Source organism: Malurus melanocephalus, unplaced genomic scaffold, assembly GCF_030028575.1.
Source record: "Malurus melanocephalus ecotype Western Australia unplaced genomic scaffold, MMel_1.1 scaffold_10, whole genome shotgun sequence".
NCBI classification, from domain to species: domain Eukaryota; kingdom Metazoa; phylum Chordata; class Aves; order Passeriformes; family Maluridae; genus Malurus; species Malurus melanocephalus.
Window position 1 is genome coordinate 3,060,481 of NW_026623242.1, and position 127,995 is coordinate 3,188,475.

General features: G+C 38.8%; 3 protein-coding genes across 5 annotated transcripts in view; 2 read left to right on the forward strand and 1 right to left on the reverse strand.

Annotated features, from left to right (window-relative positions):
- Nucleotides 1-3,815, reverse strand: part of BEST3 (bestrophin 3) — a 17,417-nt gene extending 13,602 nt beyond the window's left edge. The window contains exons 1-3 of the mRNA XM_057377642.1: nt 3,664-3,815; nt 1,925-2,019; nt 1,148-1,381 (exon numbers count right to left, since the gene is read on the reverse strand). Coding sequence (XP_057233625.1) covers nt 1,148-1,381; nt 1,925-2,019; nt 3,664-3,815 — 481 coding nt within the window. The remainder of the gene's footprint in view (nt 1-1,147; nt 1,382-1,924; nt 2,020-3,663) is intronic.
- Nucleotides 3,816-18,986: 15,171 nt separating this feature from the next.
- On the forward strand, nt 18,987-51,698 carry RAB3IP (RAB3A interacting protein). 3 transcript variants are annotated; one of them, XM_057377670.1, is made up of 11 exons: nt 18,987-19,058; nt 27,140-27,415; nt 27,619-27,880; nt 34,304-34,399; nt 36,846-36,923; nt 37,292-37,495; nt 42,273-42,401; nt 44,610-44,722; nt 48,018-48,117; nt 48,225-48,294; nt 50,988-51,680. In XM_057377670.1, the coding sequence occupies exons 2-11, from the start codon at nt 27,165-27,167 to the stop codon at nt 51,068-51,070; spliced, it is 1,386 nt and encodes a 461-aa protein (XP_057233653.1). In that variant the 5' UTR covers nt 18,987-19,058; nt 27,140-27,164; the 3' UTR covers nt 51,071-51,680. The 3 variants fall into 3 exon arrangements, with proteins under 3 accessions (XP_057233653.1, XP_057233664.1, XP_057233672.1); XM_057377681.1 differs by lacking the exon at nt 34,304-34,399 and having other exon boundaries at nt 50,988-51,698; XM_057377689.1 differs by lacking the exon at nt 18,987-19,058 and having other exon boundaries at nt 27,144-27,415; nt 50,988-51,681.
- A 2,117-nt stretch (nt 51,699-53,815) lies between these two features.
- On the forward strand, nt 53,816-86,932 carry MYRFL (myelin regulatory factor like). The gene is given in 27 exon segments (XM_057378174.1): nt 53,816-53,967; nt 58,367-58,457; nt 61,372-61,442; nt 61,539-61,770; nt 62,773-62,888; nt 64,728-64,875; nt 65,885-66,057; nt 66,543-66,636; nt 67,915-68,025; nt 68,590-68,683; nt 71,393-71,592; nt 71,738-71,798; nt 71,976-72,084; nt 72,554-72,649; nt 73,326-73,463; nt 73,466-73,580; nt 74,155-74,216; nt 74,931-75,018; nt 75,779-75,843; nt 75,973-76,026; nt 76,152-76,223; nt 76,226-76,315; nt 83,238-83,326; nt 83,544-83,617; nt 84,569-84,670; nt 86,686-86,745; nt 86,821-86,932. Coding segments are annotated over 27 exon segments (2,763 nt in total). The 5' UTR covers nt 53,816-53,921.
- Nucleotides 86,933-127,995: the final 41,063 nt, after the last annotated feature.

Here is a 127,995-nt window from a genome sequence, read left to right on the forward strand (position 1 = left end):
GATTGCTGGGGAGAGTGACAGAAGCTTCCTTGACCTCTGACAGGCTCAGGTAAACAGTTTTATTGAACAGCACAAGGAAGAGAGCTTTAAAATTCAGTGAATCCAACATAAATGATTTGGGTTTTTTTTTTTTGTTTTTGTTTTTGGTTTTTTTCCCAGTAAGATTGGTGCATTCTGCTTGGATTTTTTTTTTAACTATCCAAAGCTTCTCACACATATTTGAAATGTGTACATGTATACACACAGCGCATATTTTAACTTGCTACAACTTTGCTTACTAATCTCTGCCAAAGGAATCATTTAAAGAAATTCAAGACATTCAGTAGAAAACATGGCTTCTATTTGGAACAGATCCCCATATCTTTGCAATGGTGTTCTACTCTGACACTGACCATACTAGTCAGAAGGCAGAGTGTCACACCTTGCCTTTAAAGACCGAGTGGTCAGTCTTTGATAGACAGTCAAAGTGTCACATGATTGAACTCTCTTCACCARCATCACATTCATGGTGTTATTGAAAGAAACAGAAAACAAAGACATGCCTAATACTAACATTTTCCCCTGAAAAAACAAGTTTAAGATAAGATTTTCAATTTAAAGAAAAACCCTTAGGGCTGAGGGTTTTTTTTAGTAAATCGCAACATGTGCAATCTACTTAAAATGCAGTCTACTAAAAAAAAWATTGAGATAAAATTGTGAAGTGCCTGCAGAGATCAATCTCTGATACACCGTACCAAGTTATATTCCAGATGCYGAGGCAATGTCATATAAAGAAATACCATTCCTACTGCAACATATGATATTGCAACTTTGTTATTTGTCATACTTTGGATAATGTACCTGCTCCACGCTGCCTGAGTGTTTGGGGCAGGCCTATTGCCTCCATGGTGCCTGAAAGCAGATTCACATAAGTGTCAAACTCATTTGACTTCTGTACTGTTGCTAGATGAACATTTTAAGAGCATTAAAGATGAACCCTTAAGGTTATGTCATTTAAGTAACTAACATAAAGGTGATCACTTTGATGTGGGTTAGTATGGGGCCCCCATGGGGCTACAGGAAAGAAAAGATAAGGCTGGCTCCTTTCCTCCCTGAGCCCTGCCTCTGAGGGAAAGGAAAGCAATTTTGGGGAGGCAAACTCTGGTACCTGCTCCTACAACATGGTCCATGGTGGGGAACCGTTTGTACACAGCTGTGCTCACAGAGCGAAAGATCAGCAGAGATGTTAAATTCACATAACGCATGAGAGTCCTCCTCARCAAGCGCCCATACTCATCTCTGCCCTGGACACAGCTGGAGATCAGGAACATCAGACGATCTGGCCATGGCAAGTTCACAAACTGGTTCCACCAGCGATTCACCACCAAAGTAACATAGAAACCTGAGAGTTAGAAAGGGAAATAAAGGTCAGTACCTATCAGGATTTCAGATACTTTGATTTTAGTTTGCAAAGTATTTTTCTTACCACTAAGCTGCTACATTTCTCAGAATAAATGTAATAAGCCATGTCAAAACCCAGGGTGCAAAAAATGCTAATTATTTAATAGCCATTGCAATGTAACAATGTGTTCCATCTGAGTATCTCATAACCGTGAACTTCCAAATTTCCTCTTCTGTAGCAAAACTGAGGGTAGATTTAGTTCATAGAAAGATCAGGCACAAGGTACCAGTGTTAGTGGGCATGATCTGAATCTAGATAAATGTATCTAGATATAGATATATGTAAACCATTTTTGTTAGTATCTTAAGAACATTAGCATAAATATTGATGTGACAAAAGCGACTTGTTGGAAGTGGATCATTTATTGTGCACCYCTAACCTCCCACTAACCTCAGCTCTGAAATGCTTCAGTGCACCAACATCCACAAAATGCCTGAACAGAGACAGAACTGAGGACTAATTTCACGTTCAACCAATACTTACCAAGCACAAAAGTTACTGGGATTTGTTCAGCATATCTGTCACAGTAAATTGATAATTTTTCAAAGAACCGTTTTTGGCTACCTGTAAGAAAAAATCTGCAGCAAAAATAAAATGTATCTGTCCTTTCATAATATTCTGGCACTAGCTACAAAGTGCAAACGTATGAATAATCAGATATGTGACTGGGGAACAACCTTAGCTAATGCATTAAAGCRAATTCTGGAAGGACTACACCCTTTTGGCATGTATTAAAGAAGCTGGTGGAGATGACATTATTCGCTGTTCTTTGTAGTTTTCTCAGGACAAATTTGGCTGGAGCTATTTGGATCAATATGCCTGGAGAATCAGTTTGCTGTCCCATACACACCAAAGATGATAGCAACTCTAAGTCTGCAAACAGAGCTTACTCTCCCTTTTCAATGGTACTTAAGGGAAATGCTCAGGTCTGCTTGAATTGCAAAATGTTACAAATCTAATACCTCTGATTTGAAAATGTTATATTGTTGCAACAGGTTTTTTTACTCCTATGAAGTTTTTCCTTCCCACCAGTTWAAAATACAACTGTATTTATTTTGCAATGAGGAAAATATTCACCAAATGATAGCAAATGAATGGACTGTAGCAGCTTCTGTCCATGAGAAAAAATATTTAATGAAATAAAACAAGCTTCATTTTTTTTATTTGTATAGCTGAGTATTAGTTATTCTTTGGTTTCATATAAAAGGAACAAGTAACAACTGTTTGGTGAGTTTTGCTTACAATTGTGCAATAAAAACTGGAGCACATATACAAAGATTTTCATGATGTATTTACCATGGTCTTCAATTGCCTGACATTTCAGTAAAATTAGATTAATTTAAATAACTGCAAGACTCTGGTGTTTATTTACATATTAATGCTATAATTTTCTTTCKGAGTTTACAAATATAGATTACTGAATAAAAATGAGTGATTACTCAGAGATGAACTGAAGTTCATTTACTCTTTGGTTCCAATAAAAAGCATAGATCTAATTACAGATCACTGAAAGAACTGAACCTTGATACTTCTATGTAATGTACCTCATCAATTAAAAGTTTCACTGTACTAATTGATGCATTGCATCATACAGATGTTTAATTGACACCTTGGTGGAAAAGCAATTCTKCTTCTAATGTGTTCCTCCCAGTTGCTGGGTGACCCACGGTTAAATAAACATGCCTGGCTTTGGTGCAGTTTTCCTCTGTCCTCTGCAAGCTTAAAAATCAAGTTTGCATGCCTTCCTAGCTGTAAGCAAAACTTTGCTTTTCCTGGCTGTGTAACCTCACTCTAAAATTATTAACTCTCAAGGCTGTTAAATTTCCTCCAAGTAACCAAAGAGAGTTCGGCAGGAACAATGAAAGGTCTACACCCATCATCTAAGGCTGGGAGGCACACTCAAAACTGACAACCTAATGTCAGAATGACAAAAGCTGCGCAACCTAGGCATGCTCTGAGTTTTTATTCAGTCTGACTTCAGTAGGATGGTTGATCAAYGCTGGACTAAAAGTACAATCAGCTGGATATGATAAACAGTATTGACACCCTTCATAGGTCTGGAACCTTAAAGTAAACAGGGAAAGGAAAGTACATTAGAAGAGGTCCAAGGATAAGACAATAAGTATATAGTATAACCTCCCCCCATCATTCATCAGCCTAACACTAGGAATTCTGAAACTTCAGTATAACATTTAATGAGATGCGAATTGGAAAGAGTGTACCTGTATAATACACTTATCGCTGTGTAAAGAGTAGCAAAAACAATAAATTCTCTGTACAGCAATTTGTAGATGCTGCCTTTCCACTTTAGGAGTAATCTGTGAAATCCAAAGAAAGTGGCATTTGCTACTTTGCTGGAATAAGTGACTGTCATCGTCTTGGTAGGCTGTGCCTAGAAACAGTAGAAGAGAAGCAGGACACCAACAACATTTTAGACAGTGCATCCTAAGCTGAATGTACCCTTGTACAGATAGATACACAGATACACATGTACATTTAAATATATTATAGTATGTGCACATAAATATATGGTGTTTGTATTCATATATATATAGAAAGAGAGGGAAAAATAAAAATCTCACAGTTGCAAGCACTGCTGAGATCTGCAGATTGACTGATGCAAGGCTGTATTTGGGCTTTACCTCAGTGKCCACCCAAACCCAGTACTTAGCACTGAATGTGGCCACCTTTCTGGGTGGCAGTGGCAGGGACATGTTACACCTTTGAAGTCACTGCTTACTCTTAGTTTGCTCCACTCTGATGTGAGCAAAGAATAGGAAGTAAATTTCCTTGAATTTTTTTTTCCAACTTTCAATTTCTTGGTAAGAGAAGTACAGCTCAATTCTGCAAATGCATGTACGTCCACAGCCAGTATTTTTAGCTGGCTCTGGTAATTATAGTTATTTAAAAACAAAATGAGATTTAGAGACTGCCTCTTTCATTAACAGTCATGACAGCAGCTGAAATCAGCTGGGGAATGGTGTTACTTCTCTCCTTGACAGCTAGACTTACACATCAATACTGCAGCATTGCATGGCCATGCAAAACAAGCCATGGAGTTGCTCAGGTAGGTAGTGTGCAACACAGTGTAATTAAAGTACAACTGAAAATACAGATCTAAATACTTTGTGCTKGGTTTGGTGCTTGCTCACCCAGCATAGGGAGATGCTACAGGAACTTGTATGTGGATGTGAATGAAAGCAGTGTTACACAGCATGCAAGAAAGAGAGCAACTAAGACAAGCACAAAAAATATCAAGAAAGTTGCTATGTATCACAAATATGATTCTTGTCTGTATTTTCTTTATGCCACTGTAGTAACATTACTGGGGGGGGCGTGGAGGGGAAGGAATCAGAACTCTTAGTTAATACTTGGTAGTATTTTGTGCACTTTGGCTGTGTCTCTGATGCAGACCATAAAGAAAGCCATTAAAATTCAGCTGTAAAAGTGCCACTTTTTATTTTAGTCACCAAGGGAATCAGCAGGGAAAAGACACCATAAGCCTTGCATTGCTGACAGGCTGTCTCTTTTCCTCTGCAGAATGACTGTTCCATATTTGCCACCATGGKCTTGGAGATTATTTTTGTGGGTTTTTTTTAAAGAAGCAAGGGTTTTGCTCTTTGGAATCCAAATGAAAATTTTCCTTTTCCTAAGCTTTGGAACAGACCTTTTTTTTTTTTTTTGTTGTTGTTGTTGTCCTCCAAGAAGTTCAATGCAAGAACCTACCTGTCTGACTGGTGTGTATGGAAATGAAGTCGTGTCTGCTAAAAATCTTGTGGTCAGGATGCAATGCTTGAGAAAATGGAGGCAAAAATGTCCATTTTCCAGCAAAAGTGYGGCTTTATAAACTATGAAAGAAATCTGTGGCTGAGCTACAGGTGAGGAATGAGGTAAAAAAATACACTTAAAAAGACACTGTTTCCTGGAATTGCTGTAGGTGCCTTTGGACTTTGCCCATTGATGCTGTGGAGTTTAAGCCATAACATCAACAAGTGTGTCTCTCTCTCCCCTTTAATATCCACTTTGTAATGGGAATGGCTGAATGAAGGGACTTAGATCTAGAAAAATGCCTGATAATGGGAGTGCTTATAGCCTGGCAAGAACCCAGACCCAGCAAAACACAGGGCCACAATGAAAGGATTAAGTGAGACAAATGCAGGATGACACAAAACATAAATTTCTAACTTGGGGGCAGCCAATTAGCAGAATAGGGGAGTGGATAGTCACCCTCTTGTTAGGATCTTTAGGCTGAGAAAAAATCATACGGCAGAAGATGACCTTCAGAAAGAATTCACGTGACTGAATTCTTTCACGTGACACATAGAGGCCAAGTGGCTCTGCTGGTCTCCCCATGTGTTAAACCTTCTATGAGACCTCCTCTGTTATGGGCCATAAAGATAAAAAGGTTGCTTGTAGCACGTTCACAGTGTCTGCAGCTTCACAGGAAGGCAGTGATTAGTGTCAAAAATATGACCCTTTGTTTCTTCATTGGAGGTTCAGGAAGGATTTTTTTCTCCCAGTTATCAGAAACTGGAAAGTGCCAGAAGCCTGTCAGTAGCTCAGCTGTACAAAATGGGTCTATCCTCTTTACAGATCTGAAGCAAATCTGGTCTTGCAAGGCCTAGGGGATGTACTTTGGCCACAATGCAGAGCTGAAGTGATAGATATCAGGATTTAGACTATTTCCCCACGCATTAGACTGGGAAAAAAAGAGTTTTATCTATGAAATGAAATTTGTCTGCTTGATTCTAGCAACTTATATTTTCCTTAATCACASTCCAACCATCTCTTAGCACTTTATGCAATGTCCTTTACTTGGAATAGAAACACTTAGGGGACACTGAATGCCCCTGATTTTTCTTTCTGTCTCTGAATGAGGCAAAGAAAAGTGGGACTGTTACAGCAATTTTAGGCTTTGGTGCTTTGGTTGCCTGGSGTTGACTTGCCTGTGGTACACTGTTTTATCTTCCTGCTAAGCAAATGCTTAATGTTTATYATTGGGTTCATATGGGGACTTCAGGATAATATAATTCAATGTCTTAAAATATACCTTAGGTCAGATTAGGTGATTATAGAACAGTTCAGACTATGCAAAGCTATGAACGACAGCTATGTGTTTGTCTGGTTAGATTTCTCAACAGAGCGATCACAAATTTAAATCCACATTTGTGGGGTTTTTTTTCCCCTGAGACCAACTACAAACATTTAGATACAACCTCTCCTTACAATAGGAAGTTTTGGCATAAAGCCTTGTGCTGTGTCTGGCTSTTGCATGGTGGTCCCAAACCCTTGGTTCATGGGCAGCATGTTGGTGGAGAATCCTTCCAACATTTCTTATGGCCACAGGAAATTAAAAAGCTAAAACTGAGATGGACAGGAAGAGCAAAGCATAACGATGCCCCCCAGCACATTCCTCCCTGAGCGCTCTTTTGGCCAGGGCTGAGGAAGGACAGAGTGCATTAGATCAGATACCACRGGCACCGGTGTAATGAAAAACGTTCCTATTAATCATGTTGCCCTTAAATTCATCAACAGACATAGGGCTAGGCTTTCTACTGGTATGGATTTGTGAGTTTTGAGGATGTAGCACAAGTTATGCCCMTTTGATGCCTGTAGAGACCTTGACTCATATTTATGATGCTGCTTTTTCTTTTGCTCAGTGTTTATTTCCTTTCAGAAATGCTTTCTCAAGCATGGGCTGAAATGTGAGATATGTATTACTCCACTTCTGTTAAGATCATCAAAAGATTTTTGGCACAAACATGTAAAAATATGAGTGCGTCCTCTCCATTAATATTGAACCCAACTATAAATGGGATTTTTGCTTGGCTGAAAATTTCAGGATGCATTAGGATTCAGAGAGAAACCACAGCAAAAAATAACAGCTGTCAGTGCTTCCTAAGTGACCATGAAAGGCATGTTACAGAATGTATAAATAAATAGCACCTCTTTGCAGATCTACCCCTTGTCATTGTATCACCTTATTTTTTAGTTTATGGCATAGAAGAGAAAGTGCGTGAGAGAGAGTTGAGTTAAGCCAACTACAAAACCATATTAAGCTTATGCTGTATCCACTGACCTGCTATTTTGATTCAGCAATCCAAGCCTGAAGGCAAATCCTGGACCCTTCCTCTTTCTCAGACGTCCTAAACCAAGTCCCCTTCAGATCCGCAATAATCACCTTGCTCTTCCCTTAACCTGAAGCAAGGGGTTGCTGCTGCTGAGCCCTAAGAGAAGTGGACTGACAAGAACAGGGGTTAAAATGTCTTTCCACTTCTGGAAGTCTGTTTTTGCCAAGTACTCTGTCCTGTCAGTTACACAGGGAACAAACGCAAGCAGCAGCAGCAGCAGCAGCTGCTGATCTTGCTCTTTTCTAGTCTATAATTATAACGCCGCTTGCCATCGGAAGGACCTCTTTCATTTGAATGAAGAATCTTGCAATGGTTTTGGCTGGCACATAGAGTTTTTTGCATTTTATTTCCTCCAAATGGGATGGGCAAGAAAGGAGCATTTTGTTCCTAGATTTCTCTTGAAAAGTGTGGTCTCTAACACAATTCTGTAAAGACACATCAGTGAATAGCACTGATTAACTACATGTAAATAGGAAAACCAGAGACAACCCCACCAAACCTGAAAATGTGCTTTAGCTGCACCTTGATCCCACTCTGAACCACAACTTTTRCTGCATTTCTGATTTGCTAATTTGATTTGGGAAATCACGTCTCTGAGGTATGCCATAGAAATCACTCATCCCTCAAAACAGGCAGAGTTGCTGCTCTCAGAAGTCTCAGTGGACGTATTCACAGTGGTATATTTCAGCATGTGAAAACCCTTCTGCAGCTAGAGGATTTATATAGGACTTCTTTCTCTCTTCCTGTTTGTAAAATGAGATGAACTCTGTCTTTTATGACCCATGGCATTAAGAGCAAGCTGTAAAAGGTGATAGACTGTGAAAGCCCAGGAGATACCATATAATGTCATAAATTTCAACCGAGAATAAAATTATGTGGCTGTGAAGTAAATAAGAAAAACTGCAGGGGGAGCGAATAAACAAGATTCACAGATTTAATTCATTTTATGAAGAAAGGTTTTGCCCCCTGCTTTAGTCCCATTAAGCGATTTGAGGCCATTTATTTAATTAAAACTCTCTCAGAGAGAATGGAAGTTTCTGCCATTGTTTGCCTTTGTTCTTGTTGTTAATGGCTGAAGGAAGACACTTTGATGTCAAAGCAGGCGAGATATTAGACTGTGGCATGTGTGTGTCAGGCAGTGGCCTGTGGCGAAAGATGACAAATCATTTTAGCATTCAGTGACTTGGCATGAAGAAACATACTGTCTGATCCTATTACAGAGACTGCCYTCTGCAAGGAAAACTCTCCACAACAGGGATATTTTAAGGTCACTGGTAAAATAATTACTTAGACCTAAAACATTTTTCTCTGCTGAACACTTTTCTTTGTAGAGCATAATCATTTGCTGGTCTCACTGCGCAGTAAATAATAGCACCTCTGTGTGWCAGTGGGTATCAGGTGGTTTTCCTGGCGGCTCTTCAGTTTTCCTGCAGATTGGAGTGGCTGAGATTGCTCTACTAGCTCTGAGCTGTTTTGCAGAAGACATGAGATTTAGAGCTCYTGTGTTTTCAGAGGCAGAAATAAATACAGGTTTCCAGCTTTGTAGCTCCAAATCCTACTGATTCGGTAGGAAGTACTATTTTTTTTTATCACCAAGGGGTCCCTAAATCCTTGTTGGATATTTCTGAAGATAGACAATGTTTTTATATCTCTTCCTCTGTTTCCCTCTAGGGAAATGTGATTTAATCTACAAAAATAGTTYTCAGAAGCTCCTTTCTACTTGCAGTTCTGATAAAGATTACTGATAATGATGAATTTTGCATTCATTTTTTCTTGATGTACTTTGAGCACATATCAAAAATATTTTAGCACTGTGTAACTAGRCAGGTCTCTGCTAGCATCATCGATGAGTATTTAACAAGACAGCTCAGTGCMACAGATAGTAGAAATCCATCAAATAAAAGTTATTTAATATATTCATGCTTCCTACTTCTCTTTCCTCTTGATTTTTGAGCCCATTTATACTGGACGATTTCTGGAAGAGACATTAATTCATATTGTATGCTAGTGAAGCTTCAAGCAAGCACTTCAGTATCTGCAACAACAATACATAATGACAATATCCAAAGAATATCATAAAAATAGGCTAAAATGTGGTCTGAACAACATGAAAGAATTTTCTTATTGAAAGGAAGTGAGTAATTAAAGTGTCRGGAAGAAAGCTGTATTAAAGAACCTGCTCTCAGATTTTCTCAGATGAGAATATATTGAGTTTTGCTATATTCTTCTACTTACTGTCACTTACTGCTGGAAATCCCATCTTAAATATATCAGTAAATTAGCATAAAATATCCTCTGCCTGTAGAATGAATGTGTAGAGACTTGCTGTGCTATCTTACAGTCTCTTTCATGAGAGAAATTGCAATAATTAAAAGTTAATCTAGTGGGAGAGATACCACTGTACTTAGCATCACTCAATGTGGGTTATGGAAATATACTATAAAGGAGGCTCTTTTATCTCCTGAAGTCACATGGTAGAATACTTGAGAGGATTACAAATGAATTTGTCTGCAGGATAAAGCCTGCTGTCCTGACAGATTAATTCTGAGTACTGTAAAACTGCAATCAGAAACACTATGCTTTGCAACTTCTTTGTAATGAAATAAACATCATTTGTTATGCAGTAGCGCTGAGTTTTCTATTAGAAATATTATTACTGCGACTCTTATCAGCCTCAACAATCCTTTTATTGGCAAAAGGCACAGACACACAATGTCACCATGGGACATATCAGAAAGAAGATGAGATCAACAATGCATCCAGGAATAAGGTGTACAGGAACTGGATTTAAAAGCCAGTGCCTTCACTGACTAGGAGAGCTTTCTCATGACTTATGTCTCCAAAGCACTGCTTGTCACGTTCATCTGAAACAGTCTAGGTAGGTTATTTAATATATGCTAGCATAGTTTAAGTGAAAGCTAAATGGTTAAAAGGCAATCACCATTTTCCTCTATGGACTGGCTTTTCTGGAGTCAGTGTTATTCTGATTTGTAATATGACTAGGGTTTCAAAACTTGCACATTATCAAAGGTTAGATCATTTCTTTACTTACCTAAAAATGCAGCTGACTGCTATTTGCATAATCATTCTTTTATTTTACATGCTGCAAAAACTGTAATTTCTTTCCTCTTTAATGAAGAAGTTATGTTAAACCGATTTTCTATTATTCTGGACATTGAAGAATATTGACGGTTGATAGTCTGTACTTCATAATATTTACTAATGCCTCCTGCACTTCTTAGGGATTTAAATTAAAGATGAATATTTTCTCCCATTTAAATGTTTGATTTATACCAAAAATACTCACCTGTATTAGACTTAATAATGCATATTTGTTTGCACAACAGGCATGTTTGTGCTCTCAGTCAACGTTTTTGAGGTAACACTGGAAGCCTCATAAATTCATGTTCTTTATGGCTGAATGGCCCAGGTTTTCAGAGAGGGATGCTACATCTTGGAATAGCAAATGATGACCCATGTGCCCTGCATGGAAATAGAAAAATAATAGCAACAATAACAACAACAATAAWAAAAATAATATCTAAAAATGGACAATACATGTAACAGTACAACAGAGCCATTCTGTTTCTCATTTGACAATTTAGAAGGACAGCTCTGCTCATTTGGAGGAATTCTTCATATGAATATATTTTGATTTGTGTATATGAAAATCCACCTACAAGAATTATGGTTCGGATTAGTGCACTGCTTAAGAAAAGAACACCATGCACTGATGAGTGATGCAAAACTGTAGAGCAATTCACCATATATAACATTGCTAGAGGTGTGATTAAACCATGCTGCAGCTGGTGGGGTAAGTACAGCCTTCATTATGTCTATTCAAATTAAGGGGACCCCAACCCAAATTTGGAGTCATGGTACCAGTAAATGCAACTGGGACTGTAAGGATGGAGGATTTTCATGAATTGTCTTTTAGGCAGAGATATTTGCTGGAGTATCTGCYTGTATGAGAGACAAAGGGAAAGATAAGACAGAAGGGATTCCAAGAATAAGATAGCAACTAAGAACCGAAGAGCATTTCCAGGGAAAGGTGTCTAGAAAAAATAAGTTCTTTTGAGTTAGTTATTGACTGGRAAGAATTTGGAGTAGTTGTTGTTGCTATATTTGTGTGAATAGGTTTATTGATACTTGTGCTRAAAAAGGATTACATCAAGATGGCTAACTGTAATGGGAACAACTCACATGAGTTTTTTTCTTATTTAACAGTTTTAGTTCAAAGAATGCTAATAATACATTCTGGCATTCAAAGTMACAATAAATACACAAGTGAAAAGGATAAAACTCAGAACTTTACTCAATGAGCCAGGTGATCCTGCCAGTCTTGTATTAAAGCTAACGCTGGCTTTCCTTTTTTGCATACTTCATTGCTATGCATTTCCTTCAGAATTTAATTTGTTCACTTTTCAGATATTGCTTAAGAAGGGGAAAAACAAAGAGTGTAAAAAGAGCAAGTAACATGCAGAGAAAAAATAGTGAGTTTAGTGAACCAACCGAAATAAATAACTAACTGTTTTCTATGGACAACAAGCCCGATAATTTCCACCTGAATTTCAACAAACCCTCTCATTCTCTGCTCTCTGCAACTTTCCACTTCGAAAAAATGCCTGAATAGCATCTAAAGTCTCACTGTTCCCCCAGACATGAGGTTCAATCTGTGAGCCAAGAGCAGATGAAACAAACCCTCTGCTTGCTTTGCTGCTGCTGAGCCAGTGCGCAGCCCAGAACATACAYGGGCATTGAATGGTGCTAGCTGGGGAATTTATCCTTCACTCTCCTCTGGGTAAATCCATGCTTTGACTATTTTAATGAGGTAACAGAAAATGTTTCCTACCACAATGAGTGTGAGAGGGAACATTTCCACTCAAGGTAACAGAGATGTCTATGATACTGGAGACTAGACTYCTGGGAAGCCTAGCACTTTTAAGGTCACTTTGGGAAGCGTAACAGTAATCCCTCCCTTTTGTGAAACTGAACCTGCTCTGGTTTCAATACTACTTAAGCATTTTTTGCCACCTACACAACTGAGTAAAGAATTCAGATTACTTTTCAGAAATGCCTCTCTGCTGTGCTGAACTTGCAGAGCCATGGCATCACAAGTGTGCTGAGCTGGAGAAGACAGAAGAAGACAAGGAGAAGAAAAGGCCAGTCTAAACTGGGAGGCATTCCCATGCCCAGTAAAGTGATGCATGTACCAATTGTTAATGCTAAACAGAAGGTGAATGTAACAGTATTTCTATCAGACAGGGAAATGGTTGGTACCTGTAAAAACTTCTCCATAAGATCAGCTTCACCTCATAGAACAGAATTCACCAATAACTGGCAGGCTTGACTGAAGTCTGATTTTGAATCTCTGTGTCATTGAGCAACAAGAAAGGAAAATCAGCCCATTAAGGCCACATATTCCATTTTCACAGCAACTTCAGCATGCAACTTTGAAAAATTAATTATTTAAACTTCATCATGTGTTACGGGGATGGAGGAAGAAGTTTCATGAATTTCATATAGAGATTAAAAAATTAAGGCACAGGGAGTCTACCCAGGTCCAAAGCAGACTTGTGAATATAACAAAGGATTCCTGAATTCTCACCTGATGCCATTCACTGCTTTTGCTTTCAGTATTTGGTGGAACTGTTTTTGGAGTCTCATCAAGTAAAAGAATTCTTGAGTCTTAACAACAGGTTTGTCAGGACTACAAAGTTCCTTTGGATGTTTTAAAACTTAACTTTTTTAGTGAAAATGTATTTTGTATTTTTATTTTCTTATYCCTGAGTTCAGGTTTGGTATCTCTGCTGTCTTCCAACTAGGGATGAACGTGTTGTACTATTTTTAATCGCACTCTGGATCTGTCCCTGGCTTGCTTCTAAAGATAAACGAAGCCACATGTCAGTCCTTACATAAGTTGGTAAAACCATTTCAGTTTTTATGTTTCTTCTACTTAGTATGTTACATTTATAAACACCTTCAAAAAAATCTCGAGGCATTATTTATTTCAYATTCAACAGCAGAATCTGTCTAGTTGGGCAGCTTGTTTGCAGAATCAGTCTTATGGTCAAAGTGGACAATTGTAATCTGACATACTTGAATGGGAAATTTCTTTTTAATCCTTGTCATTTTAATAGTTAATGAAAAATTTATATTCTTTTTTAATTTGTATCTTCCCTGGTTAGGCTGTGTTCTGTGCATTCATGTAACAGTGTTGGTTTGTTTTGKTTTTTTTTTAATCGGTAAAGAATGTGCCAMTTTTTTTAAYACTGTGTCATTGAGTTCTGCGGGTTGTGTAGAGATATACGCTGTGTATAAAAGGGACTTTTTTGCTAAGTTCATATTTTTTAGTATTCAAGCCTTGACTTTCAATTACTGAATACAGGGCTTTAATGAGCATTCCCTTTTAGATATAATATTGAACTCTTTTTTCTGACATTGACTTTGTGCATGGACAACAGAGGTGACAAAATTGTTAACAGAGGTGAAGACTATGAAGCAGTTTGAGATGCTAAYGTTGCAACAAATTTGTTGCACAATTTGAGCACCTCATTTGAAGACAAATAGGAAAGAATCAATATATACGATACAGACAGAGTTTGGTAAGGCTTTTGAAATTCCTTCCTGTGACATCTCTTAAGAAAGGGAGTGGCACACTGYCCAGCAAAAGCTACTGCAAAACCAATACAAGCTGGTTATGAAAACCCTGATCAGACCTTGGTTTTAGATGGTCAATTTTCCAAGAAAAGCATCTCAGCTCAGGAGATTATTCTGGATCTGATAACATGCAGTATTTTAATTCATGACTCGGCTGATRGAATAGAGAGTGCACTTATCAAATTGGCAAGATATGAAGGGCTTTAAACTTTTTTTGTCCAGAACAAAATTAGAAATCAGTAAGAATCAATGGACATAGAAGAAAATTCTCAAGTGAGGTCATACACAAGCTGGAGAAGGACAGGTTAAGTAGCATTCTGCTGCCATAAGAGAAAAAGCAAAGGATTTTTGGTGGACTGTATAAGCAGATGTATAATGTATTAAAGCCAGTACTGGTCCGACTACAGCAGGACTACTGTCCCCAGAAMTGAGCACTGTTCTGATAAAGACCGACAGGAAGAAATCCAGGCAGAATAATAAAAACAAATGGAGGTCTAAAAAACATCACCTATGAGGAAAAATTAAAATAATTTTTTATTCTTTGAGAAAATGGAGGTTATAGATGATGCTATCAAATGTCCTGAAGGTTGTTGTTTTCTGTACCCACTGAGATAAACTCATTACCTCTTCTACACTGCAGCAAAGGAGATGAAGTTAGACTTTGGAAGATATTTGTAACTATATTCCAGTTCAGCACTGGAATGTACTGCTTTGTGGGACTGTTCTGTCTTTCACTATTGGAAATTAGGAAAAAGAGCTCAGGAGCAGTTAATATCAATCCTACCTGTTTTCTGTTATTCTGGGCCTTTTGTTAGTGGGTAGATTTGAAGAAAAACCTCACAGGTTTTAGCATTCTGCCAGTTGAACAGGGAGGGCAGCACAAAAATAAATTTCAGGACTCCAATAAACTGCAGGCTTGTTTATGCCAATGTACTGATTGGATTTGCTTTCAAAATGCTTAGACAAACATTGAAGAAATATGCTTGGGTGGGAAACTGTAGTTCCCAATACTGCTAGCACTGGCTCAACTGAGCTAGTAGAAGGCGGGAAAATTTCTAAAATAGATATGACTTACAGTCTCTGTACTTTTTTTTATGTAGTGKATAATTCTTTGGGGTTTTTTTTCACTGTACCATGGGGTTTCAATGCATGTGTGACTACTAATAATTGATTCATCCTGTAAGTTTATTGTTTTACAACATCTTCACAAAAAGGAGGTAATAATTACAGTTTGTTCAATATTTAAAAAATAATAAAATATGCAAATAAGAAATACTATAAGCAAGCAGAAAATTAGATTTGAATGTTTATTTTGTTTGTTTTTCCATGAAAGTGTTCAAAACACTTGAAATCCTCCAAAACAGTTGAACATCTTCTACAAAGAGAACAACCTTCTATTTCTCTCAGCCTGTAGGGGGAAAAATTACACTAACAGGYGTTTGTGCTTCTGGGTAGAGAAGAGAAACTAATTAAATTCAGATCAAAGAAAAATTATGCACTTGGTTTTTCTAAAGTCCTGCATCCCTCCTTGCCTTCAAGAGAAAGACCTGCCATGGTCTGGGACAACCTTCTGTGAAACAGCTTTGTCTCCTCTGTTTTCTCCTCCCTGAATCAGGTTTCTTAGGTTGAGTGGCCTGTAACTACTGGGAAAGGAAACAACAATATTTGAAGATACAGTCTCTCAGACAGATGATTYTTCTGTCCAGAAGACCTGGACAGACAGAGCTGAAGTTCAGAGGGGCCCTGTGCATTGCAGGAACTGTTTGCAATGATTTTTATATGCCTTGCATCAGTATGGCTGAAGAGAAGCTATGCAAGTGAGACTCCGTTTTTAGTATATAGATTGTTCCAGCCAAGTCTGTGCCAAAATACCTATTCAGTGTTCTATCTAGCTGGAGAATGGGAATTTCTGATCTGGGGCATCTGGCCACACTATGGAGCAAAAAATGAACAGATAAACTGATTTAACAAGCTGAGTGAATGTGTTTGACAGGACCAGGAAATATTAGTGTTCATTTGAAACAACACAGTTTCACCAATGTCTGTCCTCCAGATTTTACACATTGTGCAGTTTTGTTGAATAGTAGTGTTGCATTACATGTATTCAATCAGAGTTGGCATCCGTGGCAACCACCAAAGCTGCAAACTGTATATCACTTTCCACTGACACCAGTGATGGCTCATTTAGAAAAATAGCAATGCATGACTTTGTCTCTGTGAAGAACTTCCAGTTTTCYTGGTTGCCAGGAATCTAAAGGCACTAAAAGCCCTAAACTGCCTGGATCAGCCTCATTTGGAGCCCCTACTCAGCCACCTTCCTTCCACAGTGGGCAGGGACTCCAGGGTTCCATTTAACCTCAGACCAAGGCCACCACGGTTTGCCTGCACTTTGYCTTGTGAGTTTGTCTTGGATGATCCTGCCTTGGATGAGTCTCAGACCTACATTACAGGTGTAGGTCTGCACACAGGTCATATCCATCTCTAGTACTGCCTCTTGCTCTTCCTGACAAGACTTCCAGAATGAATCCTGGACTTGGCATCTCACCTTGGGCGATGGTCACTGTATATGACAAAGCTTGTTGCTATTGCCACCTGGTCCTGCTCTTGCCTGTGCCCTCGTGGGTGACCTTGGCTCTCAGTTCAAGATGCCTGGAGGAGTAGCTCTGCCCTGACACTGATGTGCAGCTCAGGAAGGAGCACAGGACTGAATAAAAACACTCTTTTAAAAAATACTTTTCTTCCCCCCTTCAAATTGCTCCCTCTGTTTTTTATGACTCTGAATTTAATTAAATTTATTTACTCAATTTATTTTAGTTTTTAATTTCAATCATGTAAATTATGCTTTCTGTGGTTTGCTGCTGCCCGACTCTTTAAAGTGTTACACACAGCAACATACAGGAGCACTTTGACAAAATAAATCTGTTGATGATTAATTTTAGCACAGTCAAATGTCTTTGGAACTGCATTGCTTTTATTTCTTGAAATGCAAGATATCTAACATGGTTAAGACAGCAGATTGTCATGCCAAGCATAGTGATTGTACAGGATTAAGAACTATAGGATTACAGGTCCTAATTATAGACTCTTGTTGCTTTACTATGTCTTAATAGGTTGTTTTCAACTTCTGATTCCACTTGTCATGTCTCTTTTGCAATCATGTATTTCTGATGCATCTGCTAATTTGTCAAACCTGTATTCTGATAGCATTGCCTGTGTTCTATTTCATGTCAATATTAGACAATTAAATAATTAAAAGTTTGAGCTCCTTAAACTGAACATCTGTTGCTTTTTTTTTTTGTTTTGTTTTGGTTTTTTTTTTTTTTTTTCTTAGATGTGCCAAGGCCCTGCATCTCCCTGTCTGGCTCTCCATCTCTATTCCACTTTATCCTCGCTGTAGCTGATAAAATATTTGTTTGTTTGGTTTTTTTTTTTTTTTTTAACAACAGACTTCAAATTATACTGCTTTGAATATCTGAATATCCCACTTTTTGCATTTCGGTTTCTTCGTTTTCAGATTGCTTCCAGAAAAGCTAAAGACTTTCTGGAAGTCACTTTATAGTGACTTTCTATAGCCATTTTTTCTGCCTGAGCCCCATTGTGGTCAGTGTAGATTTGCATACTAAAAAGTAATTTAGAAGATATTACTATTTATTTGTACTGTATTTGYTTTATGAGGAATGGCATTGATACATTTGCCTTTTGACATCATCTTTATTTTGCTTTCAATGAATGTCTTGCTTGGTGGATGCCATGGGGAGTGTGCCACAAGGAGCACTATTTGTCTGGGGCTATGTCCTGCAGGACTGGCCAAACAGGATTCTTTCATGTTCAGTGGAAAGCTGTCAAGATAATTAAAGTTTCAATTATTGACTGGAATGTGGCCTAGATTCCTTAACTGATGAATGGGACAAGATCTTGTTTACCTTAGTTTTTTGCTCAAGCTCCTTACCAAGCAGCACACCGCTCAGTTCAGCTGCACTRACAGCAAGGAAAATACATGGTCCAGCCAGTACTGCTTTCATTTGAAGCACATTTTTTGGCCCAGTGATCAGACCAGAGGTGAAGTRGAGTCTCATTTATATCAGCTTTATAACATTTTGCCTATTGCCTTTAAAGACATAGGGCACCCGAAGAGTATAGAGCAGAATTTCAAGTGCATTAAGTATCGTGCTTGTGTCAGGGTGGCAGTGGGGATGGCTTAAGGCAAGCCCAGATGAGATGTAGTAGTACTTGCTCTTTATCAGACTACTGGACTGGGAAAACACCTCTTCTTAGTAAATTAGTCCTTTTATAACTCTGTACGTGGCCTCATTTCATAATTTTTTTGCGTACAGTTCAGTCTGTAATTATGATATACATTAGGGAGGCTAAGAACCTGATTTGGAGCAGTGTGTGACCCATGAATGAAAAYTGCTCCAGCATATCTTTAATTTTCTCATTTTTGATTGTGCAATCCCATGCCTTTGTCACTGCATAGTATTAAACACAGAATTATTAACTTCCTTGTGTTTTTCACGGCATCAAAACACTCGGAGTTTAACAGCTGTGTCCTCGCCTGCCCCTGAGCAGAAGTAGTGCTTTAATGTTTTTACCTTTCTCGCCCAGGTGCGAGTGRAGGCCGCCGCGGGCCCGGGGCGCTCTCGCTCCCGCCGCTCCCCTCACGGAGGGCACCCCCGCCCCGCCGCTAGGGGGCGGCAGCGGGGCCGCGCACACCTGCCCCCCCGCCCCGCTGCGGGCGCTGCGCTGCGCATGCGCGGCCCGGCCCCGCCGGTCGGCTGAGGGGACGCGGCGACGGCGGCGGCCGCTCCTCTCTCGAGGCCCGGCAGGTACGTGCGGCGGGGGCTGCCCGGCTTGGGCTCCGCCGGCGGGAATGTGGGGTGGCTGTCGGGCCCTAGCTCCCCGCTAGTGCTGCTGCACCTGCCCGCCGACGCGCCTCCGGGAGCCTGTGCCCAGGCGGGCGGAGCCGGCGCCGCCGGGGAGTGCTGCTCCTTGCCRGGGCGCCGTGACCGGGCGCGGGCGGGCTGTGGCGGCTGTGGGTCCCTGTCTGGGGACAGGTGATAGCCCGGGCCGTGTCTGTGTGCCCGTCCGCGGCGGGAATGCTTTCCTGGATCCGTCGGGGCTTGCGTGGRCACGGAAGGGACAGTCGGTGGCAGGGATGTGCTTGTACCCGAGTCCAGCCGTGGTCGAGGGCAAAACTGGGCAAAAGTAGTTCTCAGGGATTACCCGAGGAAGTGCCGGGCGCACCTGCCCGGGGGAGGCAGCGGCAGCGGACAAAGCCATCGCAGTCCCGGGCCGGCGGGTCGGAGCGGCTGCCGTGCTCCCCACGTAGTGCCTGTCCGGGGCCCGAGGGGAAGGGCGGACGGGCGGCGGTGACCCGGGACGAGGAGAGGGGGGGTGCGAGAAGAAGCTGAGCTAGTGCTGAACGTTTCGCCTCTGCTCACAGACCTCTCGGCCGGCGGGGCGGCAGGTGCGGCTCAGGGGAAAGCGCCGATAGGGGCAAAGAGAAGCGGGGGGAGGTCGGGCCGGGCACGGCCCCTCGTGGTGTTCTCGGACCCCCATGGAGGAGTCCTAGAACGGCGTGGGCAGGGACCGGAGGGRCGTTCTGCGCTGTGGGACCGTGGGGCTGCGCTCGGCTGTTGAGTTTCTGGTTGCTTTATGGTTTGTCGAGCAATACTGAGGGTCATGCCTAGCCGATAAGTGGTCTTGTAAGTGGTAGTAATTAGGTAGCAGATTGCAGTTAGCCTTGATTTGTAATGTAGTTATRTTGGAGAGTAAGACTCAGAAAGTAAATTCTGGTTACAAGTTGATTTCAAGTGATGAGCTTTACAGAAATTTGTACTGCTGATGCTCCACTAATTCCCCAAGAGTCGTAGGGCTCTGGAAGTAGAACAGGGACCAAAACCCTTACGATACCCTTATAGTTTGTCTTGCTGACAAAAAGTTACAGTGTTTTCACCAGTTTGAAACTGTTGTCTGTTTTGTTTGCAGATAATGTACTAAGTTTTATGTTGCTTGGTTTGTTTGCTGTTTTCATTTTTAAACGTGTTCTTAGGAAATATCAAAAACAGTTAACTAGATRAAAGAATTAATTCTGTAGMGTTGCTGTAATTGTGAAATTATCAGCTTCTCTTTTGAAGCCGATGTAAAGTTATTCAGACTAGAAATATGTATTGGCAGCTACCATCTGTTCAAATATTTGTATTCCTCACTAAAGGGCAAAACCTTAAATCTTGTTACTTTTAATTTTTTTATTGTTTCTGTTATAGATCTGTTCAATGAGCTTTTGGAAGGGTTAAAGTTTGGGCTTCTGTATTTGTGTCTTGGCAGTCATTCATCTGTTGTGCTTGGTTAATGTTACCTAGTGAGCAGAGGATAAATAATTTACTCTTCTCATTATTCTTTTAATAAATAACAAATGGAAGTGCACCTCATAGYTGCGACTGGAATATCCATCTTGTTATGCTATTTTTAAAAGGGGATTTTTTTTTTCTGTAGGAGAACAGAACAGTCACAAGAAGCATTTTGATTATAGACTGCAGCTATCTTCAGAGCTTTTATTGACTTGATTTAAAAATTCATGTAAAATAACAAATGAGCTGGTCATTCACTGTTCTACTTAGGTTTATGGATTTTCTCAGAAAAGAAATGTGTACTTTGGATTTTTATTTTTAAGATCCTTTTAATATGGCATGTAAAATATTGTCTTACTGTAACCTGGCTATCAAGACTTGTATTTGAGACTTTATTGGCACTTACTAATATGCTAACCACTTTTTAATAAATTAGGGAAGTATTTCTTTAAATGCATTTGCAGATACAGTGTCAGGAAATTCATGGTAATTTTGCTGAAATTCAGAAGTTGCTGAATGTTTTCAGTGTTCACTAAAAATGAGAGGGTCTTTAGGTCCAAGTCTTGGCAAGAATGACACTCCAGTAACTGTGATCAGGTTTAAACCTGAGAAGGGCTTGTGAAATTGTTTCCAAGATAAGGCAGAACAATGCTCTGCTTTAAAATGAGTAGTGTCTGCAAAGAGAATCACATTTTCAGTTAAATAGTTTGAGAGTCTTGTGAACAGAACAGCTTTCTTTGAATGTTTGTTTACAATGAAAGTTTGTGATATTCTTTGTGCATTTGCTGAGCACTGACTTCTCTCTCTAGTAAGAGGTGYACTATCTACCGGACTCTAAACCGTGTTTATTTATAAGTTTCACGAGCACTTCATAAATATAGGCCATTGAATCTCATGTGCTGTTTTTGTAAGAGAGACACTTGCTGTCTGTATCTATATTTTTTAGTTGAAGATACATCTATAATAAAGTTTTTGAATAGAGGTTTTTTTATCAGTTCATCAAAACAAAAATCAATTTTCATATAAAATCCTGCTATCAAGTAGAGTGTTTCTTTTAACATAGTGCAAAATAGTGCTTTCAATGCCTAAAATGAGAGTAAAAATAGAAGACCCACATTGTAGATTTTTGTGACAACACGAGAGGGAATGCAGTAGAAAAATATTCTATATTATACCAATTGTGTTTCTGCTAACTGTTACATTCTCTAGACTTGCCTTACAATTTGCCTTCTGTTTACCATCTTGCCTAATTTATCATCTCTTAGTAAACACATGGTGTGACGACATTCATAAATAAAAGTACAATATGTAAAGGCTGGAGTAGTCCAGTGATTGCTTTCTTTTCTCTCATACCTTACTAGGTTAAAAAAAAAGTTTTGKTTTGGGCTCCTGAAGTAGAAATATCTATCACAATTTGATAGAAATATCTATCAAAATTTTAAGAGTAGGATTAATTTTGGCAAACCTTAAAGGAATTCCTATGGCAAATCTTGAATTGTGTTCATACAATCAACTGGCATCGATAATGGTGTTTAAACTTGCTTGAAACCTCTGATTAAGCTCAAATATAAAACAGTTTAGAAAAAAAATCTACCAAACTTTGTCCTGTACCTACATCTCATGAATATCTTATACTGGGTAGATATAATTGAATTAGTTTTGAACTTGAAATTAGTACCCATATATGCCTTACAGCAATTTAAATTTTGAACTGTTTATTTGCATCTGGTAGATATGAAGTAGCATTAATTGAACTACTTCTTTAAGAGGTATTCATTAGTCTACGATTCCAATTCCCTACTGAGTTCTTTAGTTTAAGACATATTACATTCCATGCAAAATATTTCAATTTTTTTTCCCCTAAACTGACTGAGAAAAATGCAGGCCCAGTGGTGGGCAATGCAAGTTGTTTTGAAGAACTGCTACAAAATATCAACTCTCTGGACCCCTCGCAAATCAACTGAAGCGGATGTTGGAGTCTGGTAAATGAACACTTKGAGATTCAATTCCATACTAAAAGGCTTGCTTCATGGAGGTTAAACAACAGTGGCTAATAGGCACGTTGCTTTAGAATTTGCTCTTGGTGAAAATGYTTAGAGGTGTTAACTTTCTTCCTTAGGGGATTTTTTTCCTTTCTACTAGAGCAGGTAGCTATGCTGTTGTGATGCTCTTTACTATTAAATCTAAAAATGAGATCAGTGATATGTGAAATGTTTGGTGTTGCTTTTAAATGGATTATAGTAGTTAGGAGATTGCTTTTGAATACCAGACACTTTGAAGATACCAAATCTGAACAATCCATGAAAGACAAACTCCAGAGTTTGTAGTAGGTTGTTTTTAACCTTTTTTTTTTATTTTTTAAAAGGAAACAAACTACAATAAATTACATCATTTTAGGGAGCTTTTAAGTATTTACTTATTGAGTGCTTTGATTCAGACAGGTAGTTAAACCCCTCTTAGAGTTATAACAGAAAAATTAGATTAAGCATTTTGATTTGACTGTTGTTGAAAATAATTGTGGTTCTTGATTTCTTCAAGAAGCCTACCCTTGTTAAAAGGATTTCTTTATAGTATGTTTTAGCTTACTATTAGAGAAAATAACAGATTTGAGAATTTCCTCATGAAGTTGTGGTTAGTCAGCAATGCAATGTGACAGCGGAGTAATAAAAAGCACATTTTGTCAGCCCCCACCAAATTTGTATTATTTACACATTTAAGCATATGGAAATTAATTTATTTTGTTGTTTCATCCTGATTTATTACAGTACTTGACATTTTTTATGTGATCCTAATTGGATACTATCAACTAAGACAAAAATAATCACGTTTGGTAGGCACTAATGTGATTTCAAGCTATCACCTTATATTAATGTGGTAGAAAAAGTATTAAAGAAGTTAATTATTTAATGAGTGTGCTTCTCTTAAATGTCAGAATATCAGCTTTTGTTCACAGTAGCAGAACTACTGCTAAAGAGTGCTGTGTCAACAGTGTGTGTTTTTTGCACACAGTCAGCTTGGCTCCTAGTAAAGCTCTCTGCTTACCATTCCCTTCATGTTCCTTCACAGCAAGGCTGTTCATCGCTGCCTTAGTCAATAATATGAATCCTTCCTGCAAGCCTTAAGGAATCCTCTAATCTTTAATGACACGGAAATTTAATGTGCTTTTTTAATCCTCTTCCTTTTAGTTGCCATTACTTTGAAGAGTTCTTTCCTGAAGAGAGCTTTTAATTTTAGGACMACCTGGCTTTTTGCATGTATGTTTGGTTTCATTAATGTGTAATGTGTCTTCAGTTGACGTGGTGGTAACAGCATAGTGATGTTGGTGAGTCTTGAAACTGAGATACTTAATATGGGCTTCTTTGTTCTGTCTGGGTGGTGTAACCAGCTTCTGCCTGCTCACTGCCTAGTGAGAAGTAATCTTAGGAAAGAAAAAAGTTGTGAATGGAAAGTGTTTTACACAGATGGTTTGCTTATGAGTGCCCATTTGACAGGCTATGGGGAAAATATAGCTGAGGGACTTTATTTTCAGCTCTTCCAGGAATAGCTTGTGTAACTTTTTAAASTTTTTTTCTTACTGTATCACTAAGAGCTTGTTTTCTGATAGGTGAGAAGTTATGCATGGGTTTATTTACCGTTTATGCTGAGGTCAATATTTAACCTGTAAGCAAAATGAGTCTTGTAAATAAAATTCCATAATACTTTTGGTTTGGGCTTTCTTTTTTTTTTTTTTTTTTTTAAGCACTGTTAAAAATATTGCAGGGTATAGGCAGATTAGGTAGAAAAGCTGTAAAAAAGGAGTTAAGGGGAACATTTCTCAAAGGAGTGGGACCATGTAGGTAGGATAGATTCTTCCCATCCATCCCTCCAAACCTACTACTTTGCTGTTTTAAATTGATGTGATGGTCCCAGTGGGACAGSTAGAAATGCATTTGAACATTTGAAAGATAATAAGTAGGCTTCCAATTGTTTTTTCTCTGTGTGGACCAGAACRTGGATGGATTTGTGTCTGTTATCACAAATACGTGGAATGGTGCATCTTTTAACCTGTTGCTTACTCTATGTACTTCAAATATTTGCACCAAACAGATAGCCCTGTTAGGTTTGTACAGAAGTAATAAAACATATTTAAAAAACAACAAATAAGCTTTTCTCAAGCCTTTTTCATTATTTTATTATAAGGCTAAATAGTATTTTTTTAAAATCAGATTTTGGGAAAAAACTAGCATAGAAAAGTTCAGCCCAATGGAACATGCAGATATGAACGATCAGTAGTACTGGTGATGTGAAGTTCCATGGTGTCTCTGCTGAATATCAAGGCAGCCTCTGAATTTTAAAAGAACTAGCAATTTGTCTTTCAAACTTGAAATAGAGATGGTCAGCAGCAGGGAATATGTGGCAGAAGCGTGTTCCTGTTTTGCCCTCACGTGGGTCTCAATTTCTGCTTTGGTTGTGTGGATTTGGGTGCACTTTCCTAGGTGCTGTGGAGAAGGGAAGGCATCCAGGCAGCCTTTCTGCATCCTTGTTCAGAGCCTGTTTCTTTTTGTTAGTTGTGAAGACTGAAATCCAGAGGACTGGGAATTGGAAGTGGCATCTTGGTGTTGTCAGTATAGTGGTGTTGAGTATGGCTGGCTTGGTGGTCAAAGAAGAGGAGAGTGGTGGGAACAAAGAACTGAAAAGTGTGTAGATGTGACTCTGACTTTGAGATCTGCGACATGGATATTTTTCAAGTGGGGCAATGAACTATAAAGAACTGTTTCTGTAATTTTATTTTTTTTCAAGATGTCAGTGTTTTAGTTTATTAAATGTAAACCACTAATGTAATAATTGCGTTGTAGAGCTGAAAACATTATTGAAATTTAAGAAATGTCCTGTAGCTGTGTCAGTTCCTTCATTTTAATTTGTCTACTCAACAGGCTTTATCGTCATATAGAGCATGTAATTGTAATGTGTCTAACAGTTAAGAAGAACTATAGGGAAAATAAATAGTAATATTTGCCAAAGTTACTTAAACTCAAAAATGAGTTTTCATCTCTTTTATAATAGGAAGACTTCAAAGCACAAAACTGAGCCAGTGTTTTTCTATGTAAATCATATTTATGCAAATGCTCTTGATAGTCCAAAATAAAACAAATTTCTGCATAAAATTTTCTGCAGAAAAAAGGAACATTTTTGTTTCGGGTTTCTTTATTCTGTAAGGTCCTTTTTGCCCCCTGAGTCTGGGCAGTTTCTTAGAGGGGACTGATTTTTTTTTGAGAGCAATTAAGAAAGKCAGAGAAAAATTAACATACTCTTGCTGTCTGAAGAATTGAATTTCTTCCACATGCCGTGGTCCTTGTTTCGCACTGGTATATACACACTGCAATCCTTGAGATGCAGAGCAGTTTTGAATAGTGTTCTTTTAGTTTAAGGTGACCAGAAAGTCTTAATTTAACTGAAACATTACTTAATACGTAATTTTGGGATTCCATTCTTACATCTTCTGTGTGTACATGTAAGTTGATGGCATCTTCTTTTCACGGTTATGACTGTCATCTTTCTAGATCTTCTCCCTGCCTTATCTTTTCAAGTGTAAGATCCAAAAAACTTTCTCTGTAAAATGCAATGTATTATTTTGTTTGGATGTACAGTTTCTTTTTTATTTTTGCACATGAAGTATCTTTTTTGAGCATTTTCTCTCTTCTGTATTTATATAATGTGGAAAAGGGTTGGTTTTTTTGTTTGTTTGTTTTTGTAAATAATCAGTGCTAAGTAATTCCTTCACAAATTTCTCCATACTACTTCCAACTTACTGTTTTGAATTATGCTAAGATTTTTGTCAGCTCTGATAAACTGCTAGAAAATAGGACTCGTAGAAATCATGTGTTGTACTTGTTCTCTGTTCTTATGAAAAGCATATGTAGTTAAAAATAAATTGAAGGAATGTCACTTAAATTGTCAATTCATGGTACCTCTTTTTACCTCTAATGTTTTTGGTATACTTATTCACAATTGTMATGTTCACTTAATCATGTGATGTGCTAAATATACATAATCATGCTTCATGAGAAATCTTATTGGCTGAGTCTGTCATTTCAGTGAATTGTTAAAAATCAGATGAGTAATTTAATCAAAACCAATATGGACTGTAATTTATTTAAAAGTTCATTGATTTTTGTGCTAGATTGTTTGCTGCATGGAGATGAAAAGTAGAAGTTTTAGGTTTAGAAATTTCTTTTCTTCACTGATTCCAGGTCTGCCCCTCTTTCTTGAATGAAATACATTTGTTTTGATTTGAAACGGCTATAGATTATTTTAAAAATTACATTGTTATATGAGGTATGGTATGTTCTTCATTGTATCATCCCGTTTAGATGCAGAATTTGCTGTTAGATCTTCTGGATTCATCAGTGCAGTGGATGGGAAAAACATTTTTGGTGGTTGAAATTCGTACTTTTGCAAGAACAGTTCATGGTTTCCATTCTATCATGAAATATTCTGAACATATTTGAGTGTTTTTTAAAATTCAAATAGCTGTCAGATATATTTAAGTATTTCCTGTTTGCTTTCTGACAATTTAGGGATTCATATAATGAGGCTTTTATTATGGCCAGTGACCCCTTGGAAGGCTTTCATGAAGTGAACCTCGCTTCACCTACTACACCAGATCTTCTTGGAGTAAATGAGCCAGGGACTCAGGAACAAACTACCTCACCCAGTGTAATCTACCGACCACATCCTTCTGTTGTGTCCTCCACACCAATCCAACCCAATGCATTAAATGTGTCTGACCTTCCTACACAACCTGTTTATTCGTCTCCCAGACAACTSAATTGTGGAGAAGTATCAGGTGTCAGGTAATTCCATGTGTCTTCTTATTTAAATTGTTCATATTTGTTGCGTATAAACTGTTTGCCTCTTTAAAAATACAATTTTAATATTATTTACAATGTTGTAATATTAAATATACATGATTATATATTCAACATCACTACTGCCATTTTTAAAATATTTATTCTTAATGTATTATATAAATAAAAATATATTGCTTTCTTTACAGCATCAATGTTACCGACGCAGTACTTTGTTCTACCTCTGGACCCCAGAGTGGGTCATTCAATCACAGTAATGCCAGGAAGGAGAGCAATAACGTAGAGAGAGAGTTTTTGCAGGGCGCTACAGTAGCAGATGTTGCTGAAGGAAATGAAGATATTTTTGGGTTGAGTACAGACAGTTTATCTCACTTACGGAGCCCATCTGTACTGGAAGTAAGAGAAAAGGGCTATGAACGATTGAAAGAAGAACTTGCAAAAGCTCAGAGGGTAAGGTTCATTGTGTTTCCTCCCTCTTTTTCTCTGTTCAGAGTGTTTCTAATATTGCAGAATGATAGATGGACCAGAAGGTGCACTTGAAGTTTACTCATTTCTTATAGATTTATTGTGATGGAGTTATTTAATGTAAAATTTTCTAAATGCAGTGCTGATGCCTTAGAATTATTCTTTTATAATGTTTTTCTTTCCCAGTGCTGCTGCTGCCACTTAACCATGGAAGCTTTTGCTGAAATATGTAGTTATACACACACTCTTTTTGAAATGTAGGCTTTCCTTCATTCTGACTTTTGAGAATAGGAGTAATTTTCTGCCATTCTGTTTTTACTGAATAAGTATTTATAGACTTGGGTATATGGATTATATACCTTTTTAGTCTTCTTTCCTCTAGAGTTTAAAATGTAGCATAGAATATATAAATGCTTTAGAAACAGSCGTGTTTCATAGGGGAATACCTGCATAGGAAAGAAGCAGTAAAAATGTCTCTGATGTTCTTTAGACTACTGTTACGCCACACTTCAAATTGAATATGGATACCTTTGAAGACACTGTGTCTCAATTCATTAATATTTGTAAAGCGCTTTGTCTTGTTTGGATGGATGGTGCTATATAAATATGCAAAGTCATTATTTATCATTTTAACATTTCTCTGTGCTTAAGTTTTTGAGTACATTTTGTGCTATTTGTATCTGTGCCCTTTCTTGTCCTCTAGGTGATTCCATTGTTGCTTAGGCTTAATCTCATCTTGTGTTTGAACTTGCTACCCTCTGTTTGTTACCTCATGTTGTTGGATGCAGTCATCATTACTGTCATAGTGAATCTTAACTATGGTTTCAGACCTTGCTTTTCCTGTCTGTTGTTTAATTGCTGAGCAGTGGTTTCCTTTGCTAATGTGTGTGTTTGCATAACTTTTTACTACTAAGAAAACATTAACCTGAGCTAAACTTGAGGACCTTGCATGTGAATATATCATCCTGGCACTTAAACTCRGAACCCTAGAAAGTAAGAACAAATTAATATTTAAGCTTTAGAAAAGCTCTTTACAGTATACCAAATTACAGCTCATGTACTTGAAAACCATAACTTGGATCTGCTGCTGTTAGCTTTGAATGATCTAAAAATCTTATTCCAGTACATACCAATTTGTCTCTTAAAGATTGAAATGTTTCCTGTTTCCCTCTGAAATTTGTTAAGGCTGTTCTTAAGGAAAAGGCATGAAGGTTGCTAGGACATACTTAATTGTGTGTTATATGTTTTCAAACTCTTTGTGTGGTCTTAACAAAAGCAGTTGAGCACTTGAGACTGTTGATGTCAAAGTTCTTGCTAATTCTCAACTGCTCATGTGATTCTTACCAGTGTAAGACTGGAGGGGTAACTTCCTTTGCTTGTCTTTCTAAACTGTCTCTGTTTCAGAATTGCTTAGTCACTGCAGTTGTCTGTACAGACTATACAACAATAAGCCCTGTTCCTTCCATTATACCCACTTGCTTCTTCTTCCTGCATGAAGACTGTTTTTTTCTACTCCTAATTCATGTCTGGTATCTTTCTTCCAAAACTCCTAGTTGTTGACATAGTGCTGTATCATCTCTATGATACTCATATATCATGCAATTTTAAACTTTTGTTTCCAAGCATATTCATTTTTGTTCATGAGTACTCAGTTCAAACCCTGTAGGGATGAATGAATAGATAGTGTCTTTGTATAACTGGTTGTCTTTTGTGTAATGGCTTTAAATTGTCTGTAATTCTTCATGCTGTTTACTAGTGAGAAAAATGAGAATTACAATTTCCACTTGAATTTTGTGAACTCATTGAGCCTGGAAAGTTTACAGGCTACAGAGAGTGAACGAAGTAAATGCAAATTTGCTGTTTTGCATTTTGCATTTGTTCCAAATTTCCTACCCAAACTGTGTGCTTTTGTACTATACATTAAAGATTGATTTGAATTTGTTGCAGTTGTGATCAGAAAGAGAACTGGAAAGGAAATGAAAATTTTAAAGCTTAGGGATCCACTATTTTTTTTCATGTCTTTGCTAGGRGTTCAACTTTTTTCTTAATGTGCTGTCAGGTTTTTTATATTAGATAATATATGTATGACATGAAATTGTTAGACATTTCAGTATGGTTTCTTAATAAATTATTCAATAATAGAATAAGTAGTATTTTTTTTTCCTCCTTTGTGTATGCCTTGTATTTCTTAAAGCTGCAGATTCTCAAAATGAACAACATTGCCGACAAAATAGTTAAAGTATTTTTTAAAGTTTTTTTCTTGATGAGAGAAAAATATACTTTCTCTTTCAATCCAGATCACTTGCAGCATCAAATTATGTCATAAGATTGGGAGAAAGGTTGCGTCAGAGGTTAACAGCAGTGCTGAACTCTGTACTSATGAGACGTATAAGATTTTACATATTACTACCTTAAAATGCTCCCTCAGTTAAAATGACAGATTTCTTTCAGTCTTTGAGACCATTCAGATTATTTTTTGCTTGTTTTTTCATGGAGGTCTTAATTCCTGGCTGTGTTCTATAGGTGGAGATGAGTAGTGTTTGCTWATTTCATCTGAACCCTTCTTGTTTCCCTAATCTAAAGTAGCATCAGGGAAATTGAGAAGGTCTTAAAAAACTTAGTGATTGTAATRCCCTGGGGTTTTCATCCTCGCGTCTCTATGCACTTGTATTTTCTCTGYCATGTTTGGATTGAGCTCTGTCACTGTGGTTATTGAAGGTAGGTCAACCACATGTAGACAGCCTCTGAGAGAATAGTGATAGTATTTCGAAATACGGTATTTCTTGATACACAAATTGAGTGGAGTCCTTGTGAAGGAATACCTTTTGCTTTTCATCTTAGTTAACCAGCATACTGCATGTATTTTGGATAGCTTACCTGTAGTTTCTGAGCTTTAGCAGTTCATAGTCATGTTTTCCTTGAATTTTTGTGTGATTCGGCCCAAAGTTATTTCCTTGTCAAAAAGATTGATCTTTTACCCCATTTTGATGAGGAAAGAGCAGTCTACCAGAGGCAATGGTAAAATCATGTTTGGTTTCTATGATTCCAATGGTCTTTAGAGTAAGATCTGTACTCTTGTTAGTAACAAGTAAAACGGTTTGACTTTCTGTAGTAAAATCTGAATTGTATTTTTCCTAGTAAAATAAAATTGATTTTCCCCCCACTGATACTGTGAGTCTTGTGAAAGATTCTGCAGTTCATGTTAAAGATGGCTCTCTGAAAGTGTTTTAGCAGTTCCTAGCTGTGTTTGATGAAAGTTTCCACACCTCTTATGCTGTGACAGTATATTGTAGGCAGAGAAATTTTCTCAGGCGAGTAGAAGACTCCATGAAAGCAAAATAGAAGCATCTTCACCCACACCATAAGTTAATGCAATAATTTGTGAAATGCTGCTGACTTTGAAAAGATATTCTAGATCTTCTGTCACATCCTTCTGAATCTAGTTACAAGGGACTGATTTTTATGTAGCTTGTTTAACTTTTGTGCTGAGTGAAGGCCAGTCAAATAGGAATGTGTCTAATACAAATACTTTTTTGACAGCTTGAGAATTCAGCAGAGATTAGGTGATACGTATAGAAAATGTTCTTTCCTTGGTATTATGCATCTAGTTCTGACTTGGTTAAATTGCTGAGTTAGATGTAGAATGATTTCTTTCTAGAATGTAATGTGTGAATGGTTTTGAAGCAGTAATTTGCATTTCTTATCTCCCTGGTTCTTTTTAAAGACCCACCCTGTAGTCTGAGAAGATCAAAGAGAAATAAACAGTGATATGACTCTTAGATACAGAGTTTTTTAACTGTAAGATTTTTTCTCCCATGCAAGTTAATTTTGTTTTCTTGCCTACTGTAAGTGTGTTTGTAGTGTGCTTTATAATAATTCCTCATCTTCATGTAGTTGCTTTTTCAGAACTGTAATGTGTGAAGGACTGCAGCATGAATGGCCAGTCTAGCACACACAGTTGTCTTTTCTGCTTCTTTATTGGGTATGGTTGGGGGAAGTCTTCAGTAATTCCTTTAAGACACAGGCATTAGTAATATTGCTAATAACTGTTGAGCTTTTTGCTTTGGGCACTCTTTATTTCTGCCATTCCTAAAAAACCTGAGCTTAAATTTGCTTGATGAAAATAATGTCTTATATTATGCTTCTCCTGAATCATGTCATGGAAACTTGCCCAGTGTTTGACAAATCCAGCTAAGCAGACATGCATGGTAGATTGCCTGGTGTTGTCCTTGTTTTCATTTAGAAGCTTTACTCATCTGCCTAAATTTTAATCTAGTCTCTCCCAATCTTTCCAGTTGCAAGCAAAATGTAACTTTTTTGTGTAAATAGTGTAGTAGTAGTGGTAGGTGAACCTGGGGTAGTTTTACTTCCATTGTTAGCTGGAAAACTCTTAACCTGAATATTGTATAACCTCCGTTTAAGACATATTGATGTGTATGTAGCAATGTCCTTACAAATCAGGGAAGTAAACCAAACAAAATGTTTGTGTKTCCTCTGCATTTATAGGAAATCTCAATTTTTTTTGAGCTTTTAGCATTTTGCATCAGAATCTTCCATTTCCTGGTTAAGAACCATACTTTATATGGGAAATACTTTAAACCAACACAAAATAATTAAATTTTGTTTCTCCCTTTCTCTTTTTAACCTCTTCTTTTTTCCTTTTTTGTTTTTTTTGGTGTTGTTTTTTGTATTCCTTTGTCCTTCTCATGCCTTCATCTGTAGCTATTTTCCTGCTACCTTTTTTTTTTTTTATTTTTGAGAGAGAGATAGGTCACTGAGTGCTGAATAGTAGCTAGCAAGTAAGATTTCAATAGAATTTGAGAAATACCATGTTTGGGAAAATCCCCATAATTTAAGTGGTACCTTATAAAATAGGTACACGTGGAAAATAAAATAATCCAAATGACAAACTAGATGAAAAGGAAATCAAAATGTTCAGAGGTAAAACRAAATAAAGAAAGAGTGGAATAATGCATTTGGTACTAAATTATTCTGGAAGAGTACCCAAACTCTTTTCCAGTCTAGGAGCTGAAGTCAGACAGGACCTTTCACCTTACAGAAAAGTCTGTTGCCAGTTTCACTGCAGAAATTGAGAGCAAGGCCTAATACTACCATGCAGCTAGGCAAGATGGCAGTTTCCCACATTGTTGCATGCAGCATTACTTCAGTCATGAAGACTTTGAAAGAAATACTAACCACCTTCTAGAAACAACAAGGGAAGCTTTTGGGCCTTTTTTTAATGACTCTTGTAACTGGCCTCTCACAGTTTTCTGAGGGCAGCTTTTTTTTTTTTGCTGGCTGGTGGAGGTTTTCAGAGCCAATCATTGCTAGATTGTATCTGAAGTCTTTAACCTACTAGTGACGGTCTTGGGTTWTCCATTTCAGGAATAATGGCACTGCAATATCTTTCTTGTCAGGGGGAAGAGGAAAAAGAGGAGATAGATGGGAATGAGAAGGGAGCTAGGGCCAAAAAAAAGTTTGAAAGGTCAGAATTGACTACTTTTCTTTCTTTTACTTTATCTCTACATCCTTCTCTTTCTGCAAGAGATTCCAGGGTTTAATAGGTGTGGAAGGGAGAAGAACTTTCTTTCAAAATTTTTGTTAGCCTTTTTCTACTTCTCTGCAAGTTAACTTTATCCTTAGTACAGATGAAATTGGGCACATATAATTCTTATACTGCCAAATCTGTGTTAAAATCTTACTGTAAAAATGGTTATGGTCAGACCACTCAAATTTTAGTGGTGTACACATTAATATTTTGAATTTCATTGAGTTGCTTTAATTTTATTTATGTATCTGCATAAACAAGGGCAAGAATATAAATTAAGTGTGATTTTGGAAACATTGGAAGGAGATATTTGGAAGACAGGATTTGTAGTAAAATATGTTTTAAGATTTGTTTAGAATTGCAGATTGTCCTGAGACAGTGCTTTTTGATTTTTGATTTTTTWAAATTTATTTTTAAATTTTTTAAAAGGATTACTTTAAGCGTATTTTAAGAAATGGATGGACAAACTGCTGTTCTGTCTGCCTCAATAATTAATTTGATCTATATTTTATGTGAAYACAGAATACAACCTTTTATACTTTCAGGAAAAAGCTTTTTTTTTTTTTTAACTTCAGAGTACTTTGGAAATGTTGGTGTTTAGCTTAGGTATACATTATATTGGCCTGGTATAATTCTGTACAGAAGGAAGAAACAGCTATGTATGCATTATGCATAACATGATTTTAATTGTTTTTAGTGTTAAGATGACTATTTTGAAAGGCTTTGTTTAGCAAAGGTTTTATACTCCTCTGATTATTTGCTTTTAAATTTTGCCCCCTCCCCCCGCCCCTTGTGGTGTTAGCTTTAAAAGGCCAAATTACTACTCTAAGTCAGAATAAATAACTTTCAATTTTCCATAGGAGCTGAAGTTAAAAGATGAAGAATGTGAAAGGCTTTCTAAAGTGCGAGATCAACTTGGACAGGAATTGGAAGAACTTACAGCTAGTCTGTTTGAGGTTTGTTGGAGTCTTCGATGTGATATGCTTAAGGGAAGCTGAGCCAGATGTTTTATTTAGAACCAGTATATTGTATGCTGAATTTTTCTGCAATAAGCATATAAAGGGATTTGTGTTCTGAAGACTTGGGTGTGTTGAAGTAGAGGCTTAAGAGCAGAATGCAGACTTTTTTGCTTAGGTACAAGACACCTTATTGAGCTTGTCAATCTGCCTAGACACAAAATGAAGAAAATAAGGAAAATATATCAGAAAGCTTATTTTTTGGCATAACTATTTTGAGACAGCTTCTCTGTCTGACAACAAGGCTATCTAGATAAGAGCTAAATTTGRGGTTGCCATGGTGACTAAATAAAAAAAATAACGTGTTTCCAATGAATGGTAGTAAGTACATAACTTAACCATCCGTTCAGCTTCTGAATTTTGAGTCTGGCAGCATGCTAYACACACAGACTTCAAAAGAAACTTACGTGGTGAGTGATGCACCAGGGTGAAACCTGGTTACCAATTGAGAAGCCTGAACTTTATGTGGGACCTTTGCATTTGAGTTTGTATTACACAGAAAAAAAATGCTAAATCCATAACTTGAAGCAGGCTCAGTTCACATTTAGTCTTAGGAATTTATGTAGTAATGCTTTGGGCCTACATTGTGGTATCTTTAGCTGTCAGAATAAATTTCATAATSCATAGATAATTTGTATGCTTGCTAAATCGTAAGTATACGCTTTTAGTGTATGCATGAAGATACAACATTAGGTATGTTTTAGAAGCAGTGTTTAAACCTATAATGTTGTATAAAGGTGCTATTAAATATTTGAAAATACTGACATTCAAAAATCAAATTACAAACTGCTCTTGAGTTTTCATCCTGGTGGGGCAAGGCTACTTAAAATATTAAGCAGTTCCTTTGTGTAAAAAAATAGAAGAGTGGAAGGGTATTTTTCAGCATAGATACTCGTGTATGCTGGGGGGAGCAAAACGTCGGTATGTATTTTAACCGTGGAGGAACAAAAATAAAATTATTAGTGAAATTTTATATTTATGACATTGTGTTGCTTAGAACAATGTGTCAGTTAGTTAAATACATGTTTGAAGTATGGTTTATTAGTAATAGTAGTTKGAGTTGTCCAGACTGTTACAGGCATGTTATTTAAGTTTTCTTATGTGATTTGATTTCACTAAGAGGCTCTAACAAGACACAGTGGTGAGGTTTRTTGATTTTTTGCACTGGGATCTGCAATCCTTGAATTCCTTTTTAATTTTGAATCCCACTAATTTCAGCAGCCATATAAATGGATATGCTAGGGCTTATATTATTGCATCCCAGTGGAGGATTGAGACTTGTTGTGCCCAGCTGGGTGCATGTATTACATTRTTACACTATAATAGTACAATAACATGCTTTGCTTTCAAAGGTGCATCACTAAGCAGAAACTGCATGGTCAATGTTAAATGTATTTGTACACATTGTATAAATGTGTATGTTCCCATTCCTGCATGTGTCTTGTTACTTATGAGAATTTTACAATCCCATATTATACAGCTGTGTTGTATGCCAGTGGGAGCCAGATCTTTTGGTATGATGATGTACAAACTTTTTTGTTTTATTTATATAGTGTCCAGATATGCTAGGCGCTTTACAGATATGAAAAGGATCCTATCCCAAGTAATTTGGTTGGTTGGTCTGATATTTTGATTTTTGTTGCCTGCAGTAAGTATCATGTGTGAACAGTAGTTTGATTGTAGATGCAAGTTGCTGGATCAGAGCCTAAACAAATACATTATACAGAAAAAAGGCTTAGAGGTATGAGGTAAACGGATATTTGAAAAACCCTCAGTCCTTTTATGCTTCCTTCTTTGCTGGCTTAGCCTTGTTTCTTTACGTGTTTTTTAGGGCTTTTTTCAATTCTACTTAAGAAATGTTTATTAATCAATGAACTGTTTTTATGTTGTTATTTTGTCTGTTTTATTGATGGCAAGAATTTAGACTTCTTAGTTGTTTGACTGGTTCCTTCATGCAGAAATTTACAGTTGTCTAAAACTGGTTATTCTGGCTACGAGAAGGGAGAAGTTCTTTTGAATGTGCTACTCTGCCTGTGTTGCTTTTGTTGCTACTGGTTGAGTCTTTCTCTTGGGGGTCAAGGAACTTGTCAGCCACTGAAGCGTGACTGGAGCCTGGTGTTCATGACAGGTATTGTTCCTGCTGGAGGGGGTTAGGTGAAGTTGCTGAATTTCTGAATCTGGACTCAAGACCAAGGAGAACCTTAGAGGGCCAATGATGAAACCAAATGATAGATTTTTAGGGKTTTTTTTTTAGTGTAGCTATTTAATTAAAGACTATTGCACAATGTTCATAAGTAGTCTTCATCAAGCAAAAGTGTGTCATTAGTTGTTGGATTTTTTTGTAATTTTGTGTAAAGGATTTACACTAGCTAAACATTTTTTATAGGAAGCACACAAAATGGTTAAAGAAGCAAATGTCAAACAAGCTGCAGCAGAAAAACAATTAAAAGAAGCACAAGGAAAGGTGAGTTTTTTCCTCGATTGTTTGCTTCATCTTTTCACGTGGTTTTAAATTTGAAGTGTGAATCTTAAAGATGTAGATAGAGCATTACCTGTATACATTTTTAGACTATATACTCAGTTGCTTTGAATTGCTTGACATATTCTTAGTGAACACGCATGGACATGGTGTTTCAGTGTCATGTGAGCCAGCAAGGTGCATGGGAAGCCAATGTTACTACAATATGCAATTGCATGTGTGTTAGTACTGTTGGAAGATGCAAGTTTTGATTTGAACCAAGGTAGATAGAGATGTTGTTAATTGATTTAACATATTTATAAACCAACATATTTTTGTTTGTTCATTACTTAATTTCCTCCTGCCCCATGAAGATTGATGTCCTCCAGGCTGAAGTAGCAGCATTGAAAACATTAGTACTGTCTACTTCACCGACATCTCCAACTAAGGAGTTCCAGTCTGGTGGAAAAACTCCTTTTAAGAAAGGCCATGCAAGAAACAAGAGTACAAGCAGTGCTATGGGTGGCAGTCACCAGGACCTTACCATGATGCAGCCAATTGTAAAAGACTGTAAAGAGGTGATGTACAAGGATTATTCTCTTTTTTGCTGATAAATTGTCTCTATTGTTTCGTTTTACACACAATAAATATAGTATATATACTAAATCTTCATTTAATGCTTACTGTCTTAGAGGTATTTTTTGTTAATGAAAGAACTTTTCTTACATACCAAGAGGTGGTGATATTTCTGATTTATTTACCTTTAAGTCATTATGGGAAGATGAGATAAGATTTCAAATATTGGAATTGCACACGAATATTAAAAAACCCCAAACAGTAAACCAAACAATATAACTGAATGCTAAGTCCTGGTTGCTTTTTCATGAACTCCATAACATGGAAGTTCATTAACTTTCATTAGCATTGTATAGACTGTCATAGTAAAGAGGATGAATCATTTTAGAGATCAGTAGTTGGTGAAAGAGGCTAGGGAAAAGATGAAATYAGTAATTTATTAGAGAACAGGTGAAAAGTCACTGGAATCCTGGGGCTTGTGTGGTTTTTTGGTTTGTGGGGGTTGGGGTTTTTTTGTATGTTTGTTTTTTTGGCTGGTTTGTTTCCTTTTTTTCTGAATCCGCTCATGTAACTGGAAATGGGGAAATAATGATGTAAGAGGTTGGTGCTTCAGTCCTTGGAATGGTACTAGCAAAAATGGACCAAAGAGTTGAGAAGGAACTTATTTTACTGGGTGGTTAGTATAACAGCAGATGAAATTCAAAAGTCAGTAAATGAGAAATGAGGCATCTAGGAAAAAAATGCGACTAGCAAGCTTGCAGTTGTGAACTTGGAAAGAGCTACATTGTGCTGGAAAAAAAAGATAAGTGTCCTTGTTGATCATTATCTGAAAACCCCATCTCAGTTTTCAGTGATGGTCAAAGACCTACAGAGACTTCAGTGTTCTTAGAAAAGGAATAAATAACAAAAGAAAAAGTATTATACTGTTGTATAAAGGTGTAGTAAATGTGTGTTTCTATAYGTGCAACTGTTATGTATTAATCTCAAAAGGACATTGAGAAAATATCAGAAAATGTGACATTGTTGGTCAAACCTAATGGAAAGATTTCTGTGTTGAGAGATACTTGAGGTAGAAGAAAAATCTCTGCAATCTCAGGTGACATGGGGAAGATGAATGATGAACAGTCATTAATGAATTAATGAAAACTGGAAGCTAAAAGGAAAATGATTTTTAGTCAATACATAATGAAACTTTACTCATTATCATGAGGAAGCAAGATTAAAAATTTGTTTAAAATAAAGTCATGCAAAGTAACAAAAGGAAGGCCTCTCAAGGTATATAGGAGGTGATATTTGGCTTAAAAAGCTTCTTTAGCTACAGACTGCTAGAAGTTTTGAGGCTGTAAATTAATACACATCACTGTTTTTCCTCTCAGATGTCTCATCAGCGAGCTCTGTGACAGCTGGCTATTGTCAGAGGGGTAATATGCCAACTGGATCTGTAATGTCAGTCAGGGTGGCCATTTTTATACTTCATTTTGCCAGTCATCATTAACTGCATTTGTACAAAACACCAGTTTACTATAAACCTAGAAAATTAAGGTGTCTTTCAGTTTGTGTCCCATACTCAAAAAAAATCAGATGATTTACAACCTACTTGCCTACTTTCAGTGGTATCCAGGWTATTTCCTTTACTAAAACAGAATCCTGGTTGCCCTCAGAAAAGTTCAGGAGAAAGGGGAGAAATCTGGTTACTTTGTAAATGTCACACCGAGGTCATGACTCTAAAATTAAGTGCTGGCAGCAGTGAGCGGTAGGAGAAACCTGTTTTGCCTCAGTTGGAGATGGTGATTGTGAAGGAAATGCTGCCGAAGAACCAGTTTGCYTGACAGTTTTCTTTAGTTTGGTCTCCTTTTTGTTGGCTGCATAAGGAGACACTTCAAGTCTGCTCAAGGCTACTCAAACTGGTGACTTCTTCCAGTGACAGCCTAGGGAGTCACTAAGATACACATGATGGGTTTTCCAGCCTCTGGGACTTGAGTATTTTTATTTCTCTTCTGAGCAGAAGTATTTAATGGAATGTAGAATGGGGTGAAAAAAAGCAAGACTGCCAYTGGCATGGTGGCTAGGACATTGTTTTGAGCCCGGGAGGCGTGCCTTCCCAGCTGCTCCTGTTATCCARTGTTGTTTACTCATCTTATTTATARTTGGTCTGAGGTAAATTTTTTTTGCGTTTGTGGGAGCTTGGATCTGAAACCATAGTTCTGTCCCCTTCTTGCTAGTTGTTCTTGCCATTGAGTTGTTACTCTTTGAATCTCATTCTTCTGATTTTGAGTGACTTGACTTCAAAAGGGGCTCAAGAATACACTTGCTCAGGGCTGTTATTGGCCCTGAACCAATAGCTTCGGACCCTTTTGGAGAATCTGCCTTTTGGAATCGAGCCGGGTGTAGATACAGGTCAGCTTGCAGATTTCTTTGTGGATTGTAGAGAGAGCCAAGAGTGGCTGGCTGTCCAGCCTAATGGCAGTGGAGCTAGAAAGGTGCCAACATCCCAGACAAGTATATCCTAGCATCTGGTGATAACCTCTAACATGTCTAATGAATTTATGTATTAAAAAGAAGATTGAAATAAGCTCAATAGCCTTCTGGATATTAAGCAGACAGGTAACATCTCCTYACCAGAAATGCTGATAGATGCATCAGTGTTGTTCAAAGAGCTCAGGTATTTTGTATATTTATGTAATGAAAGCATAAAAAAATCTAACTAGAGTTATTACATTTGACTGTATTTAATTTCAGGTAATCAAAACTGGGATCTAGTGAAAGCATAAGTAAAGGCAGGGAGGAGATAGACATGTATCACACATTGTAGATAGAAAAGGAAGAACATCAAGCTATGGTCAGTGAAGAATTTTTTTTTGAGGCAGCTTCTTTATAAACTGTAGGTTTAGGTAAAATTGAATAAATCTAGAAAATAACTAAGTTAACAAGAAATGCATTTTAAGTTTTAGAATTTTAGAGTACAAATAAAAAATGGATGTTTTTCCTTCTGGTATCTCTTGATTGTATTAATTTTAAAGCCAGATCTGAGATGGGTTTTAAATTATGGGGAATGTTTCTTTAGGGAGCAAGTTACGCCTATTGAATTTCATTGGTACAATGAAGTTGGTGATTCAGCAACCAGAACACTTACAGATTAGCTTAATCAAGTTAGTTTTTCTTGAGTATACCTGAGTGTAATGCTAATAGCTCTAATGAAAAACAGATTTTCCAGTCTAATTTTTGTAGGTTACTTTTCAACGAAAAAAAAAAGAAAAGAAAAAGAATAAAGTTTAACCAAAAGCCCCTGAAAGTGATCAAAGAACTCCCCAAAGCATATATGTAAAAGAATGGCAAAGTGCTGAGAACTCAAAAGAAGTGGTAATGCYTGAAAAAAACACTGAGGCTGGTTCAAAATAGCATACTGATCTTTTAAATAGGATTAAAAATTAATTTTTTAGTATATGGTATTTCCCCATTTCATTTTTTTATCTGTATTATTTGATTTTAATTGTACAAAAATTTTAATTCACATCCTGGCTTATCTTTCTCCTGCAGTGTATGTACTTTCTATTGTTTTAGGAGTATAGGTCTGCTGTAGTTCAAGCAAGGGATATAAACAGTTGGAGGGGAAAAGGTGCTGAAGCAGAATGTCAGAACCAGTCTGTAGATGGTGTTGCACTTGGGAGCAGAATGGTATTGCATATCCCTTTGGGATTGGCATTAGTTTGGTATGTTGGCTTAGGAGCATGTGTCAGAGGCACTCACCCCCTGTCTGCTTGGTTTGTGTCTTGCAGCAGGGCTGGAGCCCATCAATGAGATCTTGCATGAGATCTGGTCACCCTAAAGCAGGTGATGTGTTCTGGGAGCACCTCAGTGTGCTCTGTTAGTGGATAGCAAGTCCATGGGACAGGCTGCCCCATAATGCAAATAGATTTTTACTAGCACCCTACTACCCATCTTTGGAACACCGCAATTGGTAGGTGCCATCCTACTGCTAACTGATCTCAGCATGGATATGACAAAACAAGGTGTTTTTAAAGCTGATGAAGTTATCTTTTCCTAACACACATCACAGTCCTGGCATGATTTAATAGTTAATTTTAACATTTCCTCTTTGACTAGAGGAGTTGTGGGGGGAGCAGCCTCAGAAATCATTCCCAGTGAACATCCTCATCTTTCTGTTGTAGGGAGGTGTAGGAGAGAGTTTGGGCATAAAGATGAAAAATGAAAAATAACAGTGTGCTTTTAATTCAGTTGTACATTGACTTCCTGGGTTTTTTTGTTAGTGTATTTAGTGTGTTAGTCTCTTTTCTTTTAGGGTTTGGATAGCAGCATGTTAGAGTCAGATGCAGTRTGAATGTATGAAATGTCCAGGATTGCAGTTGTTCTCTTTGAATTTCTCTGCATTTCTGTAACTTACTTAAATGGAGATGGACTAAAATACTGTATTGARGATGCATCAAGATGGAAACTGTTTTCTGGCTCTTCCTAAGATTTTCAAAGCTATCCTGTAAATTTAGGAAATGGGGGAAAGGTAATTAGTTTGTCCCTGGTATAGTGGTAACCCATAGATGCATTATCTCGTGTATTGAAAAGTCATATATTTTGATTTGCTTGAATTTACAGTCTTAGGAAAGTGGATTTAAGAAGGTATTAATAGCTGAACCATGATAGCATTCTTTCATGTCACCATAGAAAGCATTTTCATGCTTATTATTTATCTGTGGATATTTGCAAATGATAGACACTAGTGTGATAATTACATTACTAAAATATGAGAATATTTTTATCTTCTAGGCTGACTTATCTCTGTACAATGAATTCAGATCTTGGAAGGATGAGCCTACTATGGACAGAACATGTCCTTTCTTGGACAAAATTTATCGGGAAGATATTTTTCCATGCTTAACCTTCTCCAAAAGTGAGGTAATGGAAATGGTCTAAATGTGGTCACTGACATCTTCTTCTTAAATATGTCACATGGAGCCAAAAAGCTATTATATTGTTTTCAATATGAAGTTTAACCATTTTTGTTTCATTAATGTGTAGCAATTTATATTGAAGTGCTAAAGTTTGGTCTGGAGTATTGAAATGACGATTTTTTTCTTCACTATTCTGTTCCCTYTGTGTTCTTTCAGATATAGTCTTTTTAGGTCTGCTTCTTCAAATGTTACTCCTATCTGTCAGAATCTGATGTTTGTAGGAATGGATGGAAGTTTTCTTCCTGATACTTCAAATACAGTGCAGAAGTTGAGTTCTGTCTCTTGTTTGTATARGGGGCAGTAGAGACCAATATATTTAAATTTTGTGGCCTGGTTTTCCTTCATGTCAGTCAAAGCAGACTGCAAGCACAGTCTGCTATGGGCCTTTTCTTGAAGGSAGGTTTGAGTTACAAGAATTAGACTTTGGGATTTAAGATTCAACAGGGGCAGTTTGTAAATATTATTTTAGAGGGATCAAATTATGAGACATTTTTCCTTGTGTTATTTGCACATTCTCGCATACATTCCTGTCCTGGGAATAACATGAAACTGATTACAGATCAAACTGCTTTACTTAGTTTTTGTTCTTAAGCAGCATTTACAGGCTGAGCTGCAGTAGTTTCAGTCAGTAGTGAAAAGGGAGTGTGTTCTTAGATCTTCAGTAAAATTAGAAATTTTGAAGCCCTAAGCATTGATACTCTTCCCCAATAAAATTAAACACCTCACATAGAAAATCCTACATTTTCCTCATAATGTTTATCTGTTGTTTTCAGGAGGTATTATGTTCTTTTCCCATTATTGTCACTTGCTGGCCATAAGCACTGCCAATCTTTCAGTTAATTGTACACCAGTTGGTTGTGGTTGGTGTACAGCATGATATGAACCTCTCCCACAAAAAAATTTACTTGGTTACTATGGGAATTAAATAGCTTCTGCAATATATGTAAGTAGGCCATCCTGTTGTCTTTTGCAGCAACTTAATTTTGGATTTTGTTATTCAGTGCTAATATAATTACTGTAGATTTGTACTGCCTCTTAAGGGAAGAGTGAGGCTTCTAGCACTTGTTGGTTACACCATTTATTGTTTCCAGATGCCCTGTGTAGTGAGCAAGTTCTGTTTTCACTTGGCTATTGATAGATTTGTGTGCAGCTAAACCAAAATATAAATTACACACGTATTGTGTTCTTGAATAATTGCAAATGGAGTTATCTGAATGGTTGAAGTATTACATTTGCTCTCAGTAGCCTCTTGTGTCTATGTGTAGTRTTTTGCTTTTGGGAGATGTCAGAGAGTATTTCATATGAACTACTTAAATAGTAACATTCTGGTTTTAAAATAATTGAAGTACAATAGAAAAAATATTTTTGTTACTTGGTAGGAAGGAACCTTGACACCAAATTATTTACTAACATAAATAGCACCTTTTTAAAAACGAAGCAATGGCTGTTACTTGAAACAGTGATCTTGGGCACCTGTTCAGTTCAATCAAGTAAAATGGTCACATTTCCAGTGTCATGTGATTATAATGTGATGTGTATAAAGAGTGAGCATAAAAAACGTGAGCTAAGTTGTGCTTCAAGTMAACTAGTGTTTTAAAGTTGCAACTGGCTTTTCTATATATTGTTCAGTCTTGTTTGAACATGTTGCTAGAGCTATCTTTAGTTGAAAATCAGTGACATAACAAGTGCACTTGTTTTATTCAAGGTAACGATGCATGCAGCATGATTCTGTATTTTTCATAGAGCACAATAAYATTGGACCAATTTTTTAAAATTAAGTTTGTACTATATTCAGTCTGATAAGAACACAGCATGTACAGCATGTACAAATATGTGTGTTATTTGGGTATAAGAGGAATGGCTGAAAATACAGTTAGCATTTTAAACACGTTTGACTACATTCCTGGCTGTAAAGAAGGCTAGCTTGTCTCAGGGAAGGCAGGGTTATTTGGAGGGCAGATTTTGAGCAGGAGCCTGAAAATGGAACATCTTGCTCATGATTAAAGTGAAATCTTATTTGTAATACAATTTTTATTTGTTTGGTTGATTTTTTAAAATGTATTCTTAACTTTCCAGAAGAAGAAATATGTCACTGCTTTGAGGATGGATGAAGCAGAGCTGTTTTTAACTGCTTTCTAAATTTCTCTTGYAGTTGGCCTCAGCTGTTCTGGAAGCTGTTGAAAACAACACTCTGAGCATTGAACCTGTTGGCTTGCAACCTGTTCGATTTGTGAAAGCTTCTGCAGTTGAATGTGGGGGACCAAAGTATGTTGAGCTAACACAGGGGGATAATCTTGATTCACTTGAGATCTCTTGGCTTGAGAAAACTGCTACCAGCTGATTACCTCAGTCAAATTTGTGTATCTTAAATTAAATTGCCTAAAATCTAAGACTTCAAGATTGTTGTTACAAAATTCATGGGAAAGTAACCAACTAATATAGAACAAACCTGACATTTTGGGGAGAGCTATTTGCTTCACTTTTGATGCATTCAAAAGTGTAGTAACATTCACCGCTTTGGAGAAAACTGTCCTGATACTTAAAACATTTGCTTTTGAACTAGGGGCTCTCAGCTGGAAAGCATCATGAAAGAAATAGGTGTTGAAATAGTACAGGCTGGGTTTCTGTTATCTGGAGTACTTGGGGCATAAAAAATTTAGGATACGAGTAGGATGCTGACAAAGGTAGCTGAAGTATTAGAAAAATATAGGGAGTTAATCCTCTGAATCTGAGAAGGAGGAATGTAAGTGAGAATGAAGATGAATGAGAGTTTGAGCCTAATGTAGGAAGTATGCTTGTGTGACAGGAAGATTATTTTAGAAATTCTGGAATGGTCCTATAGGAATGTGAAGCAAGACCTGTTGTCAGGTACTGATACAGCCATTGAAGTGAGGTGGGAGGGACATGCCTGAGGCTTTGATGATGTGGAGAAGAAAAAGGATTTGTAGGATGTTTTAGTGTATGTCAGAGTAAGAAAGCAGGGTCAGTCTGGAGATTAATCTGGAGTCTTCCAAATTTTGACAGACTAGACCTTTCTGTTGAAGATATTTTGGAAAAGTTGACAATTTACTCTGTAATACTTGATTTGACAAAGCTTAGTTTTACAATTACATTACAAACTTCCATCARAATGTTTTCATCTGACTCTAAGATTTCTTTTTTCTTTCTCATTGCCACTGCTTTTTAGTCCTTGTTTTTCCTCTGTTGAGTGGAAGAGAAACTASAATTAACACATTTCAAAATTCTTTATTTTCTCTTTAAAGAAGCTGTATAAAATGAAAATTGTGTTTTATCACTTAGTCTTTTATCCTTTCTAGCCTACAAAGTTTAAGCATTCAAATATTCTTCAGCTTCCTCCAGTCACTAGAACACACACTTTTTGAGCTGTAGCAGCCTGTCATCAGAGGGGCCCGCACCAGTAATGGAGCTACCGAAGGGGTAGTGGATTCCTATCCAAGATCTGCCACTGTGTGCTGTGTTCCATGAATGCAGTAGAGAATCTGCATAGCCAGAAGCTACTGGTGTAGTGGTCATGTGTCATTAAAGAACAGTTGACAAATGGATCTTGTGGTTCGAGCAACTTCCCTACCTCTTGATGTGATGAAACACTTGCCCAGACAGAAGACTCAATTGCATCATTCAGAAATTTCTGGAGATTTTTAACCTGTTTTCTCCAGTGTGGGATAACTTTTAAATCAGAACTTAAAAAAATCATTAAATATTTGGCAAGATAAAGATTAACTTTTTGAGATGACAGTGCACAAGTTGTAATTTAGTTATTTTAGGTGTATCAGAAGGTCAGGCAAATTCTTTTCTCCCTTTTCCAGCTCTTCTGTATCAACAAAAACTTCTGTGGTGCTGCTTGTAGATAAGTAATAGGTAAGGAATATGCAGTATTTAAGTGTAATTTGACAGTGGTTGTGCTTTGCCTTATATATTGGCATTGAATGGGGAGCAGGTGTTCCAGTTTTCACTGAACCAGTGTAGCAGTTTCAGGTTTTAATTTTTATACAGTGCAAAACACTTTTTAATTTAAAACCATCTTACATGGGTAACATAATATAGACAAACTGAAAATAAACAATAAAAAAAGCTAGAGTAATGTTTTTAAAGAAGTCGTTTTGTTGTACATTTRTGTGGGGGAATAGATGCATAAAATAGTGGGTAATAGCCCAAGAGCATAGTGAGGAGTGGAGGACAGAGCTGTGACAGTAGAGATAGGTTCTTAATATACAGAAGTTACTGAATGGGGCCTGTGACAGTGTGTAGAAAGTGCTGCCATAACAAAAGACAGCTCGGTTTCCCCAGAAGATTCAAATAATTTTCCCCTTGGGGAACGAAGTATGGAGCTGCATGGAACTGAGTCGCCAACAGGAAGCCTCAACATTTAACTGGTGTGATGGAAGACAACATAGAGGAGGCAATTATGTAACCAGAAGGAAAAAAGGGTTTCATTTTCCTACCACTGAAAGTTTGTCTTCTGACAAAAGCTAAGCTGAAATTGTGATCCAGTTTGCTTCAGCTACTATAGGATTTCTTGTATCAGTGAAGTGCTCTCAGTCCTCAGAAATTGCTGTGGAAAATTGTATACACGCATCAATTTTCTTCTGATTTACAGGGTTCTGTGAACCAGCTGCAGGCAATTTAAAAGAGCCTATGAGCCACTGTTCAGAACCACAGAAGCTTAGTAATTTTTGTTTCACTTTTGAAAGGCAGCTTGTTCTTAGACTYCCTAATTTCATGAGGTAGAAGTGGGAGAGCAGCTTTTAAAATTAATGAAACAGGGGTTGCCATGACAACCCAATTCATCTGAGATGCTGTAATACAGACATTCCAAATACATCAAATCCTTCTCATTTAAAAAAAAATTCATTCTTTTCCTAAATTGAGTTTTTTTGGGGGAMCAATTTGTGGTGACTGATGACCTTTCCTGAATACTGCGTAGTTGCAATGCACCAGAAGTAAATTTGATTATTTTRCTATCACTTTTTGTAATGGTAATAGAAAGAATTATTGCCAGACAGCTCATTTTCCTTTGTCCCTAAAGATTTTATACTCTGAATGTAAAATATTATTTCAATTTGGGCATAAATGCGAAGCTGGATTTAAAATGCATCTAAGAGAAGCTGCAGAGGTTCTGTGGGGCTTATATTTTTTTAATGATGAAATACAGTATCAAGTGGAACTTCTAAAAAATCTGTTTAAATGCTGGCAGCTACTGGTAATTTAAAGAATGTTTATTTGACACATCAAAAGTTAATTAAAGAAATCCCATTGTGCCGAAGTTGTCAAACCAATTTAAATTAGTAAGGAAGTGCGTTCCCAGAGCTGTAGAAAGTTTTAGAATTTAAAAAAAGCATCATAATCACCACCACTGAAATTAAATTAGGTCTTGTGCAACTAAGTGACGACATAATGTAATAATTGCAGTTTGTAAAATAAAGGTAGAGATTCATCTATCTGTGCCGATGTGAAACAGTTACATTAACACCATAAACACATGTGTTTAAACATTAGTGTCAGATTTGTTTATTGAATCATGTGACCTTTATATTTGTAGGAAATGTGCTCTAAGTGGACAAAGTAAGTCATGCAAGCATAGAATCAAATTAGGAGATTCAAGCAGTTATTACTACATTTCTCCTTTCTGTCGTTACAGGGTAAGTAGATTTGCTGTGGTTTAATTTCATGTAGTAGTTATTTAGCTATTTTTTCCATATCTTTATACAMACTTGTATTAACCACCATTATTTTTATATGAATTCAGATCACTTCTGTGTGTAACTTCTTTACATATATTCGATATATCCAGCAAGGACTGTTGAAGCAGCAAGATGGTGAGTAAGAAAGTAGTGTTTGATGTACAGAAAGAGACATTTACATAGTGCCTGTGCCTAAAAGTGGCTATCTGTGCACAGTAACYGTGACCTGACATTACAGGAAAGTCATCAGTTCATAGTCACTGTTGTGATTTTGAGAATGTGGTGATATTTCACTCTCCAATAAAGTTATTTTTTAAAACAACAAATTAAAATGTATTGATTTTTAGTCCATTTAAAAACCTCTTATTCAGTAAGAAATGTAAAAAAAAAATCTAACTAGGGGCTTAAGTCACAGTTTTTCCACACAGCAATCAAAAATCAAATCTCTGTCACAGAATATGGCGGTATTTTGAAGCAAAAAACTTCAGTTTGGTTTGATCTGGGCCATTTTTGCTTTAGCTTGGGGGTTTGGCATGTCTTCTTATTTTGTGTAGTGACAGTTGAGACAACCATTCTTGTCAGATTATTTTTTCAGGGAGAACTGGCAAGAAAGACAATATTTTGGGTTAAATTGCAAAAAGTAAACWGATAACCTTTTATATATACAGAAAACCTGCAATCATTCATCTGAGTCCATCTGAGAAATGAGATCATTGCAGTAGCATGGCAAAATCTTGATTAGGGCTATGGTTACAAAAGTAAGGCTTGATCACTCTTCACCCCAAAGGAGAAATGTGTTTTTTACTGCCAGCTTCAGGCTGTACCCTGGGGAGGGTTCCCTAACTTTGTTGCCCTGTTGCTTTGTCATGTCAGAATATCATATCCAGCAACTGTGTATTTAAACTCTGTCTGCACAATAATTCAGAAATTTACTTAACTGTGCTATGTGGTGTCAATATGTCCATAAGAAAGATATTTGTGAAAACACATGAAATGTACACCTAGTTAYTTAATTCTGGAATTAAAAAATATATTACATATTGGAGTCATGGTTTTGCCTTAATTTTCAAGACCATTTTACCTATTTATCACTATAAAAGAAAAGGAAGATAATTTGATTGTGTTTAAACTGCACACAGTTAATTTAATTGTATTTCCTCTCCAGGTCAAAGCATATTGCCAGACAGCTTTCTGTCCATTGAAACAGGTCATGTCACTTAGTCTCCCAGATATACTGAGCACACATAGTGGAGAAAGTGTCAGCCCTGTGTCAATAATAAATTAAAAYATTTGCTTTCACTGTGAAAATGTAATTTTTTTTAGTTCAATTGCATTTTTGAAAGTAAAGTACAACAGCATTGTAATGTTTATGGATGTCTGTGCATTTCATTATTCAGGTTTTCAAGTCTCTGTGGATTTGCTTCATCAATAATTTGRCTTAAATTAGCCCCACTTTGCTATCTCACCTATAGTCATCTCTTTCTGATATTTCAAATTTCAAGATCTCCGGATTTTAGCTATACCCAAATATTTTGTTTCCTTCTCTAGCCTGAGGTACTCCTGAGATGATAGACTGTTCCTTACAAAAAATGATGCCGTTAATTTTCAATGTCAGAGGGTCATGGAATTCACCAGAAATTCAGCTATTTCATACACTAAGTGATGTTTAATAAAACCTTCAGATGGTGGTGATTTTTACTGATTTACTAGCATCACTGAAATCTTGAAAATGTGTTATTTAAGTTTTATTATGATTTATATTTACAAGGTTTTGACCAAAAGGACCTGTGAAGTTTAAACTAAAAAGGGTTTACTTTCCTATTGAGATTAAAAAAGTTAATTTAATGGACTTTTTACATTACATAAAGAAATATTTTCGGCATTATCAGATTTATCTGTTTTTCACAAGAGGTTTGTAAAAAACCCTGAGTTTATTGTTTCAGCTCAATTGTCATCTTTACCACTAAAACATAGAATTTACATCTGTGGCTTTATGTAAGGCTTTCAACAATACCTTCACAAGAATGTAGGCATTCATCATGATTGTCTGYATAGTGTGCTGCATGCATTTCTACTAATGCACCATGTAATTTTTAAGACAGGTCACTTTTACAAAAGTGTTTTTTGAAATATGGTAGGGAAGACCTTGTACTTGTTGTACAGGTTAATTATATTTGTAGACGTTCTACATCAGGATCTTGACTGCATGGAAATTTTGTCTTGAATAATTATACACTCCATGATTTTGATTTGTATTGCTGTGATGTGTAGAAGCTTAAGGTATGCACTGGGCTAATCATGTTTAGGAAAATACACATGAAATAAGAAAAAAGGGTCTTTCCTACCCAATTTACTGTTGCTGACAGATTACTGTAGGAAAAAAAAGGAGTAAGAAAGATTATAAATGGAAAAACTAAAACAAAATTATAGATTCTTTGGTGAAACATTTATTTAACAAACTTTATCTTTTTCTTTTGGTAATCATGTAGTTTTATAGAAATCGAGTCAAGGGGCAGGGAAGTTGAAATAAGAAACTGCATTTAATTGAAGCTGACAAGAAGTACCGATATTGTTCTGCTCTGCATTAAAAAAAAAAATTAAATCCGAGGAATTTTTTAATAGGATTCTCATGTAGAATTTTTAGAATATATACTTGAACAAATTTTCTCATAACCAAGCACAACTAGCCCTTACATATATTAATGCTGGTTTTACCAGATGTTTGTTATGAAGTTTCCCTAAACGCATGTAGAGTAAGGCAACCTGAATACATCAGTTGAAATAAAATGTGAATTCATTATATTTAATAATGTTTCTGTCTTTTTTAGTGGATCAGATGTTCTGGGAAGTTATGCAGCTGAGACGAGAGATGTCGCTAGCAAAACTTGGCTATTACAAGGAAGAGCTCTAAATCTTTTTACTCTTGCGCATGCATGAACTTCATAGAATATACATAACTAAAATTGCTGAATCTTTCCTTGTCACTTGATATTTATTTCCACAACGTGGGTCCAAGATCTTTCTCCTTTTGCAGATGGCACTAAGAAGTACTGTGATTGTTTTAAATTGACCTATGCTGTATTTGCATACATAAAATACTTAGTTGAACAAATGTGGTAAGCACTTGCAGGTGTATTAGTGATTGTAATTTACATTTAAAAACAAAAGTTCTGATTAAAGTGTTAATCTGAAACAGTTTCTGTCTTCAGTTCTTTGTGATGCAGAATGATGTGAATCTTCYCTATAAGACACTCCAAAAAACAGATGTGATTTTATGAAGAGCAAATAAATGCCTGGTATTTTCTTCATTGTAGTGTTTAGGTACATGTATGTAGCTCTCTGTGCATTTTTGCCAGCACAGTTAACAGACAGCTGGGAGGACTTTGAATTGTTTGAAGTGCTACATTCCTATGCTTCTAATTTTTAAAAATACGTGTGTATGAAGAGAAGCACATACAGTGAAGAGTCACATCACAATAAACCTGAGTATATTCTCTTTAAAGAAGGGTGCTTCTCAAATGTGAAGTAACAATAAAATTACTTTGTTTGCTCTTTGGTTAGAAATCTGTTCTGACCTCTGTATGACTGCTAAAACCTTTCTCTTTCCCTCTTAATTTTCTTTCATTAGAATTTTTTTACTCCTTTAAATTTTGTGGGTTTTTCTCCCTTCTGGGATTTACAGTTTTCAATGTTTTACACGTAATTTTCCCCACTGTTCTTGAAACTCGGAAATTTCCATTATATGATTCTTTAACATGCTGATGATAATTTCCATATAGTGTTACAATTTGTGTGTGTGAGAAAACTTGTTCAGAAACATGATGGGCTCTTAAGAAAGATGCTGCTTCTGTTGGAAGTGTTACTTTGGCGCTTGAACTTCAAGTGGTCATTTTTTTCCTGTGTGTTTTCTCAGCTGAAAGCASACAGTTGATGAGGTTACAAGGAGGATAATTAAGAGTATGTACAGACTTTTTGGAAAAACATTAGATCTTAGTCCTGACAGCCATTTAGCAGTTGCACATAAGATTAAAGCATTGGCAGGTAAACTGACAAACATTAGGAGAGTTTATATAGTTGTGTTTTTAACAAGAAGCATCTCAGTGGATGTAGATCTCTTTGATGCTGAACAAGACAAACACTATTCATCATYGTCTTACTTCAGTGTCTTCCATTTTCATGAAATTAAATAGAATGAGTTGTGAAATTTAATACCATACTTGTGTTGCTTATATATGCCTGAAAATGCTTTGCAAGTGTTGGCTTTGACTGGGCGCTTCAATGTTAAGTTAAAAACAACCAACTGAACCTAAATATTCTGAGTAATGGAGTATGTGTGTCCAACCTGAGCTATTTTAGTATTGAGGGAATACGTTTACCAATCTCCCCTCACTGGGTACTACTTGCTGTTGTAGAAACCTGGAGTAATTCTACCAGCAATTGTTAAAGGATTGTTTATTCTTTAAGTAATGCTAAGGAAGTCTGGTTTTACTCTTTCTTAGAAAACAAGCTGTGTTTATTGGTATTAGTGCTTTATGTTAGGCTCATAAATGCTTCCTAAATGCTTGTCAATCTGTAGTTTAGATAATGAAATAGAATGGTTTCCATGATTAGCTAACAGTAGGTAAATGGTAGCTACTCTAGCTACTATAACTACTTGCTATTCTGATTTAATGTGTTTTACAACAAAATCCTGTTGCTCATTTAAGCAGCACAAAGGGTCCTTTCTACACATGGTGGTATCTGAAATGTGTTACGGGGAGGTGATTTTCTTGTATTAGGGATGACAAAGATGTACCCCATATAGTACATACCAGTAGTAATGACTGGCTCAATTACATCAACGTCTTGTAAATGCTGACTGGCTTCTGTCTTCTTGTCCCTACTCCAAAATTCTGTTCTATATTTTTGATATGAGCTGTTTATCATGAGAAGCCTCTGTCACTATGAAAATTGGACAACAGTTACTTGTCTGGTGCATATAATTACTGCTGAAAATATCCTAATTCCAGACTTCACTGGAACTTTTGTTCATAACCAAATGCCTTTTTTTAGATGTCTGCTCAAAACATTGAATACATTTTCAATATTCAGTATTTGAATTTTTTTCTCATGTTTGCTTAGTGGTTACGGAACGGGCAGTTTTCAGTGTTTAAAGATGAACTAAAAGAAAGTGGAGTTTGTTGCTAGCCTTAAAAGAGCATTGTTCCATGTTCTGATTTCCCATATGTTTTCCAGTGTTATCTTAGACAAACAGGTTAATGTGTAATTTAGTTTTGTTCATAATAATACCATCATAAGAAGTTCTATTTCCCTATCAGTGATGGTTTGCTCCTGCATTTCTCATTACTATTGCTTGCATCACTAGTTTTAATTACATGACCTGTGTGGAGGTACAAAGGCAAAACAAGTATTTTTATTGTTGCATTTTTTGTGTATGTCTAAATACTGTTAATACTGGGACCAAAGGTCCTTTAAACAAGAGCATTAGACTTACTGACCAGATAGAACACTCGTCACTTTAATTTTCCCTTAAAATCAATGTTAGRTTCTCTACATGTAGTTCAAGTCCTTTACATAAACCCTGAGTATAACCCTGGCTCTAGTTGTGGAGGAATTAAATCAGCTGGGACAAAATCATTGAAACCTCTGACAAAGATGTGATGTGTTCCTTGGCATGTTCATAATCGTCTGGAAGAGAGTGCATTTGTCTCCGTGGGAGCTCTTCAAGCAGTAGGAAAGCAAAGCACTTCTACTGGCTTTTCATGGATGTCATGGGAGAAAATGAGGCCTTGCTGCAGTTCTTTAAAGGTAAATGTAGTTTCAAGAGAAGCCTGAACAATTTTTGATGGAAGCAAGACCAGAAATTGTTTGGGGATAATTRAGGAAGAAAGAAGGAAGAAAAAGTTCCCTGAAACCCAATGTTGTATTTACAGTAAATTATTACAGAAGGCAATACCAGAATGAAATACTACAAATAGTATAGATGTGCTGCAGTGCCTTTGGGCTCTGGCYAGAATACCAAAGGGAAGGTTGACCCAGCAGAGCCTGCAGTATTGGTGAGATAATTGCCTTGAAGAAAAACTGAAGTGACTAAGGACTCATTGCAGTTTAACACTTCTGAAATCTTAGTGATTTTCCTGTGGYTAGAGATCTCACTTCTCAGTTTTAGCATGTCAGGTAAAGAGGGTTTTCTTTCCACTAACATTCTTCTGAAATGGCTTGATTGTAAYTGATAAAATCGTAATGCTTGTGTGTGGCAGAACAATCTGTTCTTGCTGATGTTATCAGTGGGTTGAGAGACTTGATGGAAGGCCAGCCTTCCATCACCTACACTGCTGAACTCAGCCTTCTCTTTTGTTGTAAGSTACTTTGAGGTGTCTGAAAATGCATGTGTTTTCTCTGTGCTGTCTGTGATCTAAAGAAATATTCCTTATTGGAGTTACCACCTCTCTGTATACTCATGCTCCTGCATGGGTAACATGGAATATGGATTAGTTTGTAGTTAAAAAATGAAGCCACTGAACAAACATGCCCTTAAAATACAAACCACTTAAACCTCTGAGGTGACTTCAGGAAAAAAATGTCAAACTTAACAAAGACTTGCTCCTTACCGTTTGCAGTTATAGGTCTTACTGAAGTTGAATAACCAATCTTGGCTGGCTGTAACACTCCAGCTACAGTTGGCTTGTCCTTAACTCTGTACCTCTGCAGCTTCTGTCAATGACACTAGGTCTGATCCAGTCAATATGAGCTGTACTTCTGTGACAATTTAAATGGCAACCAGTCCTTGAAATCCTTTAGCATGACAGAAGGGGCTATAAACCCCATAAGAAATACTTAAGTCAATAAGTCAGCTGGACTTTCCACGGAGCCTATATAATGGAGCTCCTWAAGTGCTGAAGTGTTTTTGTTAAAAACATACCTACTTCATGGTAAGGTGTCTTCAGATGGAATTCACTTACTAATTCTCAAGCAGAAACACATCCCTCGAGTTGCAAGGCTTTGTAGCAAACGTTATGAATTTGTTGATTCAGCAAGCAGGTGTTAATGAACACTGACTGTTCTCTGTGCCATTTTTGCACCTTGAGCTGTATATAAAGATTGTTTCCTGTGTAGAGTAGCTGATGTTTTACCACTGATCTTAACCACAGGTAGCTGGACTTGGCTGAGAACTTCCTGGCATCCTCTTCTAATGTCAGGAAATGATCAGTTTAGTATCTATTTTTAGTCAATATTATTTCTCTGTTCCCCATCCTTCACATTGCATTTAGATACCCCTGAAAAGGAGGCAGCTGATTTAAATGCAGATATATATATATATACATGTATATATATGTATAAGGCTACCTGAAAGTGTTGAGAAAATTGATCAAGATAGGTTCTTCGGGCTGTGGAGCCAAGTGATGAGTGACTCATGCCTGGAGAAAAGAAGGGGATATCTGCCCAGGAGTAACTGCCAAATTAGGAGGCTGGAGTTTATATTACTCCTTGGGGGCCTGTGGCTGGATATTAGGGACAGGCTAGGTGAGAATGGACAGGGAAACCGAAGACAGTGGCAGAACTGACAGCTTTTAGACTTGGGGACCAAACAGCACAAGTATCATGCTTATGAAGAAATGAGAAAAATATAGTCTTATGCAGCCTGTGACTGCAGTGTCTGTTCTGCAAATATGAACACCCTGCCTGACACGGCCTTGGCCTTTCACCTTCTTCTCTTTGTTGGGTAGCTGGTAGTCCACAATGACCTGGAGTTGAATGTGTCACTCAGTGTAGAGTCTTCCAGAGCAGCCTGAACTGTGAGCTGCAAGCAGAGATCCCCAAGCACAAGCTGATGACTGGGGCTGCTGACTCCACATGTCCTCCAGCAGCTCTTAGCCAGGCATGTAGTTCTGCGCAGGAAGCTGCGTTCACAGAGGCCTCTCAGAAGGGCTTGTCCTGCCACAAGCGTGCAGTTCTCTGCTCTTAAAAGCACCTAACAACCAGGTAAGTGACTGGCTTGCATATTGCCCATATCTGTTAAGTGCTTACTGTGATCAAATAACTGTGAAATGGTGTTACAATTTAAAATAAATTTGCATATGATCCAAGAAGTCCTCTGCTGCAACAGATGCCAATGCAAGCACATGATGCCACTGATCYGGAAAGTACATTAACAAAGTTCTACAGGGCAGCAAAATGTACAATCTCCACTGTGCACCTGCATTACAAACATTTATTAGTGGTGGCCTGTCTTTTTCCCGGTGTGCTTCCTTCCTCTCCCAGTACTGCTTATGCTTTCATTCTCCTCCTTCCAATTTAACTRTTCATGCAAAGTGGACAGATTAAGAAGGAATGATAGATATTTCTCTTGTCATCACTTAGCGACAGAGCTGATCTCTGGGCTGTGGAATGTCCATTGGAAAAGCCTTGTCTGTGTTTGATTTATAGGTGTATTCTTTGATTCAAAAGAGCCTGTCAAATCGTAATCAAACTGAAGGATTCTTGGTTGTGTGGTACAGGAAAAACACTTTGTATTTGACCTCTGGCCTCATTAGTTACAAAATTATAYCATTCTGCATGAGGGTTAGGTAATTTCAACAGGAAGAACAGGGGGGGTAAAAGAAGAAGAAGGTGATTGAATAATTTTCCTGTGGACTACATCAGTAGGAGAAAGGTTTGTAATTCAGGGTAGGGGTACCCTACGTTCAGACATGAAGAAAAAGGTGAGAATCCAACAGGTTTGAGGAAGGCTGCTAAGGGAAGCCAGGCTCTTTTATACTCTCTAGCTGATTTTGCAAAGTGATCTACTGCCGCTTCCAGACTTTGTGTGTTCCAATTTTGCTGAGATAAGTTGGTGAGCTGCATCTATTGAATCTGTTCTCTAGTGTGCATGAGATAGATTTGTATACAATATCAACATAATGAGATGCAAGGATCTATCAGTAGGACACCTGCAAGTTGCTATCCCGCAGGTAAAAGGCAGTCAAAATTAGGCATGCCGCACCGACAAATAAACAATACTTAGAATTATCTATGATCACAAAGCAATTTGGGAAATGTTTATTAGCAATGTGAATTTAGGTATTAAGACAGACATATGAGGGAGTTCTTGCGGGAGTTCTTTAGATTCTGCTTGCAGTTACGTCCTTTCTAAACACTGGAGCAAGAAGGAGCAGTATCAAAGACATCAGAAAAAATAATGGAAGATGTATTATGCAAGGCATACAGCAAATGCACCAAAGGTCATGACTCCTCCTGGGCTCAATGGCAGCAATGAACCTTTTGTGCTCTCAGACGCCACACAGAGCTGAGGGGACGAGGCTGGTGTCAGACACTAGGGCTGACCCTTGCAGCTCTGCTTGTGTGGGCTGGTCCATTTTAGCATGTGTGAACTGGGACAGAGGCACTTGCAGCTCAAGCAGGAATTTCAAGGTCCTTATCTTGTTTGCATTCTGACTGGCCACACCTGTATTTGTGGAAGGCTTGCTGGAGAGGTGGGGAGCCTCYAGAATAGGGCTGCTTGGCTGGGTTTTTTAGAGAGCTCCCGTTGACTTTCTGTGAAAGTTTTCATGAATTCCGGAAACTTTATAATCATAAAATCTGTTTATAGCCTTCAGTTACTAAGCAACAAAGGACAAAGTACTCAACCTTTCTATTTGCTAATACATTTAACATGTTAGTGGGCTGTTTTCTTCAGGCAGAATAAAAGGAAGCCACCAATCAAACATTTCTAAAGCTTTATTTGGGCTTTATTTTAACTCGGTGGATTTTAAAATGGAGTGTTTCAGAAACTCACTTGCAGCACTTGTGAGTACTAATGCAGAAAGTGGATCTGTGTAAAAAAATGATCTGTGTAAAACTCCACAAACTGTTTTGACCTTAGTGTAAAAGAGTTGGAAATTATCTTCAAAACCCTTTTTCTCAGTTGCAGACTGGGGTCCTTCATCCTGCTGCTGTAATAATTCACTGAAGCCTTAATGCCATGCATTCAGTGGTGTTTGCCCTGTGCTGCACTGTCATCTGTGGTGCCCCTGCACATCCTTAATTACTCTGCATTTCTCATCATCCTTTTCCCCAGAGTGACTAACCRGAAGCATAACCCATTTGTTGCATATGAGACAGGGCTGATTCGGTTTTCCTTTGTATCAGAGCACAGGCAGCCTTATTTATTCTGAAACATTGACAATTCCATCTGAATTTCTGTCTTTTTTTTTGCATTTAACTTTAGGACAAGATGTCCATGGAGCCTTGGAAAATCCCATGGTGGATACAAGCATGTTAAAAGAATTCATTAATAATGACATAGAGTTTGGAACTTTGTAAGTATTGTAGTAACACATACTACCTCTCCTTAGCCAAAGCTCTTGAATTGTTTTCATTAGTGCCGTGATAAAAGCTGAGTTTCAAGAGGATTGTGGCTCTCTTGGCAATGTTTCTTGAAGCTGTGTAGGGAGACTTACAAAAAATGAACTACTGACAGTAATGGAAATAGGGTTGTCTTCTTGTTCAACAGAATGAATGATAATGGAGTCTGAGTTGATTCACAACTGTTGAGCTAATTGTGACATTAAATGCAGAGCTGTTACTTTAACATTCCTGTAAGCACTAGTTTACTGTTTATGTACAGAATAAGTGATAGAAGTGAGACTACTGTAGAATACATTGAGAGAATTACAGAAATCTCCCAGTCGGAAGGAGATTTTCACTCTAATACTTGATTCAGAACAGAAGCTGTCTGTCAATCTCTTTTGAGACTAACTTTAAAACTATCAAAGGATACATAACTCAGAGATTTATGGTCAAGGGTGGAAAATTATGTAGTATTGATCTATCAAATTAAACCCCAAATCTCTCATCTAGACAACTGTCAGATGATTGCTGTTCAATGCAAAATACTATTAATAGGCTGACACTTGCACTTGCCAAGAGGCAGAGCAAGAAGGGATGTTTTAAAAATAATTACACATGGGATTTTTCATTCTAGACAGACTCAGCAGAATATGTTTATTTACAGTGGGYTAAATAGGCTCCTACCTGCTCTAAATCAGGTAGGTTGATTTGCCCACACAATAGAAGTAAAGAGGAATGAAGAGGAGGTTGTGTATAATATCCATAACCTTTATTTTTAGAGTGACTAAATGTGTTTTAGGTTAACAAGATTATTGAACTCCTGTGTGACAACTTAAAAGTGTTATTATTTTGCTTTTATGCACAAAATGTAGCACAACTATAAATGTGTGTATATATGCTACTATGTATCTTAAGTAAGCTAGATATTATAGTTACAATKCTATAAAGTACTTACGTGCAAGAAAACCCTGTGTAAAACTATCATGGGTTTGGAAGTTKAACAGAACTTTATATTAATACTGCAGTCCTACTTCATTATTTGTGGGTTTAAGAGTATTTAGTGAATCATTAGATCTGTAAAGGTCAAAATTATTAAGTATTTGTCTGTAGTGCAGACWATTTGTGCATAAACAGAATAGAATCTCATAAAGGAACTTGTCAAAATGCATCAAAGGAGAATATAAAAAGCCTTCATATATGCACATAAAATTCAGAACACCATAATGTCATGTACAATGAAAAGGGTGCTGTTGCCACCAAGGTCTTGTGTGTACCTTGAAATTTCCATTAAAGATCATCTCAGAAAGGCCATCAGTCTAGCATTTATTCTTTTCTTTCATCACATGTGAAGCAACRTGAGATTTCCTCATCTTTTCCTACAGTAATACATTCCACAAGATCAGTGAAAAGAGAAAAAAGCTTGCAATGTCCTTTGCTAAGTAGTATAGTATATTTGCATAGTATATTTGTAATATAGAATCATTTAAATTGCAGATTATTTTTTTCCTTCAAAAAACAAAGTATCAGTTTCAGTAAAGTTCTGACTTGAAGATACATCCCTACTACCTCTGTACTTCTAAATACTTTCTCGTATAAAGTGTCTCTGAATTTTACTGAAATGCTCTAACTTAGGGCAGAGATCAAGTACCCAAGGCACTGTTTGAAGCCAGAATATGAACTGAATGTGTAGAAGGGAAGTTTTAGACTTTTATGGATGTATCTTTTTGAATTTTACAAGGCATAATTGGAATTCAGTATATCAAATATCAAAAATCAAATATCCCACAGGAAAAAATGTTATTCAAAGTTGAAAATAAGGTTTAGATTGYAGTCATGGTATTTATAAGGATTAGAGAATATATTCTGAAGGAAATGAAGTMGTATTCTAATGTGGAATTTAAAAGTTTGTTTTAAAGAGGAGCTGTGTGGTTGTAACTAAGCCGAAATGCAGGGGTGTGGATGTTAGAAAACCAGTGGCAATACCATTACAAAATGCACAAGCACATGTTAAAAGTAATAGGCTGTAACCAGAAATGAAACTGCTCTCTTTAATGCTATCCAAGCTCAGAAATACCAATCCTTAAGTAGAAACAATAGAATGAAAATTTTCCATTTATGCTTGAATATTTGCTCTGTGTGTGAATACATCTTTTAAGAATATGAGAGTGTCCCTTTAAGGATTTTTTTTTTTTTTTATTTTATTCAGCCTTTGTGAGAACACTAATCTTTAGTACAGGAACTGTGTTTCATTAGATTTCTGTCATCCTTCCTCTGCTGTAGCATTTTTAGACTAACACACATCTTAAGACGTGCCTTTCAGGTTGGGCTTCAGAGCAGTGTTTGAGCTGACAATTCATAGGAATACCTGAAAGGACTGATAATCCATCTCTTGAACCTCCATCTATTCCTAATGTAACAGAGGAACCCTCTGTAGTTCCTTTAAATGGCAGCAAGATGGCRTAGGATTTTCTCTTCCTTAAGAGAGATGTACATGTACAGATTTTTAACCTTTGGTCTAGGGAGAGTGGGGTTTAAATCCCTTATGAGCACCATAGGTTCACGAGTGTGCCTGGAAGTAACCAAAGAGCCACTCATGAGAAGGAAGGAGGATTGAGGTCAGCAGATTGTGAAGGGGGGATTTGGGCAAGAAGTGATGGGGATAGGACCTTCTTGCATAGCAGAGAGGCAAAGGGCCACGGGAGATGGTCTGATGAAGTGTGAGTGATATTGCTCCTGTGAGAAGGGGCAGCAAGCATGGTGAGCAATGCTTTCTGAAGACGCTTGTCAGTAGCCTGGTGGTCTCCCTCCACTTGCTTTCAGCACTGGCTGTACTTGTCCTCCACGTCTTGTTCCAGTGGAAATTAAAACATTTTTCATCTCTAGGCAAAGCCAGTTGCCAGGCTCCCCACCTGACTTTGGATCAGAACCATGTTCCCCACCACAGCTACAAAATAGATGAGACATGAATTTGGTCTCTCCCAAGCTCATAGGAAGATCTCCAGCTCCTCTTCCTTATTCATATTTTCATATCTATTTACTACTCTCAGCCCCATGGTGTGATACTCTGTAGCCCAGTGGGGCCACATCTGCTGGGACACCCAGCACACTTCCCTGCGGATTCACTTACTCTGACCCCAATGCCACAGGAGATCCTTGCACCATCTCCCAGGGCTGCTGTCTGAAGACAGGAAATGCTGTGGCTCCATGGAATCATTCTACATCCTCCCACTGTTTGGATTTTAATAATTCATACTTCCAGTCTAATGCATCTCAGATTCCTGGGTAAATGATAAAGCTTTTATGCAAAGGATGAGACATGCAAAAAACAGTAGAGCTGGTTTAAGAGTGGTTATAAATTCCTGTGAGTGTAGGGTTTTCCACAGGATGGCAGTGTTTAGTCATTTTTGAGACACTTGTTGTTGAGGTCYTTTAAAGCATCTTGATTAGAGTTTGGATTGAAGTAGGAATGGGTTTCAATTTTAAAAACTATAGAAGGCTAAGAAACCAACAGGTTTTTCATAATTGGATTATAAAAATATTCAGGTGTTATGCAATACCTGTTGTACAGATTTATGCATGAGGATCTTGTAAGTGCTCTAGCAAATGTCATAAGAGAAAAAAGATTGTCATGTCTATGTAAGCAAGTGAAGCAGTAATCATATACTATCTGCCATATTAACCTACCAGGGTGTTGTGGATGCTCAATTATTTAAAATGCACTGGTATTTTAACAYGGGCTGGTTAAATACACTTGCTAGTGCAAGCATACAACAATGATAGCAAGCAAGAAGGAACTGACATGGAGAAACCTTAGTTTGGTTTCTTAGCTGACTGAGACCTGGAGTCTCAGGTTTCTTAACTGACTGAGACCCCGATTCAGAAGGAGTGATCAGCTGTCAGGATATTCTAGTTTACATTTTACAATATCAAAACTTAGGAATCCTTTTTTTTTTTTTTAAATTGCAACTGGTGTTTTCTGTATAGGTGCAGAACTTCTGTATAAGTACAATTATTCAAGATAAAAGCTGTGATTTTACTGCAAATGTCAGGAAACTTAACCCCTGCCACTTATGCACTGCGTAAACTTTTACATGCTTTATTCATATGAAATTAGAAAAAAGAATGTTTTGGAAGGAAAAAATTGGATAATTCAGTTTTAAAAATCAAGAACAATCTTTTTTCCAAACAAATCAGAATTTGGATGACAGTTAAAGAAATAATAGATACCTGGGTATTCTTTTGTAATGAATCTGTAATATCAATATTTAAACTTATAAATGAGTAATGCAATATGTATTTTTACAAAAGTATTTCTGCAGTGTCAAGTGAAAAAAGGAAGCTCTCCCAATTACTAGGACATGTAATTGATTCTTCAGTGCAGTCTCAGGATTCCAGACAAGGTAAGCAAATCTGTGAAGATGAAATTTAATGTTTTATGCAACAGATGAGTGAATACTTGAAAAGCACAGCTCCTGATGGCTCAGAAAAGATAATGGTATTAATGGTCTGTACTCCAGAATGAGTGGATGAATTTACCTTTTTGGAAAACCAGGACCTATGTATATTTGGCAAACAGAGGAGAGCATTAGAGGTTCATGTTTCCTGAGGATTTTCTGGACAGAATATTCTGCCTTTTTCCATATGTGAACCTGCAGTACAGAGATGATAACATATTTTGCTAACTTYGCTTGGCACTAATTTGTCTGGGCAAAGAAACCATTCTGGGTCAGCTTAATAGGGAATTAATGTGGTGGATGAGCAAAGAGATTGCAGTTTCCTATTATTACCTCCATTCCATTTTTTTTTTTTTTTTCTACAAAGTGTATACATGAGCAAGCTGTATGTTATTTCCCATCCCTTCCCCATATTGATTTGGTTCATTATTTTATCAAGATAGAAATTCTAAGTTTATACCAATTGATATAAAAAACCTTATCAGGCATTACTGAAATGAATCAGCTTCTGTGAAATGTGAAGCYCTCTATGAATAAACAGTTTTTAATGTATAGTTTATCTGAGGAATTTCACACATCTGTTAGTGAAAAATCTGAGATTTGCTTGTTATTTCTTTAGAGTGAGTTATTTGTCAGCATTAAAGCAATCTTTTAGAACATTTTTAATGAGTAGCAATTGGATTTAGTAGGTTGCTTTTCCTTTCATATCTTTTAYCTAATCAGTGTTTCTTGATTGTGACTAGTCCTCTAAGTCAACCACTGCTGAAAAGAGAACACAAGGAGACACTTCYGTATCTGAAATTGCTATTGTTGTTTTTAATACTTAAAGATACAACTTTGAAACAGGCTTTCTTTGGGTGTCATTCTTAATAAAATCTCACTGACATGTGCATTGGAAAAAGAACACATACACAGGTGAAAATGGGTTGGGGATCATTTAGAAGTGAGGTGTGAATTTCTTTACTGTGGTTTTTTTTTGTTTAATCTATATATCTGTCTATTTGTCTGTCTATCTATCTATCTATCTATCTATCTATCTATCTATCTATCTATCTGTCTATTTTTGCTGTATGTCAGAAGCGTAGACTTGCAAATGAAGCTTGGGCCTGAAGTGGCTGTGAAGGCTCTCTCTTACTGTGCTGTCACTGGCTGTGGATGGATCGTAGTTATATGCTCAATGACAGATTTTCTTCTATCCTTACTGCACTCTGTTTATCTGTCCCTCTTATCACATTCTCCTCTGTCTTCATAAAATGTATAATATCTCAGAGAATCGTGGCTGACCCTGTCTGTCAAAGAATTCTGTAATGCATAAGCAGAAAGCAGTAACCAGATCGACCAGATGTGYTTGCTATTGGAAAACTGTGCCTCCTGCAGTATATTCTTCAATTCAAACTTGTGGTACAGGGAATGGGAAACAAATGTMATTCTTTTGCTTAATTGCTTCTTGCAGTGTTGCAGATGTACAGTAAAATTCTTAGCTTTCCTTCTTATTTTTTCTCCTCCCAAAGGAAATTATCCATCTTTTTGGAGAGAATAAAAAACAGGATGCCACTTGTGTACTATTTGAAAATCAGGAAAGCTGAAAAGTTTATTTTCTGGAGTAAGGGAATATAACACAATCTTGTAGCATTATTGCGAATGAAAATCAAATTTAAATATATGTGCTCTGCATTTGTGATTTTTATGTATGTATATTTATGTAAATATATTAATAAAAATATCTGTTAAGGATTTTTGGCTGGTTCCAAAAGAAATAACTGAATTGTCTCTATSTCTCTACAGCAACTGTAGGGGACTGTGCTGATGAAATGCAAGAATATGACAGTGATGGACAGAATGCAGCTTTAGAAAAATGCTGTCAAGTTCTTACATGGCAACCATATCAAACTTCTCAGTGGAACAGCTTATTTAATTCCAGCTATGAAAAACTGTAAGCATTGATGCTTGCACTTGAAAAAAATTGGTTTCCTGTGGGACTTTTTTCCTTTTTTTTTTTTAATCTGTTCTTGTAGTTTTGTAGGAATAAATGATACATTTGGCATYCCATGTTCTTACCGGAAATAAGAACAGAGAAAGAAATATAACAGATATGATGAAATAGGAACTTGCAGATGTATCAGATAAGCTGAACTTGAAGCACTGGTTGAAATTAATGCCAGGCTTTCTGATTTCCCTTCAGGAATTTAGGGGCAAAAGAAAAGATGGTTAAGATACCAGTTAACTTTCGTTTATTTTGTCAAGTGCATGGGAGCAAGTAATTGTTAAGAAAATGGCACCTTTCCCTCTAGGTGCCTAAAACATTAAAGGAAACCATTAGAAGTTACCTGTATCACTTTTGGACTCACTTAAGTCTTAATAATTGAAGATGTACATGTGACATGCAACTGTTTAGTCAAAGATTTAGTGTTTTCCAGTGTAAATCAAACTTTAAATAACTTTTTTTTTTGAACACATGATCTGGAGAAGGTTATTCCCAGTTCCCTTTACATCCCTGATTTTCTTTATTTTAGTATTTACTGTATGAACCTTTTAACAAATGAACCCTTTTCTGCAGCATCTGGTTAATTCTTCAGGACTGGTGCAAAAAATTTGTCACTGTCTCCACTGGACTTAGATATCACAGTAAATTTTAATGTTCCTCTAGCCCAACCTGCCAAAATATCTCGTGGGAGTTGGGCGTGTATCAGTGTCACTGCTGGACACTGATGTTCTGTGTCTCTAGAATTAGAAGACATTTTATATGCATTTTCATTTTTACACCTTATACAGGCTAAGAAGAAAATACCAATAGAACTGGTGATTGTAAGGGTGTGTTTTGGGTCAAATTTTGTCACTAAAAACAGATGGATTTTTGGGCCACGTGAAAAAAATAGGAACTCTAGATGTCATTCAAGTATGTCAGTACTTAACGTTGCTATTCCTTCTCCTTGTTTCTGTAGACCTGCTGTAGGATATCGCATTGTAACAGATAAAGGATTCAGTTTTTCAACAGCAGATGATGCTTCTGTGTGCCAAAAGAAGAATCATTTCCAAATCACAGCTCTTATTAGAATCACCTGACATCTAAAATATGTCAAAACTCAGCAGGGGAGGAAACCAATAGAAAAGTTTTGAAAGCTTGCRGAATTAAGGCAAATGTATCTCCTTTTTGAAATTGTTACTTTTAATTTTATATGAGGTAAATTATTGAAGTGAACTCTTTTCTTAGTAATTTTTTTGACCAAGAACATATAATTGCCGTATGTAGGTTCAGTTCTCATGTTGAATATCTGCACTTATKCTTTGTCATGAAATGAGCCAATAACAGTTTGAATTCAGACAGCATTTTTTCTTTTGTAAATTAATGCATGACTTGCTTTCCTTTTTTTTTTCTTCCCCTTTCAAATTACATCTACAGAAAGACTTGGGTCTTCAGATTAGATGTCAATTATCAATTGATCAGGAGTCAGCTCCTCTATTAATTTCTATGTAGTTCCATTAGAAATTAGTGCAATTCACTGTTTTAGGCCCAATATGCCTATTGATTTCTATTTCAATTTTTATGTGTTTGAAAATTGTAATATTCTTGTCATTTTTGCAAATATTTTTTCTGTCATAGGTTGAAGCTCCAAATCAAACAATTTGAAGCTCCAAATCAAGCTATTGAACAGTCTCAGTCAGATCAAAGCAAAAAAACTTTTCATCCCGCTAAGTAAGAATTTTGAGAAAATTATTCCATTTTATTGTAATATATGTGATTGGTTTGAAATGTGAAGTAGCTGTTTCTTGAAAACTTACAGTAGCTCTAAGCTCTTACAGTAGCTCTAAGCTCTATGTTTTCTGATTTATATCCAGATTTCATTGTCAGTGTACAGTAGAATCACAGTAGTAATATATACCTGTTCACACTCTACAAAGGAAAATTTTCAGCAGCTTTACAGATGTGTTAAGTGTGTCTATCCAAGGTATTTATATTCAGCTAGAAACACTCTTTTATGCTGCTTAGAGCTGTATGGCAGATGCATTTCCCCTCTTAAAAAATGTCAGAATGTTCCTGTCCTGTATGGGCATGAGATATATTTGCAGTGCTTTTTAAGGGGAAGTGCCTCTACTAGAAACACATATGCAGCATCTTCCTGGAACTCTGCCATTTTTGAGCATTTAACTCACTGACAGAATCAATATTTATTCTTCTGGCATAAGTTTSTTCTGTTGGAGCTGTTCTGTTCTCTATAAATAATTAAATAAGCCTTRCAGCACCAAGAGATAAGACAGTGTCAAGTTAGACAGGGCAGTGCTGGGATAAAGGCTGTGCTATATTTTTACCTGTAGAGAACTTTGAGCTTGGAAGAAGAGCTTGATTTTTACTGAATTACCTCTCTCCTGACATTTTTCTTCCWTTTGCATACTGACAAATAGATTACATGTGCATGTAAATGATTTCATGTATAACTGTTTGGTGAACTTTCATTTTATCTATACAGACTCTTTATTTGTATTATTTATCACTTACTGGAGGACTACCATTATGTGTTTGAGACCTAGGTGTTTATTGTTTACTTCCAGACGAGCAAATTAGRTGCAGATGAAAAGAAGGACAAGCAGTAAGACCTATTAATTTTAATGTGGAAATTCAGGCCCAGTAATAAGCAAGCAGCCATTAACCCTGGCAGGCAGCAAATAGCCATCATATGGAACACATACAGTTTTATTACAGTCAATCTGTACAAACAGACCAAGAAACATAAGACCTTTATTAYTAAGAACAGTTTCCTACTGCTGGTGCTTTATCCTGTTTATCTCCTTGACATAGTCATTGTTTTTAATACATTTTTRGAAACCAGGGTTACTGCATTTTTACTGGGGTTCCTCTGTTTTATTGATTTGTCAGTTTTTCTCAGAACTGTTTTAATGAGTTTGAGGCAATCTGGATTGAGTGGTAGATCTCCAAATACTTACTTCCCTAATCTTGTTTCCTTTTCTGTTTTAGAGTTGAACTGCCAGGGGACCAGATGACTGAGGTAACACTGGGAAGTCTGCATTTCAGTGAAACTACTGCAAATACTATGAGAAAAAAGGGGAAATCTAATCCTGATCAGAAGTATTGCGTAGCTAGTTGACCTGGATGCTGGAASTAGAAAGAGAAGATCTATTCGGAATAGAGTTAATGTTTATGAAAAATCTCAGTGCAGTCAAATCAGTGAGGTTTTTTAAAATTCTGTGATACTTGGTATGTGCTTAAAATTCTCTTTCTCTGTACTCACAGAATGAGAGAGAATAAAAATGTCCCAAACTTCATCCTCATGGTTAGAGATAATTTCAGGAAATCATAGCCAGGATATTGGCTGACAAAATCAGGAAGCAAAAAACCCCAAGTAATTATAATTTTCTTCTGAGGCAGAAAAGGTCTTCATCTTTGAGACTTCATTACTTAAAGCTTTCAAAATTACTGTACTCTTTGTTAATTTTCAGTGATTGTGGGGATTGTAAGAGCATATTTCTTAAGAGTTAGGGAAATACCTTTTCTTTCATATTGTAAGAAATACATTTTAAAAACTTTGTCTTTTCATGTATCAATAATAGCTGTATTTAAAACTTTTTTTTTTTTTTTCTGTGAGAAGGCACTACTTCAGTTATTGTTTTGATTAAATCAATTTTAAATTAGATACTTCATGCTGGTAGTTGTACTGTATGCTGTCTCTCAGGAGCAGTTCTACTTACTACCTGCAAATGTCTCTAACAGATCATTGTAAAGGTTGGTATAATTTTTTATTACTTTCATGTAAAAGTATTTACTGTTTTGATATTCCCAGGAGATTATGAAGTGTCATGACTTTTGAGGAATAAAAATTACCACTGACTCAAAAAGACTGCATGTTTTATGTTGCCTTTTAATTATCAGAAATTAAAAATATTAAAAGTAGAGCTATAGAAAAATTTAAAAAGAAAGCTTGTTATGAGTTCCAATACAAAATACATTGATTTTTTCCAGATTTTTTTTATTTGAGGTAGAACAATTTATTGCACTTGCCAGGAATTTTGTAAATGCTTTTATTGGCCAGAGTCTTAGTTTTCCAAGAAGGATGAGAAGGAAAAAAAAAAAGGAAAGAAAGTCAAGCAGGTCTAGGAAGATTAAGACCCATAGCTTTGTATTTCCAATGTCTTTCCAGAGTGTCCCAATTCTCAATTTGATGGTAGTAACATAGGTTTCAAATTACAAAAAAGGAAGAATAATCTCTTTTCCTCTTAACTGCTACTTTTTAGGTCCCTGATTCACAGCAAGTTTTTCTGTTAGTACTCAACTTTAGCCTACAGTTATACTCAGAAAAGAGAAAAAGCCCAGATCTGTAGTGTAAAAAGAGCTATGGAGAACTAGTGTTAGAAGAGAGAGAAAACACAGGATGAGTGGGGGATTGCAAGGGGACTGCCAAGGGAATGTGGGGACTGCTGAAAGCTTTCAGTCCTGTCCCCTTTTTCATGTGATCTAATGGTGGTGGCTAATGTTTGAACGGGGCTTAGTCTAGAATTATCATTATTTCTAGGYTGAATATTATGTTTAGGGCTTAGAAAGATGGGGAATGTGCTGGGGCTGCAAAAGGTGGAGAGAGCCTCTGGAAGATTGCAGTCCRCTGAACGTTTTCGTGTGGGCCAGTTGAGGAGCTGTTTCTTGTTTGCATGGGCTCTCTGTAGCCTTGGCTTATGAAGAGGAACAGGCTTCACATTTTGGTTTGGGTCAAATAAGACCAAGAGCTCTGGTGTTAAACCATTAAATGGAGATGGGAAGAGGCTTCTAAAGAATGTCAAGAGCTGTCAAAAGCTTTTAGTCCTGGCATCATTTTTTGCAGGCCATTGCCTGGGTCCTTTTTGGCAGCCCTTWATCCTAGAAGGGCTAGGCTTATGCTTATGGTCAGGATTAGCATTTGGGTTTGGAGAGAGCAAAAAGGCAAATCTCCAGCATGTGGGGTGCTGCTCAGTGGTTTCCAAAGGAAAATGAGGGCTTTCAGATGGTGTCGRTCCTGGCTCCTTTTTCTTCTGAGCCCTCTTCCTTCAGTTATGGCTAGTTTTTTTGGAGGGCAATATGGCCCAGAGCTTCTTTCTGGGTAGAGCTGTGAAAAGTCTTTGAAAGCAATGTGTGTAGTTCAGCAGATTTCTGCCCTACTGAGAAGTTTTATCATCCTGGCTGCTGCTGTAGGTTTTTTTTTGCTTCAGGATGCTGAAGCACTGTGTTTGCATAATTCCTACATGTATTATATAGTTGTTTTCCTTTATATGWCCATTAATTTCCACAATCCTGTTTTCATCTGAATTTCTCTTTCTGAATCTAACACTATTACAGGTATCACCTCATTAATAATTTGGGGAATCTGTTGAATTTTCACCTTTGACTCATACTTGTTACTYTACAAGCTATACATATTTCATGTAAGATTTAGAAATTTACATTTTCCTACTATTTTAAAAATTAGATTYTTTCAAAATTTCAATGAAGAGGGCTCCTTCAATGTATGTGAGACAGTGTTTGAACAGGAATTCATGGAATGAGATTTTGCAAACCTGGCCTATTCCTATTTCAGAAAAAGGAAAAAGAAGGCAGTAAAGAAGAAAGGTCAAGAGGTTCTGGTCCAAAGGAAAAAAAAAAGTCATTTTCTAGATGTCCAACAGGTCTCCAGTGGCAGGGTAAAGTGACTCAGCCAATGGCTGTCTTAAAGTAGCAAAGCCATGCAAATGTGYTGCGAGAAAAAGCMGCTCATCTTCTGGCCTTTTTTACCSAAARACACAACACAACTACCAGCTGAGTAGTGCTTGTCAGGCAGATCAGATCATGCTCTAATTGTGACAAACAGTGGGGAGTACACAGTGCCAGGCCTTGTAGCTGGCAAAGCCTTGTGAAAGCCAGGCTTCTTTTTATCATGATTGTACGTTGGCCTGAATTCAAAGTTAAAAAAAAACCTCCAAACAACAAACCAAACCAAAATGAACTGTTGAAATCAAATGCCTTTTTTTTTGTTATATGCATTCTGTTGTTTTATTGGTGTTCTTTAAAAGACTCTRTTTCCTTGAAATTTCTAGTATCAGTTAATTTAAACATTACAGAGGATTTTATATGTCTATATGTTTTTATGTATCACAGATGCTTAATCTCTGCCTGTTTTTCTCACTCTGATTTCCAGTCCCAACTAAAATTTAGTGGTAGATAAAGAATAACATTATACCACATAACCAAAGTTAAAATTTGGGAAGCTTTGGACATTGTCAATTTAGCTTAAGGTGCTAATAAAGTAGAATTCMAGGGTAAAAAGTGATGACAGCAGTCACTTAACAGACTAAAAAAAACACTATTTTTTTTCTGTTAGTGTGTTAAAAAGCTCTTGAATATGATTTTAATATTTAAGATTTGGATTTTATTTCCCCCAAATTTCTGATAGAATAAACTACACTGTGTCTTTAAATAAAAATTTTTCTTCCAGGCATCTAACCCACGGCAATTTGAGAATGACAGTGATGTACTGTGGCAGCAAGGACATGTTCCAGAGCTGATAGTCTATCATGGTCGAGTAGGAATTAACACAGATGCACCAGATGAAGCACTGGTTGTCTGTGGAAACGCCAAAGTTATGGGCAGAGTCATGCATCCGTCTGACAGCCGAGCAAAACAGAGTATCGGGACGTGAGGGCTATGGAGTATTTAGGGCATTTATGTTTGCACCACAGCACATGTGGGGATCATTGTTCTGACACGGGAAACAGCTCCATATCCTGGCTGTGCTGAAATGTGGGCCTCAAGAAACCAGACATAGCACTGTGCTCTGCAGAACCATCGCCTGTAGACTTTGGAGAAGGCTCTCTAGAAGCTGGGAATTGTCAAACTCAAGGGTAACTGGTGATACAAATACAAACAGCACTCTGATAGTGGGAAATGGGAAGACTGTCTGTATTTTTCAATGTGATGATTAGCCAAATGACTGTGTCAGGTTAGTTGCTCTCTCAGTGGTGTCCTAGATGCCATGCTTAGTGTTTCAATATGTAAAGTCTTGGTATTTTTCCAACTAGGTCGATACAAATGGGCAGTTGAGTAGAATAACACAAATGAGGTTGGTGGAATATGACTACAAGCCTGAATTTGCATCTGTTATGGGAATAAATGATACCCGTGAAACAGGTATTAAAGCAGCTCTATTCCCATTTTTCATTAGCATCTACTGATATTTATTGTGCCATAGTGCCTTTTAACACCCTGCTATTTCATCCTCATTTCTTAGGATACTGCAATTACACTCTTTGCTGTGTACCTCTTGCAGTATAAAAATGCAGAAATTTTTAAATATACAAATTGCTTGTAATTTTGCAACCTCTGTTTTGATTTTTAAACATGAGAAGTTTATTTTCTAGGAATTTAATGAGAATGAAATATGTGATTACAAACAGTTTTGTTCTTACTCCAGATGAATGAGAATTCTAAAGGTTTCTCGGGTTTTTCTTCTGTGGAATGGAGAAAATGCCCTGAAATTCTGGATTTTCCTACCACAGAGAAATTCTAGATCATCTTTTGCCCTGCCTGTAGTTTTTAGAATGGTCAGCAGGTATGCCAGTGTGTTTCCTGACATTTATTTTTGTTACCTCATGAACAGGAATAGCCCAGGAAGTGAAGGGACTTACAGTTTATATCACCAAACTTGGAGAAAATTCCTATAAAAATATTGTATTTCACTTGTCACCTTTTCATAGTCTATAAATACTTTTAGTTCATAGGTAAAATCTTCTAGGTCATATTCCAATAAAAGAAGTAGGAATTAGATACCTTGAATAAAGCTGTAGAAARAGCACTTTCTAGAGATACTGTAGAAATGAAGAGTTAGAAGTTTTGCTCTATTTGGTCAGTGTTCCAGCCTGTAGCTCATTTTTAGATGTTAGTAGAATAGCAGTTGTAGTAGGTGGTGACACTAAGTTAGTTTTGTCCTTTAGGCCTCCCTATTATATTGGGTGACAGCAAAATACTATGCAATCACAGTTTGACTTCAGGGTTGCTTTTTAACCTGTCTCGCTTATCTCTGTGTGGTTAATACCATGATTAAGCTATGGATAGAAATTCTGGCTTGTCTGAGCCTACCTAATGCCTGCAGGTAGATGGTTGGATGTACATTTTGCTAAGAGATTCTGAAATCTGTGTTCAGCTGCATCACGGAAAATCAAGTAACAGATGCCTGTTGAAACACTGTTAAAGTTTCAACACAGTATGAAGGGAAAATAAAATTTAAATTCTTGATCTAAAAAGCCCTGTATTGTCTTCAATTTTTTCTGTAAGTCTTCATTTTCAATTTACCGCAGATTTAATATCTAGCAAAAGGGTTTTATGGTCATAAGTGCTTCCCATTTACAGTGAGATAACTTGTGTTTACATAGGTGAATTCTGCACTCATTTCTGCTTGTTGCATCTGATTGATGAATATACTATGAATATATTATGTACCTACTTTTATGGTCGTTTTGCTTCTCGGGATCAGATCTTTATTGAGAATGTTGGTGCTGTAAAGCAGCTTTGTGAACTAACAATCTTGAATTCAGAATAGAAGAATTGGAACAGTTGAATAGGAAACTGGCCAAACTGAAATGCATGAGCAGTTTAAACTCAACAGTCAGTGAGGAGAGCAAAGTCAGGTACCTCTGGCTGGGATGTTCTCAAATAGTTGTCTCACAAATTGTTAAAGTGATCTCTGTGATAGAAGTGAAAACTAATTTTGCTTGACAGTAGAGTTCAGCTAATTTCCAGCATTTAAGTTGCGCAAAACACCCCAAATTTGTCTTTTTTTTTTTACTCACTGACAATTATTTTTGAAATGGTTGGTAAATTGTTTCTATTGCATAAAGCAAAGGTAGATTCTGTCCAGTTACAGCTCTGGAACTTGGAAGTTGCTTCTAAGGCAAATCTGCAGAGCTTCTTCTGCAAGAAAGAATCTTCCATTAGTGCTTCAGTGGAAGTAATGAGCCTTTCCTGTTTCTAAGCCATTTCCACAAGTTTTCTTTGAAATCAATTGTAGCATTTAAAAACATTCACCTGAAAGAGTTAACTGGAGACTTTTATCCTTGAAAATGAATCTGCTGATACTTCTGCCTTACTCTTTGTAAATGTGAAAATTGAAAAAACAAGTGACATTAACACATTAAAAAAAGTATTTTCTTATTAATTAGTTTCTGAAGCATTCGAATGTTAAAGAGATCTTGTCTCTTGCAGCAGGTATAGTCGAGCTAACTGTCGTTTGCCATCAGTAAAATCATTCCTGCCAAAATCCAGGAAGATGAGTGAAATTCAGTCCTTGCTTGAGTCATTCACTGTGATTTGTTTTCACTTTCTCTTGCTTGTATTGTGGTATAGAAAGTGGATACATACCCCTTTTCACAGGAATTGTATGAGTAAGGAAATATATATGTTGACCTTTTTCAAGACAGTTTTTCTAGGCTGCCGAGTCCTGTTATTTAAGACGAACCAATGCTCATTTGCCTACCTTGCTTCTGCCAGTGTCAAAGAGCAAGGGGAAATAATTCCCTTGTGAAATGTTCTTTGTACCATAATGACAGTCAAATGCTCCATCATCGAAAGTCATCCTTGGAAAGTGTTTGGAAAGTGCCTTTCCTTCTGTATTTATACCAGTCCTGGTTTAGCATGGTTTGAGCACATGCAGAAAGCTAYTTACTGAGTTCTTAATTTGATTTTGAAATGCTTCAAAAGTATGAAAAATGGCAGGAAGAAAGGACAAAGAGCTGTTATTTTTAGCTATTGTTTCTTCCTCTGTAATATTTGTGTCCCCAGACTATCAACAATACACAGTGCACTCAGASTCTTAGAGACACTTTAATTACTGAAGTTTTTCTCTGTAGATATTGACCCCTACATAAGGGTGACTATGAAAGAAGCAAGGGTGATGTAAAGTCAGACTAGTATAGTATTTCTTAATCTGCTAGCAGTACCTTAGATATGTGCCACTTAAATTAACCATTTTTTTTTACCCTAGGTTTTTTTGTCAAAGACCAAAGAATCTTGCTCCATGAAGATTTTCCAGGTGACTATAATAGCTTTGATTGCTATTATGGCACTATGGTTACAATAAATTAACAAAAATTTGACTGGTTTCTCTCTTCTCCTTTCTACTGATCTGAAAGAATATAGTACCTTTTTTCTTTTCATCCTTCCTACTCAAAGAGAACAATCTATTAAAATTAGCAACGATTATGCCTRATAATATAATAAAGTGGAAACCATTGTATAAAAGTGAGGTACTCATGTGATGGATGCACATCTGATCTCTCCATGTCACAATGTATGGTGCACCTTGACTGTACCTCAGTGACTTGTACAAGTGCCAAACTGGACTCTGCATGTTTCATGCAAACATTCCATGACTAAGTACCATTTCTGATGTACAGAGTTATTCTSTTGTGTGAAATGAAGCTGAACTCATTCCCACTGTGGTGGTTATGTCAATCTGAAAGTTTAACGTGTGACATTGGACTTGTGGAAAGGAAAGTATGCTCTGGACTACAGAGATTGCCATTTTCTGTTTCCAGTCCAAAAACTTCTGGTTTACAATCCCTTTGTGAACCGAGTACTTTGAACTGGTGATTCTATTTAGGTTGGAAACTGGCCATATTTTGTGCTGAATACAAACACATGAACACAAAATGGTATATAAGTATCTGATCAAAACCCCATTAAATTCAGCTGAAATCTTTCCCACTAAAGGGAAAGTGATCAGATATTTAACATTTGCATGACTGCATTTGAACATGATGCTGTSAAGGTATTATTCATATTGCATGAAAGTTGGATGTGAATCTACAGAATAATTCTCTTTCTACAGTGCTTTGACAATATGGAGCCTATATTTAATTAGCATTCATGACAGACGCTTTGAGAAGCATCCAGTTTACAGGAAAGTAGTTAAATTACTATTAGTGAATTCAAAATAGTAGAATTAGTTATGATTGTGTATAGACCAATCAATTTGTTTTGGTCTTCAGCTCTAATGTCTATTTCTTAATGAATTATTTTTCTTCCTCAGCAGTACTTCAAGTTCTGTTCTACTGTCTCCCTCTACCAAAACAGCAGGTACTGTGTGTCTGCTGGTTGGCATAACGTAACAGGGTATTATAAAATGCCATTTGRCAGCATTTTTAAGAATTACATTTTGTCTTTTGTTTGGGTGTTGTTGGGTTTTTGTGTTTTTGCTTTAGCATTGCAGAGGGAAAGGACAATTTCTCAGAACACGCAGCCTATCAGCAGGATCCCTGAAGTGAATTTCTGTGACTTTTGCCTTGTGACAAGGTCTGTTGTTGTCCAATTCATCAACCAAAAGTCAAATCTCTAAGTTATGAAAAAAGCAATGCAAAGGAGAGATGTAAGTTAAAAAAATTAATTTATGTTATTTACCATTTGAGTAGAGACTATATGGAAAGTGTGGGGGAAGGGGCAAGAATCTTTAAAGGTAATTAGCCTTCTACAAAGTTTGGTCCAGAGGATTTAGAAAATCTTGATATAACTAATCATCACTACAGTCAATATGTTTTTGAAAAATCTGACTTGGTTTCTCTTAAAAATTCGGGGCCCTAAGATATTTTGTCAGGTGTCACTGTTCTTCCTGGCCATTCTTGGTAAATTATTTGATGTGAACAGGAAAGTCAGTAATCCCTTTAATTAACCTTTGGCTACAGTTGAATGGGATTTGAGTGGGGGTGTCAGAGAATGAATTAACAAATGTAAAAAAAAACCTAAAAAACTGAATGTGTCCCAGTGTGGTGATGCTACATCTTTTCTGTCTGCAGAGACAGAGTGTTAACTGCCTGAAAACATAAAACTTACCTTGAAACTCTGATTGTTCAGGCAGGGTTTTTGAAAAGTGTTATTTGAAGGAAGAGCTCTATAAAATAAAGTCCTTTTGCTGGAATGAATTCTTTTACCAATAGTCTGACAGATGTTGTATGTGTGGTAGAAGAAGTGTTGTTTACAGCTTCAATAATGTTTATAAGAAAGGGTTAATGCATAAAGGTATGCATAAATTGTGGGAATCTGTGTTCCTTTTCCCCAGTCCTTAAYATTGCCAGTGTCTGGAAGCAAGTGTCAATATTCCTAAACCAGCATTCATACTCTTCCTATCTTGGCCTTGGGAACAATTGTTGTACCACAGATGACAAAGTGAGGTGAAAATTGGGGATGGATGCAGTTCAGCCTCTGAAGTACCAGTGTGTGCCAGGGCAGGCATTACCAATTGCTGTGACACTCTCAGCATGAGCTGTTTCCTGRGACTCACTGGCCATTCTTCACCCTGCAGACAAGCTGGATGTGAGTGGTCCTTGTGCTTCTTGTGATCAGTGCTGCAGTGAGCCCTGGGGCAGATACAGCTCAATACAGGGTGTTCAAGATGTCATACCTAAGTGATTTTTATTGCTCTGAAGACTGAAAGAGTGTTGATTAATTAAAAAGACATTAATCTCATTTATAAATGAGGCAATTGTAGATGGATGAAAATGAAATAAGAAAAACTTCTATCCCCAGCTGCCTGCTTCTGATATTAGGTGGAAAGAAAAGATAAGAATAAACACAAAGCATTACCTTKTCAGAGTCTTATGCTCCAAATAGCATTAAGTGTGGATCCAAGAGTGAAAAATCAGCACAGTACACAAGCCACTGAAAGATTTCAGTTCTGCACAAGTTTAATGAACCTGAATATATCCCCAGATGGAAGGTAACAATGTCAATATGAAATTCAAACAGAAGGAAAACCATCAAGCTGTTTAATGTAGTTGTAGCCAAGATAAATGAAAGTGTTTTCAGAACAAAAAGCTAAGAGTCAAACATGGGGAATAATCAAGATAAAAAGTGGATACTTTAGAATCAGCTGATTAGTCTGATTAGTGGAAAGGTAGGATTGTTTAAAATTGCAATCAAATTAAATACTAATTTAGGAGTTCACTTTTTGTTGTTCCACAATATGATACCTGAATTTGGTGAGTGCAGAGTACTAGTGAGTCTATCCATTGTAGCTCCTAATCCTTTGCATCCCAGATTTTTTGAGGAGAGGCTATTAGGAAAGTTCAAGTAGAAACTAAAGCATTCATAAGCAAGACAAAATTTATTTTAAAAAACCTCAGCATATCTTTTTGTTGTCTAGCTCAATGTGGCCTTTTTTCCTCATACTTTGTTTTAACTGATTTCCCTGGAGGATTTAGGCTTTTGAACTTCCATTGATTTCAGTGGAACTGAGGAATGTGAACACCCTTCAGCATTTGGGCCTTTTCTGCTCTCTGCTTTCATGTCATTTGTGCTCATTCCTCTCCTCTGAATGCTGAGTCACAATAACCAGGAGCTGTCCTTATTTTCTTTTACAGTGTTTCTCCCCTCACAACAAAAGGTTGGTGAGGGCTCTTGCTGGATTTTGGTCAGTCTCATGCATTCACATTTATTGCCTTGAGATGGTAGTTATCAGATTGATAGTAGAGTAACACCACCATGAGAAATCATCAGCAGGTTTTCCCCACACTGCTTACAAAATATTACAACTCACTTAAATTAAAAACAGGAAGTGTTTGAGGGGGAAAAAAAAGGATACCACATTTATTGGATAAGCTTTCCTTAATCTTATCTGAAGATGATGGTTTTCCTCATTACATTCATGTTATGATTGTACTTTTATATTTGTTATTGAATTGGATCTTCACACCCCACATGGGCCTTTGAGAAAGTCCTCAGAGTTACTATATGTGAAAGAGTGGGATTTTATTACAATTTATTGAAGATTGCTGCAGTGSTTTTTGGTAGTTCTTGGTTATCTCAACTGGCACCTTGCACTCCAAATCTCGATTGCAACAGCTTAAAGGACAATGAAATGGTARTTTTATGATGAGTAAAAACCCAAGTAAAAATAAAGTTCTATACTGATTACTGACTCAGTTTAAATAGCTGAAATCTTAGTGAAGTAAATCTGTCTTTATCCTGGTTTTTGTACAAAATTCTGATACCGCTTAATGCTTTCTTCTATCATCTGCAAAAGAATCACAGTTTTAAGTGCTTATTAATTCAGAGGTTTTAATAAATATTCCTACCAACACTTGCATGGCTGAACTATGGAGCAATCTTTCACCTCTGCTAGGGCATATAGCCTTTCCTACAGAATGGTTCTCTGTTAKTGAAAATATGAAATCACAGCATTTAATGCCTTGCTAGCATATCTGGACTATTAAGAGAAATCAGGGGAAAAGGAAGGTGTGACAATTAGTTTGTGAATGAAAGGGAGGAATGAGAGAATGAACAGGTTTGTATTAGATCTGCCCCAAGACAACCGTACATGTATAAGTGATTGCATGTGTTCAGCCATTTTTCTAGGTGTGTGGAACAGTATCATGAAATGGGAAAGCAGATGACTATTAAATGTAGCAGTTACTGCCAGTACTGGCAGAACTTGTAAATCTGTATGATGAGCTTGTAAGCAGAAAATTGATTCAAGGACTAGCTGGCAGCAGTATGAGAGATTCATAAAAAAATCACAAAACAGATTGAAATCCCAAATATGATTTTGTATTRCGTTGCTTCTGGACCCTTGGATTCCAGTTGTTAATGTTGCACCATGCTCTTGGTCACCTACTAGCATGAGAAAAGTCTACTTTCTTTCCCAATACTGAAATGAAATCCAAATCTGGAATGAATAAGAAAACAGTAGGGTGAATCCTATCCAAACAAGATGTCTTGTTTGAATCTCAGTAATAATGCATTTTGGTCCTTCCTTCCTATCTTGAAACAGTAATTCTGAAAGTTTCCTTTGGAAAACATGGGAATGGAGTATTTTGGTTTTTCTAGAAATGGTGTTTGATGAAGCCTGTTAATTTAGGCAAAGTCAGCATTTCTCAGTGCCAGTTTACTGCTGACATGTCTCTGAACAGATTCTTTGCTGGCAATTTGTGTGAAAGCATGGGAATAGCATTAAACCATTTCCCATGAGTATGAAGGGCCATTTGCTTTCCCCAAGTTGTACTGTGTGATGATTATTCAAAAGACCTGTAAAGTTTCACTTTTCTGGAGAAGTGCTGAGAAAATTAATAGAATGAGAATTAAAAAAAGAAGTCATCAGCTTATATTGTCCARCCTAGTTTGGTGTTTGAAGTTGCAGAGGTGACATCAGTGAACACAGTGATCGTGTTACATTTAGAGCCATGTATCATGCATCCTTTCTCTGAAGTACTGGCTCAGTCCTCCATATCCTCAGATCTTACATTCAAAAATCTAAGTTGTTCCCCAATCCTATATTTGCATGCCAGATGCTTATAATTACTAGTGCCATTTTTTCACTAATAAGAAAGATGTGGCTTTATGATCAGATTTGTGCTGAAATGCCTGGCTACATACTGACTTTTGCTTTGGCTCTCTCTTACAGAAATTGGTGATGTTCTCTGTGTGTGATGAAATCTTTTCTATTAGCCTGTTTYTTGGAAACATTTTCGATATCCTGTAGATTTCAAAAGCTTGTTACTTRTTATCTGCAAACTTATTTTGACTGTGTATCTTCTTCTGAGTAGAGGTGTTTTRTATTTTAAAGATTTCTCTAATGGTTATGCATGTCTTTATTCAAGATATAGTTAATGAAATATCTTCTGATTTTATATTTAAACTTTTCTGTTACAATTGTGCAAGACTAATTTGGGGGATTTTTTTACATACATCCTTTCACAGAGTAAATAAGAGGCATGTTACCTGAATGAGATTCAGTCAAAAAACATAGCAGAAGATCTATTCTTGGAAATTATTCTAAGTTCTATATTTAAACGAAAAAAAAAGAAAAGAAGTTAAAATGTGTACTTGTATAACTTTCAAGATCTMCTTTTAGGCTTGGAATTCTGCATCTGGAATTTAGAGAAGTTTCAGTTATAACTCATCATTACAGAGAATTAGCACTTGTGACTCTAGTTCCTGTGAACCACAGGAAACCTGTGGTTCACTGTAATTTTCAGTTTATTCTTACATCTTCATTAGATTTTCATAGACATTCTGACTGCCCTCTCTTGAGGGTTCTTAGGCTTGGCTTCAGATACAATAAAATGACAAGTGGCATTTTCCTTGGCAGGGCCTGAAATCTTGTGCTTAAGGATATGAGTGAGATATTTGTGTGCAGRAAACTCATGATACAGTGCAAAGGAAGTGTTTGGGGTTCGCCTCAACTCACCTAAGGGATTAAAATGTCAGCTGCTGAAAGGGGCCAGCTCCCCTTCAGATCCTGACACTGCCTGCTTCAGAGGAGATGAAATTAAGTTCCTTGACACAGGAAGTTTGGCTTGATTTCAGGTTCCCTTTTAGAGACTGCACTGCTGTCACAGCCAATCTGGGCTGAAAATATTGATTCTTTTATGTAAAGATGAGTATCTGCTGACTACATATGTTATAACAGCATGCTCTCGCATTCATTCAGTATGAACAGGATTATGCCTTGTGTCTTTTTGGTTTATGTGAATCCTCTGTTTTAAGGCTTGTTTTTTAAAAATAAATGTTTGATTAATGACTAGGTAATATTTGGATGATAAAACATCTAGACACTAGCATGCACTTAAAGGAGTTGAGGTATAGAATACAGGTTCTGCTTGTTGCCTGGATGTGCCCCAGTAGGATGATCTGGGAAACATAATTCCCCTTCTGATTTCTCTGATTTCTTTTTTTTTTTTTTTTTGCATGGGTACACACACCTCAGACAAGATCCTCTGAGGCATCACTAGGTTACATGTTGTAATGAGATGCTGTTATAGGGAAATGTTCTCCTGCGCTATTTCTCTGAAGTGAACATGCACAATTTCTTTCTGTCACTTGTGGATATTTGCATGCTGAAAATTAAGTATATACTACCACACATACACTTTATTATYAGAGAACAGGTCAGCCTATACTCACCAAATTTCTTTGCAAAGTAAGCAATGGTTGCTGTAGCCGAGAGGAACAGAAACACAAAACCAGTGTGCACAGAGTGATGTGAAGAGTTTGAGCCTGCTGAACCAAGTCCTCCTTGTGCTTTCTGCACCACATTGTAAGTCTTGGTGAAGGGTCTGCAGGGGAAGGTGTATGAGGAGCAGCTGAGGTCGCTTGGTGTGTTCAGACTGAGAGGAGACCTCCTGGTAGCCCAAAGCTTCCTCATGAGGGGAAGTGAAGGGACAGGCACTTTACTCTGGTGATCAGTGATAGGACCTGAGACAACAGCATGAAGTTTTTGTTGGGGAGGTTTAGACTGGATATTAGGAAAAGGTCCTTCACCCCGAGGTTGGTCAGGCACTGGAACAACTTCCCCAGAGAACTGGTTGTGACACCAAGGCTGCCAGAGCTCAGGAAGGATTTGGACAGCACTCTCGGGACTAAGAGGTGGACTCCGTAATCTTGTGGGTCCCTTCCAGCTCAGGATTTTTTATAATTCTATGATTTTAGATCACCCAGGCCTTTCCCAAACCTTTGGCAGCATCAGCCTAGTTCCACTCAAAGGGATTAAACCTGTTTGGCCCCTTGTGTTTAAGGGTCTTCCACAGTGTAGACTGCAATGCTCTGGTTTAGGAGTCTGAGATGCTGCAGGTCATAACTATGGGGCTGCACTGACTGGATGCTGTGGGTGTATCCAGAGAAAGTAAACCCTTCAGGATGCAGCTCAGCGAGTGATTCCTAGGCCAGCTGTGAAAGAAGAAACTGTACTGCTGTGTTAACACCCTGATTCTTGCTGCCTATCCCTTCCTGGGGCTAATCTGCCTCAGGGAAAAACAATCGCTATAGTCATCATCTGTACGTAGAATATTACACAACTCTTGCAAAAGTTCTTGCAAGTTCAAGGCATCATTTTTGAAGAAATTATAATATTCATTAAAAAGAAATTCATTGGGTAGTTTTCCTTGCACAGAGGATTAGAAACAAGTTTTGTTGCATTCTGTATTATTTCTCTCAACAGAGATAATGTTTTTCAAGTTAATGGTTGTTTCAATGACTATGGGTTTAGGTACATTAAAATGAATATTGATGCATTTGTCTTCTGCTGGGGCTGCAGCCAAATAGTTTTCAATGTCTTCCCAAAAGAAAATGGTCCAATGTCAGGTTCCCAGAGTGTTCGTCCTTGCAAACTGAGCAAGGATTTCATCTCCAATGGCAGAATGAAGTAATCAACCATAGGCTTTTAACTGAGTGCTAATTTAGACTTGCAGCAAGTCCTGTAGTGGCCATCAAGGGAGTAGATTAACTGCAGTTTTTTATTACGCTCTTATCTAAAATTTCTGAAATAATCAAGAATAAACCATTATTCTTAACATTTTTAGGGACTGACACAACAATCAGTTCCATACAGATTTTGGAAACTCAGCAAAGCATTGACAATTGCTATTGTAGTAAAAATCTGCAGTGCAGGTAGGTGAATTGTTTCATTATGCTATGGTAGAATAAAACCAATAATGTGGCCTGGCTGCCTGGCTGACTCCTGCTCATAGCTATTTCCTCTAGCAAGCTGGAGTCTTTGCTACCTTTTGATATTTTTTTTCTGTTTAAATATAAACACAATTTCCCTGTTTTTGCAAAGATGCTGTCTATSTCAAAACCCTATGTGTATTAATGCAAACTTTTTTGGCTCTGGAAATTACAGCTATGTTATTCCTATTAACAGATACACACCCATGGATGTAGAAATATCACTGGAAATAAAGTACAATTAAAAGGAATACATACAAAAGTCAACAGTGGTTCATTATGTGATAGAAATTCTTGCCTGATATCTATTGTGACACAAATTCATCCTATTCAGAAGAATGGGATAGATCTATGCATAACTAGATTTAATTCTTAATGTTGACCATTGGGTAGATTCCTTGCTGTAGCATAGGCCCAATATCATTCTCAGCCCAAGAAAATTACACATGATGTTGCAGATATTGAAATCCAGAAGTCTTAAGCTTTTATCCTAATACAAATCATTTGAGCCAACATATATGTGTGTATTGGTGGGATTTTTGGCCTAGGGATTTTTKTTGTTGTTGTTGTAGAGAAACATTATTAGGAACATAACATGAGTAACTCCAGAGAGTACCTTTATGGGGCCTGTTGTGCCAAGCCCTGTAAAAGGGGGATTCTTGTTCAGGAACTTCTAGTATTGCATAAAATCATGACTTAYGGCAGGGATAAGCAGCAGACTTATTCCTCTCAGCAGGTTTTTTCTTGTCAAAAGCCTACCTTTGCTGTGTTCTCCCAGAGAGAACAARTTCTTTCTTTTGGAGTTTTATTCTGAGAAAGGCCAGCAATAGCCAAAACAGGTGCCAAACAATCTGTCTGATGACATTTCATGACTCCCATCTCTCCAAGAAAGACTCTTCCAGTCTTTTGATCTTCAATATTATCTCTGTAAATCTGCCTTTTTCAGATAAGGTGAAATATAACAGTATTCCTGAAGTGTTGGCTTGTTTTCTACAGCTACTGAAAATTTGTCTTTTAAATGTATGCCATTATAATCTAATAGTACAGCCTTCCCATGCAGGGATTAATACATCATACTCAGAGTTTCACTGAGTATGAATTTATTTTGAATATTGGTTTGTAGTTTGGGGGCAAGTAGTTTTATTTTTAATAAAGTAATCTATCCTTATTTTTCTCTTTCTTGAAGCACCMCAGAACCATTAATTACATTTCTCTGCACAGGCATATTTGGAAATTTTTGCTCCCATTATTCTTCTAGCCAAAACAGTAGGAAGGATTACCAAGACACCACAYAGGTAAGATTTTTGCAGCAATACTGTGGTTTGTGTAGATAATTTTTATATAAACAATGGCTGCAAAATTCTGATCTTTGTTAAAGTACTGGAAATGCAATGGTACTTTGAGTCTGTCAGTCATGGCTGGCTTTGGCATGACCATAATAAGATGCAGGTTTTTTTTGGAGTTAATTTTCTGCTGACTTCTATAAAAATCTTTCCARTGATTCTCTGCAAGGACAGTTTTGATTCTGCTTCAGCCTTCTGTGTCACCACTATAACTCATTATAACTACAGAGATACTTCAGAAAGAGGAATAATTTATCACTCAGAGCTTTAGGAGACAGAGTCCTCCAAACTCTCATCTACTTTACAGTTTCAGTCATTATCTTATCGGTAATGAATTCCAGTTTAAAAATCTTGAATTTGCGGGTAACAATGGTAATATTCCCCTTTTTTTTTGTGTGAACAGGAGTTTACCAATAAATCCCTCTAGGGAAAATTCCTAATTTTAAATCAAAAGTTGTTTACATGTCATTTTCTGACTTGCCTCAGTAGGGATGAAAGCTRTTTAAAGTGTTAGCTTTTCCCAGTAAAAAAAAAATACTAAGTGACAAGGTCTTGTAAATCTTTAAGCACCTCCAGTAAACTGATGAAGGCTTTAAACTTTCTTCAAGTTTTCTGGAAATAGAGGACTCCTTCAAGGCCCTCATTTGTTGATATTTGTTTGGAAATGTTTATTCTGACTAAAACAGTGGGAAAGCATTTCTGAACACTTCGTAGGAGAAACWTCCTTGAATTTGGAAGTAATTTCAGAGTCTTCTTTAGAATTCTGATCTGTGCTGCCATACATAACATGCTCCTAATTGATTTTATTTTTTTGTGCTTTGTCAAATTAGAGCACTTGAGATACCTCCAATCTTAAACTGACTTTTTACTCAACTTTCCAAATGTCTTTGCAAAAAGTTGCAGGCTCCTCTGTAAYTGTGGCAAAGCCATCAAAACCCCAAAATTTTATAAGTTTTGACCTGTCTGCTGTAATTTCAAAAAAATAGAAATTAAGTCAGACAGAGAGTTTCGCAATGTGGAAATGTCCTTGAAGCTCACTGACAAAACTGGTCAAAGAGATTTCCTGTGTCAACCTGAAATCCACATCAAAGACTAAAGCTAGCTAGCCTCCAGCAGCAGTGAGCATTCAGATTTGATGTGACWCAGAATAGAAATGCTGCCTAGTTGAAGAGGTTTCTTTCAAAAGGATTTTTCTAGGGATTGAAAGGCTTATTTCCTACCAAAAGTCAGAACAGAAAGCATTTGGACTCATCAGTCCCACATAAGTTTTGTCACGTGAACATATCATCTCCAGCAGAGATGTGTCCAAAAGTGAAGTAAGGAGAGAAAGACGAAGGAATTGAGACACTGGAAATAAAAGTTACTGTGGATCAATAGGTGAAAGAGAAATAAGTATCGAATTTTTTTTTCATTCATTGTAGCATAAACATTTCAGGTACAAAAGATGTTGTTGCACTCATATATGGCAGAACACTGTGATAAAAAAATAGCATGAAATCTTGCAGGCATCTGGCTTTGAAATACTGAATGAAGACACTATCCATGTCTTTAGAATGTACAAAGGAACTTCTCTGTCTTCTGAGCGCTACCAAAGTTGCTGTTCCAAAATCAGCAGAACTGCCATTTGCTACTATTACAACTAAAAGCTCTCAGGCCACCTGGCACAACAGGAATGATCTCCATTTACTGTGGGCTTTGCTTGGTAGAAGAGTGAGGGAATCCGGTTATTCAGAGCCAGCTGAGTATCACTGGGAGTCAGATGCCTGCCTGTTCCCATGTGGAATAAACCCACATTTGCGAGGTTTAAAGTCCCACTTGGTCTCTAAATACTTTGACTACAGCTATGCAGGCTTGGTATCATAATTACTTTGCACTGCATTTGTCAATTAAATATTTYCAGAGCCCATCCTTCTCTCCAATTTCACATGAAATAACGTTATCWGGTGTGTCTCTCATTTGTCACCCGGGGACACCAGCATGTTTGGGCTCTCCMTGTAGCTCAGCTGTATGACAGCACGTGCTCTCTCCGGTAGCTGTGCYGCCAAGCCTTTTCAAATGACAACAGAGCAAAAGTCAAATAACATTTGAACTGAAAGAAGTTCTCATATGAATCCCCTTTATTTTTCTTCTGCAGCTGCTCGACAAACCCTTATTTTGCCGTAATGTTTTTTACTGATTACTACTTCTACTTTTATCTTGCAGTGTAACTAAAAYGTTGCCAATCATTCTGTTCTTTGGGGAAAAGATGAGGAGACACTTGATATGAAAAAGAGACTTGCAAATGACCCTGGATACTTGTTAAACCTCTTACTGAGTCGTATGGRACTTTCTTGGACTTTTTTACTTTTAAATTAAAAAAAGTAGAAAAATAAAGTGTTTGACAACAACCATAGCTCTGCATTTCCAGAAACTGTTTCTAAAAAGACATGAGGGAATGGAGTATATGATGTTGTTGTGGGAGCTTCAAAGTTTATTAGAGAAGCCCTCCCACTCAGTCAGAAGGGGCAGAAAGGACCTCTGACTTTCTAAACTCCGTCTCAGAGAGGAGCCTGGGTGCGGTTGGATCCAATCTTAGCTCCAGGCATGGTCAACAGTGTAAGTCTAAGGAATTCTACAGGTGTGATTGAACCTTGGTACAATTTTTTCATGCAGAATTAAGGATGGAAAGCCAGATGTACAAAAATGAATGATTTATCATGATAAATTATTAGACAAAAAGATCTCAATCAGAATTACTACATGGTATAGCAACTAATGCTACTAGTATAGTATAGTATAATGTACTATATCAAAGCAATTATATTAAAGCTATCAGAAAAGAAACAATTATTGAGTAGAGACCTATCACCCACCAATGACTGTGGGCAAAGATCTTCAACTCATTTTAAGAGGAGTCCCCACCCAAGAGATCAATCTCCACACACGCTCCAAAAAGGAGTATGCTAGAAATCCTTGCCATTTGAAAGTGAGACTGTACTTTTAGACTATAAAGTGATTCACTGTCTGTCATATTCTTCAGGTCAGCTGTGTCAGCTCAGCATCTTCACATAAGGATACTTTACTGTATCTGTCACACCTTCACCTCACCATCCGGAAGTTTAACTGGGATTGCTGGGTCAGATTGGTTTTTGCATAATTCATCCCCAAAAGCTGCATGACACCTCAGTTCACCACTCAGAGCTTTGTGAAATTTGCATTGCTAAAGTTCTTTTACTGCATCCTAGGCAGAGCATCCTGCTACAGATGTGTAAATAAAATGATTGTATTGATCACAGTGAAGTTATATCATATTTTACATATAGCAGATGAGCAAATGGGAGCAGTACTGCTGAGCTGGGATACACTTCAGTTGTCAGAAGATGAGAAGATGAGAAAATGTAACTTGCAGTCAGCAGAGCTGCTTCTGTCATACAGGCATCTGCCTTCTTTTAGTATCTGCCGCCCTTTTTAAAAATATAAATCAATTTGGGCTTTTTGCTAACAAAAACAACGAAAACTTTAAAAGAGAGATSTAGCCTTGTGCAAACGCCTTCTACAATAAGTGTAAGTTAGGGAACAACAGGTCAATTTAGTGGTCTGTGTAAGTGTTTCCATTTCGGAAAGCAGTCCCATCATTACTGTCACAGTGTTGTGACTTAACAACACTAYTGCTGCTTCAATGAGGTATGTTTTAAGTACCTGTTTTATTTTCCCTCTGGAACTGTACAGCAGGAATAAGCTATTTACTCCTAAAATTAGGTGGTTTTTTTGTTTGGTTTTTTTGTTTTGTTTTGTTTTGGGGYTTTTTTGGTGTTTGTGATTCATGTTAGTGTGATGAAAGAATAGAAATATTGAGAAGAAAAATACCTTGCCTGCATGGCTTTCTAAGTTGCACATGGATACACACCTGCATGGGAAAATACTTTCTATTTATATTTTGGAAATGCATTTTTAAGGAAAAGCTATTTGAATGAAATTTTACATTAGTTACTCAGAAGGAAATCAGATGTAATAAACAAGTTTAAACAGTGTTGTACTGTATGTTTAGTTCAATCCTTTTTGTGTAGGGAAGAGGAAGTAAATGTAATGGAAAGACTGTAGGCTTTTAAAGATTTATGATGTGAAAGTTACATTTGCACAACTGTTCTCTGAATGAAATTATTTAGCAGTGAAAGGGAAATATTAGGAAGAAAAATAAATGTCTGAAAAAGACCTTGCCACAGTCCTTGTAAACACCGGTGTGTCTAATTTGTATATTTATTGCCTGACAACGTGATGGGAAACTTTAATTTGTTTCTGTGCCTTCATTTGGCATTTTTTTTTTTGTCACTATTTTGGGATTTCCTTTAAGGATGTCCTCACTGATTTTTTTAGATGTATGTGCTTGGTAGGGGTCAATTGCAATGTCTGGCTTTTTTTCCTTAAATGACTCACTAGTTTGACCTTATGTGTTTGAGGGTTTTTTGTGGTGTGCGTTCTTTGTTTGAGTTTTTTTTCCCTGGGAAGTATTTATGGTTCTATAAATATATACTACAGTATTCCAGACACTAACTGGTCTTGGAGCTCTGGATACAAAATAATCAGAAGTCTGTGCCTTTAGTTTTTTGTAGCGCATACTTGAGAGAAGAGTCAGCTGGTCACAGATGAGAATGCATATGCACTTTGAACAAAAATTGCACCTTTTTAGGCCCACCTGGTTTTCATCACACTATTCTGGATTAGAATACTCTTCCCCGTGGCACAAAGCACTGCAGCAGGAGAATATAAGCTCCAAGTGTTTCCCGTCATGGAAAAGCTTTCTGTAGTTAGAGTCTAGAGTGATGTGCATGTGGGGTAGCAACTATTTTCTTTCTTTAAAAGCTTGTGGTGATTTTATTGCACATCACTTTGCCCATTTAAGAATTTCCAACTAGCTCTTTACTGCTGTCGTGTTTGTAGCGTGATACTGTTGAAGATTTTGTTCAGATTTAAGGTGACGTGGCTGTATGAAGGCTGTGTTCTAACATGCCTGAGATAACAAATATCCATCTTGGCAAAAGCTAGGGAAGACCTAGCAGAAATTAAATACTTRGTGTTAGAAGAATTGTGGCTGGGTGCTGTTTAGCTCCTTACTGGAGTTAAAYTGTGACACAGCCCCACCAGATTAACAGTGAGTGACTGACCAGATTTTGACCAGGCTACATGACCAGATTTTTATCCATTTTGGACTGGAAATATAGAAGCTTTAGGAATGATTCTCACTCTCCTATCTGCCAAGTCCTCAATATCTGGGGAAGTGGAACTCACATTTACAGCACTGTTCTGGTGACATTGTTGGTCTCCTGCTGTCCTTCTCCCTTGTATGGCATTGAACTAGTACCACCACAGAAGAATACCACAGGGAAAATGTGGCCAGCAGCATTTTCTGTCCTGTACAGCCAAAGGCAGTAGGGATTGACTTCTCCAAATGAAAAAGGTTCTAAAAACTTGAAGCATCTCCAAGTTTTTTCTTTTGTTTTTTTGGGTTTTTTTTTGCATTTTTGTGTCTTCAGTATCAAAGTTACAACAGTTTTAATAGTGGTCATTCTAATTTGAAAGAGTTTTTGTGATACTGAAGAATGAATTGCTGACCATTTACGCACATTCTACTTAGAAGGGGAAATTCTTTCTCTTTTCTATTTTTACCACAATGTGGTTGTAAGAGACCTTCAGACATCCATCACTGGAATATTTTTGCCTGACTTAAGAGGGAGCTAAGGCAAAGCAAGCTTCCAGTCTGAACACCACAGCTGTAAGTTCCAGGAGGCAAATGCAGGGCTAGAATAGTGTGATCTTGTACGATGTGATCTGAGTTTCAAACTGTGCTGAGCATACCAAGAACATGATGTGGCAATTCAAGTTTTTACTTGACTGTAACACAAGTTACTTCTCTGTGCTTTTACTCAGTTTKATCTCACAGTGGCAGCAGCATTTGAAGGAGAGAGATCACTTCAAAGCCCAGCGCACTAAGCCAAGGGGCTGTGAAGACTGAAAATCCTGCATGGCCACCCATGGAAACCAAGGACAAGGCAGAAGAGCAGAATGAGTGGTTCTGAAGTGTGAGTTTGCAGCTGGAATTGCTGGTAGCCTTTGGCACAGCCCCAGCTGAAGCTGTGGACAGCTGTGAGCAAAGAGATGTTTTGGTCTCTTAGGACAGCTCAGTGCAAGTGACTCTTTAGCTCAGAAGAGGCCTGGTAAGTAGTGGGGAGGTGTCTGGTGATGATGTGAGCCCACCCTGAGAAGTTAGCAATCCCCAAACTGAGTTTGGAGTCCTACACAGCACAGGGCTGAAGGAAGGTCTGGAGGTGAGCTTTGATTCACTCCTGCTTATCCACATTTTTCTAGGATTTTAGCTTGCTTTATAAAATCAGAAAAATACTTCCAGTAAGATTTGCTATTGGTTAAATTCTGCTCACAGTGCAAGAAGTTGCTCTCTCAGGAGTCACTGACTTCTTAAATGACAAATGTGTTGCACAGAGCCTGAGCCAATCCACCTGCAAAATGCAAACCTGATTTATATCAGGTTTTTTCAATTTATATGAGTGCTATAGAGTGTTTAAAATAAGCAAGTTTATTTTAGCTATAGAAACTGCTTTCAAAATACACAAAAAACTAATCATAATTTTTAATTGCAGTGCTGTAAGACTTTTATATGATGTGTTCCTTTATATGAAGACATTGTTTTATATGTGACATTATAGTACACTTGGAACTATAGAACACAACTGATGGAGACTCATCATAAGGAATAATTTACTGATCTTACCTTCATCTTGCAATAATTCTATTAATGTTCCAGATAAACTGTGCTAGGGAGGAACAACTTCCTTCAGATTTGTGTCCTCTATCATTGACAGTGTGCCACTGCCAAAATCCCAGCTGCTCTGCTGGCTTTTGTGGATCACTGCTCCACAGGATGTTTTCTTCCTCCCGTATTCCCTAATGTTGGACAAGGCAAAAGGCAGGAATGGCTCCGATTTTTCTCATACTGATGGGGAATAACTGGCTGCTCCCTCACMCCGGGGTTTTCTACTTGCCTTTGGAAATATTAAATGGTTTCTGTCTGTTTCTTTCTATAGGCACAAATTTTATATTTTTTTCACTTCTTGACTTCAAATTTTCTTGAATCTTTTAGAAACATAATTTGACTGAGCCTCAACCAAATTTGATTGTACTTGGTCAACAGCTTAGAATTATTAGCAAGCAGAACTGTGAGGCTGATCATATCAGTTTGTGAATTGATGTTCAGTTAAAAGCCGGGATTTAATTTCATTCCAGAGAAAAGAATCTTGAATGATGTCTCTCAGGTTTCTTAAGGGAGATGGTTCTTTTCAAAACAGGATGTTTGGGAAGTTTCAGTTTGTAACTCCAGAGCTGTGGATAAYATCTGTGGCACAAGGAGGCTGGGGTGCAGTCTCGCTCCTCTGTAGATCTGGGGCCACTGATGAAGCATTCATGCCTCCATTGCTCACTAATAAAACTTTGCTAATTGTATTTTTCCTTCATGAAGGGGAAGAGGATCTGGAAATGGGTCAGTGTTGTAAGGCTAAATAAATTAGGCACACTGAGATGCTCAGATGTGTCAAGATTGTGTATGTTTGGGACTAAACAAACAGGTCCTGTTTTAGTAAAACAATGTGCTTAGCCCTTTTGAAAAATCAGGCCCAGTGAGGAGTGCACTAGGTCTAGGTTTAGCTTTTCAGATTGAATACTTTTTGATCCTGATATATTAACCCAAAATCCTTGTTAAGTTACCAAAATATCTCTCCAGAAATAGTATGACTGATTTTTTTCTATATGGTGAGGATCAAGTAATTGAAAGAAACTGTTTTCACTGTTACATTTCCACACCCCTTCCCTTGCTCTTATGCATGCATAATATTTTTTAAATTCTTCTAATAGGGACAGAGTAATTTTCATTGACATCTGCAAAYCATCACATAGTGCATGGTGTGGCAGTTGCTGGCCATGAGTCAGGCATTTAGCTGAAAGAGCAGCACGTTCTGAGGAAAAGCCAAGGCATAAGCACGTCCCAGCCCTAGATTACTTGTATTTGTCCAGTGACTTGCTTCCCCTCCTGCTTATCTTTGGCCTGTGCTGGCAGGTGGTCAGCAGCAGCCTGGCTGATGCACCCAGGACAATGTGGGCATTGCCTGGAGCCTCAGTGAGGTTTAAGACWTGTTATGGCACTTTAGTTAGTCCTCGTGTGTCTTGTCCAGGTACAGTGCAAGGAAAAAAAGATTTCACGCACTCACAGCACTTTGGGCGCTGTTTTCCTCATAAGCATAGTTTCCTCTCCCCTATTCACCTTCACCAAATAGCAGGTTTTCTGTCAAAACAGCTCATGAATGAACATTTTTGGTGCAAACCCTATATTCAGAATAACAGGTTTTGCACAGGCAATCCTGACCCAATTTTAACCCTGGTTGCTATGGTGCTCTGTGGGCTGGGTGGCCGGCGGGACAGGATGATGTGGGCATGGCACACAAGCCTTTTGTTGCTCTTTGGCCAGCGTCCAGCCAGCTTGTTTCTCCCCTTCTCCCTCCACTCCACAGCTGCTGCAGCAGCCTACATCTGCTGGCCAGGAGCAGTGGTCAGGCTGCAGCCTCTGATGCCTCTCTGCRTCTGTGTCCTGGAGGAAACACCTTCTCCCAGGCACCCAAGGCTGTTCCTCTGCAGACCACAAGTCCCTTCCTTTGGCTGCATGCCCCTGTATTTGGATAAGCCTTCATCTTTCTACTTCTGTATTTTGAGCAGGCTCCCTCTCCTCATCCCTCATTTTTGCTTTCCAGACATCCTGTGTCCTGCATTACTCCCTCCAGAGAAGGATCTTAGTGCAATACTTTTAAAGGATTAATCTACAATAGGTCAACTTCTTAGTAATGGGTGGAAAGTAACTTTTATGGACAGGATTTGAAACAAAACTCATTATTTTTAAGGCAGATTTTAAAATTTCTAGTTGATGTTAAATATATCACAATTGCCTACATGCAGCAGTACAAGGACAGGATTTGCAATTTGAGTTTAATGTTCATTTAGCTGGTAGGTAGTCTGCAGGGTAATCAGTGCTTTGCATTTTTCATTCAATCCTAATGTTACACTTTGCCTTCTGCAATATAATCCAAACCACAGACCAGCTGGCTGTGTTGATTAAAATCCTTTTCCTGCTTTTTATTAATCTTCATGCTTTTGCCCCAGAATTATGAAGTGGTCACGGTCTATCAGGAAGGGAATGAGCTGGGCCAGAATGCAGTATTTACAAGTAGATATTTCTGCCTAAAGTGTRTTGCTGATTCCTAAAATACGTTGTGTCCTGTAAGCTTTGTTATGTCTGCGGAGYTTGACGCGAGTTTGGAACAAATCTCCTTGGGTTAAATTACTTGCAAATAATCCGTTATGCACTCTGACACATTCCTCACTGAAACCCAGATTAAGAAAATATCACTAGGGGGTGAAGGTGACAGAGAACTTTTGTTGTCAGTGGGTCTAATCCTGCATTTTGGAGGCACAGAATCATGCAAGTCCTTCCTGTGGGCCCTCATGGCCTTTTCCTTGATAGCAGAGGGAGAATGGAGCTGCTGCAAGGGGGAACACTGATCCATACATCAGAGGTTCCTCAGGATGCACAGCAAAGGGACAAGAATAATTCTCTCTAAACTGCAGGCGATGGAGCAGCAGGAAGGATGCTGTGATTCCCAGAATTGTCCCAAAGGCTGCTGGGACACAGTCTTGATCTTCCTTTCTCTGTAAAGTTYCTTGCACAAAGGCTGTTTGTTCAGATTGGGTGAGACAGACCCCAAACAAGTAATGTGCTCTGTGTATTGTTGCTTTTTTGTAAATAACTATTTGATCACGGTGAAGTGATTTTTTAAACAAATTTGATGTGATGATTAGGCAATCATTTAGCATGTATTTTTTCAATTATCTCTTGTTAACAAAATGAGGCAGTAACTAAGCATGATCTATATTTTTTAATTTCTCACAGCATTAATTAGAGACTGAATATTCTTGTATATCTTTGCATCTAGTGGTGGTTATAGTGTCCTTTAGYTATGTCACCTGTGCACGGGCCAAGATCCTACACTTAAGGATAGTACTGAAAATGTTATAGAGGTAGATCTGCTTACAGGTCTTTGCTGCACTTGTCCCTTCCCTACTCTGTGTTGCTGTTGGGGACTGTCAGTGCATACATTTGGAACAGGGAGAACACAATATGATGATGCTTATAAATAATGCCTACTAATACATCTGAGTTTAGCTGCAGGGAGTTCAATTTGGTGTTTTTCCACAGCTGCACTTAACAGCAAACACACATTTTTACTATTCAGAGTAAATTGCCTTTTGGATTTCATACCATTACTATCTGCTTTGAGCCTTAGCAAGGGGATGTGAGAGGTGCAGGTTGAAGAGCCAAGGCTCCAGATTTTTCTAGGTTTTCTTTCACTCTGAGGAATGGTACATCTCAGCTCAGCATGTCTGTCACTGTTGCAGGGGTATCCATCCTACAGCAGAGTAGGACAGAGATGGGCCATGCAGACATGAAATATTTGCAGCATTAAACCCCTGGCCTTCCATCATACTGAGAAGAAGGAAGATTTCTCTGAGCCAGATCTGCTGTGACTTGAATGATGGAGMACAAGCTCTGACTACCTGTAAATGGCACTGTTCTTTATCTTATTGCAGGTGTTGTAAGGCTTTATAGGGTGCTCTTTCCTCAAATTCATGATTCTCAGTTTCTAGGTGGTTTGGAGTCTGCTGCAACCTTATCATTTTGCAATTTTAAACTTTAAAACATTTTCTTTTTCTTCCTTTGGAGGGTCTTGGCTGCAAAAACAAAGTGGCTTCTTGTCTTCCCAATTTGCTTTTGTCAGTTTTTTAGGCATTGGTAATAGTTTCTGAAGTTTTGATTTCTTCAGGCAAAGAAAGTTGCCTTTAGGCCATTGCCAGTAGGGTGCTGGTGAGCATTGCTTGGCCGGCTGCTGAAGGCTCCTGGGCACTACTTAAAAAAACAAACTATGAAGGCTACTGTGGAGCAGGTTAATTGCTTTGTTTTTTTCCCTCATGACTTCACAGCTCGCTCTTTTGTTGGTTTTTCCCATCTCAGGGGTTCTCTTCACTAAACCACATATAACAGCTGGGCTCTGGCCACTGAAGTGACCGGTGGCATTCAGCTCCTGCTCTCCCCCTGTTGCCCCCTGTGTTCCCATCTAGTTTCCCCCTGCAGCATCATGGCTGAAGCAGCACAAATTATCCTCTTATCAGTCGTTTTATCACTTTCCTTGGTGATCTATTGCCTTGTCTCTTGGTAGATATTATTAATTAAAATTCTTACCATTATGTTCCAGAAATGTTCAGTGGGCTTGGGATTTCACTGCTGGCTTTTGTGCTTCTCCTTCTTTCTGGGCCATCACATTTGTTCCTGTTGTTTCTCATGTAAATCCCTCTTTCAGGTCACTATTTCCCACAAATGCTAACCTAAGTCATCAAATGCTCAGCCATGCCACCAAATACATATTTAACGAACTTTCGTACCATACTTTTGTTTCTTCACTGTCTTCTGTGTTTGTGGTTGACTTCAGCTGGTGCTCCAGGTAGCATTGATGGGTCTCTGGGAACAAAGAGCAGACCTCCAGGTGCTTTATCTGCATGTGCTTCTGGGCACAGAGCACAAGCTGGCCACTTYACAAGAAGCAAATACAAAAGAAAAAAAGAATAGAAGCGCTTAAAAAAAGGAATGGAAACTCCATGTTTCTGKCTCACTTTACTGTCCCTTAAGGATTTATTTTTGCATTAAGTCGTATGGTTATATATGTTTTTCAAGACAACAAAGAGTGGCATGAAGGATCTCAGTTAATCCATCTGTCTTGGCAAGGTTTCGTTTCCTTCCTTCGCTTCTGTTTAGACAGCTACCAAGAATCATATCCCTTGTGTTTACTTATTTAAACTGAATTAGGTATGATGGTTGCACATATGTAAACAAAAAATGGTCTGGGTATGCAAGGAGAAACGATATTCTGTTTCAGGAATAAGATATATTAGAATTTTTTTTTAAATGTAGAAAGAATTAAAAAAAATCTGAATCTGTCAAAGTCATGCATATTAAAGCAGATGGCTGAAAGAAAACCCATATGCTGTACATAGTATACAATTTTCTTTCTCTTCCGTGTCTGCCCTCTGAGAGATGAAAAACTACAAGGGCTGAAACTGAAAGCATCATTAAATGTTAATCTGCTGGGGCTTCCTTAGTGCTAGCGAGGTCAAGCTCTGCTGCAGAGCACGGTGACAGATGGAGCATCCTCTGTGAAATCACTGTGCGCTGCCAAAACGCCGCGGAGGGACGCGCGGTCTGTCACCGTGCCCGGGCTCTGAGCGCGCACCCCGTGAGCTGCCGGGGGTGGCAGCGCTCCCGGGGACCCGGCCCCGTGCAGCAAAACGGTGGCAYGGGCATGTCGTGCGGACACCGAGGCAGGGGGGACGGCCTTTAGATTAGGGCCGGTAATGAGCTTTCTGCCTCTGTGAGCATATTGTAACCTGCAGGCAGGAAAATGCGGTTTTTGAAAATGGTTTGCCCTGGCGTAGCGCTGAGCCGGGGATCTGTAAATCCCTCTGAAGGGCAATGTCCCTGCTGAGCCTGGTTCCTGTGTTTTTCTTCGCCTTGTATGAGAAAGACTCAAGTCTTGGAGACTTACCATGTTTGCAAAATTAAGTTGCAAGCTCCTGACTGACAGCCTTAAGGGCTTTTCACGTGAGCATACAAAGCTGTACCGCAGCTTTGGCAGAAGGATGGGTTTTGCCTGGTCTCCAGATACACCTGCTTGACCAGGCTCCCTGCACTGCTGCGCTCTTGGCATCGCCACTTTATAACTCACCACCTAATTTAGTCATGAAGCTGCTGACAGCAAAACAAACGCGCTGAGTTCCTCCCTAAAGCTGCGGTTCAGCAAAAATGGGAACGATACCCAAATCATTGCCTACCCCATTCCTTTTTGCCGGTCTTTTGCCGTGAAGGAGCTGAGGCTGCTCCCCCGGGCTGCCAGAGGCAGCGTTGCAGACACCGTGCCTTCGGACCTGTCTGCTCYCGTTCAGGAGGGAGGTAACACAAGCACTGGTTCAATGTGACCTCCCCCAGTGGCACTGCACTGTCTGCAAGCCTCATCCTCTGCTGCGCTCTGCTGCAGTGTAAACCCCTGCCAGAAGAGTGAGTGTTCAGCTATGGGAACAATCACTTTCCAGGGACAAGTGGGCAAGCCAGCTAGAAGCCCATCCCAAAAATATTAGTGAGGTCTCTACAAGTATTGCTGATGAGCCCTGCAACAGTGTTACTAGAAAGCCCTCACAGTTTGTAAAAACTCTCCCGACATTTCCATCAAGGATTAGGGAAAGAAAAACAGGCCTCTTGACTCCTCAGGAGAGGTGTTCTGACATCTGCTGCAGGATGATCGTGATCCTTTTCTGTAAGTATGGCACCATTTCCATAAGTATGAATTTCACTTTAGGGAATCTGGGCAGGAGAGTTTATGTCAGCTCAAGTATTGAATGCAATCCTGTATAATTTTCGGAGTGATCCAGGTTAAACATCAGTTCCCACAACACTGAGTGATTCACTGGAGGTTTTCTCCCTTGCATTGCCTGCATCTGAGCTCTGTGCCAGAGAGTGTGTCAAGGTGGCTTCTGTGGGGCACAATGGCCACTGGGAGCCACCTCAATYCTCCATGAGCAAAGCCATTCCCAGAACTGACCTTTAACCTTGCCTGTGATGAASAGCAACTCTTCTGTTTTCCACATTGTGCTTTTTCCTTTGTAGTAAGAATTGATGTTGTGTTATTTTGACCCATTCTTTGTTTTTTTTTTTTTAATGAGTTCCTCTAAAGAACATTGCTTAAGCAAACACAATTTGAAATATAAACTTTAGAAATATTTAACACACATCTGTATCTTTGGCAGGATTCAAGCACAGAAAAGAGGGAACTGAGAAACTGACCGAAGGAAAAGGATGCAGCTGAAGGAATTGCCCCATGAAGGGGCCTCTTTAACATGTGAGGCTGCTTTGTGCTCACTACCTTTACTTTCATTTGGATTATAATGTCAAAAGAACTAAAATAACTGAAGCACAGACGGTCATACTTGAAGAAAATGAAACGATTAACCACTTCCCTACTTGAAAAGAAAATACCTCAGGCGCAAGCTAGATGGTGCTAGAGCATACAGCTGAGATGATGTTCACCTAACAGCTGTGTGAAATTAAAACACGATGATCAAAACAGACTTTAATAAGGGAAACTCTGCACTGTGAGAGGCTTTTTAACACCTGGTTTTGTCTGCTGCTTTTGTTCTGACTATATAAAAGTAGTTTCTAGTTCCGTGAGCCTCTCAAAATGCCCTGTCAAACATATCAACTTATGGAAACCTCTTTTTGGTGTTCTTATTTTGAACTGATTAATACAGACAACCCTGCTCTGTGATTTGAAGTAAGGTCAGTTTTGTCTCTCTCTTTCACTTCTCTATTTGCGTTGCATTCAGGAGASCAGTCAGACAGACACTCCCCATTGCCAAAGGGCAGTGTTGCTCGACATGGAGCTTGCAAAGAAAGATGTGCATTGTGRACTAAGTGTTCAAAAGCATTTGTGAGACTGAAGGGCATAATTCCCATTGAAAACCAGTGGGAGCAACTTCCCCCAGCGTGCTTATGGCTGTACTTCTCCTGTTCAAACTCAGGRAAAAAACACCCATGTTGTGTTTTAAATGATTAAGTGATTTTTAGAAGTTTTGACATGCTTGAAGTATGAATTAGTTTGACCTGAGAAATGAAAGAATGTCACCCTTTCAGCTGTAACTGCAGTAAAATATTTGTGACCATAAATGTAGTCAGAGGATCTAATAGTGCCTCTGGGGCTTGTGCTGCTGCTGTGCATTTTGTTAGGGCTTCAGGGCAATATACCCCATGCAACAGAGCCCAGAGTGCCATTGATTGGAAGCGTGCATTTGCTTCAGACCAAAAAGGAGAGGGAAATCATATCACGCAAGTTGAACAATTTTTTAAAGTTTATTTATTTTTTAATTTTTATTTTTACAGATTTTTGAAATGCAAAATCTTTGCACTTTTTAATGCATGGCCTACAAAGACTTTAAAGTGCATGTAACTTCATCCATGTGAGAGGTTGAACAGAAAACAAAGAGACTGTTCACTTAGGTAAAAATCCCACGTGCTTTAGGCTTTCATACTTCATACCTTTGTTTGTGTTTGTACAACTTTATCAGCGTCTGGCAGACACAACACTGTCCCCGCACTGAAATGTGATGTGATGGATGGAGCACTGTGTGCTGAGCCAGAAGGCGTTTCTCTTGGCTCTTCCCTGGACCTGCCATATGATATTCTGCAGGACTTGGTCTCTGCTGTTCTTCTCTTACAAATTATTATAAAAATGTTTTCCTAGCCACATAGAGTGCTGTGACATGTGTGGGTCACTGAGTGCAGCAAAAGGAGTAAAACTGGAAAAGCTGAGTGTGTTCAATGTGTGTAAATACGCCTGGAGGTTAATAATTTAATTGGCAGAGTGCCCTATTTTTCTGGCTAATGGGCCTGTTTAGGGAGCTCCTGCAGCGCCTGACATACTGGCCCGCTGCTGTTCAGACACAGTTGTACATCTGGTGATCTGAGCTGCGCTGCTCCATCTCTCAAACCCCTTTGGTGAGTGTGTCAGAGCAGAGGTGACACCTGGATACTCAGCCAAAAATCTGTGCATTTTTCTGAGGCTTGAGGAGGTGCTGGAAGTGGTCCTTTCTGCAGTGTGCGAGGTGATGCGTGGGCACAGTGGGAAACTGCTGCCATGTGTGGAAGAAATGGCACTTGCAGAGCACTGGGGCTGCTCTGTGAGGTGCACACGTGAGAATATAGGTCAGTGAAACATCCAGAGGGGTTGCACAGCTGCAAAGGATATATTTACACGCACARCGTGCAGATGGCAGGCTTGAGCTGGGCAAGCTGCTGCTGAGCAGCCTGGTGTGTGCGTGGGGAGGGGGTGCCAASGCACCCGTCTGAGCCTGGTCCTCAGGAATAGCTACAGTGCTTTAGTCCAGAGCTGCCCTCAGGCTGGCATGGCTGTTTTGTCTCTGGAGCGAGGTGTCTGTGACACAGAACTGTGGGCCATTGGGACAGCCCAGGTTCCATGGATGCTGTGCAAGTCCTGGCAAGGCTGTGTGCCTGGTTCTTGGAGCTGCACTGAGCTGGTCACRGAGAGTGTGAGCAAGGTGAGGCTTGGGGGCCGGAGCAGGTATTGTCCATGTTTTCCAATGGGCCAAAATTGTGCAGCTTCACTTGCATCAGCTGGTGAAATATTGGTAGGTTTGTACTGCGAGTTGTCCCAAGTTTCTCGGGCCCTTCCTGTTTACATTCATGTGCACCTTCTTGTAAAATTTCTCTGTTCTTTGCTGCTTGTGTTGTTTGGCTGCCATGATTACCCTGGTACAAATACAAGCTGAAGGATGAAGGGATTGAGAGAAGCCCTGTGGGGAAGGACTTGGGAGTGCTGGTGGATGAGAGGTTGGATATGTGCCAAAAATGTGTGCCTGAAGCGCCAAAAGCCAAACAAATCCTGGTCTGTGTCCAAGGCAGCGTGGGCAGCAGGGTGAGGGAGGGGATTGTGCCTCTCTGCTCTGCTCTGGTGAGACCCCACTGCAGTGCTGCAGCCACGCTGGGGTCCCCAGCACAGAAAAGACCTGTTAGTGGAGGTGCAGAGGATAGCCATGAAAATGATTGGAGGGCTGGAACACCTCTGCTATGAGGAAAAGCTGAAAAGCTGGGAGAGATGGGGTTGTTCAACTGTGACAAAAGAAGGGTCCAAGCTCCGGGGAGACATTATTGCAGCTCTGCAATACCAAAAGGGGGCTTTTAGRGAAGATAGGCACAAACTGTTCAGAAGGACCTGCAGCAATAGAACAAGGGGTAATGGTTTTAAACTGTAAGAGGGGAGCTTCCAATTAAATATAAGGAAGAGGGTTTTATGATGAGGGTGGTGAAACACTGGAACTGTGTYCCTGTTGCCTGAGTTTGGAAGGCACATGCAACTCAACACAGAGGTCTTTTTGTCTCTTGAGAGTGTTGAAAGTTTTTGATTTGAATGTTATGTGATGCTATCCAAGCAGATGTTTAGCTGACGAACTTGCCTTACTCTGTTGTTCTGTCCTCTGTGAAAACATGGAAAATATACTGCCTTGTGTGTTTCTGGAGGAGAAATTGAGTCTGTGAGAAAAAGAGTTTGCTCTTTGCCAGATGTTCCCACTYGGCATTCAGTGTGTCTCCCTGTCCATCTTAGAGTGAAACTGCAAAACTGGGTTCAGTGACAGCCCTTCTGAGTCGCTTGCCTGGTCTGGTTTATGAAATAAGCTCAATAAAACCTATTCCATGTGTTTATTTTACCAGAAAACCTATTGGTTTGTGATACAACAGCTGAGCATGTTCATGGCTATTTAATCCCTCCAGGATAAGGCAAAGATTTGCTCTACAAGGAATTTTAAGTCAAATGTTAGATCTGCCTTAGTCAGGATTATGCACGCGCTGACAAAAATTAATTTGGTGGTTTATTCCTGCTGTGAACAACTCAGGATTTTCCTTTGGGGATCCTAAGATTGTTCTTTCCTAGCAATTAAATCTTAATCATGTTTTTGCCAGAAGCAGTATATTTGGCTTGCAAGGGGGAAGGTCTCTCTGTATCTGTCTGTCCCTCCTCCTCCTCCTCCCGTGTTTGCCTTGTCAGGTTTTCAGTCTCTGACTCTGCAAACTGATACCTAGATCTGCCGTGCTTGAAAAATCCCTGTTCTGCATCCTGCCAGGAGTAATTTCGTTTTGTTCCCATGGCATCCAGAGGAGGTTTTCCTTCCCGGGAATTACACGATTTCTCTGCCAGCAGCCGCGGATGCACAGTGTGGCTGGCACAGGGCCACCGTGTGCAGTACCTGCCTGCTGCCAAGCGGGGACATGTGGCAGAGATCAAAGGGCTCCAGGCAGGAGGCCCTGGAGAGCTGCTGCTTTTCATCCATCCCGAGGGATTTCCTGGCAGTTACCCTGGGTAAACGACTTCTGTCCTTGTAATAGCTAGCCTGGAAAATTGTGCGTGCAGGACAGAGCAGGGAAACTTGCTAGATTTAGAAAAAGATAATGTGTAATACTGTGTGCAGATCTATTTGTGTTTATAGTGTTTCAGTGACATCAAGATTGTCCTGTTGTGTAATTAATCCCGTATGTATCCTACCCTGGATTCCGGTATATTTGTCTTACCAGGATTTGAGTATTTTCTTTGTTCTCCCCAAACCCACAGAATCACAGAATCAAGGAGGTTGGAAAAGTCCTCTGAGATCATCAAATCCAGCCTATGACMTAAAACCACCTTGTCAACGAGACCATGGCACTGAGTGCTACATCCARTCTTTTCTGAAACACCTCCAGGCACGGTGACTTCACCATCTCCCTGGACAGCCCATTCCAATGACCAGTCACCCTTTCTGTGAAGAATTTCTTCCTAATGTCCACGCAAAACTTCCCCTGGTGCAGGTGAAGACTGTGTCYTCTTGTCCTGTTGTTGGATGCCTGGGAGAAGARACCAACCCTCACCTGGCTACGACCTCCTGTCAGGAGCTGCAGAGAGTGATAAAGTCTCCCCTGAGCCTCCTCTTCGGCTAAACAATCTTTCCTGTCTCTTGCTCAGACTACCACATATGTATGTCCCAATGACAAATCTTTAAAATTAGACATGGATTTAGTTTTATCTAAGGACAAACGATGACAATACAATCTATTGGAATAGATTTTTCTTTTTACAGTTTTCATTTTGGAATCATATTCTGGATGATAGGGCTTTCTAATTTAACATATAAACCTTTTTTTTTCCTCAATCAAGAGTCAAGCATATATGTGTATGAATGCTCATTTCTGTAACAATTTGTTTTTACCTTTGGGAGTGCACATCATGTCACCAGATGTGAAATGCTTAGAGCATGTAGGGCTGAAAAATGTGGTGATACTTTATTATAGCTTTGTTCTTTGCATGACTCAAGGACTTACTCTGCTATGAAAAGTAAATGCATATTTTTGGAGAAACCTTTTTTCCCTTTCTTTGCTTTGTTTACTTTTGCAGACATAGTCTACATGATGATGATAAAAATTAAACCTCTGTAGAGTTTTGCCAGGAAGAACAATAGGATACTTTCCCATTCTTCTCTTGTTTGTCTGAGAGGACTTGAGGGGGATTTGTTTTGGTTCTGRTTGCCACTGACATGTGCATTGCAGATGCAGAAAGACCTTCAGGTGGCTCAAACACTGTCATGCAGAGCTACCAGTGGTGGCAACTGCCCAYGATTTACAGAAGGCATTCACTAATTCCTTCTGTTCTTCTCACATGAGTTTGTGAAAACAGACCAAAACGGTGGTTTCCACTGCTCAAACCAGTGACCAGTGTGAAGGAATAAAGGTTTTTTTGGTCAGTCAAATGGTCTGCAGCACATGCCAGTATTCAGAGTCGTAACACCACAGCCAGATCATTTCAGTATGGAGAGTGTTGCAAGAAGAAGCTTCTGTCACCCATTCTGAAAGATGAAAAGCCTTCAAGATGTGCWCATATTTTGCAGTCAGTAGTAATTGGTTTTAATGTCGAGCTTTGGTATGAAATTGGGTTTGTATTTTGTCTATCTGAAGTAACACAGCAGTTAGGATTTATCTAGCTTATAGTGTTAAGAATGGCATTCAAAGTAATTTAGCCAATGACTAGTACCTGAATTAGTTTCTTTTTGCACTCTTCTTGGGCAAATCCACTAAAAAGGAGATGCTGCCTTCACTTTCCCAATGGTAGGATCCATACCCTATCCTCTAGCTTGGATAAACTTCCTCAAATGTGTAGGGCATTCAACTTCTTTGAGTGCCTTTAAAAACTGAAATAATGTGACAATATTATGCGTCATCCTTAGGTGTGTCAGGGTTTCCTTTGGATGTTCACTCTGAGCAACCTGCTTTCCTTCTCTCCCACCCACAGACCTTCAGGGCCTTCTTCAGTCATCCTCTTCCCACATTTCCCTGTCTTCCTCTGGCGCCCAAGAGCCATCCCCMCTGCCACCCTCCCAGTAGCAGAAGCCAAGTTAGCTGCAGCTGGTTTGACTCAATGCATCTGCTCCCATTGTTTGCCATCCGGGCTGTGCTCAGCTTAGCCATTTCTGCTTTGCCCCTAATGCAGCACTGCACCGACTTGCACTCAGTTTAGTGTGAGATTTAGTGCCATTTAAGAGAGTACAGTCATTTTTCTGATGATTAAAGGGATGGAAGTTGAAAGATGGTCAATAAGATCCCCACTGGTCAGTGTCAATACCCCAGTGAGCACCCTGCAATGCCATCCTTAGTGGCTTACCTTTAAGTCTGCCATGAATGTGTAAGGATAAAGCCAGGATTTGGATCCCCATTCACTCTAGATCTGAAAATCCAGCTGAGGACTTTTTTGGAGGGGAGTGAGTGTTAAATTAAAGCATCTGCAGGTCTTGAAACCACAAAAGATACTCAGTCTTGCAGGTGCCTTCTGTGTGTTTGTGAAAGTCAGGCTCCTCTTGGGAACAGGGAAGGCATTTCAGGGGATAACGTAAGGGTAATGAGCTCCCAGAGAGCCAACTGCCTGCTTATTCATGTGGACTCTTTCCACTGCCTCCACTGTTCACCTGTCTTGTACTTAGGTAAGGATGAGGAGAAGGTGAAGTTAAGGCTGTTCACGTTGATTGCATTTTGGCAATCATGTTCYAGTATTACTGATGTGATGAGGCAGTGGCAGCAGGAGGGATGGGAGTTACCTGCTCCTGGCTGGTTTCCTGCCTCTTAGGATAAATCTATAGCTTTCATTTTTTTCTGCAGCCTTCATCCTGCTGACATTGATGTCAGTCTGTGCTGACTCGTTTCTTCACTGCAAACACAAACAGCATTTGATGTGCATATTGTCATTTTCACAGCCCATATGGTCTTCTCAGGTTCCCCAGGTGCTTGGCAGAAAGGGGTTATTTGGTAGCAGCTTTAATTCATGGCACCTCAGGAAGTCAGGGATGGTCCTCAAGGAGGGCAAACTGCTAATCCCAAACCTAGCACTAACCTCTGCCTAGGATGGTCTGGTCATTGGCAGTGTGGAGCATGGGAATAATTTAAGAAAAAAATTAGCCACTCTGAGAAAGGAACCATTACAGACAAACTCTGTGTCTACAAGGGCATCCCGCTGGATCTTTGAGGCTGTGGACTTTTACTGCCTTAAACATGGAGCTGGTTGTCCAGAGGAAAAGGCAATGAAGTGCAAAAGCTTCAAAGACTTCAGCTACTGTTTTTTTTTTTCTGCCTGAGGTCAACTCCCTTAGAAGTGAGACTTTCTGGATAAACAAGCCTAGGAGACACGGGAATTTCTGCCAGTACAGAGAGGCTGGGTAATCAGTTACATTAATTTGGGCTAAGTGAAGCATGAATGAGGCCTTTACTATTCATTCAACGTTAATCATATTGTTAGCTAGAATAACAAAACTGACTCTGTAGAAATCCARTCTAATTTCCTTTTGTTGTAAAGTTAATCCAACCATGTTGTTATTGCATGGAAGTTCTGTCTTCCTAAAAGATCTTTGACATTGCCTTAACATTTCTTTCACAAACTTAATTCTCCCAATTGAATACTGTTTTGGTATTTAGCAGAGAGAACCACTCCACACATTTTGTGAAAATAATCATCTGTACACCCTTGAAAAGGGAGACTACCAAACATGCATCCAGGCAGAGTATGATAAGCCTGAAATAATACAGCACTATCAGGTGAGAAATCATAATAGTGACACAGACATTGTCCAAAAGGTAAAATTACATGAGAATTATTAAGTGAGTCTCCCCCCAGAGATGAGACAGACAGATATATGTTTATACTAATTTTGTGGGTGAGAGAAAACAAGGCTTGGAAAAGATGTCTTAATTGCTGTTATTTAAGGCATATTTTGACTCAATAAATAATTAGCCCAGATATATTGCCTAAACTTTGGCTAATGATGGTTCTTCTTTAACATGTCCTTAAAATACAGAATCACACAGAAGAAAAGGTTTAGGTCAGTTAACTGAATCCATCCCAACCTTGACTTTTGATGATGACATAATCAAATAGGTTGAAAATACAATTAAATCCTGTTTTCAAGTCTGACTTTTGAGCATGCCTTGGGCCCACAGCTTAAAATATTGCCTCTAGATATCTTTGCATACTTTATACATAAAAGCACAAAAATATGTGCATACAAATACATTAAAATACACTGGCAGCCAATGCATTTAACTTTCAACCAATTGCATGTGTGGTGCTTGTTCTTAGTGATTTGCTGGTATTTATTCTGTTTCAAGTTCATATAATGTTGGGTTTTCATTACAGAAGCAATGAGGTCACATTCAACTGGTTGCTCAGATCAATGCAGAGAACGCTGTAGGTTTTCATTTGCATCCAAATTCTCGGTATAACCATTTTCTCCAATAACCATCTTCACCAAGTCTACTTTGATGTGCTTAAGTTGATATGAGAATGAGAGGGGCTGGCTGGGTCTGCCCTTGCCACCTTCCACTCCCTGTGTGGGTGTCAGCAGCTGCAYTGTGGTGGCAGTGAGTGGTACATAGGGTGAGGGTTGAGAGCACACTGAAATCTGAAACATCAAAGAAATAAGCTGAGGTTAATGGCTGGTGAGACCCRTGAGCTGATCTGACACCCTGTGTGGCAGCAGCACCGCCAGCCCTGCCTGAGAGTGACCATGGGAACACAACATGGGCATCACTGAGCTGCCAAGCACTGAAAGGAGGTGCTGTTTTTCTCTTAGCAGAAAGGAGGACCAAGAAAGGACACCCCGAATTCCATCACCTTTGAAAATCGGGGAGGTTGTACTGCATTTTAGCTCACAGCAGTCCTGAAAACTTGTAACCTGGAGGTTCTGGTTGTTATCAGTGCAAAGTGATTGTCTCTGCCTGCAGGTGCCAAGGTGGGGTAATAMAGGGCCATGAATCACCACTGGGGAAGCACTTTCCCTGGTGTTGTTGTCTCTTGGCTTCGTGAGTCATAAAATAATTAACAGATATCTGTGAGAGATTCTCAGTAATGGGCTGTTGTCAGTGCTTTGGGGATGTAAGAACTGCTTTCCAGGATAATCCCAGGTCCATGCTTGGGTCAGTGTCCTGTGTTCCGTACTGGTCAATGTTGCTGGGAAAAATGCCCATAAACTCTGTAATAACATGTTGCCCATGTGTTCCCATTGACCTCTGTGCAATGCCTGAGTACCAACGAGGYTTTTATCTTTTTCTCCAGTGTGCTGAGGAAAATGAGAAATTTTTGTAGGCTGCGTTTTAGGGAAAGAGTCCCAAGGACTCTCTGATGCTCCTGAGGTTTCTGAGTGCTACAAAAATATGACATATTTATAAGCACATTTCAGTTGCAATGCTAATCAACTGAGCCTGACATCCAGCATTTTGATGGGGAAGGCTTTCAATCCTACAGTGCTTTTAAAAGGCATTTTTTTAAAAGGCATGTTTTCCTGAATGCATCTATTGCCAGGCTTATTGCCTGCTACATGGTCCACAGCACTCCCAATGTCCTTCATGTGTGGGTGAGGGGCAGTTTCTGGCTGGGTGGGCAGGGGCTCTCCTCATCCTCATCTTCAGGTGCTCCTGGTGAGACTGCAGCTCCAGCCCTGTGAGCAGGAAGGGTGTGAGGTGAGCCATGAAGGGAGATCTCCAGCCCAGCAGCTCAGTCATGAGCCCTCCCAAACACCTCTGATTTTCTATCAGGTGCTCTAGCAGGCAAAGGTAAAGTACGAGGTCAGATGGTTGCCAGATCTTGTTTGCTGGGATTGTGGCTCAGGTGTTGCATTTTTTATTATTGTTAACTGGTATTACATTTGCTTGCTTGTGTTACAGAGATATTTTTAATTTGCTATTGCAAAGTCCCGTTAGTGAGACAGTCTTAGTTGCCATATCCTTCTCATAGTTGTGACTTCTTATTTCTCCTCTTCTATTTGACTTCAGATTTTTTTTTTTTTAACAAAGCTTTTTGGCTTTGCACCTCAATGCATGTATTAGAGTATTACGTCCCATTGGGAATTATTTTTCTGCAGCAGAGGCTGGGGGACAATTGTTCACTTCTGGGGAAGTCGTGGCTGGCTGAAGGCCAGTTAGACATGACCAGCATCTTTCACACTATCCTGGAGCAGTTTCCTGTGACAGAGGTGCCCTCCTTTGTCCCTCAGGATAAATCTGATTTCTTCCAACTTTTCTCATTTTGCAAGAAGCTGGGGGCAGAAACTGTCCTCAAGAAATTTTGTTATGAAAGCTGGGGCTTTGGCTATTGATAGAGTTGTTAACAGATGGAATCAAATGTCCAAAGTTCTATTGTTTTGACTGAATGGTATAAGGTTRATTAATTGCCAATTGATTTTTGCAAACAATGTTGGAGAACGGGAATTATGAAACATAAAATTAGTTGCAAAGTTATCAATCTTCAAAATAATTGTTTTTCATCATGTGCATTTTAATTAATCTACAATTGCTGCTTTGTATTTAAACTTGTATTGTGATTGCTCAATTCTAATTAAAGAACAATGTATTATTTAAAATAGAAGAAGGGAAAATGAGCTGCTTTGATAACGTATTATTTCGAGCATAGATTTCTGCTGTGATTTCTGCTGCCCTGCCTGCACCCTGCCAGTGCTGGCCCTATTTGACATCAATAATATTTTCTGTTGGGAGAAAGACTRCTTCTCATTTAGATGTAATTAAGCAGTGAATTAGCAATGGTCACACAAATGATGAAAACTCTGGAACTCTTTGCTGGCGCTTGCAATGACACCACTCCCAGCTGAGGGCTGAGGGTGTGCAGAGCTCCACCAGCCCTGCCTGGGGCAGATCCTTGGGTATGAGTGTGAGATGGGGAGCCCTCCTGTGCCCACCCTGCCAGAGCACCCTGCTTTCCTTCCAGGGCTATCAGGAGGATGTGCTTCAGCACAGAGGATCATGGCAACCCCATGGCTGATCTGATGTGGATGGAAAAGCATGGAATTGGGTGCTGTAATCCCACTGGYTCTTGCTATGCGTTGTTTGACATGTCTTCTTAGGCAAGTAAACCTTTAGGTTTTCTTGTCATTGGTCAGTAAGAATATGAAAGGCATAGAGTGGCTGATACATTATAAACAGGAACAGAGAAATTAGCTGAATCATTAAGGAAGGTGATACAGAAATGTCCAGCCAGCAGGATCTTAGAGAGGCAGCACATCAGAGAGCAGAACCTCCTTGTGCATGGGTTAGGAGCAAAGGTTGCTGCCCCTTGTTAAGTTTTCACCTGTAGCTGTCACAATCATGGACACGGTATCATGTATCATGGATGTTATTCCTTCCACAGTCAAGGAAGTCTCTTGCAAAAGCTGATATTGCAGAAGAGCTCTGCTGCTCCCTATTTTGGGAGAGAGATCAGGGATGAGCCAGGAGAGATTATTTTTATGCTCTGAAAGCCACAGCTTTTCCCATAAGACGTGGAAACTTGAAGATGAGTTGGTTTGCAGGAGCTGATGCTGCACTCGTGTCTCTGTACGGCATCTCTGAATAAAGGAGCACAGCTTCCAGTGCTGTAGTTTCAGCACTTGCCTACTTCACACACAAYGACAGGTGTTGTTTTGAATTAGTGGCAAAGCAGTCATCATCMAAGTTACACTTACAGTATGATGAGCTTTAGCATTTACCAAGAGCTATGTATCTTCAGTGTGTTTATCAGTATTTAATCTCCAAGATTGGATTGCCTCAGCAGAAAAGTTGACATTGAACTTTCTGGATTGTCTCAAACACTGTAAAACACAATTATCTTTACTCAAGCACTCTGCAGATAAATTAGAAAATCAATTACTCTCAAATATTATCCTTACAATCTTGTAAAAGCACTGAAATAGTTACTGTAACTCAAAAATCCCAGTGAGAACAATTTTTCTTATTCTACGTAGTTATTTGAGGCCAAGCCTGTATTCTGTTTAGTTGAGCTTCACCTTAGTGGTATTCAGCTTAAAACCAAAAAATTGATCAGTGTTTTTTCTGTCAGTTTTGCACTCAGCCAGCCCAGCAGGATTAGTTTCCCCATGAGGATGCTGAGGCTCTTTCACACAGAGTCAGTGCTGTGAGGCTTGAAGTGAGTYCAGTCTCTCATGGTCACCATGTCTCAACTCTTCCAAGGGGAAGAGCTCCCCAGGAGCTGTGGCTGTGCCCTTTCAGTGAGCTCAGAGGGAAGGGTTTACCTTAAACTGAGTAGCTCTGATGCCTTGAATGGATTAGAAATAACTTGGCTTAAATAAAGCAGGTAGGCAAWAGGCAAAGCAAACAGGCTTTTGCCACCTTTTTCTCCTAATGAAAAGAGAAAGGAAATAATTGGTTTTGAAATTGGCACTGTTCAGCAGGCCAGTACTTCCACCTTCTGTAGGTGAGCCATGGAGTTATTAGCTCAGTGCATAAATCATCTCCAAAAGGGGCCATAAGACAATAGACCCATAGCTGGCAAATGACATCGAATATTTAAGTTAGAAAAGAAAAAAAAAAGAAAATATGCAAATCTTCAATTTATTATTCATTGAAACTAGCTATTTCCTCTTAGAGTAGGCAGATTGGGAAGAATAATTAACTAAGGTCTTGTGTTTTGGTGTGTGTGAAGGGGGAGCACAACCCTTACAGCATGCAGTGGAGTCAGAAAGTACTTCTGTCCCTCTTGGATGATGGAGAGCAAGCCCTAATCCTGTCTCTTGCTGAGAGGCAAATTGCAGTGTCTCTGTGCCAGGGGGTGGCYTGGCCCTTGCTGTGGGACAGGACTGAGCCCGGCGTGGCACTGAGCAGCTGTGTCCCGGCTGAGGTGACAAGGGCTGGGGTCAGTGCTGGCACTGGTGAGCCAGCCAAGACCTTCACRGGCTGCTGACAGGAATGATTTGAACCATGAATTTACCCCAGGGGATGCTGGATTAATTTGCAGATAGGATGGAGGGAAAAAGCTGGATGTGGCTGACGACAGAACACAGAAAACCTCCAGCTGGTGTAGTTAGTGGCTTAAAAACAACAACTCAAGTGCCAGATTGTATAAGGGACAGAGTGGAARAAAAATTACATGGGGTTATTATGGTTCCTTTCGAGGAATTTGCTGTCTACTTTACTAGGAGCATGACTTCTGTTCTGCTTGCCTGTTGTTTAGCAGAGCAGAGAATGCTCTGGACCAGGCAATAAAAACTAATGAGAGCAGGAAAAGATCTCCAGGAAACACAACAGAAAAAAATAGGTTTTTTCAGCTCAAGCGGAGATGAATGYAGAGACATGTAAAGGATGTACATTAACAAACAGTAGCGAGAAAGCAAATTGGCCCACTGACTTTCCTTCTAGTACTAGCATGAGAGGGGATTTTGTAAAATGAATGCATTAATGTAAAATGAAAGACTTAAAAGAAAGTGTTAGCAATCTTACAGAAAATAACAAGCCCAATGTACTTCAAAAGCCCTGCATATCCTAAATCATCCAATTATACAGCCTTTGCAGTAATAGTATTGCTATCACAGTATTACCATTTTACAAAATATCACTTTGAAATACGGCTTTTTTTTTTGTGATGACAGGTTTCAGTAAAGAGTAGGGTGGTTTTATAGTTACAATAGCCTTAATGTTCACCATCTCCACTTCAAATATGTAATGGTGCACTTGTTTGATAGCTAGCTAGGGGCAAACTGCAGATTTTTTTTTTGTCCTGCCTTATAAGAGGAAAGAAATAAAACATGCCAGAGAGATTTTGGGTTGAGATTCTGGTGAAATCCAACACTCAGCTCTTGAGAAACAAAGGGGYTTTTTGTGAGGGGCCATGGGACAGGGATATAACCCTCATGTGTCTGTGGTTGATAAGTAGTAACTCTCTCTCTTCTTGATACTCACTGGAGAAATAATTCGGATTTTCCCAGTGATGTGGAATGGCTAAACCTTATTTCAGACCTGAGGAGCACTTACTTTGGCATCAGCAGAAGAATGGGTCAAATCAGGGGTCRCTCACCCCCTGGTTTTAGTCTCAAGCATTTTGCTGTGTCCCCTCTTGGTTACTGGGGGTTTCTAGTGCCTTTCAGTGCCCTCAGCAAAGTCCATCTCCATCAATTTTGTTTATTTCCAGGTGACTGATGAATATGTGGGASTGCATGCAGTGTGACACAGGCCTTAGCTCCTGCTAAATGGAGAGGTCTGCAGAGCTGAGCCTCCCTCTGCTTCCAACCAAACTTGTCCAGTGAAGACTTTGCATAAAAGTAAGCAAATCCATCCACTTTTTTTCTGCTCACTACTTTCATAGGTATTCCTCTAGAATTGCTCTGCTGGTCAACTAAAAAGTGKTTTTATGGTTGTCATAGTGTAATGAGGTTTCCCTTTGTGATGTTTCTATGTCCCTTTCAAAGCAGAACCAAACCAACTATATTGGTTTCTTATGAGATTGAAATTGTAAAGACTGCAGAGATTTTTTTTTCCCCTCTCTTTAATTTTAAATTGGTTTGTGATCAACCATTTTATATAAAACTGCATAACTGGGACAGTAATTTTTGAGGTGCTGGACATTCTACTATTTCCATATTTATTTGGTTAGGTTTTCTCCTCTGAAATATGAGAGTAATTCCTAGTAATTAGTGCAACAGTTCATGCCAAAGCTAGTAAATTAAAGGCTTGGGCTAAAACATGAGGTCATCTCTGTATTTTTATTCATCTCTCTATTTTTATTCATCTCTCTATTATTATTCATCTGATAGTAAGAACAGATGTCAAAAGTACTCTTCCAGTTCCTGCTCCATGCTCAGAGCAGGCAGAGAGGCACCCACAGAAAGTTATTTAACCAGCAAATCTAAAATTCTTGAGTAGACGATGTGCCATTTGGAGATGCTTTCTTTCCCCTTTGCCAGAGGAGGAAGCCTGAATGATGAGACCAGACTAATCCAGCCTACACCTAGGTGTAACGAGTGCCATCCCAATTTACCACCTTGCTTAAACTCTTAGTATCCCACTGGCCAGAGTGTTCCTTGAGAATGCTCAGAATAGTCCTGGTTTGGTACCTGGGCTGGAACGCAAAATTTATTTAAGGAAAAAGCCATCTCATAACAATGCTAAACAAAAAGTGCTGCCTTATTTAAATAAGAAGTACCATGATGTTTAAATTTAATTAAAATGTCTCGTTTTCATAAGCAATTGTTTCATTTTTTTCCTGCCTTCATCCCTATTATATATGCCATTTGTACAGTGAACAAATTATGGATATTCAACAAATATTTTTCTGTGGAAACCAAATTTAGCCAAGAATAGAAATAATAGATCCAAAGGCTAAACCTCAGTTGTTTAAACCCCAGTCCTTCCTATAAAGCATCTCTGGATGAGGGTCTGTTTAGTATGAAAAGAAGGCTTTGAAAGTTTGTGGGATTTTTTTGCTCTTCTGCTTTGTCCTCTGATACCTTCTGTAGGCTCCCATTCACCTTCTCTTTTTTGGTAGAAAGACCCTGAGATTAAGAAATTCTGGGGTTTCATAGCATRAGAAAGCCATTTTCAAGCCAGAGTTAATCTCAACCACAGTATGTTTGGAGGAATTGATAAGGTGAGGTGAGCTTTATTAAAAAAAAAAAAAAAAGAGTATTAATTGTATTAAAACTGCTTTTTATATCTAAATATTCAAAGGCCACAGCAAGGTACCCCAAAAAAGCCGTTAGAAAGACACTAGAAAGTTTTAATCCTTCTTCTATTTTCTCCTCTTGTTATTGCTGTTTAGCAGCTGCTTCAGGTCAGAGTCTCCAGGTAAAATGTCCGTTGGTTTTCTCCTCATTTGCAGTCCTCACCATCTGAAATAAACAGCCATGCCTGGCTCCAGTGGGTCACAGCTAAACCTCTTCTCTCAAACAGCCATGCAAGGTTTACCTTTTTTTTTTCCTGGCAAGAAGTGATTTATTCTCAGTTTGATAACACATTGCAGATCCAAGAGTGGTGTCATTGCAAAGGGAACTTAGGTTTTTCTCATTAATTTTGTAYCTCTTTTGCTTAGTTTTAGATGTGTTTGTCTGGAGTGCTTTTAATTAAAATATTGGTCCAAACTTCCCTATTCCTTATTTGGGCTCAAAAATCCTAGGATAAAGGACTGCCCTGTCCGAGATGTGTTCTCTCAGCCCCTTTTTCTGTGATTCTGATGCTGCACAGGGAAACTGCCTGCATCCTGTTCTGATTTAGATTATTATGGGGTCTAGGGAAATGACATTCAGATCAAACATCTTTTAAAAAAATCCCATATGCCATGAATTCCAAACAAAGCAGAAGTTAGCCTGGGATGTAATGACACCAGCCTGTTGTGCTCTTCTGCAACAGCCTGTAATTATATCCCTCCTCAAACTGTGCATACATCATTGAGGAGGCTGATATATAAATAAAGAGGCTGAATTAATTTCAAGCTACATTAGGAATGCAGGAGTAAAAATAACGCAATAGAAGAAAGGGCAAAATTAGAATAAACTTGACTGTGAGGTTTCTAGGGAAATATAGAGCAAGGCAGAAAAAAATGTCAGAAACCAAAAAAGTTAGATATTGTTGCAGAATTACATACCATGTGTGGGCTCTGTGGCCTCCTGCTGGTGTTAACCCTTGCAGAATCATAGAATCATTTCGGCTGGAAAAGACCTTTAAGATTGTAATGTCCCACAATAAACCCAGCACTGCCAAGTTTACCACTAAACTATGTCACTAAGTGCCACATCCACATATCCTTAAATACCTCCAGGGATGGTGACTCAACCACTTTCCTGGGCAGCCTGTTCCAGTGCTTGAAAGCTCTTTCAGTAGATTCTTGCAAATATCCAATGTAAACCTTCTCTGGTTTGATCATTACAGGCTGGAAAAGGCAGGGCTGCAAAGGCAAAGTGAAACCTCTGCTTTTTCATCTTGTCTTCTTCAAGGTCGTGAGGGAAATGTGATCACATGAAGCCCAGTGCAATTTTCTAAATTGCACTGTGTCTTCAGAAGGTGAACATTTTACAGAAATGGGTAGATGGAGCTGTCAGAGGCCATCAGAGAGGTGATGGATAATTTTGCTTTCCCTCTCTTGTTCTGGAGTCTGCAGTTCAACTTCAAAAGCTTTTGTGTGCCTGAGTACCAACCATTGGAAATAGTGGCTTATATTGGGGCTGAAGTTTCAYATGAAGCTTGAATTCGATGTGATAAATTAAGGTCTCTTCCCATTCTCCCTGTTTCACATTTGGTCAGTTTATCTCTTGCATCTAAACACAGATATCCTCCATGTGCTCCCAGGAGATGCTGTTTAGGCTTTGAAAACAAGCTCTCTCRAGCTAAAGGACATTCTTTTGTCATTTTTATTTTTCCACATCTGCTGTATATAACCAGGTGGCTATATTTTTCAAACCAGCATGTTACAAGTTAAGCTTTTAAATCCATGATTAGGTACACAAATAAGAGTGATTCAGTTCCTGGAAGAGCTGAGCATTCACATATTCTGCTGAAATCCCAAGGGTGACCATTTTATCTAGYGGAGAATGTATGCTATATGCAGAGGTTTTTAAAAGGAACTAAATCAACTCTGATCTTACATATCTGGAAATCAAGGCCCTTGTTAGAAGAAACCATTTTCTCTCTCCCATACTTCAGGATTTGGGGAAAAAAAAATCAACTGAAAAGGAACAGAAATTTCTGTTTAGTTTTTAAAGGATCGTGGCATTACTCAGTTTCWGTGTGATGTAGTAGTAATGCTCAATGAGTAACCAAGGGTAAGCAATGAGCAGTCAAGTTTTTATGTGCAAGGTGTTTTACAGAAGTCTGTTAAAACCTGAGTGTTGATAGAGCATACTTTCCACTAGAGTGTAGGATTACATTGCGGCTGCTTATGTTAAGGTTAGTGTTGCAGTCTAAATTCAATTATGGGTATTCCATGGTGGTTTTACTGGTCTGTACATCCAAATTAATCTCTGCAGCTTGATCGAATGGCACCAGTGAGAAACCTGACTCAGGCAACTCACGCTAACAACTTSTTCCCCTATAAATACTCGAGAACTGGCTTTTTCTTGAGAGCTAGTAGGAGCCAATCCAAATAAATTCTTCTTCTGGCAGAGGCTGCTGAAAGACATGGAAAGTTTTCCTCTGGAGTAACTGCATTTGACTGCAGAAATAGTGAAGTAACAAGTGCTCGTTTGGGAAAATGTGTCAATGTGTAGAAAACACATTTCTTTCTTTTCTCATCATTATCTGTTGCTTGCTCTTTTCCATGTCAGTCTCCTTAAATGGGGAGCTGTTCCAGCTGCATCAAAATAATCTTCTTTTAAGGGTGCRTGTTTTTCTTTTGTTGATCAAAAGCAATTACAGAGAGAAGAGCTGACAGTTTCACTGAACTGTCAATGAAAATACTGTAATGAACAGTTCATTTTGAAATAACCATTAAATTATCTATAGCCCTGGAGGGAGAAGAACTATGTGGGGACAAGCAGCATTGTTTCTTGCAGCTTTTATGTGTTGATATTTTCTAGGAACACAGTGGTATCAGTATTTTGAAAGGAACGTGGGGAAGAGTGAAAGAGGCTGCAGTGCAGCAGGATCTGACCTCACACTGGTAACCAGAAGAAGTTTCCTTCTCATCTCAGGAACATTTGGGTGTTTTTCCTCTGTCAGAGCTTTGCCAGAAACACAGAGCTCTGTGAACCCCTATCAAAAATGGGAGAAGGATGCCAAGCTYATCTTACTGGTCTTAAATAATATTATCTGTTAATTGCTTCATAATCCCAACTATATGGATGATTAATGAATCTATTTTATTAATATTAATATAAACGGTTTGAAGCATTGTCCTCTTACCCTGAGAAGGGTTTTGTAGGACACTAYATCTCCTCGATGTGGGCTGTTAGGTAAGCACATACACATATCTTTACCTGATTTTGTAGGCAATTGTGTCCAAATAGCACCAGCAGCAGTTAATGCAGCACATCTCTGCACCAGACATGGCCCACCTGAAAGACCCCAGTGGCTCTTTGTGCTCACAATCTYGTGTGAACTTTGCCTGCCCTGTCCAGAAGAGATGTGAACAGACTGAGAAACTGCTCATGAGGAGATGTAGGCACAAAATCAGATGCTAGAAAGGTGTTACACCCTCAGTGGAGTATCAGGAGTTTGCTCACCTCATGTAATGTGCTCAACGTCTTGTAGATACCTTGCTTAACCTAAAATCCATTAAAGAAAATGTGCATTTTGGTAATAGACTGYACTAGGAATAAAATTAATTTTATGCTCTTAAATGCTCCTTCTCCCTGAATTTCCCCAGGACCACCGACACCCAGACTTTTCCTACTTTCTTCTTTCCCTTTGATGAGTATGATCCTCAGGTTTATGAAAGSATGAGTGAGAAGAGTCACCTGTGCTATTTGCTGTCTGATCCCAAGTGCCTCCCTGTGGTGTTTGACCTCTTTCCAGGCCAGGAGCCTGCCCCTCTCTGCAGCTCAGACACAACCTGTACTGCATTGCTTTTCATCCACAGCAAAAGGACAGCCCAACCTGTGTGCACTCTCTGTGGCACACTCAGGATGGCACCACTTATTCAGGGCACATTTTCTCCCACAGGGTCACATGAGGGGTGTCACACTGCTGAGCTTTACACACCTGGTGTGATCACCCACTCCCCCCACTTTGTATCTCCGAAGCCAAGGTGGGTGTGCTGCAAACCCAGAGGAACACGTGGTCTGCAGCAGGTGTGTGCAGAGCTCAGACAGCTGGYGTGAGTGAAAAGCTTGGCAGTCTGAGGCTTTTCCCTGGAAGCTCTCATTTCCATGTCTGTTTGTTACTCAGTAGATCAAATTCATGTCTTGTAGCACAAATATCAGAAATGGTCTGTACCCTGAAATGACCAACTGGCATACATCACACAGGAAGTCAGGCCAAACAGTCAGTGATCCCACTATGACCATCTTTCCTGATTCTTGCTGGCCTCTTGGCACTGCTTTCACAAACGTGTCACGGCCGCTGCTCAGTCACTGATGATCTGATTCAGTGAGGCATCTGCTTGAACTATCAGAGGTTCCAAAGATAGGGCAGAAAAATTTCCTTCCTCAAGAATCTTGTGGTCTAGTGTGTGATAGCCAGGGCTTAAACACCTCACTGCATTTCTCAACGGACTACTTTAAAAGCTTAATCAATGTAATTAGCAAGAGTAATTAGCAAGAAACAGCACTGAATGAAATAAAAAAATGGGTGACCCACACCAATTTGTGTCTTGCCTCCCAAAGATCTGGAAAAAGGAACTTTTTCTTTCCTACCAGACTGGCCAAATTCCCCAAATGTTACAGCATCCCTCAGACTACTGCTTCACATTCCCACTCCAGTGTGCTCAGCTGAGAGTTCAGAACTCATTACATATTTTTCTGGTTATGCCTATTTTCTTAGAGCAATTTCTTTCGCATTACTCTTCAGGTTGTGGATTTTATATTAATTCCTATGTTAATAAGAATTTATAAAAAGCCTTTTCAGGAGGGCAAAATGGATCCCAAATTATTAYCTCTGCTTAGTTATTGCTTCTTTTCCCAGTTATTGTTTCCAAATAAAACTTGTCAGTTTATGTCTTCTGACCCAGATGTAATTACAGTGTGGCTGTCTAATAAGAGCTGGTTTAGGGCCAGCAACTGGGAAGCCTCCTGTGCAGAGACATAAGGAGACCGTTCCTTGCAGCTTCTCTTACAGGGTTTGGGTCCTATTTAAATAATGACAAAACAGCTGTCTGTCTCCAGGAGAATGCTATGAACGGCTGCCTGATGTTTTGGATGGGATAGAGTTAATTTTCCTTCTGGTAACTGGTGCAGTGCCATGTTCAAGATATAATATGAGAATAATGTTGATAACACACTGATGTTTCTAGCTGTTGCCAAGCAGTGCTGGTACTACACCAAGGACTTTTCAGCTTCTCATACCCTGCCTGTGAGAAGGCTGGAGAGGCACAAGAAACTGGGAGGAGACACAGCCAGGACAGCTGACTCAGACTGGCCAAAGGGATATTCCAGACCATGAGATGCCATGCTTAGTACATAAACCAGAGGTAAAGTTGGCCAGGGGCTACTCTGTGGGGACTGGCTGGGCATCAGTTAGCAGGTGATGAGCAATTGTTTCATATACTCAAACAATTTTATTATTATTACAATTGTTATTACTACTATCTTCCTTTTCTGTCCTGCTAAACTCTCTTATCTCAACCCATGAGTTCTTTTACTTTTACTCTTTGCTCCCCCATCCACTGGAGGGGATTGAATGGGGGCTGGGTGATGCTTGGCTGGCAGCTGACAAACCACAACACGGCCTTTGAGTGAAATGTCTGGTGCTAGTTTTATGCTTTTTTTTGCAGCAGCATGATGCTTCAGTACAGTCTGACACAACCTCTGATATAGCCAAGCTGGAGATGAGAAACAGCAAACATGACAGCCTCACTGGGCTGTTTGTTAGGATTTTCTTTTTCCAGTTCTCAGGGAGATCCCAACTCTGTAAGCTGCAGGAGTAACTTCTCATTATTCTCCCTGAGGCTGGAGCTTCACCCCTAAAGCTGGTGAAAGTGGAATTGGCTGTATTTGAGAGGCTGGACTTTACTTTCAGCACAAGTACAGCACCCATAAATGCAGCAAAACCAATCACCAATTAGGAACATTCTTCTGAACATCTATATTACAGCAGTAGGAAATTAAGTGCCCATCACTGTGATTTTGGCACTCAGTGCAGGACCAGTGCCTGATGTTAAGGAGCAAAGATATTTTACAGCACCACAGTTACATCTTCTACATGAGCTGAGCAAGAGTCTTCCTGCGGTGACGCTTTCCTCCCTGAAGAAATCAGTGTGAAAAGCTGAAGTTAGTGGTACTTCTGGTCTGAACACAGCAGTCAGGTCCACACAAACAGCTTCACACTGCAGACATGGTAGATGAGGAGATTCTATGCAAATCCAAGCACAGCTTGTCCACATTGATGACCTTGGCTGGTTTCACACCTTTGTCCACGGCTTGACTAAATAGCCTGGATATTGCAGAGGAAACCCAAATTATCTGTCTTTATGTAGCACTCCAAGTTCCTCTATTGTAAGTGAAGAGGAAGGGGCCCAAGGAAATGCAAGGAGAGGTGTTATTCCTTACGGCCATTCACTCTTCTTCCTCCTTGAGCCAACAATTGCTGACCTGTAATGCTGATTGCTTCCAAGATCTATTCCCCAGTGGGTATTTTAAGGCTTAACCTTTTACAGCAAGAGGTGKTTTTTTTTAATGAAGAAGGTCCAGGAAGTTTCCTAAAGTTGATCTGGGAATTAATCCACAGAACAGGACAAATCCTGGCAAAAGGGCAGCCCTCCCTTTGAGCCACCTGGGTGGGGGCTGCTGTCAGGCAAGGGCTCCCAGCAAAGGTTTTCTCCTCTAATGGTGCTTTGCCTGCATGTAGCTATTTCAGGCTATGGTCAAAGCTAAATTAGAAAGYTATGCTCTGAGAAACTTGGCTCCACTCTAATTACATATTTAGTTACACCATTTTTGGATTATTAGAARTATGTTTAAAAGTGGAACAACAGCCTGCACTTTATGTGCAGTTTGGTRGCTCCTACCTTGGCCGATGTTTACCTCTATGAGAAATGACATGAAATACTTCTGAAGCCCAGAGGAAGCTTCTACCAGACAAACGCAGCAAGAAGTGAGGTTCTTTACCCTAAATTCTTGCTGAAGAAGTGCAGCAACTGCCAGTGGGTGCCAGTGGGCATAAGGATTTGGGTCACTGCAATACAGGTGAGTGAGCAAAAGGTTTATGTGACCTTTCCTGTGAATATGCCAGAAGGTTTGAAAATGGGTAAGAAAATATCCCTGCGAACTGGAGGATGGCTTCATGAGTTCCTCTGTGTTTAACAGTAAACCTGCCTGAGCTTTTGCACAGTTTTTTTCCTGATGAGTGCAGCTGGATAGAAATAGAAAACAAAAGAGGCTTCAGTTTTTTGTCGTGAAAGTGGATTTTTTTTTAGTAGACCCTATTCCAGTTACCACAATGGTATGATTCCASTTACAACGGTTTTCTGTAAAATAGATATAAACTGTCAGTTACAGGCTAATGGGAAGCAGATGTTGTCCAAAAAAATTCCAGGTGCACACAGCATGCAACACTGGGCTTCCTGCTCCTGTGCCAGGGCAGCCACCTCTGCATGGAGCAGGGCTCCCTCAGTCACAGGGCAGGAAAGAAGAGGGCTCTGTGTTGCCTTTGCTTTTACTGATTTCGGAATGTTTGAGACCAGGCACTTGCACACCTTGATCAAAGATTGTTTATTTCATTTACATGAGAACATTTTCAGGGCAGACAGCAGGGTCGCAGCTGGGAAGCTACTGTGACCAGCATTAGGTAATGTGGATTTTTTTCTCTCTAGCAAACTGCAGTCAGATTGCAGTGCGCCAGGTGTACCTGTTTCCTTGTAAGGACAGGGTAGAGGCTACACCAAACACTCAAAAACATTGTTTCTGGGTGAAGCCCGGTCAATATTTAATCGGGCAAGCATTTTTTATTAGCAAAATATGATATGTTTCTTTTCTATGCACCTACCCATCTGCTGACAGTAGACTGAAAATGCCTCGGTGTATTTAGGTGTGTTGTCCCCTACTGAGACATCCTGAACAGGGTGTGCTGCTGCTGTGTGCTGATCGTGCATGCTGATTTGCAGCACCCTCTGACAGCTGGCACACTGGAGCCCTGGAAAAGGTGGGAGGTTCACTTTCTGAGTTTACCTCTGGTGCAGAATAAAACCATAGCAATATGTATCTATTTCTTCTCTTGCTTTTGTAATAAGTAGTGGGATGTCTGCACAGCAGAGCCTTGCTTTATTTCTGTAACTCAATGGGGTCTCCATAGCTTGGCACTGAAATTGTTTAGCCACCGTAATCTGGCATCATAATGGCATCACCAGGAGGTCCTTCTGTGCATATGCAAGGTCCATTACCCAAACACCCACCTCCTTCTGCTATGGCGGATCTACCTAATAATGACTTTTTAATGAGTTTTTCCAGATCTAACCATTTTTCGTTCAAATCCAACATTTTAATGATGTTTTTTATGGTATARTCAGACAGTCGTCTCCTCTGTTCGACTGTTTGTAGTATCACAGTGCCTAATTGTGAATCTCAGCAGCAGAGAATGCTTTACCTCTTTAGGTACCTGGCTGCAGCGCTTAGAAACTCCAWGAAAGACAAAGGCAGGGGTGTGCAAGGGAGAGCTCGAAAAATGAGGCCAAACCCTGCCCAATGCAGAGGGCTTCACCTGTGGAGCAGACAGAGCCCCGGCAGATGAGGGCAGGCAGGCAACAGAGGTGTTTGTGCAGTCACCCAGCCTGTGGCTCTGAGTGCAGCATCAAGGGCAGGGCCCGGGCAGACATCTCCWTTGCACAGGAGGATTCTGAGGGGATCAACTGCCAGACTGTCCTAAGCTGTCACCAGCTGCTACCATCTGGTTTTATAACTTACTTTATTTCCCCCCACCCCATTGCTTTCCCTCCCTTTTAGAGTGAAGATTAACAAGTTGTCCACTTTCCCATTCATGAATGTGATTTTAATCACAACTTTTTTTATATGAATGACAAAAAGCTTCTGCAGGGAGAGGTAACTGGTTTTAAATCCTTGTTTTGTACAGTCTTCTGTGCAAAATGTATCTTAGCCAGTTTTTCTTCAGCTCATCTGTCCCACCACTTCTACTCAAATCCCTCTGCTCAGAGGGAGATCTCAAGTCCCATTTTCGGTGCTGTTTTCAGACATTGCAGGTTATTGGTGCCTTGCTGTGCTAGCCCAGATTTACACTGGGAACACACTGAGAGGCTGAGCAGCCAGGCTTAAGCTCTGGCTGTTGGTGGAACAGACAAGTGCTTAGAAACATCTTCCCATGGCCCCTGAGAGGGCAAAGGGGCTCTCTCAGCCCTATCCTGGCCATTTGGCCTGGGGCTGCCCTGTCTGTGCTGCTGGGTGCAGGGTGTCCACTGACAGCACTACTGCTCACCTCTCTGGCCCATCAAGGGGTCCTTGGGTGTACTCAGAGCAAACCTTTCAGCTCCAGCCCCTGTGGCTTTTCTTATCTATCAGTTGCATTACTCTTCTGGGTTTAATTTTTCTTTTTTTCCTAAGTCTGCTTTGTTTCTTTAACACAAGACTTTGTGGCTGGCTCGGCACAGAAAACATTCAGGGTTTTGCTGTGAAATTTGCTGGTCCAGATATTTTATCTGCTGTTGAATCTGCATTGCTGCTTCCTTTGCTCAGCAGCCCACCCATCCCTCGGCTGCTCTCTGCCCRGGTTAAACAGGAGCTCTGCCACCTCCAGCCCTGTGCGACAGCGTTTGAAACCCTCTCCGAGCASAGATTAACATTCATTTGTTTGATGTGATGGTTCATAGCTCTGACAGGCTCTTTGCACAGCCACGGCACTGTGGCCTGGGGCACGTAGGACACAACCTTTGCAGGTCTAGAGCTGCAGAGCCGTGCAGAGGATGTGCAGCTCAGCACACGCTCACATCCCGGCTGCGGCTGCTGCAGGCTCAGCACTGAGTGTTTGCTCTGGGGGTGTGTAGGGTGGCTCTGGGGGTGTGTAGGGTGGCTTTGGGGTGCTGTCCTTGCAGGGGCTGCTCCCTCCCCCTGGGGTGGCTCCTCTTTGCACACGGGGGTGGCTGTGTCCCTTTCTGGACTGGCATCTCCTCTCAGGACTGCTCTGGTCACGCTCCCAAAAGGGACTGAACCTGTCTCTCTGCCAGCTTCCCCCAGGCACTGTGGGCACCAGATTGTGGGAAGGACCGGGATTTCTGCCAGGGACACCGGCAAGGCTGAGCTGGGGAAGGCATCCAGACAGCGCCTTTTTTGTCCATGGGCTGTGCCATTGGGCATAAGCACCCCAATTTTTTTTTTTTTTTCACAGGGGGAAAAAGCTTCAGTGGGATAAATGGTGAGAGCAGGAGAGCTTTCTGGTAGCAGACAAAAGTGCTGTGGAGTTCAGCTAAGATCAGAGTTAAGCTGCCACCTTCCCCTTCAGGCACCAGGATCTCCTTTAGTATCTGTTTCAACATCCCAGCATGGGTTTGGCCCTTCACATTTGTGGCTTCTTCAAAACTGAAGTGCAGTTTTTCACTCCTGTTTCAGGGCCAGTCTTATTTTTTAAGGCCAAATTTACTAAGGCCAAATTGAACCACTCTTTATAAATTAAATTCCCATTCTTGATAAATACACAAAGTTAAGAGTTTTGCTTTGGTCACTGTGCCTGAAAGCTCTCACAGTTCAGCTTAGCAAAATGAGGATTGTTTAGGCTAGAACTACCCAAAATGTGCTATTCCAGCTCTATTGAAGAGAACACTTTTGATAAAGCTTTTCTTTTGTCTTGACATCTGCTCAGCTCCCAGTTTTAATCAGAAGTGAGAACAGGAGTTCTCATGAAAGGAAAGTACAAAAAAAGAGCAGACCTTCATTTTCAAACTGATCTTCAGACAGGTTTTAGCAATGAGGAGCCAGCTGGTCCTCTTGGAAGGGAGGACAGTTTTAGTGCAGTGAGGCCATCAAGTGATGGTGGCTTTTCAGGCTGAGTTGAGTCAACTGTGTGTCATCTGTGGGTTGTTCTCACTGCAGGAACAGGATCTCAGGCTAAACACAGCAGTTAATCCCTGTATTTTCACATCCTTCTGCCCCTGCTCCTTGTCTCTTTCCTCCTTCCAGCTGTGTACAAAAGGGTGTTTTCTGTGCCCTGACCCCCTGTCCAAAACTCTCTTTGCTCCCCTGTCCTCCAGACACTGTCTGCCAGTGCAGTCGTCCACTTATTTTGTCCCCACAGTACTCCCCCCACCCCACACCACCTCCTGGCTCCCCTCTAGCCCCTGTGCTTCCCTGGGGAACGTGGCTGAATTTGAGGAGAATCAYTTCAGCACAGGAATATACATGACTGGATCTGCGCTGGAATCATCTGCAGCAATGACGGCACCTTTTGTTTCTCCCATGTGCACATTAACTTTATCAGCCGTTAGACCTTGAAATTGCATTCTACTCTTAAATATACTGTTGGGAAATGAATTCAGCTGAGTAAACTGCAGCTCTCTTCAAATGTATATAGGCTTGGGCCAGCTGGTGTTTAAGTTTCTTTTTAGCGTACATTTTCTTATASGCAACAAAGCGTGTGTGTGCAGTTCAGAAAGAAAAAAAGAAGGACATTGCTGCAAGGAGATCATTTGCAAATATTGAGTGAATGCATATGAATTTTGCAGTGTAATTAGTATGATGAAGTTGGTGTTTGCACAAGGAAGTTCATTTGGCAAACGTGTGTTTGAGAGACGTGTCTGTAGACACATCTCTTGYATTGAAAAGACCCTGGTTACGTCTGTCTTCTGAAATGAATCCTCTTCTCCATCCATCCTGATGATCAATCCTGAGGTGCAGAACTCCTTCCAGTACAAAGTAATTAYTTTTTTAATATTAGCTTCCTGGGTGCATACATTCAAACCCTATAACCCGTTGCCACAAGTGCATARTAAAATCCACCGTGTTCTTCAAAGAAGATAAATTTGAAAGACTTGGCATAAATGCCACACATAAAAAGCACAAAAGAAATAAGGTGACACAGTTTAAAGCAGAAAGAGAGGACAGCATCTTTTCCCTGAAAGTGCAAGGTTTTCCTTCTCACACATATCCTCCCATTTAAAACACTGATCTACATCAGCATTAGAGAATTAGAAATACGGTTGCATGTAGGCCTTTATGACCACACAGATAATAACTTAGGATCCCACGCTGAGCAGACCTTAGATTCACACCCTCCTGCTGTGCTTGTTATATGAACTGAGGAACTTGGATTGTAAATAATTTCATTAGTAAAATTCAGGGCGAATTTTAAGAAACTCATTCAAAGAATATAAATAGATTTTTATATTAGGTAATACATATGTAACTAAAGTCAGGTTTGTATCTGATTAAATATAAGAGGGGTGAATATTAGAAAATGGTCACATATTCATATATTGCTGTTTTCTGGGTTGGATCTATGGAAAACGCTGTAAGCATTTTTGGATATCAATGAAGTGTACAGCAGCAGCGAACATCACACATTAAAGCTGATTAAAYGCTCATAAAGGCTCATTAAATAGCAATAGAAACTTCTGCACGGAGTAACACAAACAGAACGTGTTTATGTATGTATATATAAAGTCTYTGAAATGCTTTCTTCAGTAATGTTCCTTTTTCAAGAAAAAAATATAATTTAGAAAACATTAAAGAAAGAATACAAAATTAGAGATTTGGTGAGACTTACATTTAACAAACCAAACCAGGGAATGGTTATCTTGGAGAGAAAGACAATGTAGGAAGAACTTGATTATGATGGGTGTAGCACAAATCAATCAGTCCTCTTGACGGTATTTTTTAATTAAGGAACAGAATGATGCTTACATGAAAGAACAGTAAAATTGTAGGCAATAAAAAGACTCCCACAGGAAGTTTGTGGTGGACGGTGCTGGAATAGGTCATCTGAGCAGGCATCAAGGCAGGATTTAAACAAATGTGCATCACACAGAAAGAACAGCTGGTGTGTTCTCAGACAGCACCATGGRGATCCTCCCTCTTCCAGAAAGGGGTGCAGAAATAAGCCAACAGGAGTGAAAATCAATCCTGGATTGGCCTTTGAGTCCTGTCATGCCCAGGGCATCATAGATTGAAAAAAAATATTGTTAACACATTCCAGGGTGGGAGGCCAGAGGAAACAGTGTGGTCATAGAATTAGATTTGCTGAAAGTRAATTCCTCCATTCCATATCCACACAGGATTTAGCTGTGTGATGCCTTTCATTTGAAACCATTGGAGTCAATAGCAATTCCAGCTATATCATATACACAAGAGTTTAAGATTACTAAAAATCCATGAAGTGCACACTGAATATTATGTCGCTGTCTTTTCACAGTCTGCATGGAATATACCTTGCTTTCATATCACATGAAGTCTCTGCTTACCTGCAGTTGCTATGTCTTGGTTTACACCACCACTAATTTAACAGAATATTTGTGATACAGTTAATTAATGGCCTTACCACACTGTCAAAACTTTTTCACAAAGTTATTTTTACAATGTTGGTTTTGGGTCGTTGTCTTGTTATTGTAGCAAATTTCTTAATTATCAGGCAACATGCTAATTCAAACAAGGCTCTGCTTGTGTCTAGAAATAAGGTTCTTAATATACTTAATTAACGAAATTA